At 45.0% G+C, this 143,448-nt stretch overlaps 7 protein-coding genes, 1 non-coding gene and 1 pseudogene across 11 annotated transcripts in view; 4 read left to right on the plus strand and 5 right to left on the minus strand.

The window, feature by feature from the left end:
- DYRK1B (dual specificity tyrosine phosphorylation regulated kinase 1B) overlaps positions 1 to 1,894 on the minus strand; it is an 8,422-nt gene extending 6,528 nt beyond the window's left edge. For all 3 annotated transcript variants that reach the window (XM_069456832.1, XM_069456831.1, XM_069456829.1), the window contains exon 1: positions 1,755 to 1,894. The gene's annotated coding sequence lies outside the window, so the exon portion shown is untranslated. The remainder of the gene's footprint in view (positions 1 to 1,754) is intronic.
- Positions 1,895 to 2,208: 314 nt separating this feature from the next.
- On the minus strand, positions 2,209 to 10,660 carry FBL (fibrillarin). The gene is made up of 9 exons (XM_069457266.1): positions 10,561 to 10,660; positions 7,562 to 7,714; positions 7,354 to 7,455; positions 7,174 to 7,268; positions 5,945 to 6,115; positions 4,906 to 5,038; positions 3,743 to 3,855; positions 2,409 to 2,554; positions 2,209 to 2,304 (listed from the first exon to the last, which is right to left on the minus strand). Exons 1-9 carry the CDS (start codon positions 10,568 to 10,570, stop codon positions 2,280 to 2,282), a joined length of 948 nt encoding a protein of 315 aa, XP_069313367.1. The 5' UTR covers positions 10,571 to 10,660; the 3' UTR covers positions 2,209 to 2,279.
- A 7,022-nt stretch (positions 10,661 to 17,682) lies between these two features.
- FCGBP (Fc gamma binding protein) lies at positions 17,683 to 53,196 on the minus strand. Its single transcript, XM_069456893.1, has 21 exons — positions 53,142 to 53,196; positions 50,340 to 51,581; positions 48,271 to 48,614; positions 43,363 to 43,933; positions 40,710 to 41,314; positions 38,077 to 38,644; positions 35,795 to 36,421; positions 35,419 to 35,501; positions 33,329 to 33,923; positions 32,993 to 33,192; positions 31,617 to 31,771; positions 29,273 to 29,684; positions 28,075 to 28,648; positions 27,150 to 27,766; positions 26,244 to 26,787; positions 24,608 to 25,179; positions 23,783 to 24,356; positions 22,663 to 22,862; positions 21,475 to 21,858; positions 17,864 to 18,135; positions 17,683 to 17,739 (listed from the first exon to the last, which is right to left on the minus strand). The coding sequence occupies exons 1-21, from the start codon at positions 53,194 to 53,196 to the stop codon at positions 17,730 to 17,732; spliced, it is 9,204 nt and encodes a 3,067-aa protein (XP_069312994.1). The 3' UTR covers positions 17,683 to 17,729.
- Positions 18,414 to 19,248, plus strand: OOSP1 (oocyte secreted protein 1). Its single transcript, XM_069458091.1, is given in 4 exon segments — positions 18,414 to 18,436; positions 18,522 to 18,589; positions 18,592 to 18,812; positions 19,174 to 19,248. Coding segments are annotated over 4 exon segments (387 nt in total).
- A 9,418-nt stretch (positions 53,197 to 62,614) lies between the features above and the next one.
- LOC138375234 (U6 spliceosomal RNA) lies at positions 62,615 to 62,721 on the plus strand. The gene has a single exon (XR_011231477.1). It is a non-coding gene; the product is annotated as a U6 spliceosomal RNA (small nuclear RNA).
- Positions 62,722 to 73,838: 11,117 nt separating this feature from the next.
- Positions 73,839 to 75,255, minus strand: LOC138374178 (uncharacterized; annotated as a pseudogene).
- Positions 75,256 to 79,833: 4,578 nt separating this feature from the next.
- PSMC4 (proteasome 26S subunit, ATPase 4) lies at positions 79,834 to 86,863 on the plus strand. Of its 2 annotated transcripts, none has more exons than XM_069458559.1 (11): positions 79,834 to 79,905; positions 80,821 to 80,919; positions 81,045 to 81,231; positions 82,646 to 82,792; positions 82,875 to 82,984; positions 83,084 to 83,177; positions 85,509 to 85,676; positions 85,760 to 85,836; positions 85,981 to 86,149; positions 86,360 to 86,415; positions 86,602 to 86,863. In XM_069458559.1, the coding sequence occupies exons 1-11, from the start codon at positions 79,870 to 79,872 to the stop codon at positions 86,713 to 86,715; spliced, it is 1,257 nt and encodes a 418-aa protein (XP_069314660.1). In that variant the 5' UTR covers positions 79,834 to 79,869; the 3' UTR covers positions 86,716 to 86,863. The 2 variants fall into 2 exon arrangements, with proteins under 2 accessions (XP_069314660.1, XP_069314661.1); XM_069458560.1 differs by having other exon boundaries at positions 81,138 to 81,231.
- Positions 86,864 to 89,905: 3,042 nt separating this feature from the next.
- Positions 89,906 to 98,458, plus strand: ZNF546 (zinc finger protein 546). The gene is given in 7 exon segments (XM_069457394.1): positions 89,906 to 89,954; positions 89,957 to 89,988; positions 91,916 to 91,945; positions 91,947 to 92,003; positions 93,187 to 93,313; positions 94,405 to 94,500; positions 96,041 to 98,458. Coding segments are annotated over 7 exon segments (2,508 nt in total). The 3' UTR covers positions 98,158 to 98,458.
- Positions 98,459 to 110,577: 12,119 nt separating this feature from the next.
- LOC138374632 (zinc finger protein 780B-like) lies at positions 110,578 to 125,048 on the minus strand. The gene is given in 6 exon segments (XM_069457657.1): positions 110,578 to 110,670; positions 110,672 to 112,842; positions 115,208 to 115,303; positions 116,396 to 116,522; positions 117,642 to 117,696; positions 124,947 to 125,048. Coding segments are annotated over 5 exon segments (2,496 nt in total). The 5' UTR covers positions 117,651 to 117,696; positions 124,947 to 125,048.
- Positions 125,049 to 143,448: the final 18,400 nt, after the last annotated feature.

Below are 143,448 nucleotides of genomic sequence, written 5' to 3' on the forward strand. Positions count from 1 at the left end.
GGGAAGAAAAGAGAAAAAGATAGAAACCACAGATGGTATAGAGAGAAGGATTCATTCTTTTCCTCTCATTTCTATTGTGGCCCTCCCCAGGACCCCTCACTCAAGATCCCACCCTTCTGTAGCCTTCCTTGAACATTGAGATCTCAGCCCATACCACAGCACGGTCCCTCCACTTCAAGATCTACCCTTCTCAGTAGATTCCCCCAATCCAGAGACCTCTAGGATCCCTCAAACCACATGAGTCCTCTGGGACTCCCCCCAAACCACAGCAGAGTCCTCTGCAGGCCCCTAAAACCACATCATAGTCCTCAGGAACCTCTTGACCATACCATGATTATCTGAGAAACCTTATACAACAGAGTCCTATCTCTATGGCATTCTCACCCACCAGGTCACACCCTTCCCAGAGGACTCTCTCCATATCATGCCAAGACCTCTTCCCTGTATCAGGTTCCCCCACATCGAGGTAGTCTCTCTATACCATCTTCCAGCTTTCCCCCGACCCCAGTCACATCAGGGCTCTTCTTGCTATAACTTCAAGACCTCCTCCCAATCAAGGCCCACTCCTCCGGAGGGGAGCAAGGGAGAGGTGCCTCTTCCCACAGTTTAAAGAGATCGTCCTTTTCTCCCCTACAACACATCCTTGCCCCACTACACACACACCCCAATATTCCTAGCAGAGCCCCTTCTCCAGTCACACCTCTACACTAGGATCATTCCACAACTGTGCCCGTTCCTAGAAGGCCCCCATAGCCAAATCCCCAAATATCACAGAGTTGTCTCTTCCCAGAGTGTCCGGCACAACAAAACCCTCTCCCCACAGGCTTTCCCCGATGTCAGATCTCTTTCTCCTATCCCATGCCTTGCCACTCCAGGACCTCTCTACTCTTGGAGCTTCCCCCCAAATCAACCTCTTTCCCGGGGCCCTCCCACACCAGGACGTCTTTCCCAGCCCCCACCCCATACCCGGGTCAGGGCTGGCGCGGAGCCCACGGGGGGCTGGGGCGCGGTGGGGCCCCCAGTGGGGTGGGCGAGCAGCCAGCATGGCGGCGGTGGCAGCGCTGGGGAAGCGGCCGCCAGTCCCTGGCCCGGCCGGCCCAGCAAGCCCCGCGGCGGGGCAAGGCAAGCGGGACAGGCCGCCCGGTGGGTGACAACAGCAGCCGCCGAAGGCGGGGAGAGGAGGGACGGGGAGGGGGGGGGACGAGGGTCAGCCCAGGGCACGCGGGGGGAAGGGGAGAGCAGGTGGACGGGGGAGGGGCAGGTTAACCCTCGCCCCACCGGCCCCGCCTAGCGCGGCCACCCGCCCCTGGGGACCCCGGCGTCCCGCCCCCCACCCAGGAGGCCCGCCCGGGCAGGCGGACTCCGGGCAGGCGGGGCCCGACTGAGTTTGGCAATCCGCACCTGCCATGGCAACAACCGTGCCATTGGTTGCTGCTGCCAAGAGCTCAACCAATCACAGCCTAGGGCAGCTGTTGCTAAGCGACGACGATGCGGCCGGCGGAGCCGAGCCCAAACAAAGGGCGGGAGTGGGGCCCGGCTACCCCCTCCCAACCTCCCTCCAAAGACGGCTCCCTCGGGCTCGGCCCCTTCCAGGAATCCGACTATGAATAGCCAGGCACGGCCGCACCTGCCCACCGCCCCCCTCCTCTCTTCCTTCGGCTGTGCTAAGTCTCGTGGCGACGCGGGCAGGGCGGATCCCGTCCTGCCCCCAGCCCAGCGAGCGCGTGCCGCCCCGCCCGTCCCCGCGTTGTTACCTGAGGGCGCGGGCAAGGGCACTCAAATTGCTCGGGGAGCCCGAGCTCAGACCTGCCCACTGGCTGAGAGTATCCGGCGGACACGGCAAGCCAGGGCCCCGATTACCCAGTAATGCAACCAGCAAAATGGCGACCACAACAAACCAGCCCCCCCCCCCGGCTCCGCCCCCCACTCCTCCCACCCCCTCCTCTCACGTGGCCCATGGTAACACTCCGAGCCTGCGCGCTGAGGCCGCTTACCGGCACACATGCGCAGTAGGCTACCAATCGCTCCCAAGCGCCGGAATACCAGTTGCGGCTGCGCATGAGGCAGCTAAGCATGGAGCATGCGCTGTATGACCGGATAAGACCCCCGCCCCGCCCCCACCACTTCTAAATGTAGACCAAGGGCGCATGCGCTCTGTTGTCAACAGCGGTCAAATAGCAATGAGCAGCACACAGGTGAGACGGATGAGTCTTTTAATAGAAAAACACACGTGCAACAGTATCAACACACATCTCTCGAAATCCAGACAGCACTGGGCTTCAGTTCTTCACCTTGGGGGGTGGCCTGTGAGAGGAAGATAGGAGTGAGGGGGGTCCCCAGGACTGTGGCACTCTGGGTGCAAGAGACAGAGATCTTCATCTTGATGGATTACTGGCCCCCCTGCTCACCTGTACACACCCACGACCACGGCATGGTCTCTTTCGTATGGCTCTAGGGTCAGCTGCTCCTGGGGCTTCATGTTCTCCTGTTGCATCTTTTTCACTTCTGAAGCAAATACCGCCTCGGCTGAGGCTGTGGAGTCAATGCAGTTGGCCTACGGAGGAGAGAAAGGATTTGAAGTCTGCAGTAGGGCTTTGGGCTGTTTTCCCTTTTTTATGCTCTTTAAACCAGAAGTACGTTTTCATTGGAAATGCATGTGAAATTCAGTGCTATGGTTTGAATGTGTCCCTCAAAGTGCATGTATTATAAACTCAATCCCCAATGCAACAATGTTGACACATGGGATCTTTAAGAGGTGGTTACATCATGGATTAATGCCATTATCGTGGGAGTGAGTACCCACTAAAAAGGATTAATTATGCCCTCTTTCTTGCTCTTGCCCTCTCTTAGGCATGCTCTCTTGCCCTTCCCCCTTCTCCCATAGGACCATGTAAGAAGGCGGCTCTCATGAGATGTGGACTCTTGATCTTGGACTTCCCAGCCTTCAGAACTGTGAGCCAAATAAATTTATTATAAAGTATCCAGTTGGCAGTGTCCTGTCATAGCAGCATAAAACTGACTAAGACACTCGGGTTTTGGAAATGTGGTGAAAGTACTTAATTTGGTTTGGATTTGGAGCAGGAAGCCACAAACAGAGTCCTCTTCATCTAAAAGCTAGTGTTTACATTTTACACCCAGGAATTATTTGCTTTTTTCTCCTTCTTCTTTAATAATAGTAATAATGCAGCTGAGAATAATAAAACAAATGTAGGAAAAGGCTAACAAATGGTGGACCTTTTGGTGAAAGGTACACAGGAAGATTTCTTTGTATGTCAAAAGAAAACATTTTGAAAGATGCATCTAGCATTTATCTAGTATTTATTCTATGCCAGGATCTGTCCTAAACCCTTCACATATACTGATTAATTTAATCCTTACATCAACCCTAAAGAGATTGGACTAAGATTTCCATTTTATAAGTGAAGAAAATAAAGTACATAGGATAACTAATTTGCCCAAAGTCATAGAGCAAGCTGGAATTCAAACTGAAGATGGTCAGACTTGGCAATCATGCACTTGACCACTACACTCTCTTGCCTCTTTAAATCCAAAGCTTTTAGTTTTGCAGAAATGTTTTGTCATGTGCTATTTGATTGAGGGACGGGGGGCAGCTTGTAGGGAGCTGGGTGGGAATAATGGCTGGGAGTGGACTAGATTACACTGGCTGCTTAACAGACACAGATAAAGAAGATACCTCCCCGGGACACTGCCGCCCCATCTCAGACTCCTCCAAGTCCCGTACCTTAATGGAAATCACAAAGTGTCCTCCATTACGCAGGAAGGTGTGGGCATTCAGGGCTACAATCCGGGTCTGGTCTGGCTGGGCCACGTCTGCAAAGATCACATCCACCATTGCTAGAAGAAAGGGGCGGCAGTTAAAAGTCAATCCACCAGAGATCTTCCCAGATCCTCCCATGGGGCCTGTACCCCATCACCAGCAGGTTCCTCCTGGGACAGTCTCCCTGCCTCCAGTCTCACTCCCTCCCACTGAACCCCCTCCCTCCATAGTGCCCCCAAGATGGGTCCAAAACCCACAGTCACATCATTCATTCACTCCTCTTATAAACCATGGTTGCCACCTACTCTGTGGCCAGCCCTGGGCCGGGCGTAGGGGACACAGAGACGAGTCAGACCCGGACCCTGCCCTCGAGACGCTCCCGGGTCTGGTGGGGAGACAGACACGTCATCAAAAAGACAAGTAAAAGTGAGCACTTATAGGCAAGAGCGTTGGCAGGATTGTCAAATGAAAGCTGCAGGACAAGGCTGATGGTATGAATGAATGGGAAAAAAAAAAATCTCACAGAAAGAAGAATGAGAATGAGAGATAGGATTTTTAAGGCGATGTAATTAAAAAAAAAAGTGGTGTAATGAAAACTGATTCTTTAGTAATCGGGAAAAGCAGGCATCAAATTGTTCTTAGCAATTACCTCTGGGGGTGATTTATAAGGCTTTCCATTTTTCGTATTAACATTTTTGAATTTTAAAAAATAAAGTCATTTCACAATGGGCCCCCCTGGGCCAAGCCATGCTCAGTTAGTGTTCTGGACTATGATCTCACCACAGGATGATAAGGACCCTTGAAGGAGGCTTTTATACACAAGCCAGGGGCAGTGTCATAAGTACCATGTTTTGGAGGAAGGCAGAAGTACAAGGGACCTAAGGAGAGGGGGAGGAGAATGGAGGGAAGGAGGTTGGCCCTGCAAGGGAGCCGGACATCTGAGACCCTGAAGCTGAGTCGCCACCTCTACAACCTCACCTGGCTGCCCTTGCCCCCTTTCCATCTCTGCAGACTCAAGAGGCCTGCTCATCCACTCCAATTCCATCCGAATCAGGGCTCTGCTGGCCCTCCCAGGAAACCTGGAGTGGTCTGTCCTACCCGACCTGGACCACCCCCAGACCCCTCACCGATAAGCATGCGGTATTTGTGCGGGTGCCGAGCATCCTCAATCACAGGAATGATGTTGGTCCTCTTCTTGGCCAAGTTAATGAGGTCACGGCCAGAGCGGTGGGAGAACTCAACTGCATAAACTAGACCATCCTAAAATAAATCACATAATACTAACAATGATTCAAGTTCTCATGTATGGGGCCTACTCTGGGGCACAAACACTACACACAGCATCTCTTTAATCCCCAAATCAAAGTCCTACCATGTAACGACTATTGTTATCACATCCACTTTACACATGAATAAACTGAGGTCCAGAGACGTGAAGTTGCCGACCATGGGTTATTCAGCAGGTAGCAAAGCTACCCAATCCCAATTTGCCTGAACTGAGAGCCCAGGCTCCCAACAGAAGCTTAAAACCAGGAAGCCAAGCACAGAGGTGAAATAATAAGAGCTAAAAGTATGTGACGGGCCAGGCACTGCTCCGAGCACCTTGAAGAATTAACTCATTTAATCTTCTCAACTACCCGATTTTCCAGAGGAGTACACTGAGATTCAGAGAGGTTGGTTAACTTGCCAAAAGCCACAGCACTAAATGCCTGATGGAAGCCTGGGGTTTTTAAGCACTAAACTAACAGCCTAGAATCACATAAATGAAGTGAGACACTCGGGTGCCCCCTAAATGGGAAATCTATATAATTATACAAATGCAGGCCCAGAAACCATGAGATTTCCTGGTTCTTTCAAGAGAATCCAGAAAACCAGATTTTTGGGGGCATGAATTTTTAAAGAAGGCCATCAAATCAAACAGCCTGGTACCTATACTCCCTCTGGGTCCCTCTGATGCTGGTCACCCCAACCCACACCTCTTCTCTCGAGGCCAAGAACCCCAGGGCGAGGCTGAGTGAGACTAGTGGTTTAAACCGCTCCTTGTACTTACAGGCACTGTGGGATCAAAGGGCCTGGCCCTAAGTCACATGGCACAGTGGCAGAGGGGAAGTGATCTTTCCTGCCTCCCCACCTCCCCACGCTCACCCTCCTCACCCATCCACTCACCGGGCCCACGATGTCAGAGACGTGGGAGACGGTGGTGCCTGAGGCAGCCCCGAGGTAGAGCACCTTGGCCCCTGGTTTGATGTGGATCTGGTCTATACCGCCCAGGATTGCTGCCGCCAGCTTGGAGCGGAAGGGGTTCCAGGCTCGGTACTCGATTTTGTCATCTCCCTCCTGCAGCAGGGGACATGCGGATGGAAGTCAGTGCGAGGCTCTTCTGCAGGACCTCATCACCCTTGACCCTAGGGCCCTCGAAAAGCACCGGGCAGTCCCACCAAGAACTGAATGTGGGTACACAGCAGCGACCATGACGGATGCAGTCCCTGCCCTCTCACGGAGGTTACTGACTCAGGAGAAGGGGCAGCCACAGAGAATGAACACAAAGAGTAACAGTAAGACCTAGGTGCTTGTTCAACAAACATCCACTATGCTAGCACCTGCCGCGTGCCCGCCCTTGCTCCAGGCACTGGTGATACAAGACAAAGATCCCTGCCCTTACGGCGCAAGTATTCACTGAACTAACTAAATATAACATGGCATATCAGGTGGTGACAGGTGCTAAGGAGAGAAGATCAAGCCAGGAAAGAAGATATGGAGCACGAGGAGTTGGGCAGGGAATAGGTCAAGCGAGAAAGAGCACCGGCGAAGAGCTGAACTGTACGTAGGCTTCTGATCAGACCTGAAGGCGGCAAGGGCCACCCAGGGTACCTGGGGAGAGCATCTGGGGCAGAGCGAAAGCAAGCAGGAAAGCCACGAGGCAAGCATGTGCCTGGCCATAAGGTGACATGGGATGACAGGACAAAGGATGGGCAGGGAGGGCTGCTTTTGACAGTCAGGGTGGTGGTGTGAGGTGGCTTTGTCAGAAAGACAAGGTGACACCTGACAAGAGACACAGATGATGAGAAGGAACCAGCCTCACACGGACCTGGTAGAGGAAACAGCAAGGAGGCCAGTGTGGCTGCAGGGTCAAGGGGACAGTGGGAAGAGATGGGGCCAAGGAGTGGGGAAGGGAAGCTAGAACGTGCAGAACCTTTTGAGTGCACAGTGAAGACTCAGGACTTTAACCTGAAGGCATCAGGGAGCCACAGAGGTGTTTGAGGAGGAGAGTGGACGGCCTGTCTTATGTATTAAGATGATTCCCTGGCTGTCATGTGTAGGACACAGGGAGACCAGACTGCTGGTTACACCATCGACTGGGACTCTGGTGGCTTGGTCAGGGGCCCAGGTCTCACCGCAATTGAGACTCTCTTCTCTCCATAAACTGATTCTCCAGGGACCAGATTCTTGGTGACTAGTGCATCTTCCTTTCCTCGACAAATGAAGACACCTGGGTGAGGGGATCGAAGCAGGGGTGAGGACTCCCGCCCCACTCCACCCCTAAGCTCTGCCAGTTCCCCGCCTTCCTCACTCACCCTCATGCCGATGAGGTTCCACCATCACATTCTTCCCCGACTGGTTTCCTCTCTTTCCTCCCCGACCACGACCCCGGTTGCCACCAGACTGGAAGCCTCCACCTATAAGGGAGAGATGCAGTAAGAGAGGGAGACCCCAAATCTCTTCCCTCCTTGCTCCCCGCCCCAGGAAAGGCCTCCTCCATCACCCCTCGTCAGCTTCAGTTACCTCTTCCTCCTCCACCACCGCCTCCTCGTCCACGGCCCCTAAAGCCTCCACCTCGACCTCGGCCCCCACCAAAGCCTCCTCGGCCTCCACCGCGACCTCCACGGTCACCAAAGCCCCCTCGGCCGCCGAAGCCACCCCCACGGGGACTGAAACCTGTGGTGGAAACAAAAACAAGTATTGGGAAAATGAAACTTAAAAGGTTAAACAATCGTGTACCTAGCAATTCCATTCAGGCGAGCAACTGGAGAAACATGTGCCTGTGTGAACCAAGACACATGTCCAGGAATGTCCGCTGCCCAGCTCCTGCAGACATTTGCACGGCCCACTCACCCCTTCGCTGCATTCCGGAATCTGATGAAATGTTACTTCCTCAGAAGGGCCTTCCCTGGCCACTCTACACGTTAATTATCACACATGACATTTTTAATATTATTACTGCCTGTCTCCCCCACTAGAATCAAGCTCCAAATGGACAGAGATTTTTAACTGTTTTGGTCATCACTAGCACCCTACACCACATGTGGCACAAAGTATGGGCTCGATAAATATTAGATGAGCAACTGTCTGCTGATGACTCTTGAACTCCTGGGTGCTGCTAAGGAGAAAGTACCCTCTCTGTGCTTGGAGAAATCACCTTCTGTGTTCATTCGGAAAGCAGGTGATCCAGTGGTGACCAGGGGAACCCTGGTCTCTCCCCTCAAGCAACTCTTGTACCCCCTACAGGGAGACCAGCCATGCCACTGCCATTCACCATCCCAGAGAGTGGGGAAGGTTTGTGGGAGTCTAGACAATTTCATCTGCAAGACGGAGACATGGAGATGACACAGTGCCCACCTCACAGAATTGTAAAGATCAAATGACTTAATACGCACAAAGCACTTTACATAATACACTGCCTGGCACATAGTTTGAATATCATTACTCAAACTCAGGGGAATGAGTGCCTTCTTCCCCCTAATCAGGAGAGAAGCTGCTAGTTAGGCCCATGACACTTTCAATTCAAGCCCGACAGAAAAGACATCTGGGAAATGCGGGCAAGTTCACGGGCACAGTGGGCATGAGCACAAACTTTCAATCCCAGATACCCAAAACATATCTTAATGCATTTCAGGTCCTGCAGCTTTCATAAAAATGTACCAAAAGTTCCCAAGCCTCAGAAAAAACACACATTCACACAAACTTTTCTGGGTAGGTGGGGGGGGGGGGGTTCCACAAACCTCCTGGTTTAAAATCTGCTCTCCTCCCACAGCCTTCCCCATCTCAAAACTGGCAAGTCCATCCTTCCAGCCACATAACCCCAAACCCTTAGTTATCCTCGACTCCTCTGTCACTCACATACAATCTGTAGGCTCTATCTTCAAAATATATTCCCAAATTATGACAATGTGTCAGCACATCCACTGCCACCACCCTGGTCCAAGCCACATCATCTAGACTGTAGCAACAAACTTCCCACGGATGTACCTGCTTTCACGTTTGCTACCCTGAAGCCTTTTACATAAAGAAAGATCCCTTTTAAAAATGTCAATCAGACTGCACCATACCCCTGCTCAAAATCTCCCAAAGGCTTCTTCTCTCACTCAGACTAAAATCCTCACTGAACAGTTGACTCCTGACAACTTCTGCAACTTCACATTCTACCACGCAATGAAGGGAGGTGGGAGGAAGAAGGGGTATCCCCCATTCCTGAGGGAATCACAGACCACAGGATGCCTGCAGGCATGGCAGGGTCTCAGAAGGAAAGCCACAGCCCAGCACGGCCCACCCCACTTCATCAGGGAGCTTGGGAAGGAGGAGAGGATCTACAGATCTCCCAGGTGACCCTTCTTACTCCACACATGTGCACCCACACAAAAGACTCAGAAGGAAAAAAAGAAAGCCTGTACTAAGGAAACAAACCCTTTTGGCCACAGTGAAAAATTCTCCAAACTCAATGGAGCAAGTTCTCACACGGACGAATTGGGGCTGGGCAGGCCATAGGAAGGAAGCCCTTAAACACTATGAAGAAGGACCCTAATTTTGTTCTCTTTGAGAAGATAAAAGATACCAATTAGAGCCAAATACTGTGCTATTTTTTAACATGACCTCGCTTAATCCTACATGGGTGCCATTTTATTGATGTAAAACCTGAGGCCCAGAGAGGTAAAGCCACATTCCCAAGGTCACGCAGCGGGCTGAGAAGCTGAGCCAGAATTGGAAGGTTGAGCTGAGGCCCTTCTGCTGTCAAAGCCAGGACTCCCATCATTCCACTATGAGAGGAGTGATTGGGTTCATCAGAATCTTGTGGAAAATCAAATGAATAAAACCACTCCCCTCTCCCCTCAGGTAATGCCAAGCTTGTGAAATCTCACCGTGGAGCTGGGAATGCCAGGCCCCAAGTCTCCACTCCATCACTGGGGACCCGCCCCCCTGGAAGTGTAGGGGATGGGAGTTAAGTGGGCCGGAGAGGGCCGCACACTACCAAGAGGGGAGTCCTCATCCACTTCAACCAACTCTAAGAAGCTGGGTTGGGGGCCAAGGGGATGGTAGTGGCAGCGGCAACAGGAGAGGCAAATGGGGGGCTTCCCAGACCCAGCTCCCGGACCCAAGATCAGGGACCCTCCATCTTCCACCCAAGCCAGAGTCCCCAAAACCCACGCTCAGAGATCCAAGACCCCTGAGGCCTGGATCCTCTGGGTTAGAACCCTTGAGTGCTGCCTCTGGCCCAATACCCCAAAATCCCTAATGACGGGCTCAATGAGACGAACTCCAGGTCAAAACCCTCAATCCCAGGCCCAAGGCCCTCCGCTCACGACCATGACCTCCGAAGCCAGTAGCAACCCCCAGACCTCTTGGGCTCAGGATCGATCCCAGGGCGGAACCAGTAACCGCTTCCCACATGAGACCGGATCCCGGGCTCAGAACCCCTGCCACAGGCCCCACCCCTCGGACTCTGGCCTGGCACCTGAATTCCCACCTAGCCTCAGTCCGTGACCCTGGACCCCAACCCCGGCCAGTACCTGGCTTCATGACGAGCGCTGACAGGCACAACTCGGGAGTCTGCCGCGTTCCTAACTCCACGAGTCCCGGGCTTTCGCACGTGGAAAAGAGCGCAGGCGCGCGGCGCTGTGCGGCGGGTGACGCAACCGCGTAGCCCCGCCCCTGGTCCTCCAACTCCGCCCGGAGCTCGGCGCGTGCGCAGTGGGCGGGATTCGCGAGCCTCTCGAAACGCCGATTACTTCGCTCCGTCTCCGCACTCGCAGCCTTTACCTGCACAGCGGTCTCTACTGTAACCTCGCTTCCCATTCCCCCGTCACCGGTGCGAGCACCCAAATAATCAGAGCTCATACCCAGGCCTCTCACGGCTGTGCCCTCTGTCCGTGTTCCCTATTCCCAGCTAACTCCCTAAACCCCTCTACACCCCAAAAGCCTCCCTGACCCATTTCCACCCCGCAAGAACAAGGACCTATTCTGGGCTCCCATTCATACATTAAAAAAACAAAACAAAACACAACAAAAAAACTATTTACTGTGCACCTAGTATGTACCAGGCACTGTTCTAGGCTCTGGGAATACAGCAGTGAACAAGACATAAAAATCCTCACTCTCCTGGAGCTCATCTTTTCATAGGGGAAACAGACACCAAACTAGTTAGTAAAACATATCGAATGTTAGAAGGCAGTAAGTGCTTTGGAGAAAACAGCAGGGTAGGGCTGTATGGTGGTCAAGGAATGCATCTTTTGAGCAAAGATCTAAAGGAGATACGGAGGAAGACATGCATCTTTCTAGGGGAAGAGAGTTCCAGGCAAGAGAGGACTGCAGGTAGGAAGGCCCTGAGGCAGGAGAGATACAGAGGGTTGGAGAGACGGTGAGGAGTATGGTGGGGGTAGAGAGAGCAAGGGTGAGAGGTATGGGGAGATGAGGGCAGGGAGGTAACAAGTTCAGATTGTGTGGGGCCTTGTGGGCCTCAGTGAGGACTTTGGCTTTTACCCTCAGTGAGTTGGAGCTAAGGAAGGATTCTAAGCCTAGAAGGATCTGACATGGGGTCACTCGCTGCATGTGGGAAACAAACTGCAGGCTTGCGGGTGGGAGCAGAATACCAAGGAGGGGCCGGCTGCAATGAACCAGGTAGGAGACAAGGGTGGGCAAGATCACAGTGGGGCAGAGGGAGGGGAGCGGAGGGGACAGATTCTGCCTCAGTATTGAGAACTTTGTGCTTTTATTTTATAATACTTTTACAATATTAATATTCACCACTCTATTCATTCTGCAAAGCAAAACAGAGTGCTACTATGAGAAGTTATCGAAAACCTCTGGAAGAACCCAATAGTCTGTAACCCAGATATTGAGTCTGCTCCATTCACTGCTCTATCACTGTGGGTGCTCAGTAAATGTTTGTTGAATGAAAGAATGAACTCATACTGTTTTGAGTTCTCTGTGCAGGGTGTTCCAGCTGTGCAAGGCCACCAGTTTGCACAGAAACATTCCTGAAAATGTGTTTAGATATTAAGGTGGAAAATCTGCTTAAACTTTTCAAAACTATGAGATGAAATAGCTGAGTTGATTCTGAATTTCTAGGAGCTGTTAAATAATTCCAATGGGTCCAATTCAGGATAATATTACCAGTTTCTTATGCATTTTACTGTTTGCCTTCTAATTAAATTTTTTCCCTAAAGGATAAAAATACTCAAGAGCACAAGTGCAGATGTAGGGTTGACAGCCCTGTTTCTTGGAATCCTGGCCCCATTTCCTGGTTCTGAGGTACTACTTCACCTGCCAACTTGCTCTGCAGACCCGAAATTGGCACTGTCACTGAGTACTTAATGGGTGACTGCTGGTGTTGTGCTGGGAACACAATGGTGGCTGAAGCAGTCCCAGGCTTTTCCCTGCCCTCCTGGAGCTGCCAGTCCCATAGGGGAGACAGACTGGTTCTGGGACAGTGTAAGGCCAGAGGGGTCGGGTCGAGGTCAGGGATGCTCAGGTGGACAGGGCAGGGCTGGGGTGGAGGAAGCCTTTAAGGGCTTTTTCCCAATATTTCCCATTTCTTCAACTTCTTCTGAACCTTCATTTTGCCTTCCTGCTCTAACCACAACCTGGCTGTCCCCTGAAGACACACCTTTCCATTCAGCCCCTCTAAGCAGGGGCTGCTTTCTCCTTCTTGGCCTCATGTCCACTAGACCAGTAGATGGGATACGAGCCTCATCGCTCCTCACTGCCTCTTCTAAACCATTCTGTCTGCCTCCTCCCTAAACCCGTGGCTCTGAAGCTTGCACAGTCACACCTGCTCCCCTTCTTGCTGCCATTGCTATCGACTCCCAAGTCACTCCTGCTCACTGTCATTTTAGCTCCAGGCTAACTGCCACCCACCCCGTCATCACTCTTGGTAATTTCCAAATTGACCACTCTGGCCTCTTGGTGCCTTGACCTCTTCTCCTCCAGTAAGCTTGTCCTCCACCCAACCTTTCCCTCCCATGGTCATGCTTAGCCTTGTCCTGGGGACACAATGGGAACTGTGATAGCCCCAGAGGACACAGCTCAGTGGGGGAGAAAGACCCACCCCGACACAGCGAGAGCCCCCAAACCACAGCCCCTGCAGAATCTCAGTTGCATGCATCTCTCTTTCTGCCCATCACCTAGTACCTCTCCGGCTCACTCCCTCTCAAGCTATTGCTCTGACGATCCTTCAGCCCCAACAATCCATTAAGTCGATCACCTTTTCACTGTTCCTCACCCCCTCATGGCGACACCACCCTCACCACCTGATTTCTTCCCGTTAGAGCACCCCAGGGATCACACTTCCATCAGCTTCTCTTCTCTCTCCATCTTACGCCCTTGATGATGTGTCCATTTTCATTGAATTAAAATCTGGTAACTCCGACATGTATCCCTCCAGTTTGGATTTCTTCCTTGGACTCCACACTCCCATGTCCAACTGCATCTAATTGACATTTCTACTCTGATGTACACGCGCATTAAAAAATATATGTTACACATTGTCACAAATTTGGTGGCTTAGCCAAGAGGAATTTTATTCTCTCAAAGTTGTGGGAGCAAGAAGTCCAAAATAAAGGTGTCTGCAGGACCTCCCTCCATCCCCAGGCTCTAGGGGAGAATCCGTTCCGTGCTCCTTCCAGCTTCTGGTGGCTGCTGGCGTTCCTTGGTTTGTGGATACATCACGCCAGTCTCTGCCTCCATCTTCACAGCACCTTCTCTGGGTCAGTTCTCTCTCTGCCTCCCTCTTCTAAGGATATGTGTGACTACATTTAGGGCTCACCCAGGTAAGCCAGGATACTTTCCCCATCTAAAGATCCTTAATTATACCTGCAAAGATCACTTATCCAAATAAGGTAATATTTGCAGGTTTCAGGGATTAAAACTTATTGTCTTTGGAGGAGGGGGCGTGCATTTTTCAGCCTACCACGAGACGTTTCACACGTAGCACATAGGAGGTGCTCAAAGACATTTATTGAATGAATGAAGGAATGTCCACAGTGGCCATGAGGGGGTGAGGAAGGTGGAAAGGTGGTCAACTTGATGGATTGTTGGAGCTGAAAGATTATCAGAGCAATAGGGCTGGTGTTGGATATACCTTTCAGGGAAAAACAAAATTGGACCAAGTGTCCTACTAAGACACTTTCAGAGGCTCTTCAGAAGCTATTAAGGCTGGGATCTTGATAACTTGATGAATTTCTTTTTAACTTTTATAACAAAAGTTTAAACCCTTCACAAGAGTAGAGACCATAAGAAACCCCCATTTATTCATCAGCCAGCCTCAAAAACCAACACCATATAAAACAGCCTTGTTTTATCTATTGCGCCATTATCTTGTTTTTTTTTTCTGGAGTATTTTAAAACAAATTTCAATGTTATGCCATTTAACCTCCACACACTTAAGTATGCATCTCTTAAAAAAAAAAAAGAGAACATTTTCTTACATCATCATACCTAACAAAATCAACAAGAATTGCCTTATATAACCTAGTAACCAGTCCATATCCATATTCCCTCTTTGGTCTAAAAAATGTGATTTTAAAAGTTGCTGCTTGGCCGGGCGCAGTGGCTCACACCTGTAATCCTAGCACTCTGGGAGGCCGAGGTGGGCGGATCGTTTGAGCTCAGGAGTTAGAGACCAGCCTGAGCAAGAGCGAGACCCCATCTCTACTAAAAATAGAAAGAAATTATATGGACAGCTAAAAATATATAGAGAAAAAATTAGCTGGGCATGGTGGTGCATGCCTGTAGTCCCAGCTACTCGGGAGGCTGAGACAGGAGGATCCCTTGAGCTCAGGAGTTTGAGGTTGCTGTGAGCTAGGCTGACGCCACGGCACTCACTCTAGCCTGGGCAACAGAGTGAGACTCTGTCTCAAAAAAAAATAAAAAAATAAAAATAAATAAATAAATAAATAAAAATAAATAAAAAATAAAAAAACAAACAAACAAAAAAGTCGCTGCTTGTTCAAATCAGGATCCAAATAAGTTCCCATAATTTTGTTCTCTCTCTCTCTCTCTCTCACACACACACGCGCACATACACATTTTTTATTTTCTGGCCAAGAATCTTCAGAGATTATAATTTATTTATTCAAAATCATTTTTTTGGAAGTACAACATGAGAACAGAAAAGGGCACATAACTGTACAGTTTTATGACTTACCACAAAAGGAACAAGCCACAACCACCCCGAGGTCTATAAATAGAATATTACTGGTACCCCCAAAGCTCCCTTGTGCGCCTCTCTTGGGTGTGTTTTCTGTGTACACTCTTCTAACCTTGCTTTCTTCACTTCATAATATATCCTGGAGATCACTCCAAACAGTTTATAGAGATCTTTCTTATTTTTCATTTATCTACACAGTAGCCCATGGTGTGGGTAACATGTCATTTATTCAACCAGTCCCCGACTAATGGACAACTGAGTTGTTTCTAGTCTTTTTTCATCACAAAGAGTGCACAGTGAACAGCCTTGGGCTTATAGCCTTCATTGCCAATGGGTATTTAGGTTAGACTCCTGGTAGTGAGACTGCTGGGTAAAAAGATGAATGCATTTGTAATTTTGCCAGACACTGCCAAATTTCTCTGCATTGCACTTACATATTCTGCATTCCCACTGGTAATATACGAGAGTATTCTTTTGTTCATAGCCTTGTCAACAAATTATAATGTTAAGTTTTTGTAACCAGGCAAAGTTACAAAATAGGCACATTTGATAGGTGATGGGTAATATCTCAGGGTAGTTTCATTTGCATTTCTCTTCATATGGGCAGAATGGAGCATTCCTTATGTTTTGGGGCCATTTGTATTTCCTTTTCTATGAACTATTATGATCTTTGGCCTATTTTTCTATTAAATTGTTGCTTTTTCTTCTTTTTAAGACCTCTTAATTCTTTTTCTGGGTGGGAAATTGATCCTAGGTGTGACTCAACAGCAATATTCAATAGAAAACACTGGCCTTGGTGAAAGACACACCCGGATTCAAATCTAGGCTCCATCATATACAAACTGACTGCCCTTGAGCAAATTATGTAACCTCACTGAGCCTATTTCTTTATTTTTATACCTATTTCACAGAGCTATTGTGAAGCTCAGAAATACTGCACGTGAAGAAACTGACATATTGTATACATTCAACATGTTTAGATTTCTTTTTCTATCAATTGCCTGTTTATATCCTCAACCCATTTTTTTTTTTCCTAATTGGGTGGTTGTCTTTTTCTTATTGATTTTAAGGAGCACTTTGCATATTGTAGATATTAATCTTTTGTTAGGTTAGTTGCAATTATTTCCTCCAAGTTTGTTTCTGACCATTTATTTATTCAGCAGATATGTGCTGAGCACCTACTATGTGCTGAGCACCTACTATGTGCCATATACTGTGCCAGGTGCTGGGAATAAAGTGGCAGGTGAAGCAGATACAGTCTCTGCCATTGAGTTACTTCTAATTGGACAGAAAGTCAAACAAAAATAATTATAATATGGGATAGATGCTAGGAAGGAAGTTAACAGGAAAAGGGGATCCACTTTAGGTGGGGGGGGGGTCGTAAAAGGCCTAAGGTAGTTGACATTTAAGTTGACATTGAAGGATGAGAAAAAGCCAGTCATGTGATGAGTAGCGGGGCCAGAAAAATTTGGCATGTTCAATAAATTGAAAGATCAGCTTCTCAAATCATAATTGGCAGGGAGGACAGTGACAGGAAATGAGTCAGAGGAGGTTGGCAGGGGCCTTACAGGACAAGGTGAAGGAGCTTGATTTTATTATAAGAAAAATGTATAGCTAATGACCCTGTTTATAATCTTAAGGAAGATTCCTCTGGAGCCTGTGAGAATGGATTACAGGAGGGGAAGAGCGGATTGCAAGATACTGTGTTGTCAACCTGGGTGAGGCAGACGGCTTGTACCAGGTGGTGACAGTGGGTGTGATAAGGAAGAAAGGCAAATTTCGGGTATGTTTTGAAACAATTCAACATGATTTGTTGAAGAACTGAGTAGAGGACAAGGGGGAGGGAGGAATCAAGAATAATCCCCCATTTTCTGGCTGCTAACCTTGCCAAGCGCTGGTAGTGCTATTTAGGGAGGTGCGAGGACCAGCATGGGATGGGCTGGGAACAAGTTTAGAAGGCAACCAAGACTTCAGTTTTGACTTGATTGGATTAATGCATTAACTCCTCACTCCATTTTATAACTACTGTCATTATTTCTACTTAAAGAGGAGGAAACCGAGCCAGAGAGACATTAACTTGCTAGGGTTATAAATGATAAAGCCAGAACTATTGATCTCTCCGTTTCCACTCCTTCCCTCCATCCAACCATTTATCTTCTTATCCGTCTCCTCTTCTAATCACCCATTTTGTCATCTTCTTATTTCCCCACCCACCCTTTTCCCAATCCACCCATCCGTCTCTTCATCCGTTCATGCAATCATCCATCCATCCTCTCTCCCCCCAGTAAACATTCGTCATGTGCCACGTTCCCCAGGCATCTGACACTTGCTGTGCAGAGAGGAAAGTCAGGGCTGAGAAGGCGTGAGACAGACACATCGGCATGCAGCTTAGCTGAAGAGATTTATTCAATGCTCTCACATTTGGCCTCAGTAGCTCAGGTAGGGTGTGCTCCCACCCTGCTATACCCCTCTCAAATATCGCAACCTCCGGGGGATCAGGTCCTGAAGTCTTCATTCCCGGTGGATGACTGATCAGTTGTAACTGCAAGAGACAGAAACTTGGCACCTCCTCTTGAAGACTAAGCGCCCACCCTGACTGCTCCCGTCTCATGAGGACCCAGGGACCCCTTCCCCAAGAAGCTTGGTTTCCATACTCCATCTCTCACCATGGGGAGAAGTCCGGTGCTCGCCATCTCTCCGTCTCTGTCTTCCCTTGGGAGTCATCCCCATCATTGGTCTGGTCCCCGTCGAAGTTTCCACAGGCACCACAGAGCATCCCAGCATGGTCATCACTGACCGTCACATCCAGCTTCCCATTGGCTCTAAGCCACACCTGGACGCCCTCCTTCTGTTGGACTAGCATGGAGCCATCAGGTGTCTGACTCACAGACACAGACGTTAACACCTCAGCTGGGAGATCCACTTGGAGACCGTTCACCTGGGGGAGGTGGGCAAACACAGAGGTGAGGCCAGAGCCACCTCTGGGCTGTTGCCAGGATGGGGACCCCAAGCGAGATAATAAGTTCAAGGAGCTAAATCAAGGAGGCAGGTGCTGAAAGAGATGAAGACCTGGGTGGATGCACTATATGGAGAGATGGATACATGAGAAGACAGCTAAGATAGGTGGATCATCTTGGAGCATTCTGTAAAAAGTAAAAATAAAAATAAAAAAGATAGCTGGAGATTTGGGTGGATAGATTGAAGGATGGAGAGTGGATGGATCTGCACAACACCCCAAAGTCTGGGGGGAAAGCACTTTGTGTCAGATCAACAAACAATCCTGTTTCCTGAGTGAGATTTGGCTTCCAATCTGGGTAAATGAAGAACTTTCCTGGGGTTAAGGGGGCTCTTTCTCCTTCATTGCTTCATAGGGACCTGTGCTGAAGACTGGTCAGTGTTCAAGTACAACGCACCCAACACTGGCTCTGTGCCGGGATTAAACCCATGCTATTTCACAGTTTATACATGAACGCTGATGAAGTGTATTTAGCAGATGACTGCCCTGCAACTGAAGTTGAGCGGGATGTTTACTATGAGTTTTTCTACCATCCTAGTGACCACGGTATTGTAACAACAACTTTGAAGGAATTTGTTCTGTTTAAAACTAAAATCAAGGCCGGGCTCGGTGGCTCACGCCTGTAAACCAAGCACTCTGGGAGGCTGAGGCGGGAGGATTGTTCGAGGTCAGGAGTTCGAGACCAGCCTGAGCAAGAGGGAGACCCCATCTCTACTAAAAAATAGAGAGAAATGATTTGGACAGCTAAAAATATATATAGAAAAAAAAATTAGCCGGGCATGGTGGCACATGCCTATAGTCCCAGCTACTTGGGAGGCTGAGGCAGAAGGATTGCTTAAGCCCAGGAGTTTGAGGTTGCTGTGAGCTAGGCTGACGCCACGGCACTCTAGCCAGGGCAAAAGAGTGAGACTCTGTCTCAAAAAAATAAAAAAATAAAAAATAAATAAAACTAAAATCAAGTATATCTCAAGAAACTCTGCTGTCTGATCTGAAATGCCTCTGTCATGTGTCCTCCACAAATGTCGAGGCTCATAATGTTACCCAAGGCTGGTCCCAAACTCATGGGATCAAGGAATGTTCCCTCCTCAACCTTGCGTGTCCCAGGAGCTGTGGGTGCCCAACTGCGGTAGACACCATTATGCCAATTTCAGGCAGCATCCTCTTTTAAATGAAGTTGACAGGAGCGATGGTGAAACTGGCAGTGTCACCCGATGGGAAACAAGGGTGGGAATACACATTGAGAATGAAGACACGAAGCTGCTTCTGCAACTCCATCATGTAAGAATCTGAATGCCACCTTCCCTTGTATGTCAAATGAGGTACTTTATTGCAAGAGAAGACACTGAGCTGTTCATTTCAATATTGAGAGTCAATTTGAAATCTCCACTGTGACTACATAGGACTGAGCATATAATATGCTACTTTGCAGAAATCTGAGAAGCAGGAATGGAATTTAATATCTCAACTCAACTACTTAAAAAAACTTATTTGTAATTTTAAATAAAATGGCATGATGCCTTTTTACATTCACTTTTTACAAAAGGATCTGCCCCTGCTTTTAACTTTATGGAGTCTTATATGTGAATAAAGTTTGTACTATTAAAAAACAAACAGTCAAACCCCAGGGTCATCCTGTTTGGTTCTAGTTTTCAAAATAAAAGAACCCTTGAGCATGTCCTGTAAGTTACTGGTTCCCTAATGAAAGCAACTTTATCCCTTAGTTTTACAATGCAGATGTCTGAAGATAAGTAATGACTTTAGCAAATATACTAATCATGTGAGAAAATTACCTTTTCCACATTATAGGCTGCAGACCCAGTAAGCTTCTATGTTTTTTCCTTTAAATAACTTTTATCTATATTAGTTGATGAGTTAATCCTTTTAAAGTTAGACTCCCTAGTGAAACTTCTTGGAAAGAGTTCTTCTTTAAAGAAAATGCTCTTGCATCTGAGTTTTCCTCTGCCAGATGATTGGAAAGATATGTCAATAGATAGGAAAGACAGGTAGATAGATTTGAAATGGATGGATGGGTGAGAGGAAGGAGGGAAGGAAGGAAAGAAGGAAGGAACAAAAGAGAGGTGGGAGAATAGATGCTGGGAGGAAGGATGGACACAGTGAAGGACAGATGGAGACTGAGTGGGTGGACAGCCTCCCCAGGCTGCAAGCTTTGCGTGTACAAGAACTGGGTCTGAGTCATCTCTGTTACCTAGCACGTGGCCTGGCACAGAGGCCAAGTTTATTCACAAAACTAAACTTTCCCTGGGTACCTTCTAGGGGCCAGGCCCTCATCTGGGTAGTGGGAACAAAGTGGCGGCCAAGATGGCAGGATCTCCCTGATAGACAACATTTCACATGTTTTGTTACAACTTATTGCTGGAGGGAGTAGGCATGTCCTTTGTGACTCCACTGGGAAAGGACTCTTGGAAGCTTGCACCTGGTTTCTCTGGACTTTGCATGATGCACCTTTTCCCTTTGTTGATTTTGCTTCACATCCTTTCACTGTAATAAATCTTAGCTATAAGTACAACGATATGCTGAGTCCTGTGACTCCTCCTACTGAAGAGCTGAATCTGGGGATGGTATTGGGGACTATCACGTGACCCCAACCTGACCAATCACAACATTCCATCCTTAAGGCCAAAGTGACTGGTTCCAGGGGGGGATATGTGACCCAAACTGGCCCAGTGAGATATAATCCTGGGTCTTTTATTAGATCACCTTCTGCTAAGGTAGCTAAGCTGGTGGGGAGCCAGCGTGGAGCAGCTGGGAGGTCATCTTTACTCCTGTGAGGGGAAAGCCTGTTTAAGAATGAAGTCAATTTGGCGAACAGCAAATCTAAAAGATAGAGATACAAATTTCTGATAATACTGTCAGGGCACCTGGATCCAGCCACTCCTGAAGCTCTATCCCTGGATTTTCTAGGTATGTGGGCCAATAAATTCAATTTTGCTTAAAGCAAGTTGAATTGGGTTTTTTGTCACTTGCAACCAGTGGAGTCTTGATTAGTACTAATGTCAAAACTATTATTTGTTTTATTATTATTATGTTACTTGAGTGTGTTTTTGCTCCTCAAGAGCTCAGCCAGAACAGAGGTACTAAGTTTGAAATATTGAAACAAATAGAAATCCAGAAACCAAACTCCAGACCCGGATAAAGAAAACAGATAGCAAGACAGAAAGGCAGCCAGGAATGTAAGGACCCTGCAACAGGAAGAACAAAAGCCCAGGGAAGATATCCACCGTCCCCCCTGCCCAAGCTTACCCACACACTGTTGTTTGGGGCCACTGTCACTATCCCATCCTTGAAGAAGATGTGGACCTGGCCCACAGCCTCGAATTTACCATGGCAGGGCTGGACATGAGCAACCACTCGGTACCAGGGGATGGTCTTCTGTAGTCCTGGGCAGTAGGAAGAAAGCTCATAGATGCCAGGAGGGTAGGTGCCCCTGTGGGCTCCATCAAAGGTGGTCAGGTTGGCACCCGCAGAGAGGGAACAGAGAGCACGGGAGGTCCAGCAGTCCCGGGCTCCAGCCTGGATCTCACAGACACGGCCTTCTGGGCAGCCAGCTGCCTGGCATGTCAGACCGGAGCTTGAGGAACAGGAACAGCGCTCACTGCAGTCTGAGGTCAGCAAGGAGGAGTTTACCTGTGCACAGAAAGGGGCCAGGTTAGGGTGGTGTGATGAAGTGCAAAAATGTTCACAAGTCCTTCAACCCTCTGTACCCAGGCAGAGTGACTTTGCAGCAGACTCCCATTAAGAAATGGAGTTTATTTCCTCTCCCCCATGAATCTGGCTCAGCCGTACCCGATCCTCGGACACCTATGGCACAAGGATGATGATAAACCATTTTATAGGTGAAGAGGCCGCGGAGGGAAATGTGGCAGGCCAAACGGCGGTCCTCGTCCCCGAAACCAGTAAATAGTACCTTATATGGGAAAGGGGCATTTGCAGATGTGATTAAACTAAGGATCTTGAGATGGAAAATTTATCGTGAATTAGCTGGGTGGGCTCCAAATGCAATTGCGTGTATTCTTATAAGAGGGGGCAGAGGGAGATTTTTATGACACACCCCAAGGAAGAGGAGGCACAGCTTGGAGTGATGTGGCCACAACCAAGGAATGTCTGCGGCAACCAGAAGCTGGAATAGGTAAGGACCAGGGTCCCCCCTCCAGCCTCTGGAGGAGGCGCCACCCTGTCAACACCTTGATTTCAGCCCAGTGATCCTGATTTCTGACTTCTGGCCTCCAGGACTGTGGGAGGATAAATTTCCCTTATTTTAAGCTACCAGTTCTGTGGTGATTTGTTAGAGCAGCCACAGGAAACTGCTATAGGGAGGTTGCCTGCATCAAGTCACACAGCCGGGACATGGGGGCAGCTCCTCCGTCCCCACCCTCAAGGAGGTCAGCGCAGAAGCTCCTCCCTCCCTGCCCACCTCAAATCCCTACTCACCGGCAAGTATCGGCCACCGTGGGTGCAGCCACAGTCTTGGACGGGGATGCAGACGCCCTGGGAGAACAGGAAGCGGTCGTCGCACTCACAGCCCTCAAAGCAGCGGGTGGTGCAGCCCGTGAGGCCGGAGAGAGCCGCGCAGGAGCCCTGGCAGGTGCGTGTGCAGACGGAGTAGTGGCTGTGGGCGGGGCACTGGAGCGCTGCAGACGGAGGAGGCAGGGCAGGGTCACATCTCCACAGGGCACGGAGTAACTAACGGGCCCTACTGCGCACCAAGCCCTAGGCTGGGAGGTGCTGAGGACACGGTGATAAGACAGCCTCAGAGCTCACGTCCAGGGAGGCAACCAGTAACAGTGAACACGCTGCATTGAGGAGGTACAGACAGAGGGGTCGGATGGGATGGGCGCATGGGCAGAGGGGTTGAGTGGGATAGGGGGGCATGGGCAGGGGAGTCGGGGCGGGGACAGGGGCTGTGAGGAGCCAGGGGAAACAGAGCCCTGGGCTCTGGCTAAGCAACTGATGGGCACCCGGGTAGAGGAAAGGAGGACCAGGTTTGGGTGAAATGCCGATTTCAGCTGGGAACACAGCAGGTGTGGATGGTGGCCCTGGGTGTAGATCCTGCCCTGAGGAGACTGAAGGAGACATAGGTCTGCCCTGGGGCATGAGGGGCCATTGCCTTGTCCTGGAGAATCTGAGGGGAGGTGTCCCTGCCCTGGGGATTTGAAGGAGAGGTACAGTCCTGGTTTGGGGGCCCTAATGGGCTGTGGTCTTGTCCTGGAGGGATCTGAGGGGATGTGGTCTCGTCCTGGGGAGGGGAGGTCCGGGTGAGCCTCGGACTCAGGCTTGATTGTGTGCATATCCTGAACCACCCAACTGTCCCTTTAAGGTCACTGCAGAAAAAGTCCAGGGCAGAGCCCCAGGGAAGAAGCGAATTTGAGGCTTGAGGAGACTTGGCCCTGGTAAGGAGTCTGAGAAGGGGCAGTCAGAGGGCAAGAGGGAAAGGGGGACAGGGGGACAAGGTGGGCAGGGAGGGCCTGCTCTGAGGTGGAGACAGAAGGAACAGGTCAGGAGATGCACCCGGTCTGGTCTGGAGTCCGCTGAGGGACCCACGGACACTCACGGCAGAAGCTGTCTGTCCTCCAGGGCTTCACGGCCACTCCGGCAGCCTGACAGGCTGCTGTGTAGGCTGCCAGGCTGCGGCAGAGGAAGGCTTCGTCACCCTTTTGGGCACACAGGTCGTACACGCATTGGCGGAAGTACTCAGAGGGACTCAGCAATGCATGGCAGGTGGCGAAGGGGCCCTGGGAGTCAAGGAGCTGCCCGCAGGAGTCCTTGCTCTCATATGGTGCCGTCTCCTCTGCCAAGCACACGGGGCAGCCTTGGGGCCCGCAGCCCTCAGCACAGCCCTGGGCGGAGCCGGGCGCCCGCCACGCAGCTCCAAAGGCTTCCACGCTGGGGGCTGCTGTGCCACTGGGCAGGACAAAGTCATCGCTCCAGTTGCCATTGAAGTTCCCACAGAGGCCACAAAGTCGCCCACGGAAAGGGCTAGGGATGGACATGAGGATGTGGGCATCGCCATCAAAGAGAAGCCGCAGGTTCTTGGTGGTCTGCAGAACCATGTTTCTGCCCTCAGCAGTCACCCGCACATGGCCCACAGCCACAGGCAGGGCCACAGCCTCGCCGTCCACAGTGACCTGGGTGGAAGGGTCAGGTAGGTCAGGGGCTCACAGAACCACAGGTGAGGCTGTCCCCTCACACCCCCAGGGCAGAGCTGTGTCTCCCCTTCCCTCCCAAACTCCCAGGGTGGGACCATTCCTCACCAAACCCTCCAAGGGTAGGGCTGTGTCCCCTCAGAACCTCCGGGTTGGGACAATGTCCCTCTCAGACCCTACTGGGTGGGGTCATGTGTCCTCAGAACCCTGGGGAAGGGGCCGTGTCCACTCACCTGTGGCCCCCGAGCCAGGGCCACAACCTGACCAGCCACAGTGACCAGCAGGCGTTGGGGCTCTCCAGTTGCGTTCTTCTCAAGCACGATGGTGAAGTCCTCATCCCCAGGCTTTGGGTGGCAGACTTGGGCCAAGACATAGGAGCAGGAGCCATGCAGGTCATAGACACGTCCATCAAGGGTGATGTAGTGGATGCCCCCGCTGGCCAGGCAGCGGCCACAGCCCGTGGGGTGACAGGCCTGGACACCGTTCTCCAGCCGGCATTCCTCATAGGGCCCACAGGCCGCGCCCTCCTGGCAGCTGACTTGGCCACCTGCCTTGCACTCACAGCGCCGCTCGCACTCGGGGCCCGGGTAGAAGGCCTCGCCCAGCTGGTAGTAGCGGCCATTGTGGAGGCAGCCGCACTGGCCCACGGGCACACAGGTGTCGCCACTGAGCACATAGCCAGCATCGCAAACACAGCCCTCACGGCAGGCAGGCTCGCAGCCCTCGGGGGCCGAGAGGCTTGGGCAGCTCACGGGGCAGGAGTTACCGCAGAGCTCGTAGTGGCTGTGGGCAGGGCACTGGAGGGCTGTGGGGACAAGGTGGGGATGAGATGAGCCAGGCAGCCGTGGGGGGGTGGGGAGGGAGGGACAAGGTAGGGAAGAACAGGCAGGCTTGGCGGGCAGGGGAAGGTCCTGAGAGAGAACTGCCCGGTCAGCTTGGGCGTCACTGGGTGTGGGCATCTGATCCAGCACATCGGACTGGGGGTTCGGCATGGGAGCAGGGGGAGGGGGATATGACAGGTCCCTCTGCCACGCTGTGTGTCAACCTCACGGAATATTTCTAAACATCAAGTGACTCTGCCTGGGTGAATGTGATCCTGTATCCCTGACTGCGACATACAGGATTAGAACCCACTGTGGGCATCTCAGGGTGTGGATGTGACTGCGGTATGGGGCCAGCTGTGTATCGGGGTATGAATCTGCCTGAGCACACCTCCCTGCCTAGCTGTGGGTGTCTACCTGGAGCATCGGTGTCCCTCTGACATGATCTGTCTCCGGGTGTGACAGGATAAATCTGACCGAGGAGACCTGCCTGAAGGGACTGCCCAGGACCATCTAACTGTGAGTCTGCGGGTCTGCCTGGGCCTGTGTCAGACTCCTGATTCTATCTGGGTGCATCTGACCAGTTTGTTTCAGTGTCTGATCTAGCCAGATACCGCTGAAGGTATGCCACCAATTCTATGTCGCTAGGTGCACTTCAGTGTGTGAAACAGTCGAGGGGCATCTGACCAGGTATAACTCACTAGGTCTCCCCGACCAGGGGTACTTTGCTGTGTGACTTGGACAGGGCCAGCCACCCAGATCTATATCACTAGAAGATGTGAGCCCATGGCTCACAAATCCCTGAGAGCGTACTGGGCCCTGGGTATCTGAGCAGGTGTCTGTAACTGAGTCTCCCCCGTGCCCTCGCTGACATGGTGTATTTGAGTGTGAATGCCAAGGTGTTTCTCTGACGGGAAGTACCTGGCTCAGGGGAAGGAGGGTGGTCCCTGAGCCCCATGGAGAAAGAGAAGGCGCTTTCTTGTCTTAGAGTCCTGGGAAGGGCGGAGAAAGACCCCACTGGGTGGACCATACAGGGATCAGTACTCACGACAGAAGTCTGGTTGCCTCCATTCGTCGAGCTGGGCCCCAGCAGCCTGACAGGCTGCTACATAGGCGGCCACAGCAGGGCAGAGGCCTCCCGGATGACCCTGAGCTTGGCAGGCGTCCAGCAAGCAGGCCTTGAAGTACTTCTCGGGCGGCACGAGGCAGTGGCAGGGCGCCAGCGGGCCGTCGAGGGCTGAGATCACGCCGCAGGCATCTGGGCCGCCAAAGGGCTCCTGCTCCTCGGGCGTGCACGGCTGCGGGCACGGTCCAGGCACGCACTCCCCGCAGCCCGGGGCGCCGCCCACCTGCCAGCCGTCCGGGTTCCCGCCCACCGCCGCCAGGTCGTCCGCGGGGTCCTTGTTGTAGTTCCCGCACAGGCCACAGAGGGCGCCCGCGTACGCCGCCGGCACGCGCAGGCGCACGGAGCTGCTCCCGTCGAAAGCCAGCGAGAGCCCGAAGGTCGTGGTGACCACCACGTCGGCGCCGCTCAGGTACGCGCGCAGGCCCGAGTCCAGCTGGAAGGGCAGCGCCACGAGCTCGCCGTCCACCTGCAGGCGGGGGATGGGGGGCGGTGAGAGGCGCAAATGCGGGTTTGAATCCTGGCCTCGCTGCCTGTGGCACTCTGAGCACAGAACCTCCTCTCTTATAATCAATAGACACGAAGCCACTGGCTCCTCAGGCTTCTCTGAAGCAGGTACTTTTCTTAGACCCATTTTACAGAGGAATAAACTAAGGCTCAGAGAGGGGGATGCCACTGCTCCAAGCCAGCTAGCTTAGGCCTCTACTCTGAACCTCTCCATCACGCATCAGCTAAGCTGCGGAAGGTGCTCAGAGGAATGGGGGACTCCTTCCCATCTCGGGCAGCCCCGAGGCTGGCACGTGCTCCTGTCTGGCCCACAGCCCTCCTCACCTGTAGCTGCCGGGGCCAGCGGGCACTCAGGGTCAGGTAGTGGTTGTAGATATGCAGGGTGACACTGCGGGTGTAGCTGACAGCCTGGCTGCCCCGATGCTCATTGACTACAGTGACGTTGAAGTTCTCAGCTTTCGTGGATGATTCATTGCAGGGCGCGCTCAGCAGGTACTCGCAGGTGCCTTGAAAGTCGAATCGGTGCCCATCCAGGGTGGTATAATGGGGGTCACCCCAGGCCTGGCACTCAGCCGTGCTGATGGGGTGGCAGCCGTGCTGGCCAGAGGGCAGGAGGGCACACTCCTCACCCTGTCCACAGCTGGAAGGCTTGCAAACCAGTGAGCCACCCCCAGGCCCACAGCTACACCACTGGGAGCAGGTGTCATCAGCCCAAAACTCGCTGTTCGCCTCATAGTAGGTGCCGTTGGCCCAGCAGCCACAGCCACCTTGAAGGGACACGCAGCGGTCAGCACTCAACACGAAGCCTGAGTTGCACTGGCAGCCCTCGGTGCAGGGGCCCCCACATGGGGCTGAGGTCGCGGGGGGTGCAGGGGACGGGCAGCTGGCTGGGCACGGTGGGCCACAGAGCTCGTAGTGGCTGTTCTCTGGGCAGGACATCTCTGTGGGAGGATGAGGGAGCAGGAGGGAGAAAAGCAGAAAGAATAGTGTCAGGGGTGTCCGAGGACAGGGTGGGAGGAGACAGAGACAGAGAGGGACCCAAACAGAAACAGAGGGAGATGCAGGGAGAAAGAATGAGAAACAGAGACAGAGACAATCAAATGAGATGCAGAGACAAGCGCCAAGTGACAGAAAGACAGACACAGAGAGAAACAAACAAAAAGACCCAGAAGGATTGGAATAAAACCAAACCAGCCCCACAGAGACAGGACCCTGCCCCCAGCTCCTGCCCTGCTGCCCTAACACTCACCACAGCCGGCCTGTGTCCGCCAGTCCTCGATGACAATCCCAGCAGCCTGGCAGGCGGCAGCATAGGAAGCCAGTGCCTGGCAAAGTATGTCGTGGGCCCCACCGCCCAGGCAGACATCCAGAACACAGCCCTTGAAGAAGGTGTCAGGTGGCACTTGGGCATGGCAGGCGGAGAAGGGGCCCCCTGCGCCAGGGGTCAGGGGTCCACAGAAGCCAGGGCCCTTGAACTCCTCCTGCTGGTCCTCGGCGCAGGTTGGGCAGGACCCCTGACATTCGTCCCAGCACAGTGGATCCCAGCCTGGGACTCGCCAGCTGCCACCCCAGATGGGTATCGAAGGAGCCCGTGTGCCATTGGGGAAGACCTGGTCATTACTGGGGTCGCGGTCCATGTTCCCACAGAGCCCACACACTGCACTGTGATAGCTGCTGGGCAGGATCACCTCCACCCGCCAGTTCCAGTCGTAGCTGACTTGCAGCCCAAAATCACCTGCCAGCACCGCCTTTGACGCGCCCTGGGTCACTGAAAGCCGCCCACCGGCCACGGAGACAGGCAGCGCTGTCAGCACCCCGTTCACCTGGGGGAAGGACGGAGGGAGGCAAACGCGACTTACTGGAGGTGGGTGGGCCCAGCTCCGGCCCCCCACCTCCCTCTCTTCCTACCAAGGCCTTCCTCACGACTGCCAGTTGCATTGTTATTTGACAAACATTGTGGACATCTGTCCTAGTCCAGGCCCTGGGGAATAAAACCTCACTCTGCTCTTTCTAGATCTCTCTCTTGACCTCTGTCTCCCTCCTTTCTGTCTCTGTCTTTGTGTCTCTCCCTGTCTCTTCACCTTGGTCTGTCTCTCTATCTCTGCTTCTTCCCTTCTTTCTTTCTCTCTCGAGTTTCTCTCTGTTTCTGTCTCTTTTCTCTTCCTCCCTCCCTCCTTGTTCTCTGTGCATCTCTGTGTCTGGACATCTCTTCCACGCACTCGCCACCAGGTATTCGGCGCCTGCGCTGTGTTGAAGTGTTGAAGCAGAGGGCTAGGCTCGTTTAATTCCCAGTAAAAAGGTGCTATTTTTGCTGTAATTACTGTGGGTTTTGTTGTCATTTTGTTTTAGGCCCAGGTGAAGACAGAGAACCTTGAGCTCCCAGCTGTGCCCTCCAGGACCCCTCCAGCCCTGCCAGGGAGCTCAGGGGACCATCCTGCCAAACGTACCCGAACTTTGCCAATCTCGTCCTTGTGGATGGAGATGTTGGTGTCAAGGGTAGATACGGTGACGAGCCTCACGTAGGACACGGCAGGGTTGCCCCGGTTCTCGTTCTTGGTGGTGATAGTGAAGGGTGTCAGGCCCTGGTTGCTGACCCCCAGGCAGACAGTTGTTGCCAGCACATAGTTACAGGTGCCCTGAAAGTCAAAGCTCTGGCCATCGAAGGAGTGGTAGTGGGGGTCGCCCCACAGCCAGCACGTGACCTCATAGTTGGGCACACACACGCCCTGGCCACCCTGCTCTTTGCATGTCTCCTGTGGCCGGCATGTCACACCGTCGCATGGGTCTGGAGACAGAGAAGAGAAGAACTTGAGGGGCTGACCACCATAAGGATGGCTGCTCTCCTGCATCTGCCCCAGTCTGTGCCAGGGATACTAGCTCAGAGGGTTAGACCCAGGCCCCACAGCCAAGATCTAGGCTCTAGGGTCCCTATGTCTGAGACCCAGGCCCTGCAGTTTTGTTTGAGATCAAGTGTCCAGGGTTCCCTTGCTTGAGATCTCCCAGGTTGAGACCTGAGCCCCAGGGGCCCCTGTGTCTGAGATGCCAGCTCTGAAGCCATTCATGTCTGAGACTCCAGCCCCAGGGTTCTCTGTGCTCAAGACCCGGGCCCCAGGGTCCCCAGTGCCTGAGATCCCAGCCACCTGGGGTTCTCCACATCTGAGAACCAAGTCCTGGAGGTCTCTGTGCCCAAGACTAGGGTCCTGGGGGGCCTTCTGATCAGAACCCTGTGCCAGGGGTCCCAACATTTGATATTTAGCCCTGGGGTCCCATATCTAAGTCACATGGCCTGGGGATCCCTCTGTGCACGACTCTATCCCTAAGGGTTGCTACATTTGAGACGCTAGCCTCATTCCTGAGGTCCTGCCCTGGAGGGTTTCTGTGTACAAGACCCTCTCCCTAGGATCACTACATCTGTGACCCCAGGTTTTGGAACCCCCGTGTGCAAGATGCCAGCCTCCAAACTTCCTCCTCTCCTCCTCTGCCAGTTATCCACTTAATGCCTCTCAGCTTCAAATCCACCCACGGTGTTAGGCTTTGTCAGTAGAGGGCGCTAGAGAGTCACTGCAGGAGGGAGGAGCTCCTGGTCCCGCTTCCCGCCTGCTCTGCCCTTCCAGCTCCTGCCTGGGTGTGGGGCCACACTCAGCGAGGTGCACCCGCCCCATCTGGCTTCCCAGGGACGAGTTTCCTTCTCGCCAGCTACGGCCTGCACAAACCTCTCTCCCACCCAGTGGGCTACAGCTGCACCCTCTCCAATGAGATCTGAATTGGCCTTAGGGTGGGGGGGGCCCTTCCCAATTCCTCCATCCTTGCATGCTCTGATTTAGCCCGAGAGGGAGGGGCTCGTCCCTATATCTGCTACGCTTGTACTCTTTAGTGCTCTCTTTACCCTTTAGGAGTCAATTCCCTATTGCAAGTAAATAAGTCCTTATGTTAAACTTCCCTTATTCAAACGACTGTGTGCTTTCTGTCTCTTGATGGGACCCTAACCAAGATGTACCCCCATCCCTGGGAGTCCCTGTTATCCTGAGGGTCTCAGCCCCTGCCCTGCAGAGCTGGAGGTCCCATTCTCTTATCCTCGGGGGAGAGGGGGTTCTCTGCCCTTCACCCTAAGAAACCAGCCCTGGGGGTGGCTCTGTGTCCCAGATTAAGTCTGGGGGGCCCACGTCTGAGACTGTACCCCTGGAAATCTTGATCCTCCACTTGAGGAGGGTCCCCACATCCAAGGTCTCGCCTCATCGGGGTCTCTGTGCCTGAGACCTCAGAACTCCCTGGGGAGTCCGGTCTCTCCCATGCCCTTCGGTGCTGCTGTCTGAAGCCCTGAGCCTGCTCCCACATACCTGTGGCAGCAAACGGTGGCACCTCGGGCTGCCGGTTTTTGTGTTATAAAATTTTATTGAGCCGCACCTCTTCACCTAAATAGTCTGTGGCCGCTTTCATGCCACAATCGCGGAGTTAAGTAGTTGTGACTGAGACCATATAGCTGCAAGTTTAAGTATTTGCCACCTAGCCCTTTAAAGAAAAAGGGTGCCTGTCCCTGCGTACACTGAGGGTCTCTGACATCTGCCCTGGGAAGCCTAGCCATGAGGGTCCCTACAGTTTGGATGCCCCCAGAGTGGTCCCTGCCTCCCAGAGTGGATGGTCTCTGCCCCTGGCCCTGAGAAACCCAGCCGAGGGGTCCCCAGGTCTGAGGCCTCAATCCTTAGTCCTGTGCACCTCCCACCGTGAACATCCAGTCATGCCGCCCTCAGCTCCAGAGTCCCTGTCCTCTGTCACTAGTCCCATCAGCCACACCCTTGCCCAGCACCTTTGGTGACACAGCTCAGGACGCCTCCGGAGGGCTGGCACACCTGCCCCGGCTGGCAGCTGTGTTCCTGGCACACCACGCCTTGACCTGCATGGCACGTGCACTGCTGCTGACAGTCATCGGTGAGGACCGTCTGGTCTGGCTGTGGGGACAGAGGGCACAGCCATCAGGGACCTCACCATGGGAGCCAACTCCCCAGTGTTCCGGGTGCAGAGGGGTCTGGTGGACACGAAAGGGCCATCTCTCAGCAGGGTAACCCTTGTCTGTGAAACTGAGGCATGGCATGGCTCTGGAGCCCAATTCATTCATTCATTCACTTCCATTCATTTACTCACTCATTCATTCCAAAGTACTCACTAAATGTCTGCTGTAGGAGAAACTGTGATACAGTGATTAAGGGCAGATTGTCTCAGTCCGAAGCCTCTTTCTGCTATTTCCAAACTGTTTAATTCTGGGCAAATCACTTAACCTCTTTATGCCTCAGTTTCCTCATCTGTAAGTTGTAGATGTTGATAATAGTAGCACCTACCTATGAAAGTATAACTGATTTAACAGTACGTGTAAAGTGCAGATGACATGAGAAGGGATTTCCTTTAAGCAATCCAGATTAGAGAGGAAAGGAGGGTAGAGGTGAAACAAGATTGGGAAAATGTGGATTATTTTTGAAGCTAAGTGATGGGTACATACCTGGAGATTCAGTCCACTGTTCTCTCAACTTCTGCATGTTTGAAATTTTCATAATAAAAAGTTTACACACATATGTATAAAATACATACATATAGCACTTACAACAGTAGCAGGCACATAGTAAGCACCATCTACATATTAGCTGTTATCCCTCTTATTGTTTGTGTGAAGAGAACAACAGAGGGGTCCCTGCCCTCGGAGAGCTTGCAGCGTTACGAGGGAGGTGGACTTTAGACAAACACACACTCGAGTCAAAGTAAAAGCCCTGACTGTGTGAGAGTGGGAGAGGGAAGCAGAGGGAGTTGGCAGCTGGTGGAACAGAGACAAAATCTCGTCTTTGTGATCAGGAAGGCCACCTTTGCCCAGACCTGGGATACAAAGCCAAAACTTGACCTGGGGAGCCAAGGGAGGGTTTAAAGCTTCAGGGCCCGTGGTCATATTTAGAAAGGTCATTACCAATGCCATGTGAAGGGTGGACCAGAGGGAGCAAAACTAGGGGCTGGGAGGCACCTAAGTGGGAGAGGGCCCGCTGGACCAAGATGAGGCCAGGGTGAGGGGGAAGGGGGGCAGGAGAGACACTCGAGAGGCTGACACTGGACAGGCTGTGGGGCTGATGGGCAATGGGAGGGGTCCAGGATGAGGCCTCGGGTTCTGCCTGGGATTCCTGGGCTCCTACCTCATAGTAGACACCATTGTGGTAGCAGCCGCAGCTCTGGATGGGCACACAGGCCTTGCCGTCGTAGAGGAAGCCGGAATCACACTGGCAGCCCTCGGCACACTCCTCCGGGCACTTCGAGGGGGCACTGAGAGCAGAGCAGCCCAGGGAGCAGGTGTCTGCACAGAGCTCGTAGTGGCTGTTCGGGGGACACTCCATCGCTGCAAGGAGTGGTGCCCGTCAGAGCCCCAGGAAGGGGCTGAGGGCCCAGGGTCTACCTCTCTTGTGCCCCAATCTCCCCACACGCTGCCCCTCAGCAGCCCCCTCGCTCTGCCCATTGGTGTCCCCCTCACTCACGACAGAAAGACTCGGTCCTCCAGGGCTCCACTTGGCCGCCAGCTGCCTGGCAAGCGCTCACATAGGCGTGGATGTTGTTACAGAGGATGCTCAGGTTCCCGCCACCCACGCAGAGGTCGAAGACACAATCTTCGAAGGGACCGCTGGGGCTGACCAGCTTGTGGCAGGAGGCCAGCGGCCCTGTGGCGTTGGTGAGAAGCCCACAGAACTCTTCCTTCTGGTACTTGTTCTCCAGCTCGGGAGAACACGTGAGGTCTGAGTTACAGTCCTCGCTCCCTGGCTTGCAGGTGGGCGGTGGCAGGCAGGGAGAGCCAGGCACTGCCTCCTCCCAGGAGTTGCCAAACTCGGTGGGGCTTCCTGCCTGTGAGCCATCGGGCTTCTGGAAGTCATCCTTGGGGTCACCGTTGTAGTCCCCACACAGGCCACACATCTGCTTGTAGTAGTTGCCTGGGATGGTGACCCGCACATAGTACGTGAGGTCATAGGCCACACGCAGGCCAAAGTGGGTCTCGATCACAACGTCTGAGCCATGCTTTGAGGCACGGATCTGGCCCTCGGCTAGCTCCACAGGCAGCTTCCTGTCCACACCGTTCACCTGGGAGGCGGGAGATGCCAGGCTTCAGAAGGCGCACTTTGAGGGGTTAGTCCCTAGTTCAAGCCCCTGCCTCACATTGAAGATCTGTGTGACCTTACCTCTCTGGGCCTCAGTTTCCATATGTGTAAAATGGGTATAACGATAGGCTCTTCTAGTGGATTGAACAGTGATCCCCAAAAGATATATCCACCTGGACTCTCACTACGTGACCTTATTTGGAATAAGTGCCTTTGCAAATGTAATTAGGATAATGATCTCGAGAACAGATCACCCCAGATTAGAGTGGGCCCTAAATCCAATGACAAGTGCCCTTGTGAGAGCGGGAAGAGAAGAAGACACAGAGACACACAGAGCAGAAGGCCATGTGAGGACGAAGGCAGGGGCTGGACTGCTGCTGCCACAAGCCAGGGAACATCTGCAGCCACCAGAGCTGGAAGGGGCATGGCGGGATCCTCCCCTAGTGCCTTTGGAGGGGGTGTGGCCCCGAGGCACCTTGGTTTTGGACTTCTGGCATCCAGAACTGCGAGAAAGTAAATTTCTGTTGTTTTCAGCCACATGCTTGGGGTAATTCGTTATGGCAGCCACAGGAAGCCAACACAGGTCTCGACGGAGTGACAGCTCGTGAGATGAGGACCCGTGGTTTTAGTTAAAGGCTACAAGGCACCAACAAAGCCTTGTAAATCCACCCCTGACAACTTGATTCGTCCTTCCTTAGCGCAAACACTGGGGGCACTGGATTCTTTTGGATGTGTGAGAAATCAGAGGAGAAGGCGGGAGAAAGACACGCTTCTGGCTGAGTCTCCTAAAAACACAGCCAGCCACCACACTGCCCAAGCAGGGCCGGGTGGTGGTTAAGGGCAAGTGACTTCATCCCTGTGCCTCAGTTTCCTATCTGTAAAGCAGGGGATACTAATAATTTCCACCTCGTAAGGAAGGTGGGGAATTCAGAGACATGTAAATAACAAGAACACCAACAACTCCTGTAAATTTAGAGCCAGCTATGTCAGGAGCTATAGCGGGAACGTGGATACGTTGGGTTACATGTATTAAATAGGTATAGTAAATCATGTCACGCATGCGCAGTGCACAGTGAGCGCCTGGTAAAGTCAGCTGTTCATCGGTAGCCCCGTCAATACTGCTGCCGGAGCAATGGCTGCGTGCCTGCATTTCAGTGGGACCTCAGGGGAATCCCTCTAATTAATGTAACTGAAATGCCAGCCTCCACGTGAGACCGAATCTTCTCTGTTAGAAAAGCACCGCAGAGCAGCACAAGGGTTCAAGTCCTGCCTTCGCTGGGGGACTTTGGCCCAGTGATGGGACCTCCCCCTCTAAAAAATGAAGCAAATCATAGTGCCTCCAGCTACTGTTGTGAGCATAAAACGGCACCAGGGACATGAAGCGCTTAGCACCTTACAAGGTCTGGGGTCAGCCATATCAAAACTATAGCTGCTGTCATTGCTGTTATTGTTGTTAGTGGGATGACAGTGTCACCCACGGATTGTCCTTGGTCCTTGAACTCTGCCCCCCTCTGACTGCACTGCATCCTGCTGATGTAGAGGTGGGAGACCAGGGAGGTGGCTATGGCAGGGACCAGGGGTGAAGCGGGCAGAGGGTGGGGACAAAGGCAGGAGGGCGTGGGAGAGACGTTCAGAGGGGATAGTCAATACACCCAGGGGCAGAGAGGGGCGAGACGAAGGGACAGAGAAAGGGGAAACTAAGCCACATGGGAGCAGGTCCCAGGTTCCTGAGGACGTCTCCCTCCTTGGCTTCCCACTCTGGCTCTGACCAGCGCCTCCTCTCCCCGGGGACCCCATGCCTCCCATAACCACTCCAGGCTCTGTGGCCCCTGCTCCTGGGCTGAGCCCACCCACCGATCACCTCCATCCCAGGGCCCTCTGTGCTCACCGTGACCTTCTGCTGACCCTGCTCCAGCCGCAGGGTGAAGTTAGCCACCTGGACCGTGATAACCTTGGTCACGCTGACTTTCCCATTGCCCCAGGCCACGTTTTCCTGCAGGACAGCAAACTGGGGCAGGCCAGGCCGGTTCCCGCAGGTCCGAGCCAGCGTGTACACGCAGGTGCCCATGAAGTCAAAGCGGCGGCCGTCAAAGGTGGTGTAGTGAGGGTCTCCCGATGCCTGGCAGGTGACAGAGCCCACAGCCACGCAGCCCAGGATGCCACCGGATGGCTGGCAGGCCTCCTGTGGGCCGCAGGTGGAAGGCTCACAGGACACCACGCCACCTTCCTGGCAGTGGCAAAGGGAATCGCACCCAGGACCGGGGTAGAAGGTCTGGCCTGGCGGGTGGTAGGTGCCCTGGTATGCGCAGCCGCAGGAGGCCAGGGGCACGCAGGACTCACCACTGAGCGCAAAGCCCTCGTCACACACGCAGCCCTCATAGTCTTTGGAGCCACAGCCCCCGGACACTGGAAGGTCTCCGCAGGACAGCGGGCAGCCATGGATAGATGGCTCGTAGTGGCTGTGGAGAGGGCAGCTCATCGCTGCAGGGAGAGGAGCCATCGAGATCAAGAATTCCTGCTCCCAGCATGACACAGTTGACCTCCCAACATATACATGGGCACACACACGTGCTCATACACACTCACACAAAAGTGGTCCAGTTGCAAGGAGTCCCTGTGTTCAGCTGGGCCTGGGGAACACTCTATATCACAGTTAATCAGATCCTGATAATTAAGATTATTTTCCATTTTAACTGTGGTTTGGAGTTATCTATCATGTCTTTACTGACTTTATTCCAGTTGGTTAGAGGATGTTGGTATGTGGCACATACTTCAAACACACATATGCGTGTGCGTCTGTGTGTGTGTGATCTCTGCAATGTATTTGTGAATGTGGTACTTTTAGCTTCTTCCCTCTAGAGTAGTAATTAAAATATTTAGCCAGTGCTATAAAGTGGAAAAAACGAAACAAAATAAAACCTTCCCACTCCACTCCCCAAACTCTAGTCACTCCAGTCTGTAAAAACAGAAAACAAAAAGACTAAAACTGAACCAAATCAAGCCTCTCTCTGTACTGTCCAATACGGCAGCCACTAGCTGCTTGAGGTCATTTAAATGTAAGTTAATTACAATGAAATCAAATTGAAGCTTTAGTTCCTCGATCACACTAGATTCAAACAAACTGGAAAAACACTATTTTTTAGACAACTGGGGAAATTTGAACCCAGGCTGGGTTTTAGATGATGTTAAGGAATTAGTGTTATTTTTGTTACTGGTAATAACAGCATGTGGTCACGTTTCTTAAAAGCTGTTTTCTGTTACTGAATAACAGATGCTTACTAAAGTAGTTATGGGAAGACTCATGTGTCTAGAATTTGCTTTAAAATATTCCACAAAAAAAGGGAGAAGTGGAGTGGAAGGTGGGGGAACTCAGAATGGTAAAATATCCATAATTGTCAAAGTCTGTGCTGGGTACAGGCCTCCATCTGCGTATCTGAGCCCTCATGAGCCAGTCTTCTAGAACTTCCAAGGGGTGCAAGGACAACAGTAGTTTTAAGGAAATAAGAGATTCTCAATTTCGACAGAGGCCACAGAGCATGATAATAAACATGCCAAACTCAGGAGCCAGCCTGCTCTAATCACTCCACTTGCTGTGTGACCTCAGGCTAGTTACTTAACATTTCTGTGGATCAGTTTCCCCATCTTGTAAAATGGGAATAGGAATGTTCCTGCCTCACAGGGTGGTTTTGAGGGTTCAATGAGAAACCCTCAGAACAGGACCTGCCCAGTGGGAAGCGTGACACACAAGCACTAGCTGTCATTTTGTGTGTCCTTTCTGAGTGAGGTAGGCCAGATGGGGACCAAGAAGAACTGGAGAGGGGACAGACTGCTTCTAAATGCAGCACTGCTGCTCATCTCTGAATGACAGCTGCCACGTGGAAATCAGACCTGGGGCCACGAGATGTGCTCAGTCATTTAACAAATATTGACTGCATCTGTGACTTTCTAATTGTCATGATCCCAGGCATGTAACTGAGCCTTTCTGAACCTCAGTTTCCTTATCTGTTGAATGGGTATAACCACAGTCCCTACCCTACCTCATAGGGCTGTTATAAGGATTAAATAAATTAATGATGTTCATACATTAACGAATATACATAAGGCCGAGCCCCCCAGTTGCCACTCTCGGTACTCACGGCAAAGTTCCTCACTCCTCCAGGGGTGAACGATGGCCCCGGCAGCCTGGCAAGCAGCAGCATATGTGGCCAACGCATCACACAGTGGCTGAGACTGGCCTGGCACCAGGCAGCGGTCATAGACGCAATCGCGCACAGCACCCTGGGGGTCCAGTGTCTTGTGGCACTCCCGGAAGGGCCCCTTGGTGTCAGCAAGGATCCCACACTCAGTCTTGTTCTGCAGCTGCTGGGCCACCAGGGAGTCCAGTTGGGGACAGTCACCTGGTTCAGCTGCTCCACAGCCGGGCCTCGTCTCCTCCTGCCAGCTGTTGCCAAAGGCCAGTGCACTGGCAGCTTGGTCCCCATCCCGAAGAGCCAAGTCGTCACTTGGGTCCCCATTGAAGTTCCCGCAGAGTCCACACAGGGCCTTAGCATAGCTGCTGGGCACGGTGGCAGTCACTCGGGCATTCCAGTTGTAAGTGACAGTCAGGCCAAAGTCCGTGCGCACGACAGCATCATTGCCCTGGCGGAACACCTGCACCTGCCCGTCTGCTGCGCTGAAGGGCAGGTGCTTAAGGACGCCGTCCACCTGGGTAGAGACGCAGGAGGGCCAAGTGGCAGGGTGTTCATGGCTCTGCGCCCAGCCCTCCCTCCAGCTACTCTGACCCCCTTGCTACTCTCTTGAACACATCATGCTCAGCCCCACCTCAGGGCCTTTGCACTTGCCATGCCCTCCTTCTGGAATACCGCCCATCACTCTTCACCTGGCCACTCCCACCTCATGTTTTAGGTGTCAGCTTTGATCCAAACCCCTTACGATGGCCTAAAAGGCCCTAAATGGTCCAAGCCCCACTACTCTCCCAGTAACATCCCACTCCCCGTCCCTGCAACTCCAGCCATGTGGGTGCCCTGAACTCACCATACTCAGCCCAGCCCCAGGGCCATTGCACCTGCTATACCCACTGCTTGCAACACTCCCACCCTCTTCCACCTCCCTATTGCCTGGCTGCCTGCCCTGCATCCTTCACATCTCAGCCAAAATCGAACCTCTCTATTCACCAGGGCCTACTTGTCCCTACTTTTCTGACCTCACGGCCTACCCACCACTCTATTGTGTCTCCCCAACTTCAGTCTCTCAGGTGCATCCTCGCTGGCCTCCATGCTGTTCTCCTGTGCTCCCCAAGCTCAGTCCAGCCTCACTCTTTGCACCTGCTGTTCCCCCTGCCTAGGAAACACCACTCTTCACCTGGTGGTCTCCTCCTCATCCTGCAGGTCTCAGCTAAAACCAAAAGGTAGCTGAACCCTGCCTCATCTCCCACCTCACTCTGCCCTTGGTCCCTCCACTCCAGCCCCCGTGGCCTCCTTGCTGTTCCCAACACCTTGGCTTATTCTTGCCCCAGGACCTTTGCACATGCTGTCCCTGCTTCCTGGAACACTCTGCCAGTCACTTCTCTCCCTATCTGCTCCATCTCTTCCTTCAGGAGAGGCACTCGAGTATAACGGTCAAGAGTATGGACTTTGGAGCCAGATGGCCTGGCTTCAAGCCTGCTCTGCTAGTCACTAGCTTTGTGACTTTGAGTAGGTGACTGCTGAGCCTCTCTGTGCTTTGGTTTCCTCACCTAATATGAGCTACTTCACAGGGGTGTCGCGAAGATTAAATGAGTTAATATATCAAGCATTTAGACACTGAAGTAACTTAATATATATTGGTTACTATTATTCAAGCCTCAGCTTAAAAGTCATCTCAGAGAAGTGGGAACATAAGATTAATAATCATGTTCTCTGTTTATCTAGAGGCTTCTCTGTGCCAAATGCTGGGCTTTATGGGCAGAATTTCATTCATTGTAAGGTGGTGTGAGGGTTACAAGTTAGGATGTGTGACGGGTTTAGTGCAGTGCCCGGCACACGGAAAGTTCTCTCGGTCTCCCATTTCCAATCCCTCCCTCCCTCCCCAGGGCCTGGGCCACTGCCCGAAACTGCTCAATAACACTCATTGGCCGTTGCTGTGAATCGCCCAAAACCCCCTTTTCTCCATTTTTATTTTATTGTATTTAAGGAAAATCAGTGGTTCTTGACTCTGTGGTGGACCCTCTGAGAACCCTCTGCCCAGAAATCGGTGGCCACGTAGGCTCACCAGTGAGCCCACCACCTCCCCCACCCTGGTCTGAGAAGCTGGTGAGGATCTCTGTTATTCTGTACACGCCCCCGCAGTACCTAACATTTCACATACCACCTGACATGTCGCCTTGCTCTCTGAAAGTTCACTGTCCCCCAGAAAATGCACAAATCTGCAATTTCAAGGGCTCATAACAATAAAAATAATAGCAGCCCACACGGACTGAACATTTGTTCAGCACCAAGGCCGCTTTCAAATGCCCTACGGTGTTAGCTCAGCAAATCCCGCAACCACTCTGGGAAGTGCTTCCCACCCAGGGGGCAGCCTCTGATTACTCCCTTTGACAAAAGGCAAAATGGAGGCTGTGAGAGACAATGTCACAGAGCAAAGACAGCAGCGCCACCCAGCTTGAGGGCCCGTGTCTTAACCTCTGGCCACAAGATCTAACAGACGCTCAGCTCAGCCCCAGCCAGGATCCAGAGCTGCTGCGAGGGGATTTCTTGCCCTTCCACCCAGCCCTGGGCGCCGCGACACTCACCAGGACTTGCCCCTGGTACTCGCGGCGCACGGCCACCTTCACCCCGCGGGCCTCCACCCGCACGGCGCGCGTGTAGCTCACGGTCTGGGAGCCGCGATGCTCGTTCTCCACCAGCACTCGGAACGTGGGCAGCTCCGCGTCCTGGCCGCAGGAGCCGACCAGCAGGTACGTGCAGGTGCCCATGAAGTCGAAGCGCCGGCCGTCGAAGCTCAAGTAATGCGGGTCCCCGGACGCCTGGCAGCTCGCGAAATTGTCGGGGTAGCAACCTAGGAGGCCGTTCTGGACGCTGCAGCGTTCGCCCGCCGGGCAGCCCTGCGTGTCGCGGCAGCTCACCTGCTGGGTGGTGCCGTTGCAGGTGCAGCGCCGCTGGCACAGCTGGTTCTCCCACACCTCCTGGCCCGGCGCGAGCGGGAGGCCCTGGAAGACGCAGCCGCAAGACGAGGCCAGCACGCACTGGTCGCCGCTGGCCAGGAAGCCCGGGAGACACACACAGCCCTCGACGCACGGGCGCCCCGAGCAGTTGGACGGCGCTGCCTCCGCGTTGCAGGAGGCCGGGCAGGCGGGGCCGCAGAGCTCGTAGCGGCTGTTGGCCGGGCAGGACAGGGCTGCGGGCGGGAGACAGCAGGTCAGGCCAGAGCAGCAGGGGCCCTGTAGGGGCGCCCTGACGGGAAGGGCGCCCAGGACTTCCCTACCCAAATCCTGCTCCTCCCGCAGAGCTCGCCAGCTCAGTTAATGGCACTTCCATGCTTCTGGGACTCAGGCCCTGAACATCAGAGATGCAGTTAACCCCCACCCCCATTCACTAAACAAGCAATCTGTCAGTAAACCCTGTGAGCTCCATATCCAAAATCTACCCAGAATCCACCTCCTGATCCTACACACCGCAGAGGCCTCCTGCCTGGTCCTCCACCCTGCTCCCGTCCTGCCCCAGTCTGTTGCTCACACCAGCCAGAGGGATCTGTGATCACCTGGGTCACATCAGGTCCTTCCCCCTCCCAGAGCCCTCCCGTGGCTCCATCTCACTTGGGTAAAAACCAGACTCTTGCCCGTGGCCTGTGAGGCCCTGCGCCATCCTGCCCCATCAGCTCTCTGCCCTCATCTCCTCTCACTCCCCCTGCGGCTCACTCTGCCCCAGCCCCAGCCACCTCCTCCTCCCCCATCCTCACACTCTCACCTCGGGGCCTTTGCACTGGCTGTTCCCTCTGCCTGTATTGCCTTTTCCTCAGAAAGGCAGTGTAGCACAGGATAAAGAGAAAGGCTTCTGGAGCCCACACCGCCTGGGTTCAAATCCCAGTTCTCCCCTTCTTAACTCTATGATCACGAGCAAATGACTCCAGTCTCCCTGTGACTCAATTTCCCCATCAGTAAAATGGGATAATATAGCACAGATCTCGCAGGGCTGTTGTGAGGATTAGATGAGTGAATCTACACAGAAATGCTCTGTGAACATCATTGTTAGTATTTAGCTGACTCCGTTGTCTGACCCTGGTCTTGGCTCCAATGTTACCTGCTTGGAAAGGCCTTACCTGACCGCTCTCTTCACGAGCTTCTGAGTCACTTTTATTACATGAACTTTATTTCTTTAGCTCTCTGAGAAAACATTTCATAGTTTCTCTCCCCCCTAGGATATAAATTCTGTGGCCGGGGTGGGGTGGGGTGGAGGGACACCTGGTTTGTCTCAATCGCTGTTGAATCTTCAGCACCAAGGACAGGGCCTGGCACCGGGCAGATGCTCAGGAAATACTGCAGAAATGAATGAGTGCATGGATGCTGCCTGGTCCCCTTTTTGTGCCAGGCATTGGGGAAATCAGGGTAGGGGGCTTCCTGGGCACTGGGGACACAGCAGTGACCAAGACAAACTCCAAATGACCTTTGTGCTCCTGCATATTTACTTCCCCTCCGGAGTCCCTGTCTCCAGCCCTGGGCCTGAGCTTGGTTGCCTCCTCCTCCTTCCCCCCCCCCCATCATTTTTGCTTCGTGAACTTTCTCCAGGAGCCTACAAGGGCAGGAACAAGTCTGTGTTAGTCCTCACTGTGTCCTCAACATCACCAGCATGGCATGGGGCCAAGTGGGGGTTCAAGGAATGCTCACTGAGTGAATGGTTAAGTGGATGGATGTCTGGCTAAAGAGCTTAAACTTTGTCCAGCAGGTGATAATACAGCACAAGGAGTCACGGGAGAGTTACAAGCAAAGGGAGTGATGTTGGCATTTCTTGGCTACTTCCAACCCCTTCTACAGGTTTCAGATCAGACACCCCTTTCTCTAGAAAATGCTCCCTGACCCTCTCCTCCCCAGGCTGGGTCAGGAACCTTCTCTGGTCTGCTATAGCCCCCTTGAACTTTCCCCATCCTTCCCTGACCCCTTTGCCCTGTCCCCCAGCCTGTCCCCATTCCTCTGCCTGTACCCCATCCTGCCCCAAGCCCTCTGCCTGTGCCCCCATCCCAGCCCTGACCCATCAGACTGTCACTGTTTATTGATATGTCTGCCCCAACCTTAGGCTCACTGTGGGCACAGCCTGGCTGTCTTGGCCATCGCTGGGTCCTTGGCACTGCCCAGCACCAAGCTGAGCCACAGGTGCTCAGACATTGAGAGATGCAAGGGGCCCTCTGCCCCTCACCATGTGCTCCCAGCCCCCACCCAGGGCATCACTCACGGCAGTTTGCTGGTGACCTCCAGTCCCCGACAGAGATGCCAAGCTCCACACAGGCCTGGGCGTAGGCACTGAGGCTACGGCACAGGCTGAGCCGCTCTCCGCCCGTCACACACAGGTCGTATACACACTCCTTCACGAAGGTCTTGGGGTCCAAGGTATCATGGCAGACAGCAAAGGGGCCATCAAGCCGGGTCAGCATGCCGCAGAGTTTGTCACCCTCATAGTGCTGGGCCTGGCCTGGGGTGCAGGAGGGACAGTTGTTCTGGCAGCCATCTTCACATAAGTAGTCCCCGTCATCCAGCTTCCAGCTACTGGCAAAGTCAATGACGTTAGGAGCCTGCTCCCAGTCGGGTGTGAAGAAGTCGTCATCGGGGTTGCCATTATAGTTGCCACACAGCCCGCACACCTGGTCTTGGAAGTTCTCGGGCAAGGTCAGTACCAGCTGGCAGTCCCAGTTGTAAGTGACCACCAGTCCAAAGTCCAGCTCCACCACAGCCCGTGTCCCGCTCTTGTACACACGCAGGCGACCCTTGCTCAGGGAGACTGGCAAGCGTGAGCGCTGGTTGTCAATCTGCAGAGTGGGTGGGAAGGGGCGGTCAGGCCCCTGTGTGGTCTGCCCTCCAGCCCTCACCTCCCCCCCTTGCTCCCCTGCTCTGGCTGCACTGGAACTCCTTCCTTCTGCTACTGCCACCGTCCGAGCTCCTGCCGTTCCCATGGCCTGAACCGGCTTTCCCCCAGATGGGAACATGGCTCACTCCCATACCTCCTATAAAATACTTGCTCAAATGACACTGATGCAGCGAGGCCGTCCCTAACTGCCATGTTTTAAATGGCAACCCCTCCTTACTCCCTACTCTCCTTCCCTGCTTTACTTTTTCCCCGTGGCCTCTAGCCTTCTACAATATAATTGGCAAATGAATCATGTTTATCTTCTGTTTTTTTTGTTTTTTGTTGAGACAGAGTCTCACTTTGTTGCCCAGGCTAGAGTGAGTGCCGTGGCGTCAGCTTAGCTCACAGCAACCTCAAACTCCTGAGCTCAAGCGATCCTACTGCCTCAGCCTCCCGAGTAGCTGGGACTACAGGCATGCGCCACTATGCCCGGCTAATTTTTTCTATATAGATTTTTAGTTGTCCATATAATGTCTTCCTATTTTTAGTAGAGACGGGGTCTCACTCTTGCTCAGGCTGGTCTCGAACCCCTGACCTCGAGCGATCCACCCGCCTCGGCCTCCCAGAGTGCTAGGATTACAGGCGTGAGCCACCGCGCCCGGCCCATGTTTATCTTCTGTCTGACTCCACCAGAATGTCTGCTCCACCAAGAAAAGGGTTTTTGTTTGCTTTGATCACTGCTTTATCTCCAGTGCCTGGAACAGTGCTTGGTAGACTCACAGGCCCTCAATAAATAAATGAAGTCATTGCTGCCTTAAATAAACATCCACTGGGCACTCAGTCTGCTCCTGGCCCTGGGCTGGAAGATCCTGGGGATACAGTGGTGACCAAGAGAGCCCCAGGCCCCAACCTCATGGGGCTCCAGGCTGGGAGAGACACACCCGTCAGCAGACAGTGGCCGCTCAGAGTGCTCAGGGCTGAGATGGGAGAAGCACACGCAGAAGGGTCAGGCCTAGGATTGGGAAGGGGTGGCACAGGTTGAGGGGTCAGGGCTGGGCTAATGGGCTAAGGGGAGACAGGTGGCTGTGAGAGCCTAGAAAAGGAGCCAGACCCAACCTTACTGGTCAGGGAAGGCTTCCCAGAGGAAGGCACAGCTGAGGTGATCCTTGAAGGACCAGTAAGAGACAGCCAGGAAACCCAGGAGGGGGAGCGTATACCTGAGCAAATGTCCTGAGTGCAGAGAGATCCTGGCCCATCCGTCTGGCTTGGTATTATGGACTGAATCTTTGTGCCCCCCACAAACATATGTTGAAATCCCAGCCCCCAATGTGATGGTGTTAGGAGGTGGTGCCTTTGGGAGGTGATTAGGTCATGAGTGTGGCGCCCTTATGAATGGGACTATGGCCCTTATAACAGCAGCCCCAGAGAGCTCTCTTGCCCTCTTTCCACTGTGTGAGGGTACAATGAGAACTTGGTGGTCTGCAACGTGGAAGAGCGCCCTCACTCGAGCCTGCCCATGTTGGCACTCTGATCTTGGACTTCTAGTCTCCAGAACTGTAAGAGAGAAAGTTCTGCCATTTATAAGCCACCCAGGACTTGGTACTTTGTTATAGGAGCCTGAACTAAGACATAAGGAGTGTGTCTCTCTGTGCCCCGGGCAACTCTTTCTCTTACTCTTTCCTTGCATATTCTCTGAGCCGTGCCAGAGCTGAGACCTGAAGGTGGAGTCTTAGCCAAGAGAATGGGATGTGAAAAAAGGAGCAACAGCCAGAGAGGACAGCACGGAGGGAAGACAGAGCATCCACTCACCCGGGTGCTCAGCAAAGGCGCCCTGAGTCCTGCTGTATGTCCTGCTCTGTGCCAGGCAGTGCAGGGGGCACTGCAGTGACAGAGACAGCCTGCAGCCCCCATGCTCAAGGCTCCGAGTCCAGGATGGCTGTTCACACCTGCCTCTCTCTTAAGACCAGTGATCTCTGAACTTGTGCTCATTCCCTCTAGAGCTCAAGAACACCTACTTTCATCCAGCTAGTTAGTCGTCTCTCAGATTTACCTGCACACCCACCAACTGAGGGAGGTGCAAGAATATTCACTTCAATATTGTTTGTAATAGTGCACAATATGTCTGTCCCCAGGGGGCCAGTTAAATGAACTAGGGACATCCATCCAATGGAGAACTGTGCAGCTGTATGAAAGAATCTTCCTTACAGAAGCCCTAAATGAATATTCAATAAATCAATCAAATAGTTCTGGGTGGGGCATGTGGGGGAGGGGAGCAGATGAAGACGGGAGTGGAAACCAGACCTTTCATAATATGCCCTTTTTATTCTGAGCTACGTGAATGCTTTTCCTATTTAAAAAAGTTGGCCGGGCGCGGTGGCTCACGCCTGTAATCCTAGCACTCTGGGAGGCCGAGGCGGGTGGATCGCTCGAGGTCAGGAGTTCGAGACCAGCCTGAGCAAGAGCGAGACCCCGTCTCTACTAAAAATAGAAAGAAATTATATGGACAACTAAAAATCTATATAGAAAAAATTAGCCGGGCATAGTGGCGCATGCCTGTAGTCCCAGCTACTCGGGAGGCTGAGGCAGTAGGATCACTTAAGCCCAGGAGTTTGAGGTTGCTGTGAGCTAGGCTGACGCCACGGCACTCACTCTAGCCTGGGCAACAAAGTGAGACTCTGTCTCAACAAAAAAAAAAAATAAAAAAAAATAAAAATAAAAGTAATTGCACAACACGGAAGAATCTCAAAAACACTATGCTGAGCAAAAAGAAACCTTACACATGGGCTTCTTACTCTATATGATTCCATTAATATGATGTTCTTGAATAGGCAAAAATAATCTATGGTGGAAAAAAAAAATCAGAACCGTGATTGCCTCCGGGGGTGGGCTGGTTGGGGATTGTTGCAAAGGGGCATGAAGGAATCTTCCAAGGCGATGAAAATACTCTATGTCTTCATGAAGGATTTGGCTACACAGTTGTCAAAAATCAGGGAACTGTGCTGATTTGTGAATTTTACTATGTGTAAATTTTATCTCAACTATAAGCAAAAAAAGTGTAAAAATATTGTATTCTAGTTAATGACGCACATGTTGGAGTCTTTTGAGGGAAGTGTACTGCTGTCTGGAACTTACTTTGTTTTTTTTTTTTGTTTTTTTTTTTTTTTTTTGAGACAGAGTCTCGCTCTGTTGCCCGGGCTAGAGTGAGTGCCGTGGCGTCAGCCTAGCTCACAGCAACCTCAAACTCCTGGGCTTAAGCGATCCTACGGCCTCAGCCTCCCAAGTAGCTGGGACTACAGGCATGTGCCACCATGCCCGGCTAATTTTTTTCTATATATATTTTTAGTTGTCCATATAATTTCTTTCTATTTTTAGTAGAGACGGGGTCTCGCTCTTGGTCAGGCTGGTCTCGAACTCCTGACCTCCAGCGATCCACCCGCCTCGGCCTCCCAGAGTGCTAGGATTACAGGCGTGAGCCACCGCGCCCGGCCTGGAACTTACTTTGAAGCACGTAAAATATGCTTCAGCGGACAGATGGATGAACGGATGGATGGATGTGTGATAAGTCCAGAACAGTAAGATGTTTAGAATTTAGGTGACTGGCGTATGAGCGTTCACTGTGCAATGATTTCAACGGTTCTGGATGCTTTAACATTTTCATAATAAAATGGTGGGAAAAGGGGAAGTAATTGCTCTAGGCTGTTATTCGGGTGAGTAGTAACTATTTCTAGAGGCAGAATGGCCTTTGGATTAAGAAGAGGGACACAGCCTGCCTGTGTCCCCAGCCCCACCTCTTACTTGCTGTGAGTCCTGGGAAAGTCACTGGCCTCTGTCAACTTCAGTTTCCTCATCTGAATGTGTGCATAGTAATGCCCACCCTGCAGAGCTGCTGTGCGCCCTAAATGCAAAGCAAAGTGCCAAGAAACACCTGGCAAAGGGGGAAGTGCTCACTGAGTTTCGTGGTTTCATCACTTAAATACCTCATTGTTGTACATTTTAGTTTCTTTTCCTGTCTTCCTTTTTTTTTTTTTTCCTACTGTAAACCATGTTGGCACACACTTCCCCCCACCCCAACCATCTCTCTGAGCAAATTTAAAGTTTCTAGAAGCGGAATTGCTGGAGGACAGGGTTTTAAGGTCCTGCCACTGATTTTCAAATGCCCCTTCCGCAGCCTCCTGCCGCCGCCGCCCACTTCTCTAAACCTTCCGCCCTGTTGCAAAGGGCTCGGGTTTGGGGTTTGACACCCGGGCCTTTGACTGGAGGCTCGTCGGGATGTAAAACCCAAAGCCTCAAGACACTCACCCGGGCGAAGCCAACTTCCCCGCGGGCCAGCGACACGGAGTGGCTGTAGGCGCGCACGGTCACCAAGCCCACGTAGGAGACGCGGCGGCTGCTCCGGTGCTCGTTCTTGGCTTCCACGCTGAAGGCGGGCAGGGTGTCGTCCTCGCTGCACAGCTCGGCCATCGTGTACGTGCAGGTGCCCATCATGTCGTAGCGACGGCCGTCGAAGGTGGTGTAATGGGGGTCACCCTGGGCGCGGCAGACGCCCGTGGACTGCGCCACGCACTTGGGCTGCCCGCCCACCACCTGGCAGCGCTGCCCGGCTGCACACTGCACGCAGGTGGGCTCCGTGGGGGACAGCTGAGCTGGAGAGGCAAGGGGGGCGGCGAAAAGAGAGGGTCAGCAGTGTCCGCGGGGGCAGGAATCCTGGAGCTCTCCTGCCCTGGGAGTTTGGGACAGTTCGCTCACGATCGCCCATTTTAGAGGTGGGGAAACTGAGGTCTGGAACCTCGCAGGGAGAGAGCTGCTCCCGCCTCTCTGGAAACCCCAAGTTTTCTGATTCCTCAGTTTAACACAGCTCAGCTCAAAAGAATGGAATGTAGTGCAGGAGGATGGGCAGGAACTGCTGCGGAGACGTTAATCTGTGCTTTTCTCCCCCACCTTCCCCTCCCTACCTTCCCACCCCGGTGAAAAGGCTGAGAGATTTCTGTAAGGACAGAGAATAGAAGACAGAGGCTGTTGGGCAGAATGGAAATGACTGTGGACTCAGGCTGCCTGGGTAGGAATCCCGGCTCAACCAATTAGCTCTAGGACACTGGGCAAGCTATTTTAAACTCTCTGTGCCTCACTATTCTCATCTGTAACAATACCTTTTTCATGGAGATTTGGGGGATGTTGTCAGGTTTAAATAAGCTAAAACATAAGTGAGATTTGGAACTGAACCCAGGTGTTAAATTGAGTGCTAATCGTTGTAATTAACCACTCGCCCCCTCTCCCTTTCTACTATTCAAGCTCAAAGTGGCCCCCTGCGGTTGGATGGTTCCACGCCCTGGAGGGTGAGGAGGAGGGGCATTTTTGCCAGGATTGGGAGCCCCAGTGTCTAGGCTACTAGCCGGGGGAGACCACAGAGGAAGAAGCAGCTTTTCCTCCGTGTTTCCCAATCTTCAACAATTCTTGCCCTCTGATCCCTCATGATAATAGCTCACCCTGTCATGGCTCTCATCGCTTCAGAGACCACTAAGGGCTTTACAACTGGTAACTCATTCCACCCTCACTACAAGCCTGGGAGGGATGTGCAGTTCCTATCCCCATTTTACAGATGTGGAAACCGAAGCCCACAGGATTATAGTCACATGCTCAAGGTCACACAAGCAGGGCTGGGATTTGATGCCCAGGCACTCTGGCTCTAGCCTCTGTGTCCTCAGATACCACACTCCACTGCCTGGTGGCAGCTCCTCAGTGGGCTCAGCCTGAGGTCGCACGTACCACCAAGTCCTGTATATTAACTATGTTAAAACGTGAAGCACCTAGAAAGATCCCTGGTACACTGAGAGATACTCCCCCTCCAACATGGTAGTCACCATTATCATTATAGTTTTAGACCCCCTTAGTTTGGGCATTAACATTCCTACATGAGGTGTGGGGAGTGGCAGCTAGCAACTGGTATGGCTGTGTCAGTTGCTAAAATATCAAAATGTTTCCAAACTGACTGGTAAGAAGCTGCTGACCTGACACTACTGCCCCCACCAAAGATACCTCCCTCTTGGCACCCTGGCTCTGCCCTGGGACCCTTCCCCCAACGAACTAACAGACAAGGGCTGATGCCAGCACAGTGGGGCTCCCACGACCCTGCTGCAGTGCTCTGGCTGATGTCTCTTCTGACTGGTTGTGCCCTGGGTCACACTGGTTGCTAAATATTTAGAGTATTGTTCCTGGGGGGAGGGGAGGGGCTGGGGAGCTTAAGGAAGGAAGGCAGGAAGGAAGGCGTTGAGGGGTGGACAGCCCAGCTGAGCCAGGAAGCTGCAGAGGAGCAGGTGGGTGGAAAAGGGTCACCAGGTGGACAGGGCCAGTGGTCATTTCCCATCACTCACTCTGGCTACAATCAGCTGCTGTCCCATGGCCCACAGACTGGGCCAGCCCGAAGGTGAGGAGCCCAAAGTTGGTAGTGGCCTCGGCCGTGTGGATCCTGTCGGCAGTGCCAAGGTCAACTTCAGTGTACGAGAACTCACTGCCTGGCACAGCCACCCAGGTGGCCCCTAGCGCATGCCCGTCCACGGTCAATCTGTCGGCAGCCTTCGTCTGTGCCACCACCAGGGCTACACCCTCAGAGCCTGGCATAGTCTTGACCACATAGGCAGGGCAGTAGGCTGCCACATCTGGGATCATGACCAGGTAGGGGCCGTAGGTCACTCTATTCCTTATGGCCCCTGTGCCAAACAGCAGGACCTGGATGCCCACATCTGCAGACAGGTAGAGTGGCCGGGATGGCCGGACCTCGAACACTACTATGTCACCCATCCGGAGCCCACGGGAGCCGGTGGTACCCCCGTGGTTGTAGGTGAGCTTTGTGGCCTGGCTGGCCACGACATAGACCAGATCATAGCGGGTCTGGGAGGCCAGAGGGGGCACCACATAGTGGGTGCCCCAGGAGGACGTGGGCAGCAGTTGCTCCACCACATAGTTGCAGTCCGTGTGTTTCTGGACGCAGCTGTGGCCGGAGAGGACAGCCACAGGGCTACTGGCTGTGACCTTTGACCCCGAGAGATCAGCTATGCTTTGTAGCTGGGCCACGTTGTAGGGCTGAAGAGTCACACTCAGAACATGGCCTGCTGGGTAGAACTTGCCCTGGAATGTCACTCCTCCCTTCAGCTTGATATTGACAGAAGCACCTGCTGCACCAGCCACCACAGCAAACTCCTTGACATATTTGATTGAGGTGCCAGTGGGTGTGAGCACAAAGTACTCGGTGCCCAGGGTGCGGACAGGCCGCAGCAGGGTCAGCTCCGACGTTCTGAGCTTAGCATTTAACGCCTGCACAGAGATGTTGCGGTCAGAGTGGACCACCACCGCACGCTGGAAGATATTGCTGCCATGCATTTCAGCCTTGGCACTGATGTTAACCGCGACTGACTCCCCAGGCCTCACTGTGACCTCCTGCGAGGTGTTGTCTGCCCAGCTGAAGATGGACACTGAGGCTGAGCTTTCTGACAGACTGGAGATGAGGAGCCGGAGGGAGGCTGAGCCGTAGCCGGGCTGGTGGTTCTGCAGGAAGGCCGTGAGGAATTCCTCCTGGCCAGTGTTCCCGGGGTCCACTGAGGCCTCCTGCGTCAACCCTGGGTTGAGAAAACCCACTCATGTGTCTGTTTATCCAGTCCTCCCCACCAGAGGGGCAACCTCCTGCCCGACACCCAGAAACATATTGAAATATTAACTCGAGCTTTTTTTTTTTCCCTCTCCTCTTTCCTTCCTTCTGATTCATACAGCATTCACATACAAGCCTTTGTGGCTTTTGTTTTCCAAAAGCCTGAACACTTTGGACAGGGCTCTCAAACTCAGACACCGATGGGGCCAGGCGAGTGACATAAACGTGTGAAAGGGTCCGGGTGCTGACTGTGCAAATTGGAGCCCTATATGCCAACTAAAGCGGGTGGTTGCCACAGCTTTCACCTGTCATTATGAAAGATTACTGGCTTTTTTTTTTTTTTTTAATGCCAGATCTTCCTGTTTTTCAAGGGAAACTGACAATCAGTGTTGTCATGTGAAATCTCCAACCCCAAATTGTTAAGCACTGTGGAGCCCAAACTGGCTGGACTCAGCCGCCAGAGTGTGGTTTCCGTCCTAACAGGACTTGGGGTAAATAGGGAAAGGGGGTGAAGGAAAGCAGGGGATTGTGGGAGTGTGGGCAAAATGTCTCCCAGAAATAGAGGGGCACAGGGGCTTCTCAACATTCCAACTAGGAAGAGATTTCCCAGGGCTGAGAAGAGAGGGAGGAGGTGCTGACCCAGGCAGAGACCTGAAGAGAAGGTGGGGTTATGTGAGTGAGGGGAGCCCTGAAGGCAGCCCAGTGTCCCAGGGGACCAGGGGATGTGGGACAACGGACATTTAGAAAGTAACCTAGATGAACGCTGACTGGTGACCAGGGGGTCCCGATACCCCAACTTCCCCCAGTACCTTGGCTTTATCTAAGACTAAGAAATGAATCTGTCCAGTGAGCCAGCAAACAAGTGACATTTCCCATCACCTCAACAGAATAAGGCTCAGCATTAAAACCCTAGTTGAGGCCGGGCGCGGTGGCTCACGCCTGTAATCCTAGCACTCTGGGAGGCCGAGGTGGGCGGATCGTTTGAGCTCAGGAGTTCGAGACCAGCCTGAGCAAGAGCGAGACCCCATCTCTACTAAAAAATAGAAATAAATTATATGGACAGCTAAAAATATATATAGAAAAAATTAGCCGGGCATGGTGGTGCATGCCTATAGTCCCAGCTACTCCGGAGGCTGAGGCAGGAGGATCCCTTGAGCTCGGGAGTTTGAGGTTGCTGTGAGCTAGGCTGACGCCACGGCACTCACTCTAGCCTGGGCAACAGAGTGAGACTCTGTCTCAAAAAAAAAAAAAAACCCTAGTTGAGTTGCAGAAAACCAAGAAAGTGGTAGTTCTTGCACACTGGAGTTTGGGGACTAAGGTTTTTTCCAGCTTCCCTCCAGAAAAGAGCGAGAATGGGTGAATTCCACCACATTTCTCTGCAGAACTGAACAGCCTCTTCAGCTAGCCTGGAGTGACATTGGAAGTGGGATTGTGGAGGGGGCACAAACGGAAGGGGCTGGGGAAGGTGCCGACCCAGGCAGAGTTCCCTAGATTGGAACAAGGCCAAGGAGGGGGTCTCGGTCTGACTTACCCCACAGGAGGGCTGCTCCGGCCCACAGCGTCCACCAGCTCCACAGGGAACCCATGCCTGCAGGGGTGAAAGAGAGGAGATCATCGGAGGCTGGTCTGCACCTGCTGCTGGAGACCTTCCGGGAGAGGACAGAAGGGCCCAGCCTCAGGACAAGGACAACCCGGGCACCAGGAAGGCTGCGGTGGGGAGGGAAGTCAGGCAGATAGGACGATGTAGGCTGGATCCAGGGGCCAGTGTGTGTATAGGAGAGACTGGCTGTCCAGTGGGTCTGGGAGTAGGGGAGGGAAGGCAGGAGCAGGGGACAGGGGTAAGGAGTTGGATGTCCAGTGGGTTTGCGGGTAGGATGAGGAGTCCCGGAGCCAAGGGCAAGAGTCAGAGACCTACTGTCCCACATCAAATGGGGATCCCAGCCCTTCCCACCTGCAGGTTCCCAGAGCTGCAGGGTCAGCTTGTGGGCTGGGCTATATAGTGGAGTTTCTTGGCCCCTCAGACCACACCCTGGGCCATATGCCAAGCAGATGGTGCCAACTTCCCGGAGGAGCTGCTGATCTCAGGGCCAGGTGGAGTGGGGAGCCCTGAAGGCCTGGGAAGGGGGGAGGGCGAGTCTCGACACCAGAGTCCTGACAAGGGTGTGAGGACAGCTGGTGGCTGCACCCGGGGAGCCTACTGGAAAACTTGGTCCTGGAAGGGTGGTGTCCCTAAGGGAGACAGCTGGGGAGCAGGGTGCTGAGAGCCTGGGTTCCTGGGCAGGGCCGGAGTAGCGGGGAGTGGGGAGCGAGGGCGAGGTGTCACTTGTTTGCTGGGTCACTGGACAGATTCATTTCTTTGGTTCCTGCCAGGAACAATAGTGAGGGACCCATATCCGGGTCCTGGCTCCTCCCCAGTCCCCACAGACCGACCTCTGGTCCTCCACTACCCATGTCCTGTTTCCAGGCAACACTGAGGCACAGGTATCTGGGGTGGGCCGGAGTCTGAGACCCATGGAGTGGGACGCAAGACCTCCACCACCGGTCCAACAGGTTCCCCATCTATGAGGTGGGAACATCGAAACTAGCCTCACTGGGCTTTTTTATTTCCTGGAAGGCACTCTGTAAATTCTCAAGAACTGCAGGTGGGAGAGAGGCCCTCTGGTGTGGTCCCAGGCGGGGGAGCAGGGTGGTCACCTGGGCAGAGGCTGTGTGTGAAGGGCGAGGCTTCCATTTCCTGGTTCTGTGCAGATTCCACTTCCTGGAAAATTATTTGGTTTGGGGTTTTCTTTTTTGTTTTTGTTTTTGCCCTCAGAAGGGACTGGCTGAACAGGTTTTGGGTGCCTCTGTGCCTCTCTGTCGCCCCAGAATTTGCCTGAGATGGGAGATGGGGGTCTAGGCTGCACAAGGGGAGCAGAAGAAAGAGCTGGAAGGTGACACGGTCTCTCTGAGATGGAGTCGGCACCTCCCGAGGGGATAGCCTGACCCATGCCCTACTCCCATCCTCCCTACCTTGGGGACTCATTGTTTACTGGGGAGTCTCCCCTGAAAACAGCAGCTGCAAAGCCTGGGTGTCCTCTCAGACAACACCCCAGCAGCTGCCGCCCCCAGGATGCCTCCTGTCTTATCATGAGGCCATGGCGCCCAGGCTGGGTGGCGGCTCCTCTCTCCCTGGCGCTCAAACCCATCCCCACGCCCACCCCACGCAGCTTCCCAGAGGGAAAAGATAAAGGCTGAGTTGACTGGGACATAAAGTCAACCAGGAAAACCAAGTGTGTAAATAGGAGACTGGATAAAAGCCAGAGATAACAAGAAACAAGCAGGGGTGGGAGACTCATGGTGGGTGGGAGCTTTGGGAGAGGGATACCTGGGTCCCTGAGGGGTCAGAGTGTTGGTGGAGGGGGCTCTCGGGCCCCTGAGAGAAATAAGGACTGGGAGGATGGGAAGCTACGATTCCTGAGGAGGACACAGCAATTGCAAACCAAGATGTCAGAATGCTGTGTGTCTGAGACTCTCAAAGAAAGGAGAGGTGATGGGTAAAGAATCGGGGTGCCCTTCAGGGGTGATTCTGGCCCTCAGCCCCTCTAAGTCTTTCCCAGAGAAAAGCTTCTCTCCTTTGAAACCCATGGTTGCTCTCTGTAGCTGGAGTCTCCAGAAATGCAGTGGTGGTGGGAACTCTCACAAATTAATACTCTATATTTCACAACCCCCTGGGACTTTCTTTCTCACTTCTTCCAGGGCCCAAGGTGTGTATGTGGGTGTATATGTGTGTTGTGGCACACCCTGTGTCCTGCCCCATACCATATTAACTCTTAGGAACCCCACTGGTGGCCCCGGGAATAACCTCTGGGGCCACTTCCTCCCGGTCAGAGAAACCACATCTATCCCACGCTGGCAGCCTCGCTCTGAGCTCAAACAAGTGTCTGCATGTCTGAGCCTTTCTGCTTCTCCCTGCAGGATCCGCACTGGTCACGCCATTCCAGACCCCTGGGATCCTCTGGCCTGGCTGGGCTTTGTAGACCAGGGCATGGCTGGAGAGAATTTATTAATGCTCTCTCCAGCTAAATTCAGATTTGTTGGCAATTTCTAACTTCATTCCTTAATAGTGTGGATCCCACAATCTGACTTCCATATGCACCGAAACTGTTTTGCTAAACTCTCCCAGGACCTATTATTTAGTTCTAGCTCCTTTGTTCCTTTTCAGTAACATCTGACATTAACACTTCCTCTTTGAAATTATCTGGGGCCTTGGCTTCCATAATATCACCTTCTTCTGAATCCTGTGTGACTGTAGTCTGTTTCCTAAAATAACTCCTTTAATACCGGGCTTTTCAGACTCTCCCTCTCTGCTTTCTCGGATCATGGTTTTTTCTCCAGGAGATCTCATCCATGCCCAGCTATGCTGTCTAATATAACTTTTGTGTGATGATGAAACTTTTCTACATTTGCACTGTCCAATGTGCTAGGTGGCAGCTATATGTGGCTGTTGAACACTTGAAATGGGATTAATGTGATGGATGAACTGAATTTTTAAATAAATTGAATTTAAATTTAAATGTCTGTCTGTACATAGTGTCCATGTTAGCAAAAAATTCTAGAGCTGTTGCTAGCACAGACCCCATTGTTTCATCTATTAATGCTTATCTAGCTGCCTGTATACCCACCCACCCACCTGCCTACCTATTTATTTATTTATTTATTTTGAGACAGAGTCTCACTCTGTTGCCCAGGCTAGAGCGCCATGGCATCAGCCTAGCTCACAGCAACCTCAAACTCCTGGGCTCAAGCAATCCTCCTGCCTCAGCCTCCTGAGTAGCTGGGACTACAGGAATGCACCACCACGCCCAGCTAATTTTTCTATATATATTTTTAGCTGTCCATATAATTTCTTCTATTTTTAGTAGAGACGAAGTCTCGCTCTTGCTCAGGCTGGTCTTGAACTCCTGAGCTCAAACAATCCACCCACCTCGGCCTCCCAGAGTGCTAGGATTACAGGCATGAGCCACCGTGCCCAGCCTATTTATTTTCTTTTATACTCATTTTCCATGCCTATTGCCTCCTTATGGGAAAACATTCTGATGTGATTCATAGGAATATTTTTAAAACATTTCATGAAATAAAATACACATGTGAATAAGTATGCAAATAGTAAAATAAATCAAGTACATAAACCATAATGTATACAGCTCATTATATTAACATTATCTCAAAATCAACACATCCTTATAACCTTCACCTAGGTCAAATCTATTAAGAGGACATTCCAGCATCCCAAGCCCTTTTCACACTCCCTCCTGATCACACAAAATGATATTGTGTTTTAAATTTCAGATTCTACACTTTCATTGTTAGTGTATAGAAATGCATTTGATTTTTGTGTGTTGGTCTTGTATTTTGCAACCTTACCCTGAACTCACTGATTTGTTCTAGCATTTTTTTTTTTTTTGGTAGATTCCTTGGGATTTTCTATGTAGATATTCATGTCATCTGAATAGGGACAGTTTTATTCCTTTCCAATCAGTATACTTTTTATATCTTGGTGTTGCCTTACTGAGCTGGCTAGAACTTCCAGTACAATGTTGAATAAGAGTGGTGACAGTGAACATCATTTCCTTGTTCCTGATTAGAAAAACACTCAGTCTTTCACCATTAAGTATGATATTAGCTGTGGTTTTTTGGTAGATGTTGTTTTATCAGGCTGAGGCAGTTCCCATCTATTTCTAGTTTGCTGAGAGTTTTTATCATAAATGGATGTTGGATACTGCCACATGCTTCTCCTTGTCAAATGAAAATGATCATATAATTTTTCTTCTGTATCTTGTTGACATGATAGAGTATACTTTTTATTTTTAAATATTGAACCAGCCTTGCATACCTGGAATAAATTCCACTTGGTTACAGTATGAAATTATTTTTACACATTGCTGGATTCTATTTGCTAATGTTTTTGAGGATTTTTGAATTTGTGTTCATGAGAGACACTGTCTAATTTTCTTTCTCCTTGTCCTACTTTTCTTCCTCTTTCTTCCTTTCTTAATGTCTTTGGTTTCAGTGTCAAGGTAACATTGGCCTCATAAAATGAGTTGGAGGGTGTTTCCTCTTCTGTTTTCTGAAAGAGTTACATGAAATTAGTGCTAATTCTTCTTTATGTGTTTGGTAGAATTCTCCGGTGAGACTATCTGGTCCTGGAGATTTTTTTTCTAGAGCTTTTTAATTACAAGTTTAATTTCTATAAAGACTATTCAGATTACCTATTTTATATTGGTTGAGTTTCTATAGTTTGTGGTTTTTGAGAAGTTGATCTACTCCATCTAAGCTATTGAATTTGTGAGTATAGAGTTGTCCATTGTATTCCCTTATTACCACTTTAATGGCGGAGTCTTCTATATACCATCTTTCATTCTTGATGTTGGTGATTTGTGATTTGTGTTGGTGTTTGTGCTTTCTCTCTTTTAATCTTCGTCAGTCTTTCTAGATGTTCATTAATTTTGTTGATCGTTCAAAGAACCAGGGTTTTTTTGTTTTATTGATTTTTCTCTATTATGTTTCTCCTTTCAATTTTATTAATCTCTGTTTTTATCTTTATTGTTTCTTTCCTTCTAATTGCTTTGTGTTTATTTTGGTCTTCTTTTACTACTTTCTTGAGTAGGAGCTTAGATTATTGGTTTGATAACTTTCCTCTCTCCTACTGTAAGCATTTAGTGCTATGAATTTCCCTTCTAGCACTGCCTTAGGTGCATCCCATGTAATTTAGTATGTCTTTCATCATCATTTAATTGTATGTATTTTTTTCTTTGAGACTTCCTCTTTGACCCATGGATTATTTAGAAATGAGTTGTTTAATATCCGTGTAATTGGAGAATTTCCTATTTTTATGTTTTGGTTTCTAGCTTATTCCATTATGGTCAGAGAATATACCCTATATAATTTTGATTATTTTATTTTTGTTGTGGTTTGTTTTATTACAAATGTTTTATTTTGGCAAATGTGCCATGGGTTCTTGCAAATAATTTGTGTACTGTGATTGTTGGATGTTCTATAAATATCAATTAGATTCTATCGATTGATGGTCTTATTCAGTTCTTCTGTATCCTTGCATATTTTCTCTCCAGTAGTTTTGTCACTTGGTGAGGATGAGGTTTTGAATTTCCCAGCTATAATTGTAGGTTTGCCAGTTTCACCTTTCAGCTCTATTAGTTTTTGCTTCATGTACTTTGAATCTCTGTTGTTTTGTATGTACACATTTAGGATTGCCGTGTCTTCTTGGAAGAATGATCCTTTTTTTTTTTAGCAATTTTCTCTGTTCTGAAGCAAAGAATTTTAGTATTAATAGAGTACCTCCTGCCTTTTTAAAATTAATATTTACATGGCATATTTTTTTCCATCATTTTACTTTCAAACTATCTATGTTGTTATATTTGGAGTAAAGTTTTTTGGAGACAGCATCTAGTGGGGTCATATTATTTTATTCACTGTGCCAATCTGTGTCTTTTAGTTCATGTACTTAGATAGACTATTTACATTTACAATAATTATTGATATGTTTGGGTTTAAGTTTGATATTTTATTATTCATTTCCCATTTCTTCCTTCTTTCATTTCTACTTTTTCTTGCATTCCTGTGGGTTACATGAATATTTTTTAGAATTCCATTTTGATTTATATTCGAGTATACTACTTTTAATGATTTTCTTAGCACTTACTCTAGTACTACAATATACATATGTAACTTATCACAGTCCAGCTTACCAGTATTTTACCACTTTGACTGACATGTTGAAACTTTGCTCCCATATAGATCCCTTTACCTTCCCACTTTAAAAAATATAACTGTTTTAAGAATTGTCTCTACCTACATTGAGCACCACATCATATGATGTTATAATTTTTTCTTCAACCAAATATGGTTCTTAAAAATTCATGAGAAGGGTAGTCTATTATATTTATACCTATTTTTGCCTACTTTACTATTTTTCCTTCCTTTTTAACATTCTGAGCTGCCTTTTGTTACCATTTGGAGTTTGAAGAACTTCCTTTAACCATTCTTTAAGGATAACTCTGCTGAAGACAAGGTCTCTTAGTTTTCCTTCATTTATTTTTTTTCTTTTTTTCCATGTAACAAAACATTTGTATTCCTTCATTTATTAATAAAAACTTTTTATTTTTCCTTCTTTACTGAAAGATAGTTTTGCTGGATATAGGATTCTCAATTGACCGTTTTCTTTCAGCACTTGAAAAATATTGTGCCAGGGTTTCTTCTCCATGTTTTTTACCAAGAGATCCACTGGCATTTGATCAGTGTTCCCTCACAGGTAACTTATCATTTCTCTCTAGACACTTCCAAGATGGTTTTGTTGTGTGTTTAGGTTCTTACCTTCATTTTCCATAAGTTAATTATGTTGTGTTCTGGCATGGATTTCTTTGGGTTTATTCTGTTGAGCTTCTTGGATTTATAGTTTTATGTCTTTTGTGAAATTTGGGAAGGTTTGGTCATTATTTCTTCAAATACTTTTTCAGGCCTATGCTCTTCTTTCTTTCTGTGACTCTGATAGTACAAATGTTAGATATTTTGTAATTGTCTTGCAGGTTCTCTGAGGCCTTGTTAGCTTTGTTTGTTTGTTTGTTTTTAATTTTTTTCTAGTTGATTTTCTCTCTTTTTTGGATGGGTAATTTCTATTGTTCTACCTTCAAGTTCACTTATTCTTTTCTCCATCATATTCATTCTATTCTTGAGCCCCATCCAGTGAGTTTTAGTTTCAGTTATTGTATTTTTCATTTGTATCATTTCCCTTTGGTTCTTTAAAAACATTTTCTATTTCTTTGGTGAGATTTGTCTACTTTTCCATTTGTTTCAAGGGTTTTTGTAATTGCTTGATGAAGCATTTTTATGATGGCTTCTTTGGATCTTTGTCAGATTAATTCCAAAATCTAATTCATCTCAGTGGTGCCACCTGTTGATTGTCTTTTCCCATTCAAGTTGTGGTTTTCCTGGCTTTGGTATTATGAGTGTTTTCTAAGTTATATCCCGGATATTTTTTATATTATGATAGGAGACTCTGAATCCTATTTAACTCTTCTATTTTAGCAGGAGTTCACCCTATTTAGCTTTAGTATGCAGGTCCTGTCCTATTTTTGTTTGCTGTGGTTTCAATGACAGTTCAGTTTTCAGAGCCTTTGCAGTGTTATTCTGGTCTGCTTTGTTTGTCCAGTGCTGGTTGAGCTCATACCCAATTCTTGTTGGTACTGCCAATGGAGGCTGAAAGCATCTCGGGGGGGCCTACTTGGTGCTGCTAGGTTAGGGGTAGGAGACATTGGCACAAAAGGGTGGAGAGCACTTTCCTCGACTGAGTGGTGCCAGCAAGGCTCCTGCTTGATCTCTGCTCCCCACGAGGTAGAAAAGTGCCTACTTGGGTGCCTTCAGCTGCTGGATGGGGGGCTAGGGAGACACTGGGCCTGGATCACTTCCTGTCATTGGGAGAGGAATTGAGAGATGCTGGGCCACTGTGATGTTTTTCAAGTCCTAAGGTCCCTAACCAGTTTGCCTTCTTCTTTCTACCTTTCAGAGTCCTCTTATAAATGTCTGTTATATTATTTCCAAGGTTTTTAGTTGTACTTACCAGAGAGGAGCCAGGAAAAAAATGAGTCTATGCCATCTTGATGAAAGTAGAAGTCACCATTTATTATTTTAATAACTCATTTGTAGGTTCTCTTGGGCTCTCTACATGTATAGTCATATTGCTTATGAAATAATGAGTTTAATTCCTTCCTTTGTTGTCTTTATAACTTTTCTTTAGGCTCTCCAACACATCATTGAATAAAAGGCATGATGGGGGCATCCCAGTCTTGCTGCTATTAAAAGGAAATGACCTCAACATTTTGCTAGGGTGATGGTTATAGTAGTATTTTTGTAAGTACATGTTATTGTATTAAAGAAGTTTCCTTCTATTTTTAGTTTTTAAATTATAAATGATGTTTAATTTTATTAAATGATTCTTTTGCATCTGTCTCAGTGCTGTTAATATCTATTGTTGATCATTACCTAGATCTAGGATTGCCAAATAAAATACAAGACATTTTGTTAAATTTGAATTTCAGACAATAATTAATTTTTAGTATACGTGTGTCCCATGCCATTTATTGCTAAATCTGGCAACCTACCCAGATTCATTATTTCATTAGGGCTTTGCAAAATGGTGATTTCTAATTTATCATTTGGTCAGGTTCCACTGTAGCTTCAGCAGACACCTATAGGGGACATTGATGCTACCACAGATCTGCCCATCGGGCTTTTCTGGGTCCACTCTCCATTTTCCACCTCTGAACTTACTTAATTGGAAAAATAACATGCCTACAAATTGGGATGACCCAAGGAAAACAGAAAGCTTGTTTTCCTCCATATTTGCAACCTATAACCCCACTTCGGCAGATGTCCAGAATCTGCTTAATACATTACTGGCCTCAGGAACAGAGGATGGTTCTAGATAAGGCCAGGGAAGAAGTAAATCACATGCACGCTGATTCTCCTGATAACCCAGTAAGGACAACTGCTCAGCTCGCAGCGCCCACTTCAGACCTGGGATGGAATATTAACAACGGAGACAGACATAAGCCTCAGTATTATAGAGACTGCATCTTGGCTGGCCTCCACAAGGGGGTGCCAAAATATCACAGTCTTAATAAAGTACAGGAAATTAGGCAGAGGCCTAATGAGGGCCCCTAGGAATTATTAGAGTGGATTTTTAAGACATAAAGAGAGTACATGGACATTGATCCAGAAGTGCCATCAAATTCTAAAATGGTAAATATGACTTTCATCAGCCAAAGCACTCCTGACATCTGGAGAAAATTACAAAAAATAGATGGGCCTTTGGGCATACTTGCTTCTCATTTAGTAGAAATTGCTTTTAAGGCATTCACTGATCAAGATGAAATGATAGAAAAGTGAGAACAATGGAGAATGAAGCAGCAGGCTGGCCTTCTGGTAACTGCTTTCACTCAAGGAATTCCAGTGCTTGCTTCCGCAGCACATATGCTAAAATTGGAACGATACAGAGAAGATGAGCATGGCCCCTGAGCAAGGATGACACAGAAATTCATGAAGTATTCCATATTTTTTAGGAAATGGACAAATTCATAGAAACACACAGCCTCCCTAGGTTCAATCAGGAAGAATAGAATTCCTGAACAGACCAATATCAAGTACCAAAATTGAAGCAGCAATAAAAAACCTTCCTTAAAAAAAAGTCCTGGATCAGATGGTTTCACACCCGAATTTTACCAGACTTACAAAGAAGAACTGGTACGTATCTTGCAGAAATTATTTCACAACATCGAGAAGGAAGGAATCCTCCCCAACACGTTTTATGAAGCCAACATCACTGTGATACCAAAATAAGGAAAGAACACAACAAAGAAGCAAATCAAGGGCATCCAGATGGCAGCAGAAGAGGACGAACTATCTCTCTTTGCTGATGATATGATCTTATATCTAGAAAACCCCAAGGATTCTGCTATGAGACTATTGGAATTGATAAACAAATTCAGCAAAGTCTCAGGTTACAAAATCAATGTACACAAATCAGTAGCATTCCTATATGTCAACAACAGTCAAACTGAGAACCAAATCAAAGACTCAGTATCCTTCACAATAGCAACAAAGAAAATAAAATACCTAGGAATATATTTAACTAAGGAGGTAAAAGACCTCTACAGGGAGAACTATGAAACACTAAGGAAGGAAATAGCAGAGGATGTAAATAGGTAGAAAACCATACCATGCTCATAGGTCAGCAGAATCAACATTGTTAAAATGTCTAGATTACCCAAAGTGATCTACAGATTCAATGCAATCCCTATTAAAATACCAACATCATTTTTCACAGATCTAGAAAAAATAATTCTACACTTCATATGGAACCGGAGAAGAAGCCGTATAGCAAAAGCAATCTGAAGCAAAAAGAACAGATTGGGAGGCATCAATTTACCAGACTTCAAGCTATACTGCAAGTCTATAGTAACTAAAACAGCATGGTACTGGCACAAGAACAGAGACATATACCAATGGAACAGAACTGAGAATCCAGATATAAAAGTATTTTTATGTAGCCATCAAATCCTTGACAAAGCAGACAAAAACATACACTGGGAAAAGAATCCCTATTCAATAAATGATGCTGGGAAAATTGGATAGCCACATGTAGACGACTGAAACAGGATTCACACCTCTCACGTCTCACAAAAATCAACTCATGGCGGATAACAGACTTAAACCTAAGGCATGAAACTATAAGAATTCTAGAAGAAAATGTTGGAAAAATTCTTTTAGATGTTGGCCTAGGCAAAGAATTTATGAAGAAGACCCCAAAGGCAATCACAGCAACAACAAAAACAAATAAATGGGACCTGATCAAATTAAAAAGCTTCTGCACAACCTAGAAAACTATCACAAGAGCAAACAGACAACCTACATAATGAGAGAAAATATTCACATGCTACACATCTGATAAAGGGCTGATAACTAGAATCTATATAGAACTCAAAAAAATTAGCAAGAAAAAAATCAAACAAACCCATTAAAAAGTGGGCAAAGGACATGAACAGAAAATTTTCAAAAGAAGACAGACTAATGGCCAACTAACATATAAAAAAATGCTCAACATCTCTAATCATCACGGAAATGCAAATCAAAACCACAATGAGATATCACTTAACTCCAGTGAGAATGGCTTTTATCAAAAAGTCCCAAAACAATAAATGTTGGCATGAATGCAGAGAGATAGGAACATTCATACACTGCTGGTGGGACTGCAAACTAGTCCAATCTCTACAGAAAGTAATACGGAGATACCTCAAAGAGCTACAAGTAGAACTACCATTTGATCCAGCAATCCCATTGCTGGGCATCTACCCAAAGGAAAAAAAGACATTCTATAAAAAAAGACATCTTCACTTGAATGTTTATGGCAGCACAATTCAAAATTGCAAAGATGTGGAAACAACCCAAGTGCCCATCAATACGTGAGTGGATTAATAAAATGTATATGTATACCATGGATTACTACTCAGTGACAACAATGGTGATCTTGGACCTCTTATATTTTCCTGGATAGAACTGGAGCCCATTCTACTAAGTGAAGTATCACAAGAATGGAAAAACAAGCACCACATGTACTCACCATCTAATTGGTACTAACTGATCAACATTTATGTGCTCATATAGTAGTAACATTTATCGGGTGTCGGACAGGTGGGAGGGGGGGGAGGAGGGTATATTCACACCTAATGGGTGCAGTGTGCATCCTCTGGGGGATGGACACGCTTGAAGCTCTGACTCAGGCGGGGCAAAGGTGATATATGTAACCTAAACATTTGTACCATCATAGTATGCTAAAAGAAAAAGAAAAAGAATTCCTAAGGTAAAATAATTAAATAAATAAAGGAATTCTAGGACCACAGTGTGGACTTCCCACAGGTGCTCTGTCCAAGGTAGGACCCTCCAGGCCCCAGAGTCTCACCAAAAAGGTACAACTCACTGCAGGTCCCAAACAACGTGCCTGTTGCAAACAGGAATGGCACTGGAAGAGAGGTTGCCCATGTCATAGAAATGCTAATGCTGGAAGGATTCCCTGCCCACTTGGCAGATGCCCAATCTAGCCGGGAGCTTGAAGCTGAAGTTGTCCAGGATGGGGACCAGGAATGACAGGGGCCAGGGGTTCCTCCGGACTCAAACAGCACCCTCCATATTTCCCACATGGAGCCCTGGATCAGGATGACAGTGGGACATCAAGTTTTGGGCTTTCTGATAGATACTGGTGCCACCTACTCAGTAATAAACACTTGGCTGTCTAAACTATCTTCAGAGGCTATAACAGTGACTGGGGGCTCAGGAGAAACCTCCATGAGGCAACTCCTCCAACCTGTGGAGTGTCAATTAGGCCAAACCCAGTTAAAACTTAGTTTCCTATATATGGCTGAGTGTCCCATTTCTTTACTGGGATGTGATCTTTTAACCAAACTGAATGGCAAAGTTACCTCCAGCCCAGGGTGACTGAGTATCAATCAGGTGCCTCCAGAACAGGCCTGTGCCTTGCAGACTGCCCTGCTGCAACCAGAAGGCTCTGAACCTGCTCCCATTCCTGAAGAGGTCCTTTAAGAGGTGAGTCTGGAGGTGTGGGCAGATGGGAGACCAGGAGGGGTTAAGACTGCTGTTCCAATGCAAGTTCATGTTACAGGCAGGAATGGCACCACCACGTTTAAAACATTACCCATTAAGGGAACAGGCACAACAGGGAATCCAGCCTCTGATATCTGCTTTCCTTCAGTTTGGACTCATTAGACCTTGCCAGTCCCCATATAACACATCTATCCTGCCAGTCCAGAAGCCAGGGACTGGGGAATATAGATTTGTTCAGGACCTGAGAGATATTAACCAAATTGTCAAAAACATTTACCCCGTGGTCCCTAATCCTTATACACTGCTCACAACCCTGGCTGGCAAGCTCTGCTGGTTCAGTCTTAGATTTAAAAGATGCTTTCTTCTTCATCCCTCTGAGCCTAGAGTCACGGGAACTTTTTGTTTTTGAATGGGAAAACCCAGATACAAGAGGAAAGCAACAATACTGTTGGACAGTTCTTCCCCAAAGTTTTAAAAACTCCCCTACCATCTTCAGGGAAATCCTTGCTAAAGACCCTTAGACCTTCAATTAAAGGATGGGACTTTATTGCAATATGCCAATGACATATTAGTTGCAAGCATCACAAAAGAGGCATCTGATCAGAACACTGTATTAAATCTAACCTTCCTGGCTGAGAGGGGGTATAAGGTATCTAAGAAAAAGGCTCAGGTTCCACAGACGTCCATTAAATATCCTTTGAGCTTTCCCAAGGACAGAGGAACTTGCTCCGTGACCGGAGAGAGGCCCTCACCAGACTAGCCAGACCCACCACTCGGTGGTGACAGATGCAGGGCTTCTTGGGCATGGCTGGATTCTCTCATATATGGGCTTATTGCTAAGCCCCTATATGACGCCTTAAGGAGAAGAGACAACAAACCCTTAATATGGACTGGGGACTGCCAAAAGACCTTTTTAAATATCAAGTAAAAGCTGTTGATGGTCCCAGTATTGGGACTCCTGTAAGAAAAGCTTTTGATCTTTTCATGTACGAGAAGCAAGGAATGAGTCTGGGAGTGTTAACTCAGGACCTATGAAATATTAGAGATCTGTTGCTTAATTTTTCAAAACATTTGGAAATTGTTACAAAAAATGGCATTCTTGCCTTCAGGCTGTTGCCAACACTTCCGACCTGCTTCAAAAAGCAGAAAAGTTTATCATAGGCCAGCCCACCACCGTGTACACCCCCACTGTGTGTGCTCCCCTTGCTGGAACAAACAAGAGGATCTTGGCTGACCTTTGGGAGGCTTGGCAGATATCAGGCCATCCTTCTAGGCAATCCAAATATACCAACGAGAGCCGTCTCTACTTTAAATCCTGCCACCTTACTTCCTCAAATGTCATCTGAACCTGTGCATGACTGTTTACTAATAATTCAACGAGTTTATTCTAGCCACCCGGATCTGACAGACATACCCCTAGAAAGCCCAGACTTAGAGATGTTTACCGATGGAAGCAGTTTTACGGATCAAGGGTAATGGAGAGCAGGGTACACAGTGCTAACCCATCAGCAAACAGTAGAGGCTGAAACACTCCCCGCCGGAACCTCAGCACAGAAGGCAGAAGTCGTACCCTTCCCAGGGCACTCCAGCCGGGTCAAAGAGCATGAGGGACCATTTACCTGGACTCCAGGTATTCTTTTCTGTTGTTCATGCTCATGGGGCCATCTGAAAAGAAAGGCGAACTCGGACCTCCAGTAATAAAGAAATAAAACATGCTAAAGAAATCCTAGCCTTGCTAGACACAGTTTACCCCCAAGGAAGTATTATATTATAATCTATTGCCTTAGACATCAGTGGACATATAGTCTAGTGGCAAGGGGCACTCATTGGGCTGGTCAGGCCATGAAGGAAGCAGCAAGGTAAAAGGCCCCCGAGACTTTACTGATGTCCTTGCTGCCTAAAGTAAATCTTGGCCCTGAACCTCCCATATACTCAGAGGAGGACTTTGAAAGAATTCTCAATTGGGGGTTTGACCCTGACCACAGGACCCAGGATCAGTGGATATACAATGAGAACAGGAATGGTTCTGTTACCCAATTAGCTTATGCATGACATTGTCAAGCATATTCATGACTCCACCCACTATGGCAGGAATGCTGCCCTACAATGGATGCAGAAATATATCATTAGTCCACTTTTCAAGTTCAATTAATCACACTCCCTTATATACCTATCCCTTGTTTTAACCCATCCAGTGTCCTTAAAATTGGATGGTCACATCTGGCCTAGAGATTGGGTACTGCTTAAGACCTGGAGACATCAGCATCCTCATGACCAACTAGGGCCCCAGTGGAAGGTGCCCTATGGAGTCTTGCTGGTGACCAACTCCTCTGTCAAACTCGTAGGAGCCAAGCCCTGGATTCATCATAGTTGAGTGAAGCCAGCCCCACCTGACTCCTGGCCCAGCAGAAAAAAACAAGAAGATACTTTGGGCTCTCAGGAGGGGACCAGAGAGCCCCTGTCAGATCTTAAATATCTCCTAAAGAGAAATCCTAGGTAAGTAATTTATTTATCTTTTAATAGAATTTAAATGATATGCCCTATTTTGAGCATCGTAGAATCTTTGCCGTCATTGCTGCTGTGTGCAAAAAGGTGGGATACCTGCCCCCACCTTTCATTCCCTACCAGATGCACAATCCATAAACTCGTTTAACTGTTGCTTTGATTATTGTTATTGCTGGAATCTTTGTGTTCTAGACATCTTGTGCCATGCAGGAATGGTTCCTTGCCTCTCCTTATTTGGACACCCCCAGCACTTAGGCATATTGAGAATGCCACCTTTTAGTGCTGTGACCCTAGTCACCTTTTTGCTCTTCCTTTTCTTGTCACGTGGCCTAGAATGGTGTGACAGTGCTATAGTCAAACTATGTCAGAGTATTGCTGCGGGGGACATCTGTCAGACTGTTGGATTTGCCAACACCTCCCCCGGTCTGTCTAAGATCAACATTTACCACTGGTGATACCTGTCACAAAGTTTTCAGACATTCACAATGCCACCATGTATCCAAATCAATCCTCTTCTCAGTTTACTTTTCAAGTTCAATTAGTCATACTCCAAAATATATCTACCCCGTGTTTCAATCTACCCCATGTCCTTACAATTGGATGGTCACACTGGACCACAGGACCCACACAGTTCCTGAACTATTGGATTAACAGACATGGATCCAGTTCAGGATCAGGCTAGGAATAGGTCCCTGTCATGCCAACAGATCATGCATTTGGGATATCATGGAAACAGATTTTGAAAAGCCTGCATTAAACATGATTCCTGGTTTGACTCTATATTGTGAATGAGTCTATTAATGAGCATACCCTAGAGGGTGTTACTTGTGTGCCCCTTGGGTACACTTTTGTCTGTGGCTTGGGACCAGATCCTCCTTTGCAAAGACAGGCTCGCTGCTGCCTTACCTGCCTACACATAGAAGCCTCCTGTTTATTGGTACACTCTGTGACCCTATTCTCTATCCATCCTAATAACAAAAGATTCCAGGCACTGCCTTATAGGTTAAAAAGAGGGCTACGAGGAGGATACCAGGACACTTGGTGGCAGAGCTTTGTAAGAATAATGGTTCCTGGCTATGGATTTTACTTACACCAACAGAGACATGATCAGAAACTTGTCTGCCACCTGGGGTAGATTACTGAGGACAAAAGCCTTAGAGCCCAACAGAAGTCCCTTAACTTGCTGGCACAGGTAGTCCTTGACAACTGAGAAGCCCCAGACTTCCAGTTGGCTAAACAAGGGAGAGTTTGTGCAGTGCTAAATCCCGCCTGCTGCACCCATAAAAATACCTCAGGAGAAGTTGAAACCTGAATAGAAAGGATTTCCCCACAAGCTGCATGGCTGACAGGTTCCTACCAGTAACCCCATGATTGACTAGTTCTCAGGGCTATTCGCCCGGATTCCCCAAGGTTTCAGATCAGTTCTACAAGGCCTTCTAAAGCTGGGACTCTTGCTCCTTCCCAAGGGCATCCACTGCTTCCTTAAATGCTGTACAAAAGCAGTGGATAAGAGCACCAATGTCTTTGTCATGCAAACCTTCGGTCCGAAACCAGGCATCCATGAACAGCTACAGACAACTGCAAAACAGTTGCATTCCTCTTACCCCAGGTCCAACCCCAGCTATGCCCTTTGTCAACAGGAAGAAGTCAGAGCAGTTGTCAGCCCTTTTCCACCCTAGTGGCCCACATCACAGGGATGAAGTGTAATCAAGTCCAAGGAGGGCTGAAACCACCTATATTAAAATAATGTGAGGCCATAAGGAAGAAATAGTAATAAAAGTCTAATTTTTATGAAAGTATAGATATGGCCAAAAGTTAACCAGCCACTGTCGCCTAACTTGCCTAATGCTGTAACTGCTTACTGCTTCAGTGGCATGTATCCTCTTCGACAGAGGCAAGATTTGTGACTTCTCCCACTAGTTCTACAGGTGGCATTGCTATTGTAAAACCTGACTGGTCTTTGCAATAACTTCCAGATTCTGCCTTCAGGGGGACCCACTGATGTCAACTGGACCTGCAGACATGCATGAGAACTGATCCGAGAACCCTTGAGGACCCCCACCCTGGAAACGTCCCAGCTGAGAAGACAATTTCTGCTTCCCAACCCTAGGAGTTCATCCCCAGTCAATCAGCAGACCCAATTCCCTAGCCCTTTGGCCACCAAACCACCGTTAAAAACCTTAGTCCCAAATTTCTTGGGGAGATGGATTTGAGATGTTACTCCCATTTCCTCACCTGGTGCCTTGTGAAATTAAACTCTTCCTCCACTGCAAAGCCTATTGTTTCAGTATACGGACCTTTAATGGGCAGTGGGCAAGGGACCCGTGGGACAGTAACATATATGAAAGCAAAGCAACGATCCTGTCGGACAGTTCTTTCCCAAGGTTTTAAAAACTCCCCTACCGTCTTTGGAGAAATCCTTGCTAAAGATCTCGAAGTCCTCCAATTAAAGAATGGGACTTTACTACAATATGTTCATGACACATTAGTTGCTAGCATCACAAAAGAGGTGGTTGATCAGAACACTATATTAACTCTAAACTTTTTGGCTGACCAAGGGTACAAAGTATCCAGGAAAAAGACTCAGGTTTCATAGCCTTCAGTAAAATAGCTCAGGTTTGAGCTTTCCCAAGGACAGAGAAACCTGTTCCCTGAATGGGGGGAGGCCCTCCCCAGAGTAGACAGACCCATCACTCAGCCACGGCTGTGGGGCTTCCTAGCGTGGCTGGATTCTGCCGTATGTAGATTCCTAACTGTGGACTTATCACTAAGCCTCTATATGATGCCTTAAGAAGAAGAGATAATGAATAATTAAAATGAACAGAGGACTGTCAAAAGGTCTTTTTAAATATCATGTAAAAGCTATTGACTGCCTCAGTGTTGGAGCTCCCAGATATAAGAAAGCTTTTGATCTTTTCATGCACAAGAGGCAAGGAATGAGTCTGGGAGTGTTAACTCAGGACCTACGAAATATTAAGAGACCTGTTGCTTAATTTTTCAAAACATTTGGAAATTGTTACAAAAAATGGCATTCTTGCCTTCAGGCTGTTGCCAACACTTCCGACCTGCTTCAAGAAGCAGAAAAGTTTACTTTAGGCCAGCCCACCACCGTGTACACCCCCACTGTGTGTGCTCCCCTTGCTGGAACAAACAAGAGGATCTTGGCTGACCTCTGGGATACTTGGCAGATATTGGGCCATCCTTTTAGGCAAAGCAAATGCAACATGGAGAGTGATCTCTACTTTAAATCCTGCTACCTTACTTCCTCAAATGCCATCTGAACCTGTGCATGACTGTTTACGAATAATTCAACGAGTTTATTCTAGCCACCCGGATCTGACAGACATACCCCTAGAAAGCACAGACTTAGAGATGTTTACCGATGGAAGCAGTTTTACGGATCAGGGGTAATGGAGAGCAGGGTACACAGTGCTAACCCATCAACAAACAGTAGAGGCTGAGACACTCCCCGCCGGAACCTCAGCACAGAAGGCAGGAGTCGTACCCTTCCTGGGGCACTCCAGCTAGGTCTAAGAGCATGAGGGACCATTTACCTGGACTCCAGGTATGCTTTTTCTGTTGTTCATGCTCATGGGGCCATCTGAAGAGAAAGGGGACTTTTGACCTCCAGTAATAAAGAAATAAAACATGCTAAAGAAATCCTAGCCTTTTTCTGTTGTCCTGGAGGTAGGCTCTGGTCCCCCAGGTGGGGTGTATGAACGCCCCGAACTTTGGAAGGGGCCTTGTCACTCCCAGGGGTTGCTCGGACCCTGCTTCCCCCTGAGGTGGGGGGCTAGGAGCAAGACAGATCGCAGCTAGAGTGTGAAAGCCGGGGTGTGTGAGCTTCTGTGTGGAGAGATAGGAACACTCTTACACTGCTGGTGGGACTGCAAATTAGTACAACTTCTGTGGAAAGTAATTTGGTGATATCTCAAAGAACTAAAAATATTATATTATAAAATGACTTTTTTTCTTTTGAATAGATGCCCAGTAGTGGGATTGCTGGATCAAATGTTCAAAATGTTCAACATCACTAATCATCAGGGAAATGCAAATTAAAACCACAATGAGATACCACCTTACCCCTGTGAGAATGGGCATTATTAAAAAGTCAAAAAACAGCAGGCGTTGGTATGGATGCACAGAGGAAGGTATGCTTACCCATTGTTGGGTGGACTGCAAACTAGTACAACCTCTACGGAAAACAGTATGGAGATTCCTCAGAGAGCTAAAAGTAGACCTCAAAGTAGTTCAATCCTGCAATCCCATTACTGGGTATCTACCCAAAGGGAAAGAAATCATTTTATCAAAAAAACGCCTGCACTTGAACATTTATCACAATTCACCCTTGCAAAGATATGGAATCAACCTACGTGCCCATCAGTTCCTAAGTGGGTAAAGAAAATGTGGTGTATACATACACCACGGAGTACTACTCAGTCCATAAAAAGGAACGAAATAATGTCATTCACAGCAAGTTGGATGCAACTGGAGACCATTATCCTAAGTGAAATATCTGAAGAATGAAAAACAAACACCACATATTCTCATTAATAAGTGGGAGATAAACGATGGGTACACACAGGCACAAAAAGACATAAAGGACATTGGAAACTAGGAAGGAGGGATGAGGGATAAAACTTACCTATTGGGAACAATGAACACCATCCTGGTGGCAGGAACACTGAAAGCCCGGACCTCCACATTATACAGTGTATCCATGTAACAAAAACATTTGTACCCCCTTAAGATTTTGAAATTAAAAAAATTTTCAAATAAATTTAAAATAAAATTTTAAAAAAGGAAAGTGTGGCCCTAAACTTAGTCAGAGGATCTCTTCCCAAAAGGGGAATGGGGCACTCAGGGACACAGAGGAAGGAATGAGTCAGACTTTTTGATCCTACTTCATAGACCAGAGGCTTCAGGGATCTTTTGGTATTTCTTTTGCCAGACACACCTTCTATATTACATTCCTTCCTGGATAGAGGTTCCTTCTTAGCGGTCAACACAGAGAATGTGGCTCCAATATCCATTAGGAATTCAAGTGGCTGTCCCCCTATTCCTAAAGTAACTGGGGCTCCTCAGGCGAGATGCGGATCTGGCTTTGAGGAGCCGGGTGAGGAGCCCCAGGCCCATCAGTTATGCTCTTCTCTGGTTGTGGGGAACTGGTACTGAGGTTTGTCCTCCTCCTTCCCTCTCTGGGGATGATTCACATTCTCTTTTCCATTGTCCCTCCTGCTTACAGTAAGTGCATTGTTTGACCCCAGCTTAGGAGGCCTCTGAGTCATATGCTGGGGGCCCTGGTTATTCACTCCTGTAGTCTTCTTTCTTCCTTTGGGTCACCTGAAGCAGTCTGTGGGGCCACAGCCAGAAGGTGGGCCTGTCTCTTTAACTTCTTGACTTCTTTTTTGTCGGATGCCATAGCCCTATTACTGTAGATCTTAAAGGAGATATCTACCAGTTGGGAAGGGGGAGTGCCTGGACTTATCACCAATTTCTGGAGTTTCCTCTGAATACCCAGGGACACTCTCAGAGATGAAGTGGAAGCCAAGCACTAATTGGCTTCCTGGGTCCCTGGGTCTTCTAGGTCCCAGGGAGTATAATCCCGAAGACATTTTCTTATCCTCTCCAGAAATGCAGATAGATTCTCATTAGGGCCTTGTTCTATTTCCTGGAGTTTTCCCCAGTTGACAGGGAGCCAGCTAACTTCCCTCATTCTTTGAGCAGCACGTTCCTATAATGATCTAGACACTCTTGATCCCTGTTATCATCCGGGTCCCAGTTTGGATTGCCTACTGGGACTGACATGTCACTGGCCCGGGAGCTTGGGTGGCCCAGGTTAGCAGCACACATCAGCTTCCTCCCCAGCTTTGGCCATGGCAGCAGATTTCTCCTCTGCTGTGAGCAGGGTTGCCATTATGGTCTATACATCTGGCCATGTGCAGTTATGCATAGATAATATTCCCCTCATGAGAATTATAAACTCTTCTGGGCTCACCCATAAGCCCTCAGGATGGCATTTTCAGTTATACAAGTCTGTAGTTGTAAAAGGCATATGGACCCGAGTAAACCTCCCTCCCCATCAGGCAGCTGCATGAGTGGGAACAGTCCACCTCCCGGCTTGTATGTGTCCCATTATGAGTTGCACTTCCCAGCAAGGAGGAATATAATGGGGGCCTGCTCTAGCAGTAACAGGAGCCATGGCTGCCTCCGCAGAGTCTGGAAGGTTCTGTAAATATGGAGGAGGGCCTTTGCTTTTCCCTGGAGGGACTGAGGGTTCAACCCCCAAGGACGAAAAGGGACTATTGCCCTGTATCGGTAAAGGTCCCCGTTCTCTCACAGGGCCAGAGGCCCTCACTTCCCTTCTCAGACAGGAAACAGAGGGACTACTCCTTCTCGCCCTTTCCCTACCAGTCCCCACATGCCTGGCTCTTCCTCTCCAGGACCTTCTAAAATAGGCAGTGTTGTTTCTTTTGGCCCTCTGGACAGCTTATATATCCTGCATTTTTTTTTTTTTTTTTTTTTGCAGGGATGGGTGTTTTTTTTTTAATAGATAAAATTTTTTTTAATGAAAAGGGTTTCAAGATATCAAATCAAGGGCCAGGAACAATGGCCCATGCCTGCAATCCCAGCACTTTGGGAGGCCAAGGCAGGAGCACCATTGAGGCCTGGGGTTTGAGACCAATCTGGCAACAAAGCAAGATCCCTGTCTCCACAAAAAAAAAAAAAAAAAAAAAGAAAAAAGAAAAATCAGGCGGGCATGCTGGTGCTCACCTACAGTCCCAGCTACCGGGGAGGCTGAGGCAGGAGGATCACCAAGCCAAGTAATAATCAGATCCAATCTGATCCCAGACCCAGCACAGTTTCTATCACAGCTTTCAAACCAGTTAGATTAAAAAATTTGCTCAAACAAACTCGGAGACCTCAAACACAAATCTGTACAGCTTCAGAATCTGACAGAACTTACCCATGAGCCCAGTAATGGGCACAACCTGGCGGGTACCTCGCCTGTTCACTTGGTGCTCCTGGGGTCTCTGGCAGCTCTCTTTCAGAACCAACTTTTGACAAATTAAATTTAACAGAGTTTAACTGAGCAAAGAACAATCCACAAATCGGGCAGCTGAATGGGAACAAGTTCAGAGAGACTCCAGGACTGCCATGTGGTTAAAGAAGATTCATGGACTTAAGCAGTTTGAACAGTTGGCTGCCTTTGTTTGGCCAAAACTTGGCGATCAGCAGAGGAAGGAGTAGAGAGGAATAAAAGTAAATGGAGCCCACAGACAGGACAAACCCCAGGGATGGTTTTGATAGACAACCATAAAACACTGTACATAGAGTATTTCATCCTATTTGCCCTGTTCCTCGTAAAATTCTCCAGTTGGAGAACTGTATTATAACTAATTGACCTCAGTCTCCAGCCATTTTTCCCAACTTCCCAGGGAACACTGGATGGAGCCAGGCTGTACTGTAGTAAAATATCATTTGATTTTTGGTCATGGGTGGGTATCTAACAGTTTCCAATCTAGAGGAAGCACCCTAACAACGGCCTCTCCCCCTAAAGACGAGCTCCCCGTCTTTATGTCGGAGGTTCATCTTGTTAAGATGGTTGGAGATTTCTCTCAGTCTTCCAGACCCCAAGGGGAGTCCTTCCTTTTTCTGACAACCCTGGATACCTTAACCCAGGTTCTAATCCAGGTAGCCCAGAGTCCTAATGACCAAGACCAAATTACTTTTAGTCAGTTCATGGGACCCACTGCCACTTACCGCCTCAAAGGAGTACTGAAGGAAAAGGCTCAAGTGGCTGTTTCTGCTCCCTCAAGGACCTGCGGTGCCAGTTGGTGGACTAGACACCAGGCCGGTGATGTCTTGGGGTCCCTCTTTGATCCCTCCTCTGGCAACTTAGGAGAGTTAGCCTGAGCGTGCTTCTGAAGCCCACTGCTTCTCCTGTCAGGAGGCTAAGACGGAGGCCACATCAGGGCCCAGTCCACGGTCCCATCTGGGCTCCTAAATTTGTTACCCAAAAAATCTGGTAACAGATGACTCTCCAGGAGACTATGGGTCTTGATCAGTCAGAGTTTAATCACTTGCAGCAAGTGAGGAGAGCACTGGGAATGTTCTCCAAAGCAGTGTCCCCCGCCAGCACCAAGAGAAAGCAGCATGGGGTTTTTAAAAGGTGTAGTAGAGAAGGAAAAAGATGTGTCATCACCTGTAGGGGTGTAGTTTCCCTCTAGAAGCGTGGTTAGTTGTCATGCTCGCACACAGGTCCCATGTTATGGTAATGAAGCTATAGCTCCTGCCAGGGTCAAGACTTTAGCACAGTAATGAGGAAAGTCACTTCAGTTTATCTGTAGGCTGCTGGGGTCTGTCAGGGGAGAGTTTTAGCCAGCTGAGTGGCCCTTGTTTACAAAGGCAAAGGCTGCAGAACAGGTTGATTGCTCACGTTGGTTGAATTCCTATATTCTCTGGAGACCCTCCCTTCCTACTTAGAAAGGCATGTCATTGAAAGAAATAAAGCCCCGGGTTTGAACCAGAAGAGATCAATTTTAATCATTTGGACTGTTCCTAGCTCTAGTTTTCCCATCTCTTAAATGGCCTAAATGGGTAGTTCTTAACCAGGGGATAGGAAGAAAGATCATAATAATAGGGTGCACGTTAAGGTGAGTCTAGCTTGAAAAAACTCCCTAAATGACCTGACATCCTCATTCCTGAGAATGACTGACTTACTTGTCTAACGTGGCCTGCAGATCCAAATAATAACTATTAAGAGAGGTTAAGAGCTCAGACTCTGGATTTGTATGCCAGCTCTACCATTTACTTGCTGTGTAATCTGGGCAAGTAATTTTACCTCTCTGAACCTGGTTTCTCATGTAGGATCTGAGAATGTAGGAAGTTAGACAACAATTCACACTTCAAATTTCACATTAATTTGGAGATTAAATCGGATGACATGTATAAAGCATTTGAACTTCCCTGGCACAAGGTGAAAGGTAAGGACTCTGTATAACCGTTGGTTAATGTCACCATCCACTCCCTAATGTTGTAAGGATTAAATGAGATAATGAGATAAAATACTCAGCAAAGAACCAGGAACATAGACAGTGTTCAGGAAATGGTTATTTATGAATAATATCCACAAAAATTCCAAAGGGAGACATTTATTTCTCATTGCCAGAGAGGCCAGAGAGAACTTGGTGATGATTTGACTCGGCTCTCAGTCAAAGGCAAAGCTCTCAGTTGGGTTTGAGTCTGAAGCCTGGAAACTGGGAGGTTAGGTGGCAAGGGGGAAGATGATGGATTCCATTTTAAGTGATAGGTTCTAAGCCTCAAGTAAAAATCTGGGATGCCCTTGGGGTGTAAAGTGGGGACCTGGAATACAGAATTAAGAGTTGCCTATGCAGAGGAAAAAGGATAGATTTCTTGCCATCAGGGTTTTCCTTTTTTTGTGGAAATAAAAACTCTGGGACCTTAAAGAATCTGATTTATCTCTGGGTCCTCCCCCCTCCCCCCGCCCCCCCCCCCCCCGCCTGCCCCAGCATACAGCTGTCATTGAGCAGAAGCCACCAATTCTCTTTGTGACTTAGTGGAAGTGACTTTCTCTTGTTTGAGCCTCAGTTTCCCCATTTGCAAAATGAGGGAAAGCAAATCTACCGCTGAGGGTTGTGATGAAGAGTCAGAGATCATGGTTTGGAACTTGTCTGGCCAAAAGTAAATGCACAAATGGTGTCCGATGTGATAACCCACAACACACCCACCAGAGAGAAGAAAATCTTCAAAGATTGACAATACAGGCCAGGCGCGGTGGCTCACGCCTGTAATCCTAGCTCTCTGGGAGGCCGAGGTGGGCGGATCGTTTGAGCTCAGGAGTTCGAGACCAGCCTGAGTAAGAGCGAGACCCCATCTCTACTAAAAAAATAGAAAGAAATTATATGGACAGCTAAAAATATATACAGAAAAAATTAGCCGGGCATGGTGGTGCATGCCTGTAGTCCCAGCTACTCGAGAGGCTGAGACAGGAGGATCGCTTGAGCCCAGGAGTTTGAGGTTGCTGTGAGCTAGGCTGACGCCACGGCACTCACTCTAGCCTGGGCAACAGAGTGAGACTCTGTCTCAAAAAAAAAAAAAAAAAAAAAAAAGATTGACAATACCAAGTGTATATATACACAACTGGTGGGAGTACAAGTTAATACAGTTTGACAGTGTCTACTAAAGCTAAACAGGTATCTGTCCTATGACTAACAATTCCACTCTTGAGTATGTTTCCAGAAGTGAATACATATATTTGCCCAAAGAATATTCATAGCACCATGACAGCCCCAAACTGGAAAATATGCAGGCTGAAGTATATTCACACAATGCAAACCATTCAGAATGAAAATGAAAGAACTATTTTTACAAACAACATGCATGAATCTTAGAAACATAATGTTACCTTAAAAAAGCCAAACACACAGTGCACATTGTACAGGCCAAGTGAGAAAGAGTTCAAAACAAACAAAAGTAATTCATGTTGATAGAAGCCAGGTGAGTGATACACTCTTTAGAGGGGATGAAGGAAAGGAAGCACATGAGGCTTCTGGGGGTTGCTAATGTTTGGTTTCTTGAGCAGGGTACTGGTTGTATGGGCGTGTTCAATTTGTGTAAATTTGTTGAGCTGTAATATTTGTGCCCTTCTATGTATTTATACTTCACGAATAAAACATTTCCTGAGCAAAAATTGTAGCTGGTGTGGAAGGTGGCAGTGTTTCCCTGAGGCCAGGAGCACAGGCTTTGGGGACAGACAGATTTGGGTCCCAATCCGCACTTTGTTCCTCTGGCACATTGTGACTGTGGCAAGTGAATTCATGGCTCTGAGCCCGCTTCCTTCTCCGCAAAAGAGGAAACATAATACCTGTTACGATTCGATGACATGATGCTTGTGAAGCTTAAGCACAGGATCTGGAACAGGTCTGCTGGTCTCCTGTGTGAACCAGCTCAACGCGCACCCGCTGCCTCATTTTCTCCAGCTCTGAAGCATGTGTTCTACTCGATTCGCTGCCTTGGGTCTCCTCACTCCTAGGATGGAGTCCGGCACGAAGTGTCACCCTCAGGGGCGGCGTGGGCCTTCCCATCTTCGCACGGGGCACAATTCTAGGGTCAGCCCCACTTGAAGAACCCCTAAAAGATAGCTTCTACGGAGCCTGGCCCAAGGCCCCTCCAGCCCAGCCACTTAATGAGAGAGAACCTTTGCCCACCAGACTCTCCCTGACGTATCTTTGAGAAGTTCCTCAGTTGAAAGAGCAATCCGGTGGCGCCACCTCCTGGAAAGAAAGCCGCGTCTCCCGATCGCGCGCGAGATGGCGCCACGGCGCGTAGCGCGCGCGCACTGCTCCGAGCCCGCCCGCGCCCCCGCGGGTACGAATGGCGCATGTGCGTAACTTGGGGGCGGAGCCCAGAACGAGCCCTTCATCCTATCCGGCACATCCAGCCCTGTCTCGGCGATATCTTGAACTACGTTTCCCAGAGTTCCCATAGGACATTGATTTCCGGTGGCGTTAGCGGAAGCGGTGACTGATCAGGCCGGGCACACACAGGCAGGCTTGGTCACTATGGAGGAAATAGGCATCTTGGTGGAGAAGGCTCAGGTGCAGTGGGGACTTGGGCTTTTCAGTCCGGGCCGGGATAGTGGGGAGAGGGTGAAGCCAGACTTGAGTTGGAGCAGAAAGGCTTCGAGAATCCCAGCCCCGGCGATTTCAGAGGTCTCACTGGAGACCTTGGTGCTGTCCAGGGGCCTGTCTGAGTGGTCGAGTGATGTTAGGAAGGCGGTAGGACTCAGAAAGGGGCCTGGGGGTGTGAGTGACATTAGAGTGTCTTTGAGACTGATTAATTCCGAGGCCTGGCTGGGAGTGGTTAGTGACATAAGTGGCGCGGTAGGGTTGGGATTGGGTCGGGTGGCGAGTGATGTATGGGACCCAGCCATGAGGCCGAGTGATGCTGAGGTCTAGGCAGGGGGACTGACACATGTTGGGGGCTTGGCTTGGGGATTTGAGGCGGCGGCTAAGTATTATCTGTGGCTTGGCTGAGTGATGTTTGGGCCTAATGTAAGTTGGGAGTCTGTGACATGAGGGATATTTGGGGAGAAACTAGGGAATGGCAGGTTCTTTGAAGGTGCAGTGACTTTAACAGCCTATCTAGGAGAGCCATCTGACATTAGGAACCTGCCGAGGGGGGCTGGGGACCATTGGGGTCTGATAAAGAATTGATGTGACATTTAGACCCTTGTTGGGAGTTGGGTGACACTGGGGACATGCTATGATTGATGAATGATTGGAAAAGATCTGTTTGGGGGCAAGTTGACAGAGGGGCCTGTTTAGGGGGTTGGGTGACAACTGAAGCCTATTTAGGGGGCTGGGAGGTTTTCAGGATCTATTTTGAGGGTCTGAATTATGCCAGGAGACTGTTAGGGGCTCAGTGACTTCACGGTAAAGTGGGGAGAGGACTCGGGATGCTTTCATGAGGAGACCCTCTAGATCTAACCTGAGTTTTCCCCTTTGGTCTAGGATGAGATACCAGCATTGTCTGTGTCCCGGCCCCAGACTGGCCTGTCCTTCCTGGGTCCTGAGCCTGAGGACTTGGAGGACCTGTACAGCCGCTACAAGGTACATTCAACTCCCAACCCGTATCCTGCACAGGGCCCAGCATCTCATATTTCCCCCACTTTCCACCACTCTCTGGCTCAGCAAGGCCTGGAACCATCCCCTTCCTGTGCACTCTCTGCTCACAGAAACTGCAGCAAGAGCTGGAGTTCCTAGAGGTGCAGGAGGAGTACATCAAGGATGAACAAAAGAACTTGAAGAAGGAATTCCTTCATGCCCAGGAGGAGGTGAAGCGAATCCAGAGCATCCCACTGGTCATCGGGCAATTTCTGGAGGCTGTGGATCAGAATACAGCCATCGTGGGCTCTACCACAGGTGTGGGGGTTCGGGGAGACACCTCATTCATTCATCTCTCTACGTAACAACTGCTTCCTGCCATGTGCTAGGGTCTTAAAGAGCAGCAAACAAGGCAGGACAGTATAATGGTGCTCTTCAGAGAATTTTAACAGATCCAAAAGTAGAAATATATTTTACATTGTGAATGTCTGTCTATCTCTGCCTCTTACTATTTAAATATTCATATAAAAAAAAAGTTTCACCAAGGATATTTAGGCTTACTGTATGTGCTATATTCTGACGTTTTCTATTCTGTTCTAGTCTGTTTTGTTTTAAACACAGTTCTAGTTATGACCCTCTAAATTGATCTTGCAATTACTATTGGGTTAGGGCCTGTAGTTTGAAACCATGGATGGAGTGTTAAGAGATTGGGCTCTGGTAAGGTATATGGTAGCTGCTGTTATTAACATAGGTTCAGGCCCTGTCTTCACGGTCATTGTCTCTGGCGTCTTATCTGTATTTTCCTGCTTCTGGCCTCTGCTCCTCTGGACCAAGCCATGTTCTTGTAAAAGTTCTGGGGAAAGGCATGTGATTGTGCCTGGAATTGGACTGATGGGCTGTGAGGAAGTGAGGGGAGGAAGGTATCCAGGATGAAGCCTGTATCTTTGACCTGTGGAACTCAGGGGGACTGTGGGGCTCTGTCTGAGATGGCAACAGGGGTGGAGGAGTAGGTTTGGAGGGAGGCGGTGAGGGCAGTCTAGGGTGTCATGGGGTGGTGTCCAGGAGGCTGCGGGACAGCCAGCTTTGACCGTCAGGAGAGAGACTGAGCCTGGAAAAACGTGCATCATTAGTATACCTGTAGGAGGCGGGCTGGAGAGAGGAGCCTGGAGGCCGGTCACCAGGGCAGTGTTGTGCAGGAACTTAGATGGGAGAGGACAGGGCTGAATCAGGGCAGGGGCCGTGGGGAGGAGAGGAGGGACCGGTTGGAGAGATGCTCGGGAGGCTGGGTGGAAGGTTGTGGTGACTGATGGGCTGTGGAGGGACGTGGAGAAAGGTCCGAGATGAGGCTCAGGCCTCTGGCTGGGGACTGGGAGACAGTGGGTCTCCTTGGGACTGAGATCCAGGAGCACTACTGGGGGAAATATACCAAGATCACATTGGGGCACAGTGAGTGAGAGATACCCAAGGGACATCAGGGGAGGCATGCTGTTCACCCAGGGCTGGAGCTAAAGAGAGAGTCAGGGCTATAGACAGACAAGGAAGTCGCTAGTGTGAATATGGGGACAGACTGGAGGAGGCAAGACTGGAGGCTGAGAGCAGGCCCCTCAGGGTCTGAGCGAGAGATATTGGTGGCCTGGAGGGTGCAACTGAGGTTGGGGAAAGGAGGAAAGGACAGTTTTGAGGCTCTGTTGCTTCTCATTTTGCCCCCTCCCTTGCTGCCTCCTACCCAAAGGCTCCAACTATTATGTGCGCATCCTGAGCACCATTGATCGGGAGCTGCTCAAGCCGAACGCCTCGGTGGCCCTCCACAAGCACAGCAATGCCCTGGTGGACGTGCTGCCTCCCGAGGCCGACAGCAGCATCATGATGCTAACCTCAGGTGAGGGGGCAGCCCGGGGCCAGGAAGGCCCAAGGGGACGCTGTGGGCCAGGCTGGGAGCCCCAGCTCTGCTCTCCCACCAGACCAGAAGCCAGACGTGATGTACGCGGACATCGGGGGCATGGACATCCAGAAGCAGGAGGTGCGGGAGGCCGTGGAGCTCCCACTTACGCACTTCGAGCTCTACAAGCAGGTGAGGCAGTGGAGGTGGCAGGGAAGGGAGAGGCCCTGCTGGGTCTGGGGTTGGCGATGGGACCCCTGGCTCATCTTCCTTTCCCCCTCTGGGTTTCAGATCGGCATCGATCCTCCCCGAGGCGTCCTCATGTACGGCCCACCCGGCTGCGGGAAGACCATGTTGGCAAAGGCTGTGGCACATCACACGACAGGTGAGCCTCTTACCCCCTCTCCTGAGCTCTGACCACTTGAGGGTCCTCTCATCTCTTTGGGGTCACATAGGTGAGGTCATCTGAAAGTGAAGAGGGGACGAGGTGAGGTGCTGAAGGACAACAGAAAAGTCTTCCAAGAGAGATGTCAGATCCTTCCCAGGCAGTGTTGAGGACCCAGGCGAGGTTGGAGGTAGGAATTTGTGGCGGTGCCCATCTGCCCTGTTCTCATTTTTCTCCATGGTATCTAGCAGTCCTCGTGCAGTTATTTGTGTGGTGGGAGTAATAGATACCATTTATGATATATAACAGGAGCAGCTCTCAGCATTTAGGCATGTATTAATTGTTTAATTAATACATAATCAATTAATAATTACTTAATTGCCAGAACCCCCCAGTAAAATAGGTACCTTTGTTGTCTCTATTTTACACAAAAGGAAACATGGTTAAGTAACTTGCTCAAGGTCACCAGCTTGCAAGCGGTTGTGCTGGGATTTAATCCCAAACTGTTTGACCCACACCTCAAGCTCTTAGCCACTCTATTGATTCTTTGGCCTCAGTGACTAAGGGGCAGGGTTTTGCTGTATGTGTGCACCAAAAAAAAAAGTTGCAAAGGATAATTTGAGAGTCTTGGCAAGAGGATGACGGACCATTGAAGAAAGAAAGAAACAAGCCATAAAGCTTTGTGTTGTGTTTAGGATCTAGGAAACCTGCCAGTCACTTTTTTCTTATTTAGTTTTTAAAAACTGTATTTAAATGTTTTCTGAAAGTAATTTAAGGGAAAATTATTTCAAAAGAGTCCCTGTGTACCCTTCATCCAGATTCCCTAATGTCATTATCTTACATAACCACAGTAATGAAAACCAGGAAATTTACACTGGTACGCTACTATGAGCTAAAGTGGAGCCTCCTTCCAATTTCACCAGTTTTTCTACTAGTGTCCTTGTTCTGCCCAGAGTTCCAGTCCAGTGAGGACAGACAAGCTTGGCTGAGTAGGAGTAGAAATTGAGGGACCCTTGCTTCATGGTGTCTTTTTCTGAGTGAATCGATCTGAGTGAATCAGGGTGGTTTGTCGCTGGCAGAGAGAGGGAGAAGAGAGACTGCAGTAGGGGTGGAGCAGCAGGAAAAGCTGCTCACTGGGGTTGAGTTATCTGACCGTGGAGGAAGATTAAGGCCCAAGCTGAGAGGGGGGTTCATCTCTCTGTTATGGTGGCAATTCATGCAGTTTAGTAAGAATAACTGAAGCAGGAGCCCATTCTGGGGCAGGTGGAAGAAGTATCAGAGCCCAGAGGGGGATGAGAGCTTGGGAGGACAGGGAAGGAGGGGGCACCACAGGGACTGCAGCGATTGAGTAGGAAAGGCCAACAGACAAGCTGGACTCAGATGAGGCAATTCCATTTGGGATTGGCTAGTCAAAATCATTTTCTTTAAAAAAAAAAAAAAGAAAGATAAGGCAATTCCAGAGATGGGGGTTCCACATGGAACTGGTTGGATGCCTGCAGAGCAGCTAGGTAAATATGTGGCCAAAGCAAGGTGGTCAGGATGTGTTTAGGGCAGAAAAGGTCAGAAACCTGGATGTTCGGATGCTGAGTGGGCCCCCGGGTGATGCAGGGACTGGGAAAGAGGGACACCTTGAGCCAGGTGTAAAGTCTGGATCTTAGGGGGTGGAGAGGGCAGAGCTGCAGCCCTGCACAACTCCTAGTTTATGACATGAAGCCCCTGGCCTGTGTGTATGGACTGTGTGTCTCCGTTCTCCATGGTGGCTGAGGAGAATCCTTGGGGTGTGCTCCGCACAGCACAAAGCTGCATTCAGTCATTAAGAAACAAATTGAAGTTTAAGAAACAAGTCCAAAGCCTGGGCCCAGAACACACCTATCTTTGACCACATTGCTAGTTGTCAGTTATATCAGAAGATGTGCCGTGGTCCCTGACCATTTCAGGTAATTAAAAAGCAGGTCCATATAACAAATAGGAATTCAGAGCTCTTGGCAACACAGCATGATGTCTTAGTATCTGGGCAATGTATCTGTTACTAACATTGGAAGCACTCTGGAAATCCAGTTTTTTGGGGTTTTTTTTAGTATTTAGTATCCTGATTTTTAAATGTTGGGCCAAAAAATGGCACATCTGTGAGCAGGGTTCATGGTTTGTGGTGCTGAGTCACTGTGGGGCACAAGCAGATGGCTGGTCCTCAGGGCTGGATCTGGGACCCAGCCACTAGGATTGGGTATCCAAGAAAAAGGATGTCTTCAGGGAATTCCCAGTTTCAGTTAAAAGCAGAATGGGCCCCACAGGAGGCTCTTCTCCATCTAACCCTTGTCATCCTGCCATCAGCTGCATTTATCCGGGTCGTGGGCTCGGAGTTTGTACAGAAATACCTGGGCGAGGGTCCCCGCATGGTCCGGGATGTGTTCCGCCTGGCCAAGGAGAATGCCCCTGCCATCATCTTCATAGATGAGATTGATGCCATCGCCACCAAGAGATTTGATGCCCAGACGGGAGGTGAGTGATGCCCAAACAGGGCCTGGGGTCTTGGGCAGGCTTGTCACACGGGATGCCCTGGACTGACTGGTCGCATTCTCCAGCTGACAGGGAGGTTCAGAGAATCCTCCTGGAGCTGCTGAATCAAATGGATGGATTCGACCAGAACGTCAATGTCAAGGTTCAGGGTTCTGGATGGGCAAGGGGAGGTGGGGTCTAAGAATCAGGGAAAGGTGGGGGCTGGGATGTGAGGGGTAGATATCATGGCACGAGGAGGAGGAGGTAGGGGGGACAGAGGTCTGAGTTGGCCTGCCCCCGCTGCCAGGTGATCATGGCCACAAACAGAGCAGACACCCTGGATCCAGCCCTGCTGCGGCCAGGACGCCTCGACCGTAAAATTGAATTTCCCCTCCCTGATCGTCGCCAGAAAAGATTGATTTTTTCCACTATCACCAGCAAGATGAACCTCTCTGAGGAGGTTGACTTGGAAGATTGTATCCTGTTCCCAAGTGATGGAGGGACCACAGTTGGGAATGGGGATTGGATCTTCACCTCCACCTCTGCCACCACCACAGCCCAAATTGTGCAGATGGGGACCAGGGTCCAGGGAGGAGAGTGGTGACAGAGATGGCCAAGGATGTCTTCTGGCTCCAGGCATTCACCCCATCAGGCAGGGAATGGTTTCCTTAACTCACTTGCTGCAGATGTGGCCCGGCCAGATAAGATTTCAGGAGCTGATATCAACTCCATCTGTCAGGAGGTGAGGGATGGTTTCTCTTTGCATCTGGGCAGGGGGGTTGTGAAGACCCTTCTTCCTCTTCTCTGAGACCACTCTGCTGCAATCCTTTTGTCCCCTCTTGGGTCTTGGGCCCCATCTTTCTCTTCCTCCACCATCACTAGGGGTGGGGAGTACAGGAAATAGATTTTAACTCTCATCCTTCAACAGAGTGGGATGTTGGCCGTCCGTGAGAACCGATACATTGTCCTGGCCAAGGACTTCGAGAAAGCATACAAGACTGTCATCAAGAAGGACGAGCAAGAGCATGAGTTTTACAAATGACCCCTCCCTTTCCTCCCCCCACACCACTCAGGGACTGGGGCTTCTCCCGCCTCCCCAGTCCCCCTAACCCAAAACTTAGTGTTCTTTTCTCTTTACCCAGGATTGGTTTATTCAATAAATAGATTAAACTAAATCCATTTAATTTCTTTTTTTTTTTCTTTTTGACCTCCCATTCCATGGCGAAGATTTAATTTCTTTTTAGAAATTTAACTCCTTTGGAGAATCTGGGCCTTGAATCAGATCTTCTGGGTCCCTTCTGATCTCCTGACAGATGAGTGGGTGAAGGAGAAGCAAAAAATTTGAACCAAGTGGCTTCAGAAATTCGGGGGAAGGGATGGAATGAACGTGAGACAGCAGCCCTCAGCCACGGAATAAAGCCCCTGTGTGTCTCCCCACCCCCATTTCCTACGAGTAAAAGATCATTTGTTGAGCCTAAGAATACTGAGTTATAGAAATGCCCCCTGTATTTCTGGAGACAAGATTTGATTTCAGAAGTCAAATAAAGCTTTGCCTTAAGGAAAAAATAAATGTGTTAGTTCAAAAGCTGCCTCGTCTCAGGAGGGCGTCTTGCTGGTCAGTAGAAGCTGCACTTCAAAGAGACAGCTGTAACCTGGGCCTTTGGTTCTCACCTGTTTTGAAAGACAAGGCAGGCCTCCCTTAGAACCAAAGGTTGCAGGTGCTGACAGGTGGACCCCCGGAGATGAGAGCTAATCAGATAGATATGCTAATGCCCAAGCCGGGCCCAGATGGAACCATGCGGTTAAAGTAATTCACACAAAGCACAGCCCATGTTGACTTCTGGGATCATCTCTGTCTCCAAGAACACAATCACCAGAGCCAAGATGTCTCTGTTTGTTGCTAAAGTAATAGCCTTATCATAAAACTTAGAAGTTTGCCCCAAGATGATTTTATAACTCATTGTTCCCCTAGTTAGAGTTAGTTAAAGGATCTGTAGTAGCCTTTTAGGAGACTTTGACCCTAAAGCAAACTGCCTGTATGTACCCTATATAATACCTGTGTGGAGTTTCAGTTGGGGAGATATTTTATGCGGGTAAAATATTTCCATCTGGATACCCTCCTTTATCTATTTTCATAAACTTTTACTTTATAAACTATATCTTTGGCTCTGTGTATTATTACTGCCATTACTTTATCTTTTATTTCTGTTTCCTACTATATTTTTCATCCTTTGCGATGACGCCTGCCTGAGAGACCTGATCGGAAGAAAAAAACCTCTTTGCAGGGAGCCTAGCTAACTCCCCGCAACCATTTGGTTTTTCAGGGAGGCTGTCGGTCCCACAACCCTCAGTGACACATACACTCGAACAGCCGGGTACACCTATTTAAAATACACATATTGAGCCCCTGCTGTATACCAAGCGTTGAGACTCCAACAAATTCCACCTTGCGCAGCTGGCGCCCGACCGCTCACGCACTCGGCTCAGGGTCGCGTCCGCGGATATACTTGAAGGTTGGGCACTTCAGGCTGTGTGGCGACGCTTGCGTAGCCCAGACAGTTCGCGGGGTGTAAGTTCTCAGTTTCTACGCCGGCTCCTGGGCTGTGGGCTGGAGCCGCGAGATCCGCTCGCGCCTGCGCCGGAGCTAATCAGCGTCCGGCAGTGGACTACATTTCCCAGAAACCCCACGGGCAGAGTCAGCCTGGACCCCACGGGCCTCTTCCGGTGCGTTCTTGCTGGTTCAGCCACCGGGGGCGGGGCGTGTTAGTTGCAGCCAGGCGAGAAGTCGGATCTAGGTGAGAGGGAGCGGGACTCGCGGGGTAGCGTTGACAATGAGGCTGCCGCCCAAAATGAGGAGCACCGGGGGGCGGACTTGGCGTGTGGTACCCGGAGGGAGCCTCAGGCCTGTGAGTGCGTGAGGAGCAGAGGAGGGGGATTGGGTGACCAAGTGTGACAGACTGTGTATGTATGTGTATGCGCGCGGCTGTGCGCCTATCAGGGCCAGGTTGGGCCTTTGTGACGGTGGGTGCGGGTGTGAGGCTGAGACTTGTGCCTGACCCTTTGGTATGTGTCACTGACCCTCTCCCCTCACGGCCCCTGATACCTGCACAAAGCAGTGTCCCCAAGGGGAAGGTAAAATATTGAGCTCTAGGATGAAGGTGTTAGATCCGGTTCCCCTTGGCCCCAGGAACAGAGAGGAAGATCACTGAGGCTGCAAAAAGGCAAAGGAGTTTATTGGCTAGCCCGAGCTAGGGTCCAAATTCCAGAGCACCGACGCAGTGGCCTCTCCAGGAACTAGGACCCCGCCCTGGGGTAAAGGTTAAGCTTTTATACTTTTCTGTATGCTAGTTTTCACACGACACGTTAGTCTGCACACGACATGTTAGTCTGCACACAAGACGTTAGTCTGCACACGACATATTAGTCTGTACACGACACACTAGTCTGCACTTTATCCCCACTTTAGTTTATTTGTCCTTTTTTTTAGAAGTGGCTGATCGCGTTGGCTCCTGGTTTGTTGACTTTAAGCTTCGGGCTTTTCGCGCTGGTGCCAGTTGTAGTTAACCTCATCCAGGGGAAGAGGAGGGTCTCCGACGGGGGAGGGGGGCTGTTGTTGCATACCTTCTAGTTTTTGGTTACAAGCGATACTGGGAACACACGCCCTGCACAAGCCGTTCATGCGCTGATCATGTCTTGCTCTTCTTATCTACTTAGTTGTTTGGAGGGCCCTGGACTATCTAGCCCTTTCTCAGGAAGTAACTTGCCCTTACCTCCCTGGGGCTTTGTTTTCCTTTACTTTAGTGAAGCCTGCCATGGCTCCACTTATGCTAAGCACCAAGCCAGCAAGCCATATATACAGAAGCAGAACTAGGCTTCTCACATCTAGGAAGCCTAGCCTATCATGGAGTTACCTTTGCTCTTATCCCTGTTTTTTATTCTGATTAACTATATTTATCAAATAACTAAAAGCAAGCATAGTCACAGAAGCGAATAGCATCAGTTAGAATTAAAGAGAGCACACATTTTCCTACTATCAATTCCTGTTCTTCAAAAGATCCTGAAGAGGAAGGAAAAATTGTGTAGCAAGTCTGAAAGTCCACATCCAGGTGAATTTGTTTCCTCTTTGTTCGTAAAATGCAATTTTGTTCTTACTACATGGAAACATCTGCTTTTGTTTTCCTGAAATGTCCAGGGACCTGTCCTAGGCCTTCGTTTCCAGTGAATGAGGGACCATGCAGATGGATCCTCCTCTTCACTGGCTTCCAAATGCCCTTCGTTTGTTCAAATCATTCCTCTGGAGTCATATTTTGTAATGGTAGAGAAATGCTATCCTGGAGTCTAAAGTTAAAACTTTGTTTTATTGAGATTAATGTTTAGATAGAATCACATCATCGGTCTTCTCCAAAGACCTCAGTTTAAAAGTATGACAGGATCAGAGATGGTTCGGCGGGTGTCAGTAAGTGATAATGATCATCTGCTTTGTAAGGATTTTAGGACTGGGAATGTGATTAGAAGTCTGAGGGTAGAAATCTGTGTGAATATGAGCAGGGTTTTTTCCAGGGAATCAATGAGTTGAAATTTATGTTTATAAAGAGTTAGTCACAAGGAAAAAAAAAAGTACATATGAGGGAAGTCAAATATTGAGCTGTAGGATGAAGGTTCCCAGCAAGAAGTTATGAGGTAAAGTAATAGAGTGATGAACAATAATATTCAAATTTTACATTTTATATGAATCTCATTTACTAACATCAAAATTTAAAGACACTTAACAGGGATTATATCCAAAATGATGCTTCAGGGAAATAGAGGAGAACCAAACACTGTTGTGTCTGCTTTGCACAAATTTTCTTATTCAGACTGCAGATGCTGCTCACCTGACTTGTGTTCAGAGAAGAATCTTAATAGTGAAAAGGCCTTGTTGAATTGAAGAAGAATTCATGCTCAAGAACTGGTAGGCATTATTTAGAATGGTCACACTGATTTCCTTACTGTTTCCACACATGTCAAACCAATTTGCTTCCAACATGTTAAAAAAATTTTATTTTATAATTGGGTTTAGATTTATTGTATACTTCTGATTATGGAATTAATGCTCACCTTTTACAAACAATTCAGTTATTTGGTTATGTTACATGAGGGACTTATAAGGAAGAAAGGTAAAGTAGCCCTAGCATCACTGTTAATATTCTGGGGAGGTACATTTTAGCAAAATTTCTCCTGTGTGTGTGTGTGTGTGTCCGTGCACGCATGTGCGTGTGCTTTTACTGCAGAATAGAAATTGCACTAGTTGATCATTGAAAGGACACAGAGACTCTCTCTTGCTATTTTTAGTGAATGACCCATACTCAGGTTTCACTCAAAGAAATCCTGGGCTTCAGAGGCAAAAGCCAGAGCTGAAAGAGAATTGGCTTTATATTTACAGAAATATGGATTCAAAACACAGCTCTGACTCTTACTAACTGTGAATTGGGGCAAGGAACTGTACTTGGAGCCTCCATTACCTCATCCGTTGAATGGAGATAACTACATTGCGTGATTAAATGTTAATGTGATAAAGGGATCTTCATGTGGAAGTGCCTAAAAATATTTATCTTTGTTGTTGTCGTGGGCAACCATGACATAAACTAGCAACCATGGGCATAAATTCGCACCTCCCAGCCCTGATATTCAGATACTGGGGTGGTCAGGGACTTCATGCAGGACAGAGTTTAGATGATCCTGATTAGGAAATAGAGGATGGTTGGATACAGAGGATTCTGGGGGCTGTTGTTCTGGCAAGTTTTGCGGTTTTGCAGTGGGAAAGGCTGCCTGCTGTTTTCTGCCTTCATGTCTGCAGAGTGTGGGCATATTCCCAAGCCATGAATGATGTTGGGGTTTGGATGGGGCAGCCCCTTCTCAGCCCTAGAGTGGGGATGGATGGAAGAGGATCTGCTCAGGGCAAGACTTAACAATTTAGTCTCAGCCACAGATCAGCATCATCAGAAACCGGGGTGGTCCAGAAACCTTTCTGCTGGAGGGCCTGGTCTGGCTCCATGCAGGAGGCCTCTGCTCTGTATCTACGCTTGCACCGGTGGTTCCCCATGGCATAGGAAGGGCTTGGCTTTATCCAGACTTCCTGTTCTCTTCCCCAGTTTGTATGGGCTTGTAAGTAGAAATAAAATAAAGGCAGGATCATATTAACTTAAGTCATTTTGGGAATTCTGAGACACACCTGGTCTCAAAGTCACTTGTTCCTCCCCCAGCCCTGGCTTTTCTGGACTCTATGCTTCTCCGATTGAGGAAGCCCAAGGAGAACTGACCAGTTCATGCAGTTCTAAAACTATGGCCCATGTAAGTTTGTAATTCTGTTATTTGAAATACGGTGTTTTTAAATTCATGTGATCCTTTTTATTATCCTGATCTTTCCTTCCTAAGACAACCCTGTTGGTGAACCTGCTTTCCAGTTACTCTGATCACAGTGAAGGATGCTGCCAAACAGCCTAGTGTCCTCCACATTTGCCCCTCTTTTGTCTTACCTGTGTTCACCTATTCATTTTTCATCTATCTGCCCTGTTTTCTCTCAGGAGCATTGACTGAGCAGTGAAAGATAAAGTACCTCAAGGGAAATATTTGAGCTTCCATCATCAGAGTCATGATTCTATGGCATAGATATGGTAGCCCCATTAGACTCCACAGACCTGAGCTTTGAGGGTGATAGCATGGAATTTAGAGTTGAGTGTTTTGCCATCCCAGATGACTCAAACACTCCTTTCCATGTCAGCCCCAGAAGAAGAGGTGAGATCTCGTGCATTGAGAGGCTTAGAGGACTAGGTTGGAGTGTGATTGGGGCCTCCATGTGGAGTTTTCAGGGATCTAGCCAGGGGATCCCTGAAAGATGAACAATAGGACAGAATTCAGTTTTGTGATTGAGGAGGTTGTGCTTGTCTCCAGTGACATCAGTGTCATTGTGGATCATTCTACATCAATGTCCTCTAGCTTAGGACTAAGACAAGTGTTCCTGAGGGACAGTTGGGGTAGTAGGTAGGAAGATCCTCCAGATCCCTAACGATGGGTAAAAATAGGTCCCCAGGATTGGGGAAGACCTTAAACATTTTGTCCCACCTAAATGCCTAAGCATAAAAGGATTAGTTTGATATATCCATAAGATGGATGTTATCTTGCATGATATGAACCTGAGTTTCAAAGAAATCACAGAAATTTTAGAGTACTTTTGGAGGAAAAATTCTTTTTGAAAAAATATTCCTTGAAGAGAGGATGATGAAACTCACATTTATTCAGAACTTAAAATGCAGGCACATGATAGGCAGTGTGCTTATTTATGCCATCTCATTTAATTTGCATCAAATTAGCTCCCTACTTCTTAAATACTAGTGTCTTTATTCTTCCATACGTGTCGCAGGCTTGAACCCCAGTTTACTTGTTTGCTATATTGCTGCTTTCCTGCAAAGCAGTTTTCCATCTTGAAAATACATTTTAAAAACATTTTTTATAATACATAGATTTGTCATTTCAGGTGTCCTTGGCTTTCAGGGATGTGGCCATAGACCTTTCCCAAGAGGAGTGGGAGTGCCTGGACCCTGTGCAGAGGGACTTGTATAAGGATGTTATGTTGGAGAACTACAGCAACCTGGTCTCACTGGGTAAGGTGTCTGCCCAGATACTTTACAGGCTGTTTTCTAGAATGTCAGCTTTGTCCACTGTTCAATTTCAGAACTCTGTTTTAAGAAGCCAACTGAATTTCTATCCCCTATTTCTAAAGAAATAGTTTAAACATTGTTAGGGTGGAAATGGGCACCTGGGTTAAGGTGCACCTTCACTTTCCCCATCCTTTCACTCTTCCCTCTGGCCTGTGACTGCCTGTTCTTCTAAATGATTCTCAGATTTGAGTAGTGCAACATTTTCAGAGAAACTAGATTTCCTGTAATGTGTATACTCAGAATTCCTACAGCTGCTCTATGTTAATGTCTGGCTTACCTGCAAGAGAACAGCTAGTCTCAGGGTTCTGGTTTTCTTTGACTATCAAAAGAGCCTTTGCAGATTATATAGTGGTAGATTAGGTTAACAAATATTCATTTAAAATTCAAGGAAACACACCTCATTCTAGAAGAGACATATTCTCTTGAACTTGCTTTGTGGTTGAAAGTTACAGTCTGTGAATTTTGCATTTTCTGTCGAAGGAATATCTAAGGAAAAACCTGGAAGTATTTTAGGAAACTTAGATTTCTCCTAGCAAAATATTAACATCTACAACAAAATAATACTATATACTAGGCATCCTTTTAAGCCTTTACATATATTAATTCATTTAATTCTCACAATAACTCTATGAAGTACATAACATTAGTCCCATTTTGCATTTGATAGAAGTGTAAGACATGGAGAGTAAGTAACTTTTCAAAGTCACACAGCTGGTAGGTGGCAGAAGATTTGAACCCAGGCCATAGGGCTTCAGAGTATGCGCTTGCACCCCTCTCTACACTACCTTTAAAAGCAGAGCAAACCTTTTCCCTCTCTTACCTCATCTCTTTAGTCCTGTAATCGTTGAGTCCATCTTAGTGTGAATATTCTTCAATGGCCTTCTTCTTTATTCTGAAGGCTTTATTACGTACTGTTTCACCTACAGTTTATTATAAATGTAACCGAGTCTGAATTAAGTCATTTCCAGGTTATGTTTGTTTTGAGTGCGTTTTGGTTTTTTTCTATAACGTGTCATATTTTTTCTCATGAACAGGATGTGCCATTCCTAAGCCAGATGTGATCACTTTATTGGAGCAAGAGAAAGAGCCCTGGGTGGTAATGAGGGAAGGGACAAGGAATTGGTACCCAGGTGAGTGATAGCAAATCAGGCAGGGGAACGCCATCACAAGTGATGGTCCACTAGGTCAGGGAAGAAGCACATCCTGAGATGTTGTTTGGAAAGCTCCTTTCAAAGGCCCAAGGCCTTTGGAGAAAGGGACTGAAACCAGGGAAACATTAAGATTCTCTCAACATGAGCTACCAAGGGAACTTTACCCCCATTTGCCTGTTTCTCTGCTCTCATATTTCCCTCCCATTTCAAAGAAGAGTTGCTTTCTTTCTTCCCCTTTGACAACCATCTTACCTATATTTCCAGGTCCTCTTTTACATTTAGATTTATAGTCATTTCTCCATTGCCCAAAATTATTTAATCCAACAGATATTTCCTATTTCCCTGACCTAAGCCAGGCACTGTGCTAGAGTCTAGGCACTATTTATATACATTCCTATTGTTACAGAGATGTTGATATCATAATAAGGGAAGCATGTAGTAAATAAGTAAACAGATAATATCAGGTGTTGATATGTGTTGTGAAGAAAACTAGATAGGGTAAGGAGACAGAATGCTAGGGAGTTAGTAGGGCTAATTTAGATAAGACCAGGAAAGGCCACTCAGAGATGATGAGGTGTGGCATATCATAGGATCTGAAAGGGTGCCTTGTGGTAGAAGATTGAGAACAAAGAGGACAGTACCTTGCACAGATCTTAGAGACAAACAAGTGCTTTTTGGATTTGATAATGTTTGGATTTTATTCTAAGGAGAAAGAGAAACTTTTGAGAAGAGAATTAGGTACAGATTCTCAATGATCTGCATCAAAACTATCTGATGAAAATGGTTAAAAATACACATATCTAAGACTTGTTCCTATAGATTTTGATTCAGTTTGTGTGATTTGGTGCCTATATTTGATTTGGAGCAGTATATGTAAGAAACTTCCCTAAATCCATCCTAAATAGGAGGACCACTGATTTAACCTATTGCCCTACTCACCTATTGTACCCTTTTTAAAAGTCATATCATTTTCTGATGTCTTTTCACCTTCTTTCAAATTTCATTACAATAATTTAGAGTTCTCTAAGCCAACAGCCAGCAAACTGCAGCCCATGGGCCAAATAGTTCACTGCCCGTTTTTGCATGGCTCACGAGTTTTTACATTTTTAAATGGTTGGAAAATTGTTTTTACATTTTTTAATGGTTGGAAAAAATCAAAAGTAAAAGAATATTTTGTGTTATGTAAAATTTTTTTGAAATTCAAATTTGAATATACATAAATAAAATGTTATAACAGCCATGCTCATTCAATTGCATATTGTCTGTGGCTGCCTTTGTGCCATAACAGCAGAGCTAAGTAATTGTGACAGAGATATATGCCTCATGAGGCCTAAAATATTTACTATCCGGTCCTTTACAGAAAAGGTTTGTTGACTCCTTCCCTAAACCTTTTACTTCTAATGTGTGTTATTTCAGTGTATCTTTTATTTCTACTATAAGGTGCAACCTCCACATCCACAGAAAAATAGCATTACAGCATCTGTTTGCTTTTTACTTTTTGTTTTTTTTTATTTTGCAGATTTGGAGTGCAAGTATGTCACCAAGAATTTATTTCCAGAAAATGATGTTTATGAAATATATTTATCTCAATTGCAGACGGTGGAAAAAAGTAAAACTTACATCCATGAGGACACCATTTTCAGAAATGATTTGCAGGACAAACATGAATTTGAGAGACCAGAGGGACATCAGATGGGATGCATTAGTGAAATGATAATCCAAAAACCAATATCTCTTCCTCTACATCAGAAAATTCATACTGGGGAGAAATCATATGATTGTAAGGAATGTAGGAAGGCCTTCAGACAACAGTCATATCTTATTCAACATCTGAGAATTCACACTGGTGAGAGACCCTATAAATGTGTGGAATGTGGAAAGGCCTTTTGTCGAGTGGGAGATCTGAGAGTACATCAGACTATCCATGCTGGGAAGAGACCCTATGAATGTAAAGAATGTGGGAAGGCCTTTAGACTTCATTATCACCTTACTGAACATCAAAGAATACATTCTGGTATAAAACCCTATGAGTGTAAGGAATGTGGGAAAGCCTTTAGTCGAGTCAGAGACCTCAGAGTACATCAGACAATTCATGCTGGGGAGAGACCTTATGAATGTAAAGAATGTGGGAAGGCCTTTAGACTACATTATCAGCTTACTGAACATCAAAGAATTCATACTGGTGAGAGGCCTTATGAATGCAAGATTTGTGGAAAAACCTTTAGGGTACAGCGACATATTAGTCAACATCAGAAAATTCATACTGGTATAAAACCCTATAAATGTAATGAATGTGGAAAGGCTTTTAGTTATGGCTCGTACCTTGTTCAACATCAGAAAATTCATACCGGTGAGAAACCCTATGAATGTAAAGAATGTGGTAAGTCCTTTACTTTTCATGCAGAACTTACTCGACATCATAGAATTCATACTGGTGAGAAACCCTATGAATGTAAAGAATGTGGAAAAGCCTTTCGTCTTCAAACAGAACTTACTCGGCATCATAGAACTCATACTGGTGAGAAACCCTATGAATGTAAGGAATGTGGGAAGGCCTTTATTTGTGGCTATCATCTTACTTTACACCTGAGAACTCATACCGGTGAGATTCCCTATGAATGTAAGGAATGTGGGAAAACCTTCAGTAGTCGCTATCATCTTACTCAACACTACAGAATTCATACTGGTGAGAAACCCTACATATGTCATGAATGTGGGAAAGCCTTTCGTCTTCAAGCAGAACTTACCCGACATCACAGAATTCATACTTGTGAGAAACCCTATGAATGTAAGGAATGTGGGAAGGCTTTTATTCGTAGCAATCAACTTATTACACACCAGCGAATTCATACCAATGAGAATATCTATGAATGTAAAGAATGTGGGAAGATTTTTAGTCGTCGCTATAATCTTACTCAACATTATAAAATTCATACTGGTGAAAAGCCCTATACATGTAAAGAGTGTGGAAAGGCCTTTCGTTTTCAGACAGAACTTACTCAGCATCAGAGAATTCATACTGGTGAAAAACCCTATAAATGTAAGGAATGTGGGAAAGCCTTTATTCGTAGCAATCATCTTACTCAACATCACAGAATTCATACTGGTGAGAAACCCTATGAATGTAAGGAATGTGGGAAGACCTTTAGTCGTCACTATCATCTTACTCAACATCACAGAATCCACACTGGTGAGAAACCGTACATATGTAATGAATGTGGGAATGCTTTTATTTGTAGTTATCAATTGACCTTACATCAAAGACTTCACACTGGTGAGATTCCATATGAATGTAAGGAATGTGGAAAAACCTTCAGTCGTCGGTATCATCTTACTCAACATTTTAGACTTCATACTGGTGAGAAACCTTACGGGTGTAAAGAGTGTGGGAATGCCTTTCGCCTTCAAGCAGAACTTACTCGACATCATACAATCCATACTGGTGAGAAACCCTATAAATGTAAAGAATGTGGGAAGGCCTTTAGTGTTAACTCAGAACTTACTCGACATCACAGAATTCATACTGGTGAAAAACCCTATAAATGTAAAGAATGTGGGAAAGCCTTTATTCGTAGTGATCAACTTACTTTACATCAGAGAAATCATATTCATGAGGAAACCCTATGCATAATGTAAAGATAATACGATGGCCTTTACAAAATGCCTTTTACAACAGCAGAGAATTCATAATTTAAGAATTTTTTTACTTCTTAGGGAACATGGGAATCCCTTTTGCCTCATGCTCATAATTGAACAAAAATGGCTTTACACGTTAATTTAAAGAATTGAAAACCTGTAGCATCACTCAATCCTGGTTAAACTAGCAGATTGGTATTGGTGCAGTGCGTGTCAAACCATCAAGGACCTTTTCTTCTGCAAACTGTTGTTGAATATTGCTTCTATAAAATGCAGTGGTACTGGATTACCAGAAAAATGAAATGGAAAGAAAAACAGACACACAAAAGCCCCAATTTTTTATTATTGAATTTAACTGACATAAATTAGCTCTCAATTGCTGTAAAGTTTCTAAATACTTGCTCTTGGCATTTGTATCTTAACTCATTGCAGACCAAAAGCAAACAATTTGTGGACCAGTGTCAGCACGTGGACCACACTTTATATAGCACTGTAACAGAAAAATGATTCTGTTAATATAATGAATGTGGGAGAAACTAGAGCCATGGCACAACTTTGCTGTAATTCTCATAATTCCACCTCTGCCTGTGTGGTTTTTAGCAAAGCCCTTCTCTGTGCCTTGGTTTTAAAATGGTAATAATAGTAGCTTCCTAATGGTATTTTTGTGATGAAATGCTAATAAAAAATAAAACCTTTAGAAGAGTATTTAGCACACAGCATATGCTCAATATATATTATAATTTTTATCACCAATGATAACTGTGAGTAAATTCGTGTGAAAGGAAGACCTTGTGGATGTAAGGAGTTTGTAAAAAACATTATCCTTCAGTGCTTACTTAAATTTGGATAATTAAGTATAGATAAAGTCTAAGGAAATGCAGTAAACTTCCACTTCTAAAATCAGAATTCATCTCTGAAAATTAACGTGAGAAAGAATTCTCTATATTTGATGAGAGTAAAGACTACGAGAGCTTTTGAAGAATTACAGGGAGCTATAATGCTTTTTCCTTTCATAATCCAAAAAGCAGATCTGTCACAGTCTGCTTTTTCTGCCCACAATTCATTGTAAGTTAGAAACTAACAACCAAAAGACCACTGTTCATTTAGAAGAGTTAAATGGACAAAGAGTACAATGAACATTGGTATGTTCTCTCTGATTCAACAATTGTTAATACATATTGTCATATTTGGTTTGCTTCTATATAAGATTTACATATTTTTACTGTTGTATTTGAGTACAAATTGTAGACACCATGACATGTTACCTCTCCTAATAATAAAGGCTGCCCTCTACTTAATTACCATATAGCTTCATACTTAAGGAGATTAACAATAATTCCATAATCTGTAATGTTCAGTCCATATTTTCTCAATTATGTGAAGAATGATTGTCATGGGTCATTTTTAAAATTCAGGAACTAAAATAAATTCATGAATTGCATTTGGTTATGCATTGTTAGTTTCCTTTAAAAAAAAAAAAAAAAGAACAGCTCTACCCACACCTAACCCCTACCCCCTGGCAACTTTCTTCCAACATTGATTTTTAAGAGTTTAGGATAGTTGTAGAATGTCACATTCTGAATTTTTGTCATCGTTTTTCCAAAGTGTTTTTAAATGTGCACCTTTATCCCCAGTATTTCCCATGAACTGGAAGTTAGGAGTAGAGAGCCAATTAAGTGTACATTAAATATTTTGGCAAGATTACTTAATAGGGGATATTTTGTATTTCAATTTGTTACCCATTAGGTGGCATACAATGTCATATTATACCACTATGTTATCCAACATTCATTGACTTGGTGTAGCAGAATATGCTTTCCAGAGATGGCCATACCAATATATCCCATTCTACACGTTCACCTTGCAATGTAATATTGACCCTCCCTCATCAAGATGTAAGGATCATGGTCCTTCCTTTTGAATCTGGACAGATAGGCCTGTGTTTATGCCAGGAGTGACACTGTGATTTTCAAGACTGAGTCACAAAAGGCAACACAGCTTCTGCCTGATCCACTTGGGATGCTTACCCTTGAAGCCCAGCCACCGTGCTATGAAGATGTCAAGTAACCACACAGAAAAGCTAAGTAAAGGTGTCCTGACTACAGCCCTAGTTTAGTTCCTAGGTAACAGCCAGCTTCAAGCACTGGGGGTGTGAGTGTGTGAGCATTCAGATGATTCTAACCCTTAGCCTCAGAGCATCCCAGCTGGTGCCAAGTGGAGCAGAGACAAGCCTTCCCTCATGAGCCTGCCCAAATTGCAGATTCACGAGTAAAACAGTCTTTAAGCCACTAAATTTGGGAGAAGTTTGTTACACAGCAATAGACAACTGAAATACTTGATTCATATGGTAATCACCAGGTTTCTCTGTTGAAAAGTCAAATATTTGTTTCAAGAAAGCCATAATATATCATTGTAGGCCGGGCGCGGTGGCTCACGCCTGTAATCCTAGCACTCTGGGAGGCCGAGGTGGGCGGATCGTTTGAACTCAGGAGTTCGAGACCAGCCTGAGCAAGAGCGAGACCCCATCTCTACTAAAAATAGAAAGAAATTATATGGACAGCTAAAAATATATATAGAAAAAAATTAGCCGGGCATGGTGGTGCATGCCTGTAGTCCCAGCTACTCGGGAGGCTGAGACAGGAGGATTGCTTGAGCCCAGGAGTTTGAGGTTGCTGTGAGCTAGGCTGATGCCACGGCACTCACTCTAGCCCGGGCAACAGAGTGAGACTCTGTCTCAAAAAAAAAAAAAAAAAAAAAAAAAAAAAAAAATATATATATATATATATATATCATTGTACAAGTCATTTACTAATAGATTGTATCATTACCCAACATTTGCAAATTAATTTTCTATATGACAATAATTAAGTATAACAAAAAGCAGAGTATTTTGGGACATAAAATAAAGTAAAATACTGTTGATGTCTCAGTGGATTATTCCCCCAAGGTGCCAGTTCCTTAACCCAACATAGCTGCAAGAATGTCTCTGGGGCCGGGCACGGTGACTCACGCCTGTAATCCTAGCACTTGGGAGGCCGAGGTGGGCGGATCGTTTGAGCTCAGGAGTTCAAGACCAGCCTGAGCAAGAGCGAGACCCCGTCTCTACTAAAAAAATAGAAAGAAATTATCTGGACAACTAAAAATATATAGAAAAAATTAGCCAGGCATGGTGGCGCATGCCTATAGTCCCAGCTACTCGGGAGGCTGAGGCTGGATTGCTTGAGCCCAGGAGTTTGAGGTTGCTGTGAGCTAGGCTGACGCCACGGCACTCTAGCCCAGGCAACAGAGTGAGACTCTATCTCAGGAAAAAAAAAAAAAAAAAGAATGTTTCTGGGAACAGTAGTACTTATTGGTACTTGAAACATATTATGTGGTCACACGGGCTTATGAATGTTTGAATACTAACTCCCTTTTTAAAAAATAAATGCTTATTATCAGGTTATCAAAAGACTTAAAAGTCTTAAAATAGAGAAAATTTGCTTAACTTTATCCCAGTGTATGATAAACTTTACTAAGGAAGTCTCATTCAGAATATTTAATATCTTTGGGATATGAATCCCCACTGGAAATACTGCTATAACCAAAAAGGAGTGACCATAATAATGGAATATTCAGATACAATGGCAGATACTTAGCTATGTTGGGGAATTAAATGCATGATGTATCGATGTATCTCTCTGCTGGTCATATCTTCCCCTGCAATTGCTGGCCCAGTCTTTTTTTTTTTTTTTTTTTTGGAGACAGAGTATCACTCTGTTGCCCAGGCTGGAGTGCCATGGCGTCAGCCTAGCTCACAGCAACCTCAAACTCCTGGGCTCAAGCAATCCTCCTGCCTCAGCCTCCCAAGTAGCTGGGACTACAGGCATGTGCCACCATGCCCGGCTAATTTTTCTATATATATTTTTAGTTGTCCATATGATTTCTTTCTATTTTTAGTAGAGACAGGGTCTCGATCTTGCTCAGGCAGGTCTCAAACTCCTGAGCTCAAACGATCCACCCACCTCGGCCTCCCAGAGTGCTAGGATTACAGGCATGAGCCACTGTGCTCGGCCTGGCCCAGCTTTTAAAAGATGAACATACTACAATGTATTTAAACCTCATTTATGAGTATTTATTTTAATAAATTTTCACTATTTCAAATATACTTCAATGAATTTCCTTGTCTGTGATCACTGCTTTGCATAAACTGGAATGTCTGTAATTGTATATACATGTAAGTGCATTTGCTCATACATTATATACTCTTTCAGCTATGTTTGATATTGCTAAATTAATCATAGGTTATATATACTTTCACTCTACTAGATATTGCCAAATTGTTCTCTTAGACTCCTGTTAAATGATAAATTGAATGTCCCTATAGCCTCACTTTAGGTATGTCTTCATATATATGTATATTTCTAAATTTTCAGTTGAGCATTTTCCGAACATTTCTTGGCCAATAATCATTCCTTTACTTTGACTCCTATTCTTGGCTTTTCCCAATATTTTTGTTCTGTTTTTTTTTTAATTGACTTGAATGTCATTCTGGATACATTGTTTACTATATTGATATGACTTTTACCCCTTAAATTGAATATAGTCTGAATGTTCATTCTATTTTATGAGACACTTTTAAGATTTATACATTATCATTCATGTAACCTGCAAATAGAATTTTATTTTCCAATATTTATATTAATTACTTTGTTTACTTTTCTTACTGCAATAGCTAGAATCTTCAAAACATAGTTGGATATTATGGTGATAGCAGGTATCTTTTTCTTCAAATTTAATGGAAAATTTCCCAAAATTTAGTCACTTATTATGTTCACTCTTCATTTGGCAATAAATTCTCTTTGCTGACTTTAAATGTCCTTCAATATATGTGGGGAAGAGGGAGGATGTCTACTTTGGTAGTGACTGTTAACCTATTGGTAGTGACTACTAAATTTTGTCCAAAGCCATGTTGTTACCTGTTGTTTTGTTTTTCTCCTTAAATTTACTGATGTATTGGTTTGTACTTATTTCTTTGATTTTAAACATTTCTTATACTGTAATTTTGATTTTTGTCATATTCCTATAGTCCACTTGGTGATATTTTAATTAGAATTTTTCTACCTATAATCATATGAGGCAGTATTATGGTCTCTTCTTACTTTTATTGATTAGATTTTAGAATTGTAGCATTCTTTAAAAACTAGAAACAACTTGTCTTTAAAATATTTGAATTTTTACATGTTGACATATTTTATGACCTTGCTAAATTCACTTAGTTCTAGAAAGGTTTATTTTTTATAGATTACTTAGAATTTTCTATAAATACAATCAGGACATTTGAGAAGACAGTTCCTTTTAAATTTTTCTTTCCTTTATTTTCCTTACTGCACAGGCTAGGACATCCTGTAGTGTTAAATAAAAGCTTGAGAGCAAACAGCCTTATCTTTAGTTTAACTTTAGTGAAAAGGCAGCCAATATTTTATCATAAACTTTTGTTTATTTTCCATAGATATTCTTGATCGGATTGGGAAATTTTTGTTTTACTAACTTACTGAGTTTTATCATGAGTGGTATTGAATTTTGTCCATTGTAATAACTATCGGCATGATCTTTTGGTTTCTCTCCTTCTTTAATACGGTGAATTACTTTGATTAATTTTAGAATGCCACACCAGTCTCACATTACTGGGGTATGCCCCCACTTGGTCATGATGTATTATCCTTTATACATATTGCAAAATTCCATTTGCTCCTTATTTGGGGGGAGATTTTTTGATACTGGTACATAATTTTTCCTTATATTTTTCTCAGGTTTTAGTATGTGTTGATGACATGAAATGAGATGGGAAATGTTTCTTCTTTCTCTGTTTTCTGAAAGAGATATTGTAAGATTTATATTTGCTTCTTAAATCTTGGTCAAATTGCCATTGAAGCCATCTAAGCATGGGGATTTCTTTGTGGGAACGATTTTTAATGGTAGTTTCAAGGAAAATGTACCAAAAAAATGAATTTTTATATCACAGCAAACAACTAAAAATGAAATAAAAAGAGAAAAGTTCCACTTATAAAGAACATAAAATACTTAAGAATATATTTAACAAAACACATGCAAGACTATTACCCATAAACTACACAGTTTTGTTGAAAGAAGCTAGAGAAGGCCTAAATAAATGGGAACATATACCATAATCATGGATGGATGATAAAACTCAAAGTTTAGATGTCAGTTCTCAAATTGATGTAAGGATTCAGTGGAATCCAATCAAAATCCCAACAGGCATTTTTGTAGAAATTTATAAGTTGATTGTAAAATATATGTGGAAACGTAAAGGACTTAGAATAGCTAAGACAATATTTTAAAAGAAGGAAGCTGAGAATTGACACTGCCTGAACTCAAGATTCACTATGAAGCTGGAACAATCAAGACAATGCAGTATTGGTATAACGAACAAGTAGATAAATGCAACAAAATAAATTATCAAGAAGTAGACCTACACTTATACAGACATAGGATGTTCCTTAAAAAACTCCAAAGTAGTTCAATGGGGGAAAGGAAAGTTCTTTCAACATGTGGTGCTGGAACTGGATAAACCTGGCAGAGAAATTTATCTTCAATCTATACCTTACACCATACACAAAAAAATTTGAGGTGGATCATAGATATAAGTAAAAACTACAAGTATAAAGCTTATAGAATAAAATATGATAATATGTGTGACCATGGAGGAGACAGAAAGCTCTAACCTATAGAAAATTTTAAAAATTAACTTTGATAAAACTAAAAACTTCTCATCAAAAGATACCATTAGGAAAATGAAAATCAAGTCAGACAGGAATAAAATATTCACAATACCTATATCCAAAAAAAGGATATCTAGCATACACAAAGAATTCAAACAATAGGATATAAGTAAAAGCAAAAAAAAAAAAAATGGGAAAAAGATCGAAAGAGACACTCTACAAAAGAAGATACACCAATATCCAATAAGCATACAAAAAGTCCACCTGATTGTTTTGGCCATATTACCTTGGGTGAGGTATGATGAGGCAGGTGCAGGCTTTTTTTAACAACCAGCTCTGAGAACAGAGCGAAAACTCACCCCACCACCACCTAGGGAAGGCATTAATCTATTCATGAAGGATCTGCCCCCATAACACAAAACCTCCCATTGGGCTCCACCTCCAACACTGGGGTCAAATTTCAACATGAGATTTGGAGGGGACAAATACCCAAACTATAGTAGAATATCACTTTTGCACCATGATAAAATTGAAAACTCCTAAGTCAAACAATTGTTAAGTCAGGGACCATCTGTATAGTACTTCATTGGAAAAAGTAAAGTATGTTCAAAATCATGTTCATATTGATACTCAAAAGATATAATTATACTTCTAGTATATCATACTCAAAAGATAAATGCCTATAAATTTTACAAAGAGATTGTAATTAAGAATAAATGTTTAATTTACTGTTGATAATAGTTAGGAGCTTTTTATATGTATTTTTCCCACCAACTTTATGTTTGATTAAAGCGTACCATTATCTATTTGTATTCATCCATAAAAGCAGGATGGAATAAATATAGGGAAATTTGAGTAAGCCAGATACTCCTGGAACAGATAATATAACAGGAATGAGAAAAATATATCCATACTAGTAGTGGCTAATCATAACTCATATTAGCCAGGTAAAATGGGTTCCAAATAAAAATCCATGCTTAGGAATGGAGATGATACTCAAAAACCAAATAAATGGAGTATTCAATACCACTTCAAAATAATAAAATACCCAAATGTCCTAAAGACTAAGAACACATACTTAATCTTCTTGTCCTTAGGAGATGAAATTTATAAAATTGTTTTTTGTTTTTTTTTTTTTTTTGTTGTTGAGACAGAGTCTCACTTTGTTGCCCAGGCTAGAGTGAGTGCCGTGGCGTCAGCTTAGCTCACAGCAACCTCAAACTCCTGGGCTTAAGCGATCCTACTGCCTCAGCCTCCCGAGTAGCTGGGACTACAGGCATGCGCCACTATGCCCGGCTAATTTTTTCTATATAGATTTTTAGGTGTCCATATAATGTCTTTCTATTTTTTTAGTAGAGACGGGGTCTCGCTCAGGCTGGTCTCGAACTCCTGACCTTGAGCAATCCACCCGCCTCGGCCTCCCAGAGTGCTAGGATTACAGGCGTGAGCCACCGCGCCCGGCCATAAAATTGTTTTTAAAACTTATTACTCTAATAAAATATTAAGCAATAGATAAATACATAATAAATGTAACAGATCAGTTAAATATATAACAGACAAGTTAAATACTGCTGACCAAGCACAACTTAAGGGGATTATATACTTAAATGTATACAAAAAGAAACGTGATTTAACTGACCCATACCATTCTAGTAAATCTTTGTTACTAAAAATTTAAAGAGCTTAACAACCATTACTCACGGTCACCTTGACATCATAATCTGATTCAAGGTCCTCTAACTTTCTGTTCTTTGATTGTATGTCTTTCTTTTGGGACAGGTAAAACTATTAACAGCATAATAAAGACCAAACTGTCCAATTACTAAAACCCTGAAAAGGCAATAATGTGAAGGGATAAGAATAATATGAATAAGCATATGAACAAAGAAAAACAGGAACTAAAATTGAGAAAATTATTTTTGTAAATGGATTTAATGTTTACTGATCTTGTAAGCAAGAAAATACTCTATGGATGCCTTTTCTACTTTTAAAACTATTAGGTGATTTAAAGAATTTTAATCTTGTAATTCAAATCTTGTAATTTTTAGCAAATATTTTAAACTGCTTAAGTTTGCAAAGGATCTCTGACTTCCCAACATAGCATTGCCAAGATTGTATTTTGGAAGGCCATCAGGCTTGCTCTTTTATGACAATCCTTGACGAGACTATCAGGTGTGCAATGACCCTTAAAGGAATTATGCTGAGTGGATACCCAGGGAATTGGTTGACTCCAAAGATGAAGGTCAAAGAGAACAAATTGACACAGAACAGATTAAACTAGAAATAAAAAATGGAACATGAGGCCGGGCGCGGTGGCTCACGCCTGTAATCCTAGCACTCTGGGAGGCCGAGGCGGGTGGATTGCTCGAGGTCAGGAGTTCGAGACCAGCCTGAGCAAGAGCGAGACCCCGTCTCTACTAAAAATAGAAAGACATTATATGGACAACTAAAAAATCTATACAGAAAAAATTAGCCAGGCATAATGGCGCATGCCTGTAGTCCCAGCTACTCGGGAGGCTGAGGCAGTAGGATCGCTTAAGCCCAGGAGTTTGAGGTTGCTGTGAGCTAGGCTGACGCCACGGCACTCACTCTAGCCCGGGCAACAGAGTGAGACTCTGTCTCAACAACAACAACAAAAAAAAAATGGAACATGAGATTCAAAAGCCAAGTTTTATGTAATCTTGTTTTATAAGATCACTGCAACATCAAAACCTGAAAAATTCTTAGAAAATTGTAACTTTCCTTATGATTACAGATGCAATGAAATGTTAATAAATAGAGTTAAGCATTGATTCAAAAGAATAATGCTCTGACCCGGGTATATTCAGGAATGGAGGAACTCTATCAATATAAACTATCACTCTATGGATTTTTAAATACACTGAAATAAAATCACACATAATTATTCTTAATCTTAAAAAAATCTAATCTCTTGTACTCTCTAGCTCGTGATGCCACAGTGGTGTCATATTTATTTTTCCTTAATCAGAAATACCAAAATCTAATTTTTAAGAAAATTGATGAAATCTATTTGTTTTCTATTACTATTCATTTTTGCTAATTCCTTACATTGGCTTAGAGTTTATTCTGTTTGTTGTATAGCTTGATTTGAAGGGTTAAATTTTTTTTCAAAATTTACCAACAGTTAATGTGCCAGAGATATATAAAATGCTGAACAAAAACAAAACAAGGTTCCAGTCAAAAAAATTTTGGCTTCCTACATATACTGAAAGGTACTAATTTTGCAATGTGTACAGCTTCAGCTACATCACACAAATTGAATTATGTTGACACCTTAATGTCATTCATTTCTGGATAGTCTATTTAATTTTTATTTTCTATTTGATCCAGGGCTTAAATACACATGATTATGAATTTCCAGAGAGGTAACAAAGTCTCTCCACACAGATTATTTACCCACTATAAACTAGATCTTTACAATGGAGATATGGCAGCCATCATCTTACCCAAATGATTGATCTTAGTTTCACTAATGTGGTGACCTGTACTTAAATCTTTGCTGCCAATGCAATATGACATACAAACAACCTACAAAGTTTCTTTCCCCAAAATGTTTAATCTGGACTAACGGAGTCTCTAGACTTAACTTCCGTTGTGCACAAAATACAACAGATAGAGCAAGGCTAAGTGGCACTATAAACAAAGAAATCTAAACACATGGAAGACAACTTTCCTGGGCTATTGAAAAGTCAATGTCATTAAAAAAAAAGATGAAGAGAAACGTTTTAGACCAGTGGTTCTCTAAATATAGATGCTATCAGAATCACCTGGAGAACTAATAAAAAAACACAGAGGCTGAGGCTCATAGGCTAGGGCCTGGACTTCTGTATTTTTACCAAGTTCTACAAGTCATTCTGATACCCACAAAAATTTGTTCCAGACTACAAGAGACTAAAGACATACCCAAATGTAATGTAGAGTCTGAAATGGGTTCTCCTTAGAAAGTAAATAGCTGTTAAGGACTTTTTAGGGGCCAATCAAGAAATCTGAATATGTAATATATATTATAGAATTATGAGTAATTTCCTTAGGGGTAATTATGGTACTGTAGCCATATATGATATGGTCTTTATTTCTTTATGAGAAATATACTGCTGTAATAAGGGGTAAAGTGGCAATGTCTAAAACTTATTCTCAATGGTACAACAAAAATAAAACAAACATAGCAAATTGTTAACTATTTTGAATCTAGGCAGGGTCCATGGGTTTATATTTTACTATTCTTTCAACATACACAATGTTTATTAAGTTCAGTGTCTTTTATGGGCATGGTTTGTGGTGCCCCAAACGATTACAACAGTACCATCAAAGATCACAGATCACCATAATAGATGTAATAATGAAAAAGTTGAAATATTTTGAAAATTACCAAAATGTGACATAGTGATATGAAGAGGCCACATGCTGTTGGAAAAACAATGCTGATAAACTTGTTTGCTGCAGGATTGCTACACACCTTCAATTTGTATAAAATGCAGTCTCTGCAATGTGCAATTAATCAAGGTATACCAGCATCTAGTAAAATATTTCATGGGGAATAAATTGCGAAGATGACAGCTACCCTATATTCCTCATATTCAAAGACTTTCTCACCAGAATGTCTTCTCTGAACTCTAAGGTGTTTAGTGTGACTGTGACTATAAAACGTTCCACATTTCTTGTACTCAAAGGGTTTCTCACCAGTATGAATACTCTGTTGAGCAAATCCTAGGCCATGATGAAAGTTCTTCCCACATTGTTTTATATTCATAGGATTTATCACCAATATGAATTTTCTGGTGTTGAACAAATTTTTCATACACAGTGAAGGCTTGTCCACACTCCTTACACTCATAAAACTTCTGACAATTATCAATTTTCTGATGTAGAGTAAGCTGACCATTCACAGTATAGGCTTTCCCACATTCTGTAAGTTCATAGGGTTTCGGAGCTGTATGAATTCTCTGATGGGCAATAAAGAGTGAACTAAGTCCAAAAGCTTTCCCACATTCCTTACATTCATAGGGTTTCACACCAGTATGAATTCTCTGATGTGCATAAAGGGCTGAACTAAGTCTAAAGGCCTTTCCACATTCCTTACATTCATAGGGTTTCTCATTGGTATGAATTCTCTCATGTTGAACAAGGTTTGAGCTACAACTAAAGATCTTTCCACATTCTTTACATTTACAGGGTTTCATACCAGTGTGAATTCTCTGATGTGCAGTAAAAACTGAACTAAGTCTAAAATTTTTCCTACATTCTTTACATTCACAGGGTTTCTCACCAGTATGTAGTCTCTGATATACAGCAAGTTCGTAATTATTGCTAAAGGCCTTTTCACATTCCTTATATTCATGGGGTTTTTCACCAGTATGAATTTTAACATGTTGAACAAGGTTTGAGCTACAACTAAATGCCTTCCTGCATTCTTTACATTGATATGGTTTCTCACCAGTATGAATTCTCTGATGTACTCTAAGGTCTCTACCACGAATAAAGCATCTCCCACATTCTTTACATTCATAGGGGTTCTCACTGGTATGAATTCTGTGATGTCCAAGAAATTCGTAATGATGTCGAAAGGCCTTCTCACATTCCTTACATTCAAAGCGTTTCTCACCAGTGTGGATTCTCTGATGTACTCTAAGCTCAGTACCACAACTAAAGCCCTTTCCACAATCCTTACATTCATACAGTTTCACCCCAATATGAATATGCTGATTTTCAGTAAGTTGGTACTGATGTCTCATGGATACCCCACATTCAAAGGTTTTCTCGCCTGGATGAGTTTTTTGATGTTGAGAAAGTTGCAGGTGAAGTCTAAAAGCCTTCTCACATTCCTTACATTCACAGGGTTTCTCACCAGTATGAATATTCTGATGTTGAACAAAGTTTGAGCCACAGTTGAAGGCCTTTCCATGTTCCTTACATTCAAAGGGTTTCTCACCAGTATGCACCTTCTGATGTCGAGTAAGCTGTGTCAGAAGACTAAAGGCCTCTCCACATTCTTTACATTCAAAGGGTTTCTCACCAGTGTGAATCTGGCAATGTTCAGTAAGTTGGTAATGATATCTAAAGGCTTTCTTACATTCCTTACACACAAAGGGTTTCTCATTGGAATGAATTTTCTCATGCTGAATAAGGTTTGAACCACGATTAAAGCCTTTCCCACACTCCTTACATTCATATGGCTTCACACCAGCATGAATACTCTGATGCTGAATAAGGTTTGAGCTACGATTAAACGACTTCCCACATTCCTTACATTCAAACGGTTTCTCACCAGTATGAATGTTCTTATGGCGATTAAGCTGGTTGAGAAGACTAAAGGCCTTTCCACATTCCATACATTCAAAAGGTTTCTTACTAACATGAAATTTCTGATGTCGAATAAGTTGCACATGAAGTCGAAAGGCCTTCCCACAGTCCTTACATTCAAAGGGTTTCTTTCCAGTATGAATACTTCGATGCTGATTAAGATTTGAACAACGACGAAAGAATTTCCCACATTCCTTACATTCAAAAGGTTTCTCACCAGTATGGGTTTTTTGATGTTGAGAAAGCTGTAGATGAAGTCTAAAAGACTTCCCACATTCCTTACATCCATAGGGTTTCTCACCAGTATGAATACTCTGATGTTGAATAAGGTTTGAGCCACGATTGAAGGCCTTCCCACATTCCTTACATTCAAATAGTTTCTCACCTGTATGAATGTTTTGATGTCGAACAAGCTGTGTCAGAAGACTAAAGTTCTTTCCACATTCTTTACATTCAAAGGGTTTCTCACCAGTATGAATTCGGCAATGTTCAATAAGTTGGTAATGATATCTAAAGGCCATCCCACATTCCTTACATACAAACGGTTTCTCATTGGAATGAATTTTCTGATGCTGAATAAGGTTTGCACCACGATTAAAGCCTTTCCCACATTCCTTACATTCATATGGCTTCACACCAGCATGAATACTCTGATGCTGAATAAGGTTTGAGCTACGATTAAAGGACTTCCCACACTCCTTACATTCAAATGGTTTCTCACCAGTATGAATGTTCTTATGGCGATTAAGCTGGTTGAGAAGACTAAAGGCCTTTCCACATTCCTCACATTCAAAGGGTTTCTCACCAGTATGAATCTTCTCATGCCGAACAAGCTTTGTAAGAAGAGTAAAGGCCTTTCCACACTCTTTACATTCAAAGGGTTTCTCACCAGTATGAGTTTGGCAATGTTCAATAAGTTGGTAATGATATCTAAAGGTCATCCCACATTCCTTACATACAAAGGGTTTCTCATTGGAATGAATTTTCTGATGCTGAATAAGGTTTGAACCACGATTAAAGCCTTTCCCACATTCCTTACATTCATATGGCTTCACACCAGCATGAATACTCTGATGCTGAATAAGGTTTGAGCTACGATTAAAGGACTTCCCACACTCCTTACACTTAAATGGTTTCTCACCAGTGTGAATGTTCTTATGACGATTGAGCTGGGTAGGAAGACTAAAGGCCTTTCCACATTCCTTACATTCAAAATGTTTCTCACCAATGTGAAATTTCTGATGTCTAGTAAGTTGTATGTGAAGTCTGAAGGCCTTCCCACATTTCTTACATTCATAGGGTTTCTCTCCAGTATGAATACTCTGATGCTGAATAAGATTTGAACCACGACTAAAGTACTTCCCACATTCCTTACATTCATATGGTTTATCTGTATCGTGAGTAACAGAAATATGAGTAGTATAAGTAAGCATTTTTTCATAGCTGATTATCCTTGGATTGGTATATCCTTCTTGATGTCCCTGTAGTCCCTCCAATCTACTGCTATATTTTGAGTCAATTATAAAATGGGAGGCCTCAAGGCCAAGAGTTTTACTTATTTGTTTTATACCCTGTTTGGATAAATTTATTTCTGAAATATCATTTTCTGGAGATATTTTCTCAGTTCCATAATTTGACTCCCAATCTGAAAGAAACAGAAAAAGCAAACATATTTTATTCTCCTATAACACACATGCATAGAAAAGCCATTAAACATATGGCCTAACTCTAAAATACTTTCAGAGATTTGAAAAAGAAAAAGAAGAGTATCAATAAATGAAGAAAGTTTATGTAAGACAGTGATGTCTACAACAGGGGAATAAATTAACTTTGTAAAATTTAGGTGTCAATCAAAATCATTTGTTAAGCTTGTTACAAATATTGATATTCAAGCAACTCAGATGTACAGAATCAGAATTTTTAAGGATAAATCCTAAGAAGCTAAATTTTAACATCTCTATCAGATGACTCTGATTCAGACCAAAGTTTAAGGATCATACTTCAAACTGTTTTTGAATGGTTTGTCTTTATCCTTAAAATCCAAAACCTTACCACAGATAACATTTCAAGGCACTGCCTCCTTTGTGCCTGATCTCTACCCATTGCCTCCCTTTAGCAACTAGAACATAATATAACCTTTCCTTTATCTTCTTGCTTTGCTTAGACTGTTTCGTCTCCTAAGATTCCTCTAGCCTGGCTCTCAGTAGGAAACACAGAGATTGCCACAAAAGCACGGAAAGGCCAGCTTCCATTTCCAACATCCTATCTTTGTCAAGTAGGGTTTTCTGCAGTGACGGCAACCAAAATGAGATTACAGAGTAGACCGGACATAAGCAACACACTTCAGGTGTCACTATCTCCCATCACCCCTGATGGGACCATCTGGTTGCAGGAAAACAAGCTCAGGGCTCCCACTGAGTCTGCATCATGGTGAGTCGTATAATTATTTCATTATATATTACAATGTAATAATAATAGAAATAAAGTGCACAATAAATGTAATGTGTTCGATTCATCCCGAAACCATCCCCCACCCCCATCTACCCACCCTGTCCCTGGAACAGTTGTCTTCCATGAAACCGGTTCCTGGTGCCAAAAAGGTTGGGGACCACTGCACTAATGGATGAATGGATAAAGAGAATGTTGCATATATACACAATGGAGTGCTACTGGGCCATAAAAAGGGAATGAAATCATATCATTGGCAGTAACATGGATGGAACTGGAGGACATTATGTTAAGTGAAATAAGCCAGGCACAGAAAGACAGATATTGCATGTTCTAACTCACATATGGGAGCTAAAAAAGTTGATCTCATGGCAGTAGAGAGTAGAATAATAGATACCAGAGGCTGAGAAGGTTGTGTGGGTGGGAGGTGGGAGATGAAGAGAGGTTAGCTATTGGGCACAAACATACAGTTAAACAGAAGGAATAACTTCCAATATTTGATAGCAGAGTAGGGTGACTATAGTTAACAACAATGTACTGTATATTTCAAAATAGCTAGAAGAGAGGACTGGAAATGTTCCCATCAAATAGAAATGATAAATACTTGAGGTGATGGATACCCCTAAATACCATTCTACGCATGTAACAAAATATCACATGTGCCCCATAAATATGTACAAATATTAGGTATCCATTAAAAATAAATAAATAACTCTTGAAAAACATTCCGTATTCTTCACAATGACAAAACCTTGTGGGATCTCACCCTGGCCTAATGCTCAGACCTCCCTTCCCACCGTCCCATCACTTACTCTGCTCTAACTCACCGCTTTCCCCTCAGGGCCTCTGCGTTTCCTGCTCAGTCTGACTGGAATGGTCTCACCCTGACACATGGCTTACACCCTTACTTCACGTCTTTGTGCAAGCATGCCCACTTCATGACATGTTCCCTGACCACCCAAATGTTGTCACTCTCACCCCATCACTCCTATTTACTTGTCTCTATAGTGCAGTTCTCTGACATTACTCACCTATTCGTTTGCTTACTTGTTTAATCCATGTCTTGCCAACTGCCAGTAAGTCCGCAAGAGCAATGACTGTATCAGTCTTGTTCATTATCTATACGTTACTGTATTGACAGTGTCAAGCACAGTGCCTTGCAGAGTGGGCACTTGATACATATTTACTGAACATGTGAGTGTACTTTTTAGACAATGGAAACACATCACAGAAATCTAAATGCAAAAGCAGAGCTGCAAAGCAGCAGGATCTAAAATACGTGTTAAAAGTTTACACTGGGAAAGAAAGAGGGCACTCACTCCACTAAAAGGGGACGGAAATAAGAGAACAGAAATTAGGTGATTAGTAAGTGATGTAGTTTCTTTGATAGCTATTGCCATGATCTTTATTTCCTTCCCAGGTCTGAGGAATTTTTATCCAACAGGCATTGAGTCTTTGAAGGAAGTTTTCGAAACCACATCTCAGGGATGTGACTCCTCTCTGACCACGAGGGCTGTCCCCGACAATGATGGCTGCCCCTGCCCTGCTTTACCCTCACTCACCTGAGCACCGTCTGTTTGTTTCTTTCCTCACAACCATCCAGGGCTCTTGCTCTTGCTCTAGTAAGGTAATCACATCTGGCTTAGAAATGAAATTTTCTGCTTAAAAGAAATGACACATAGGTAGAATTTTTTTAAATATAAAAATTTTTATAAAACTTGAGACCTGGTTAAATTTGTAAGTTACAAGTCAAAATGATATTGAGGAAAGACTTCAGCAAAAAAATGAAAGGATTGAGTAAGAGACCAGTTGTACTAGAAAAAGGACTTAGAATCATTTAAACTCAAATAGGGTACTGATGCTTGAGAGGAGATGTATGTTAGTAGTTGAGAGCATGAACCTTTAAGGCAGACTGCCTGGTTCAAACCCCATCTCTGCCACCCACTGGCAGTATGACATTAGGCAAGTCACTTAAACTATCTGTCCTTCAGTTTTCCCAACTCTAAAATGGAGATGATAATAATACCTATTTTATAGGACTGATACTAAAATTAAATAAGTTAACACATGTAAAATACTTCTAATATTGTCTGATCTATAGTAGCACAAAGCTAACTATTATTATTTTATTGTTATAATTTAATTTGCCTCTCTAGACATTTATAGCTCATTTGTATATATTCATTCACTGAAAAATACCAATGTCATGGCCTGAAACTTTCAACCGCAAAGCAAGTAGAGGAATGTCTGTTGAAGGAAATGGAATGCATCTACTTTGTATTAAATGAATTCTGTTCACCCAATCAGTGTAATGTACATCATAGAAGCTCTTTTGATAGAAAAAGTCAAGATACTGTTCTCTTTACAGGTGGGCCAGAAAAAAATGAACACAAACAAAAAACCAAAACATCTGCAGTAATTCTGAGATCAAACACAATATGCAACCCAGTTTCTTAAGACAATGATCATTCAGTCAATGTCCAAGATTTCAAATTCAGTCCCATGGTCATGAAGAGAGAGAGGCAACTACAGAGAGGAACAGCGTAAGGGCAGAGGGTCACTGTGGGCTAGGCAAGATGCAGGCGCTTCATGGAGGTGCCCATTTTCAACTCAACAAATCTCAAACCATTCTTTGGGGAGCAAGAAGAAGGAATTCAGCTACCCCTTAAAAGACAGCTCTGAAATTCAAGGTGAAGAAAGCTAATATTCCAGAGAACAGATGCTAAATTAATTGGGGCAGATGGGCTTACCCAGTGAGACCAAGTTACTGTAGTTCTCCAACATCACATCCCTGTATAAGTTCCTCTGAGCGGGGTCCAGGCACTCCCACTCCTCCTGAGAGAAGTCGATGGCCACGTCCCTGAACGTCACTGATCCCTGAAACCACAGACACATGTATTATGATGAAATTGAAGAAAACTGTTTCAAGATAGAAGGACAGGAGGTAAAGAACTGAACTGCAAGAAAAGAACAATATGGAGATTTCACAGGGTGTCTGCAAGTTCTTGAAGAATCCTGCTGCTGTGGGATAATTTACTTATCTCAGCATGTCTGGGAACGGATAAAAGAACCTGAGTTTTCCTACTAAATAACCACAGTGCCTGCTACATGCCTGCCTCACAAATGCTCAGTAAACGTGCATTTCTATACCAACTCTATACCTTACAGTATAATAACAACAAAAAAATTTTTCTGAAATTCCCTACCAAGTTTTATATATCTATCTTAAAAAATAGGGTTTGCAAATAATTGAGAAATGTTCTTAATCCTCAAGTTCATTATGGTATAAGATGACAACAATAGCACTTTTTCTTGTCATGGCAAATGGTTTTTATAAGCTGCATAAAAGCCAATGTAAGAGACACATTAGATTTAATCATTTTTTTCTATTTTTATACATTTAGGGTGGTCAAAGTCTCTAAGGTCTTCCCCAATTCTGGGAATCTATTAATACCGTCACCTACCACTCATACCCTGAATGATCTTCTCCCTGTTACTATCCACTGTTCTCACTGGTCATTTTCCTAAAAGCCTCATAAAGCAAATCACCTCGTCACATATGGAGACTTGAGGCCACTCACTATCAAATTCTACCTTACCTACCTGGAAAGTTCAAGTAGGTGGAGAAGGTTCAAGGTTTTCCCAAGTGTGGCCAAATGAAACAATTATCTCTGACTTCTCAAGCCCACAAGTCACTGTTTCCCCATGGGGACAGACTCCTCCACTGATCCATCATTTCCCCTGACCAAAGACTGAGCACAGAGCATGTGTTGAATAACGTGTTCAAAGAAAAATCTCAACATCAGTTGGAAAAGAGAGGCACAGATAGGAAGAGCACTGAACTTGTTTTTTTGGTCACCAACTTTCACTGTAATGGGACAAACTGGGGTGTAGGATCTTGGATCCCTAGGTAGGAAGCTTCAGGTTAAATAATAACAGAGTTATCTAACCTAAAAGCCACCACATTTCAAGGAGAAGAGAGAAATACCAACTTACGTGGACCATGTTTTTAGAAATTACAAAATTGGTCAATCTTCCTCAGGCTTCTCCCCTGTAGGACAAAAAAAGAGGGAGAACCTTAAGTCAAGCTGTGCCTCAGTGCTTCCAAAGTGACTTAAAACAATATAACTATTTTATCCCCATTTCTATTTCTCAACTACCCCTGCTAACACACACACTTCCATCCTTCTCCCACCACTCCCCCTACACACACACACACACACACACACACACACACAAATTGGTAGTGAACAGGAGCCTGGACAAAACCAAACTCTCTCCTAAACCCCAGGGAACCTGCTGCACAAGCATGAATGCAGAGCACAGGCCCTTCTGCCTTGAAGTTGCTCCAAAAATACTCCAGCAGGAGAGATTCCAGCCAGTCCTTCATTCTTGGGATGCATATCTTGGCCCCGATCCTGCTCTAAGCAGATCCTCCTCCCCCAGTCCCACCTTTCAAGGCTGAGAAGGGGTCACATCATCCAAATCAGAACCTCTCTGTGAACTCAGGACTGGGTGAAGTGGGCAAGGCATGAAAGCTGGAGAGGACATATTAATAGATGGAATTGCTCGGGCAGCGTTCAGCACTCTGAGTCTAACAAAACCACTGGTTAAACATAGTTCGGAACATCCACGTGATAGAATACAAAGTAATCATTAAATGTTCAAGATACACAATCAACAGAAAGATCAGGTTGCAAAACAGGATGGGCAATATAATTAAATTTATAAAATGTATGTATATATAAAGACTAAAAAGCATTAATAGAAAAAAAAGCTGTATGTATATTGACAGTTCTTATCTTTGTATTATGGTCCCAATTGTCTTCTTTTTACTCAAGAGTACTTCATAATTGTAACTATGGCCAGGCATTAACTTGGGATACATATAGTTATATTCACATACATTTACATACATGTGTGTATGTGTCTATAGATGTGTATATACATATACCTTTTTTTCCTATGAGGACACTGTTCTCCAAATTGGATTAAAGACACGTTTTATTTAGACATTTCCCTTTGAACTTGGGGGGAAAAGGATACTCTAATAAGCTCTTGTTTTTATTTAATGGGTTTGTTTCCTTTATTTCCCAATTCTTTTTTTTTTTTTTTTACTGAGACAGAATCTTGCTCTGTTGCCTGGGCTAGAGTGCCGTGGCATCAGCCTAGCTCACAGCAACCTCAAACTCCTGGGCTCAAGAGATCCTCCTGCCTCAGCCTACTGAGTAGCTGGGACTATAGGCATGCGCCACCATGCCTGGCTAATTTTTTCTATTTTTAGTTGTCCAGCTAATTTCTTTTTCTTTCTTTCTTTTTTTTTTTTTAGTAGAGATGGAGGTCTCGCTCTTGCTGAGGCTGGTCTCGAACTACTGATCCTCCCGCCTCAGACTCCCAGAGTGCTAGGATTACAGGCATGAGCCACCATGCCTGGCCTATTTCCCAATTCTTGAACCAACACTTAGACGTCTATGTCTTTCTGTGTATGTTAGAATAATTTCTAGAAAACAATGTATACAAGTCCCTCAAATGTCTTGTATTTATTAATAATAGTGACATTGCTACTTCTTTCACAGAAGGTTTACTATGTTTCTGAACCTATCAATTTAGCCATGACGTTCTCTAAACATCTGCTGAATCATCTTCTATTATTATTAGTCTCTTTACATTTAACATATTTAGAATTTCAAAAATAAGGCACAAATCTTACAGCATTACTTTTTTTTTTTCTTTTTTAACTCTACAGAAATCCCGTGGGCTCCTGATAATTTGGTCAAAGCCTGGGAACTATAGACTGAAAAATGTCTCTTTTCTATAAACTCTTAGGGTATGCGACCTGAATTTTTCTAATGGACTTTATCACACACTCTGCCATACCCTTATTCTTATTCAGCCTTTATTTTATTTGATGGATAATAAGGAACTTCAAAGTGGAAGCTATATCTTTTAGTCTTTATAGTATGTACCATACTATAGATACCTAAGCATCTTATGATTGACCCAAATTCTAATTCTAGGAATTTTCCATAGAAAACAGCTACAGGAGCAAACACGATGTGCACACAAGGATGACCATCAGAGAATATTCTATGATGACCAAAAATTAGAAACTTAAAATTTATTTAACAATTGGCAAATGGTTAAATAAAGTATCATTTACTATGTGATGGCATAAGTATAAAGTATCATTTACTATGTGATGGCATAATGCCTTTAGGCATTAAGATAATCCACGTGAATTGGTGAAGAAAAAATTCCTGAGGAATTACTAAGTTAGGCAAGCAGGTTTTATAAAGCATACCTAATCTCAAATATGGTATCCTATCAATGATAAAAAGATAAGTTTTGTTTTCATATTCAGAATGTGACTCTGAACTATGACAATTAATCACTGTTCAGTGCCTGTTTCCTCATTAGCAAAACAGAGTAATCACCACACAGCCTGTCAAGACTAGTAAGAAAATTCAATTGAAACACATAAGGGCAAATAATTTCTTGATATGTGTTATTATTATTGAGAATAAAGATTACATTTGTTCAAGGAACTTAATTCTACTTTTTTCTTATAGTAAAATATAGTGTCAAGCCTATTCTTTTCTTAGAATGTTAATAAAAAAATCAGAGCCTATCCTGGAAAATGGAATTCCTCCTAAGTTATCTTCTTAAATTATCTCTATAAGGAGGAAAGATGCCTTCCAGCAGGGAAGCTTCAGAAGAACACTAATGACCACTTTACACTTCTTGCCACAGGCCCAGAAATGAATGAAAACCATGACTGGATTAGATTTATTTTTCAAACTGATTCTATTCTGCAGAAATAAAACTCACATATGCACACAGAAAAAAAAACAATTAGAAAAATATAAACCAAAAAATCAATAATGACTATCTCTAGAAGATAGAACTATAATCTTAACTTTCTTCTTTTTAACTTCCTTAGGTAACTGTTTTGTTTTTGTTTTTTTCTGCAAACCATGCTATTCCATCATCAAAAATACATAAGCCGGTCACAGTGGCGCCAACCTGAAGGCCCAGCTACTCAGGAGGCTGAGGCAGGAGGATCGCTTGAGCCCAGGAATTCAAGGCCAGCATGGGCAACATAGCAAGATCCCGTCTCTTAACCCAAAAAACAACATAATAAAGCTTCTTCCAAATTAAAAAACAAAAATAAAAACAGAGTCATCAGGGAGTGAGTACTTTCAATCATAAAAAAACTGACCCTGCCATAAGGGTCAACAAAGAAATCAAAGTGACTATACCAAATAACATCAACTAGTTCTAACATCCTTTAGCTGTTTCTCCCCGATATAAACAGACATTTTCATTACCAAGATTCTTCTCTGAATGAACACAATGCAGTAAGTGGCATTTGCAAACTGAGTGAAGAAATGCATAGAATATACATCACCACGCCTGTTTCCCTTTTTCACTGAATAACCAATTAAAGTATCTTAAAGAATTATTTTGGATGTAATCCTTAAAGAATGCCTTATAAAAACCCAATCTTAGCACAAGGGATTCATATATAATGTAACATTTTCTTGAGTATTATTATTCATAGCATGAATACTGCTTAACAGCATATCAAAGATTTTTCTTTTCGTGATTCTTTATAAACATCATTTTATTAGCTGCATAATATTCTATCACTTGAGTCTAGTATGATTTGCTTACCTAATTCCATATTATGGAATACTTAGTTTATACAAAATCATTTTACATGTTATTCCACGTATCACAGACTTTTGATTCTAGACCAGGGTTTCTCAACCTTGGCACTACTGACATATTGGGCTGGATAATTCTTTGTTGGGGGGCATGAGAGAGCTATTCTGTGCACTGTACAACGTTTGGCAGCATCCCTGACCTCTATCTACTAGATCCAAGTTGCACTCTGCCTCTAGTGTGACAGCCAAAAATTTCTTTCTTTCCCCTCAAAACCCAAATTTATAAATTTCTAAAACTCTTCAGTATTCTATTTCAAGAGGTTTGTGGTCTCTAAGACCATAAATGGTGTCACGGGAACTCAGGTTAAGAATTTCTGTCCTACATTTTTCACAAAAATTCTTTTTAAAAATCCTAAAATTTATATGGAACTACAAAAGACCCCAAATAGTAAAAGCAATCTTGAGCAAAATGAACAAAGCTGGAGGCATCACACAACCTGACTTCAAAATGTATTAAAAAGTTATAGTAACCACAACAGCATGGTACCAGTAAAAAAACAGACACATAGACCAATGGAACAGAATAGAGAGCGAAATAAATCCACCCACTTGTAGCCAACTGATTTCTGACAGATGGCAAGAATACACAATGCGGAAAGGACAGTCTCTTCAATAAATACTGTTGGGAAAACTAGATATCCACACGCAGAAGAATGCAAGTAGACTCTTATCGCAAACTATTAATATATACAAAATCAACTCAAAATGTACTAAAGATTTAAATGTAAGACCCAAACTATGAAACTAATAGAAGAAAACATAGAGAAAAGCTTCATGACATTGGTCTGGGCAATGATTTTTTGGATATAAGCCCAAAAGCATAGGCAACAAAAGTAAAAATGGACAAATAGGATTACATCAAGCTAAAAAGCTTCTACACAGCAAACGAAACAATCAACAAAGTGAAAAAGACCACCTAAAGAATGGGGAAATATCTTTGCAAACCATACATCTGATAAGGAGTTAATATCCATAATATATAAGGAACTCAAACAACTCAACAGAAAGAAAACAAATAACCTGACTAAAAAATGGACAGAGAACCGAAATGGACATTTCTCAAAAGAAGACATATAAATGGCCAACAGGTATATGAAAAAGTGCTCAACATCACTAATCATCAGGGAAATGCAAATTTAAACTACAATGATATATCATCTCACACCTGTTAGAATGGCTGTTATCAGAAAGATAAAAGCTAACAAATGTTGGTGAGGATGTGGAGAAAAGAAAACTGTTGGTGGAATGTAAATTAATACAGTCATTATGGAAAACAGTATGGAGGGTCTTTTAAAAATTAAAAATAGAACTATCACATGATCTAGCAATCCTACTACTGGGTATATGTATATCCAAAAGAAATGAAATCAGTATGTCATGCACTCCCATGTTTACTGCAGCATTATTCACAATAGCCAAGATGTGGATTCAACCTAAGCGTCCATCAATGAATGAATGGATAAAGAAAATGTGGCATATATATACAACGGAATACCATTCAGCCACAAAAAGGGGGGAAATCCTGTCATTCGCAACAACATGGATGAACCTGCAAGAAATTATGTTAAGTGAAATAATCCAGCCACAGAAAGACAAATACTGCATGATCTTACTTATATATGGAATCTAAAAAAGTTGACCTCATAGAAGCAGAGAGTAGAACGGTGTATACCAGCGTCTGGGGAGGTGGTGGTGGGGGGAGATGATCGAAAGATACAAAATTTCAGTTAGATAGGAGAAATAAGTTCAATATATCTATTATACAACATGTGATTATAGTTAATAATACTATAATATGTTGTCATCTTGAAAAATGCTAAGAAAATGGATGTGTTTTCACCACAAAAATGACAACTATGTAAGGTCATACATGTTAATTAGTTAAGTTTAATCATTCCACAACATATATATACTTCAAAACATCATGCTGTACATGATAAATACATACAATTTTATCTATCAATTTTTTAAAAAAAGAAAGAATTTCTATCCTAGATCATTTGAGCACCTCACTCATTTTCTTTAATATACAAGCAGCAACCACAATGAACTACATATTCCTAATGAACCTGTTCTGTAGAAAGTTGAGGGGATTGACCTAAAATGGCCACATAAAAACAACAGTTAAAATATATTAAACACTTATTATATGCCTGGCACTGTTCTAAGGATCTTTACAATATTAATTCATTCTAATGTTCATGACAAGCCTGAGACAGCCAGAAACTGACAGAACCAAGATTCCAACCCAGATACTCTGGATCCACATTCCCCATTCTTTTTTTTTTTTTTTTTTTTAATTCTCCTCTCCTCACCAGGGATTGAAAGCTGGACACATCCCGTATTCTTAACCAGAACATTGTACTGCCTCTCACAGTTCACACAAAAAGAAGCCCAAAACACAACTGAGGTGCCAAACTTCAAACCGACCTAGCCAGTATTACAAATTTCAACTTATGGACTCCCTGGAAAAATCCTGGCTCTTGTTGATATCAATTTCTCTGAAATTCTCACTCCTGAAAACCTCGCAGACGAATTGAAATCATCTGACCATCTCCATTCCCCCCTTGCTTTGAAAAGGAGGGCTGTAAAGACCAACCGATAGATATCTGGTGTGTGATTCCACCTAACCTCCTTACCAAATTAGAGTCTAAAATTAATCCCTGGAGGTTGATTGCCATATCACGTTAGAAAAAAAGAGTGCAAAGGAAAATGTGACAGATTTGCCAAATGCTTACGTGAACATTAAGAGGAAAGGTGAGGGGCAATTGAGGGAGAACGATAGTTGGCTATCAATTTGCATATCCGCCTTCATTTACTAAAAATTTGCTGGAACCTCTATATCCTGAAATAAAAAAATGCATTTCTTAAACAGAAACAAAGCACAAGCTCACCCTTGACTTTTATGTGTGCAGTAATAATGCTCTCAACCGCCTCCTTCTTTTGGATAATGGTACGACTGAGGAAGGATACAGTAACCATGAGACTCCACGCTTTTCTTGGAGCGCAGACTAAGTTTGAAAGGCCACACCCTCCCTCACGCCACAAAAAATGGCAAGGAAATAAACGGAGGAGGAATCGGTCTGAGTTAGCAGCTGGTTCCTGGGGACACAGCTCTCAAGACGCTGTGGTTCTCGACATGTAGCTGCCCTCCTGGGAGACCCTCAAGGGCACTTCCAGCTCTTAAATTCCCATCCCACGTCGAGGTCTGTGCCTTCTTGCGGAAAGCTTCATTCTAGACTTAATATCTGACCTCCCTACTGGGGCCATTCCTCTGCTGCAGCCCCCGTGACAGTGAGGGGAGAAGACCCAGGAAGCGGCAGGAGCCGAGGGCCATCGGCACAGTGACACCCAAACAGCCACAGCAAAGCGCGCTCAGTGTCCACACGTCCTCCTAGCCCTGAGGACAGGGCCCTCACGCACACACTCATACACCCCCTGTCCGTCACTCGTGATCTCACAATCCCCCTCTTCTGTTGCCCTTGCGCGCACGCACACACGCACGCCTGGGGATCCCGCACGTGCCCCGTCCGCGCCCCGGGGTTCCTCCCTTGAGCAATTCCCCCTTGCCCACCCGCACTGCCGGCTCGGTCCGGCTCGAGTCCCAGTCCGCAGAGACCCCTGACAGCCACCGATTTCTTCCCGGAATCTGACGGCCTCACCCCGCTATGTCCTCAACCCCTGGAGACCGGAAGTGGACTGTTAATTCAGACGCGGTGGCCACTGGGAAATGCAGTCCGGAGCCGAAAGAGCCTCGGAAGTCTAGTGCTCTGTTCTAGCCAGGTTGATCCCAGCATGCAACGTGAGCCCGAGACGAGCCCAGTGATTTGTGGGAGTTCCGGCCCGTGGAGGTGCGCAGGCGCATTTTACTGTATCCGTGAGGATCTGGAGTCCGCCAGGTGTTTTGTTGTTTTTGGAGCGTCAAAATAACTTACTTTTCTCTCTATGGAAAAGAATGCAGATGAGCCTAACTTTTATTTATTTATTTATTTTTTTTTTTTTTGAGACAGAGTCTCACTCTGTTGCCCAGGCTAGAGTGAGTGCCGTGGCATCAGCCTAGCTCACAGCAACCTCAAACTCCTGAGCTCAAGCGATCCTCCTGTCTCAGCCTCCCGAGTAGCTGGGACTACAGGCATGCACCACCATGCCCGGCTAATTTTTTCTATATATATTTTTAGCTGTCCATATAATTTCTTTCTATGTTTAGTAGAGATGGGGTCTCGCTCTTGCTCAGGCTGGTCTCGAACTCCTGAGCTCAAACGATCCGCCCACCTCGGCCTCCCAGAGTGCTAGGATTACAGGCGTGAGCCACCGCGCCCGGCCGAGCCTAACTTTTAAAGAAGAAACGAGAATTCAAAGTAAAATCGTGTCCACTTGTACCTGCTTTGACCTCTTTGTCTCAGTCCCCAGTGATAGGCTTCCGCTTCTCTGTGGTATGAAGGGGACTTAGGATAAATTTTGAAAAGCTTGAACTAAAATATTGGTTGATTTTATACTTGGAGAGGAAGTGTAGTTACATAAGAGATTTCAGAGTCAAATGTTCTGGATTCTTCCAGGCATTTTTCCTGTTACCTGGATCGAAAAACGTTATTCAAGATGGCATAGGAAAAATGGAATAAAAAGAGGAAAACGTCTTTTCTTTACAGAATGTGATAGAAAACAAACAACAAGATAATAGACTTAAACCTAACCATACCAATAATCACATTAACTGTAAATCATCTAAACACCTTAGTTAAAAGACAGATTGTCAGCTTCAATTTTTTAAAAAGACCCAAGTATGTGCTACCTACAGGTAATACTTTAAATATAAAAATATTAGTAGGATAAAGCTAAAAGGATGGAAAAAAGATACACCATCCTAACACTAGTCAAAAGAAGGCTGGAGTGGCTATATTAAAAACACAGTAGATTTCAGGGCAAAGAATATTACCAGAGATAAAGAAGTTTCATATAATAATGATAAAGGAGACACTCATCAAGTGGAAACAAGAAACCCAAATTACGTTCCTAATAAAACAGCTTCAAAGTACGTGACGAAAAAACTGTTAAAACGATAAGGAGACATACAAATCCACAAGTATTAAGTTATTAAGTATGAAATGTCCAATTTCCTTAAGTATTAAGTTTGAAGGTTGATATTTCTGACATTTCACATTCACACTTCTTGTTTTATTTTTATTGTGAAGGTACAACCTCAGTCTTTCAAACGCATGTTTTGTCTTGTGATTATCTTACAAATGTTTTTAAGAACAATTTTTGTGAAACCATGGATAAGTTAAAAATTCGTGTCATTTTTGAATGAGTTCTGTCGTGGAACTAATGCAGCACAGACAGCTTCAAGTATCAATGAAATACTCGGGAAGGATGTGGCAAATGAATGCACACTACATCAATGGTTTGAGAAGTTCCATTCTGGTGATTTTAATCTTGAAAATGAGCCACATGAGTGACCTGAGACCAAGGTGGGTAATGATGAGCTGAAAGATGTAGTGGAAGCAAATCCAGCTCAACCTACGCATGAATTAGCAGCAAGGTGTGACGTTACTATTCCAACAATATTGGACCATTTCAAACAAATTGGCAAGGTAAAGAAGCTGGATAGATGGGTTCTGCATGAATTAAACAAGCATTAGAAGAGAAATCATCTCGAAGCTTGCCTTTCTTTGCTGTCATGACATAAAGGTGAACCATTTCTACACCATATTGTTATGTGTGATGAAAAATGGATTCTTCTTAACAATTCCAAGCTTTCGCACAATGGATGGATGAAGATGAAGTGCCGAAATACAGTCCAAAGCTGAATGTTCATCAGAAAAAGCTAATGGTGTCTGAATGGTGGTCCAGCGCCGGTATTATCCACTACAGCTTCATGAAACCTGGTCAATCGATTACAGCAGTTGTCTACTGAAACCAATTGGACAAAATGGTGAGGGTGCTTGCAATTAAGCAGCTGAGATTGGTCAATAGAGACAGGCCAATCCTCTTACAAGACAACCAACACCCAACCACGTGTCACACAAACAACACTGCTCAAACTGCAGAAGCTGGACTTGGAAAATCTCTGTCATCCACTGTATTCACCAGACCTTGCGCCAACTGACTACCACTTCTTCCAGGCTTGAGACCACTTCTTGCAAGAAAAAATACTCAACTCTCAACAAACTGTGGAAAATGCCTTTTGTGATTTCGTTACCATTCCCTCTCCAAATTTCTTTGCTGCTGGCATAAACAAGCCTACCGTTAAGATGGCAAAACTGTGTCGACAGTTTAGGTTCATACTTTGATTAATTGTACTGCTTCATGTTTCAGATATAATAAACTACACTTTGATTCAAAATTGGACATTTTATATTTAATGACCTAATATGATCGGATATTTCAATATGTTCTGTCTCAATAATTGACAAAACAAACACAGAAAAGCAGCAGGGTATAGTAGATTTGAAAACATATCAGCCAACTTGATCTCATTTATAGTTATGGAACATTCTTCCCAATGGCAGCAAAATTTATCTTATGTACACAGGGAACATTTGCCAGCATAGGCCATATTCTGTACAGGCCATAAAACAAGCCTCAGTGAACTCAGAAGGATTCAAGTCACACAAAGCATGTTCTTTGACAAAAATAGAATTAAATTAGAAATCAATAGATGACTAATATATTGTCCAAAGTAGTAAATATTTGAAAATGTATAAGTACTAAAATAATTGAAATTATATGATATTTGGAACATTGTGAAACAAAATTTTCTGTTATATTCTAAAGGGTCAGAATAATATATTTACATTAAAGCAAAATAACAGTTTTATATTAAGGCAAATTTTTTAAGCTGTTTATATTGACTGAACATTAAAATAAGGAAAAGCAGAATAATTATTATTGGCATATATTCCTCTAATCAATTTCTTAACCAGTATCACCATATTTTAATATATATATATTTTTCTATTTCAGAACATTACAGGGGTACAAATGTTTAGGTTACATGTATTGCCTTTGCCCTATCCAAGTCAGAGCTACAAGCATGTCTATCCCCCAGATGGTGCACATTACACCCATTGGATGTGAATGTACACATCCTCTCCTCCCCCCCAAGCTGCCTGACATCCAATGAATGTTACTACCATTGTGCACATAAGTGTTGATCGATTAATACCAATTTGATGGTGAGTATATGTGGTGCTTGTTTTTCCATTCTTGCGATACTTCACTTAGTAGAATGGGTTCCAGCTCCATCCATGATAATACAAGAGGTGCTAGATCATCGTTGTTTTTTTGTGACTGAGTAGTGCTCTGTGGTATATGTATACCACATTTTATTAATCCACTCATGTATTGATGGGCACTTGGGTTGTTTCCACATCTTTGCAATTGTGAATTGTGCTGCCATAAACATTCTAGTGCAGATGTCTTTTTTATAGAATGTCTTTTTTTTTCCTTTGGGTACATGCCCAGCAATAAGATTGCTGGATCAAATGGTATTTCTACTTTTAGCTCTTTGAGGAATCTCCATATTGCTTTTCACAGAGGTTGTACTAGTTTGCAGTCCTACCAGCAGTATATGAGTGTTCCTATCTCTCCACAACCACACCGACATTTGTTGTTTTGGGACTTTTTGATAGAAGCCATTCTCACTGGAGTTAGGTGATATCCCATTGTGGTTTTGATTTGCATTTCCCTGATGATTAGAGATATTGAGCATTTTTTCATACATTTCTTGGCCATTAGTCTGTTTTGGTTTTTTTTTTTAAGTTTCTGTTTATGTCCTTTGCCCACTTTTTAATGGGGTTGTTTGAGTTTTTCTTGCTGATTTTCCTGAGTTCTGTATAGATTCTAGTTATTGGCCCTTTATCAGATGTGTAGCATGTGAATGTTTTTTTCCCCATTCTGTAGGTTGTCTGTTTGCTCTCATGATAGTTTCCTTGGCCATGCAGAAGCTTTTAAATTTGATCAGGTCTCATTTATTTATTTTTGTTGTTGCTGTGATTGCCTTTGGGGGTCTTGTTCATAAATTGTTTCCCTAGGCTGATGTCTATAAGAGTATTTCCAACATTTTCTTCTAGAATTCTTATAGCAGGTTTTATTCTTTTATTGAGAAAGGGTCTTGCTATGTTGTCCAGGCTGACCTCAATGTCCTGGGCTCAAGCAATCCTCCTGCCTCAGCCTCACAAGTAGCTGGGATTATAGGTGCATGCAACTTTGCCCAGCTGGTTATTTCTATTACATGTGAAATTTTAAGATAACAACCAGAATCATGACAGCATCACATCAGGACCATCAGACTTTTACAAATTTTATATAATCTTTAGAATAGTCACATTAATAAAATATCCATAAAATATAATTTTAGAAAAGATTTAACAATCAAAATTATTATTGATCACATTAAATTTTTATAAATTTATATAATTTTTAGAACGTTAATACCAATAACATACTCATAAATGCAACTGAAAAAAATCTGGTATCACTTATCATTTGACAATGTCTCCCATACAATTTACCAAATAAGCCTAATCATTTAATATCTCTACAAGATGAGAAATACATTCTTTGATGCTCTCCAGGGGCCTAACTGGAAATTCCCAAAGTTAACTTTAGGTCAAAAAGATTTGATTTGGGATTTTGATCCCAGGGAAACCTGCCAAAGATATCAAAAGATTCAAAATACTTGATCAAAACGGTATCACAGGTCACTGTAAAATTAATAGTTATTCATTTAACCAGAGTAATAATCAAACGACTTCAAAAACAATACAGAAAGTTACATAGTTGTAAAATTCTTAACCCTTTTAAAGCTCGGTTTTTCTAAGTATTCAAAAACCTAATGAAGACAACGCAGGAATTATCCTGATAAAATGTAAAATCTTTGGTGTTTTTTAGGCCAGTTACTAAAAAGGTAGAAAAATCTTTTTAGTGTAATTGCTTTGCCTTATGGGAAGCCCGTTTAGATAACCTAGAAGTCAAACCTAACAAAAAGGGTACTTAAATTTAATCAGACACAAGAAGAGTGTGTCCAGGGTTATGAATGTACACGGTATCATAGAGGGATGTAAATAGGAAAATTGGTACCTTGAGCAGGGGAATGCATGGCTTTTAGCAACAGCATGGGAAGTTTCCTGGTTACATGGAACAATTCAGACATATCAAGAAAAGAAAGAGTATATAATCAAGTCATCCTGGAGGAAAACATTGCTTTTCTCTAGACTTTCAAGATAAACATTTCAGCATCAGGCCATAACAGCAGAGTTAGAACCAGAGAAAAAAGTTATAGGAGTTGACCAAAAGGTTGAAGGAGAGTGTTATCACCCCAACCAAGCAAAAAGATACACCTTTTCAAGGGGAGAAAAAACAGAGGGCAATGATGTATGACTTGCAAATCACGTGCAATGGGGTACAGCAAACGTTGACCTTCTGAGATATAAATCTGAGAGGTTTCAAAAAGAAAAAATTTTACCTCAAGAAATAAAATTACCACTTTGAATGGAAAAGACAAACACTTTCAACCTGAAACAGGGGAAATTAATTAGATCACAGGAAGAAATTGTAATAGTTTAGAAGATGTCTGTTAAAAGAAACAGATTTCAGAATTAAAAATCAAAATCCCTTGCAATTTTATTCAGGGAAAATCAATACTTTAAGAAAACCTTATTCTAACAGAGAGGACCAATTTGTTTAGCTTTGTATTACTGCATTTTTAACATCAAAGCTAAATCTTTAGAAAGGCTATTATAAATAATTCCCTTTTAACTATAGCCAACTTGATCAAACACAAAATTCCTTTCATAGTATCCCTTTTCGCAAACCTTATCATAGCTTACTCAGACCATTGATGACATGCTTGGACTTTCTGTTTTGTTCTATACTTCCTCTTTCTTAAATAACCATTTTACATTAGGACAAAAATTTATCACACAAGATTCTTTCTCACACATAATTATTCTCTTTCTCTTTGACCTTCCATACCAAAAATATATATTCATATACATGACTTTCTTCACATCTCTCTCTCCTACTTGCTGGTTCCTTCTTATATTGTTCCATATTTTGAAACAACCTTTACATAACCTTGGGAGTAGACACAATTATCCTTTTTTATAAAAACACATTTTTATGCCTTTCTTAATTTTTTCTCATCAAAAACACATTTTATGGCCGGGCGCGGTGGCTCACGCCTGTAATCCTAGCACTCTGGGAGGCCGAGGTGGGCGGATCGTTTGAGCTCAGGAGTTCGAGACCAGCCTGAGCAAGAGCGAGACCCCATCTCTACTAAACATAGAAAGAAATTATATGGACAGCTAAAAATATATATAGAAAAAATTAGCCGGGCATGGTGGTGCATGCCTGTAGTCCCAGCTACTCGGGAGGCTGAGGCAGGAGGATCGCTTGAGCCCAGGAGTTTGAGGTTGCTGTGAGCTAGGCTGACGCCACGGCACTCACTCTAGCCCGGGCAACAGAGTGAGACTCTGTCTCAAAAAAAAACACATTTTACTTTTTTGTCACATTTTGCATATAGAACTATATATGTATTGATTAGAATTTTTAATTTTTAATAACCTTAGATTTTAGTAAAAATCTAAGAAGCAAGAAATCTTGAATTGTCTGTCACATATCAGTATTTTATAGATGGGAACCATTTTATAATTTTCTGAAGCATGTTTTCTTATAATAACAATTTTTAATCTTGTTTGGAAATGACCCAGACATTTAATGAGTATCTATTATTTAATTTAATGCAACTTTAAGTTTCAAATTACATGAAGAGTTCATTTATAGATATTTATCCCATTTACATTTACCTAATTTACTTATTTTTAACAGTTTACCTAGGTTACTTATGAGAACTGAGATATTAGGCAAAGCTAATCATCATTGCAAGTTATTTTCCTGTTAACCATTTTTATATGCTGTGAATATCAGGCATTCACCTAAGTAAAAACTTTAAAGTTAAATATGTGGGTATTTTGCCGATAACTCAGAAGATACAACTGTTTTCATTAAACCAACAATATTAAATTAGTTTTACTTATCAAAAAAATGATAGAAAGATCATTCTATTTTAGGCTGGCTTTATATCTTTATAACCCTTTGTGTCAAACCCTGACACCTTAAAATATCCAGCAGGAACAAATATAAAACTATCTGATTAATAAACCCATGCAAAAAAAAAAAAAAGGCATGCTGACAATTTTAAACACATTTTCATTTTTATTTTATTGATAATTTAAAAAGCCAGTTTATTTGTTAAAGATTTACTTAGTCATCTGAACTAAAAGGCATTTAGGTTATTTACATGAGTGTCCATGTATCTAATAAATAAAATTCTTTAAGGTATTTCTGGTTAACTGTGATAACCTTGTAGACATAACATATAACATGGTACATGTACATATGCATAAGTACCTCTAAACACATGCACACACACAAATGAAGATCTTATAGCTTTCATTTTAGAATTTTAGTCATGAGACAGTAATACAAACTCATCAGTTTATAAAGGAAAGTTGGAACCAAGTTATATTTCTGACAAAATTGGGACACATGCCTAAAGTTTATTTGCTCTGAAGGTAATCTAATGAAGGCTGTGGACCAAAATTTGGGGTAAGGCAGTTTCCACGGCACTTTGATAGTTTTAAAAACCTATTTTACTCCCTTTCTTCCTTTTCTTTAATTTTCAAATGAGTTTAGGGTTAAATTTTCAAATTTACATTTAGCTAGGTCTGGCTGAATTATATAGGAACAGCAAACTCTCCAAGTAGCCTTGAATTAGTAACAAATCTATCTTTTATTTTCTGGTCTATTAGTAGTTTGCTTGATTAGCAAGCAAATGCAGGCACAGAAGAATTTTAGTAGTTTTTTTTTTTCTTTTCTTTCTTTCGTTTTTTTTTTTTTTTTTTTTTTCTTCTTTTTGGATTTTTCCTTTTAGCCTCTGCATGGCAGAAAAAGCAAAATTTTTATACTGGACAGAGAATACCTTATATTATTGGTCTGAGCACAAGATTTGACTTGTTTGATCTGAGAACCTAATCTTTTATAAACATTTACCTAGTTCTTTTCCTTTTAGATTATTAATTTTTCAATTAAATATTTGGTCATCATATGCAATTGTTAGTCAGGCAACCCTAAGTTTATATTTCTAAAATGTGTCAAGGGTGTTGGTTACCATGGAGCGGTTATAATTTTCAAGCCATTAATTTGAAAGCCTTTAAGACTTTTTTAAAAAATCTTGACAGAAATACCATGAGCAGTGAGTAGAAAAGTCACTGCTTAACACCAGTAAAAAAAATCAATGGATTCAAAATAGGCAGGGAAAAAAAACAGAGAGATAGAGAACTTAGAAGACTCTATGTGTTAACTCTATAGTTGCAGGTTTTTCCAATAATGACCATTTGAGCTCTGAATTTTCCTTAATGTAATTTGTCCATCAGTTTAAAACTGTACATAAGAATGGACCATATTATGTAGATGGCTGAAGTCCCAGAAAACCTGACATACCTTAATGTTTGAGAATCTCATTCCATTTCTTATTAATCTCCTAAGAGCAAAGAAAATCCTATAAATCCTGTCAGGGAATGTCAGGACTTCAGGCCAGCATTTTAGACAGTGATGACTGCCCTGAAGTAGCCATCCTTCATCTGCTGTTTAGAATATTTATTTTTACTCCTGGAAGATTTTCAGAAACAAGCAAGGGGAAAGGGTCCAATCAAATAAAAAGAAACCAAGATAAGAGTGTTCACAAAAATTTTAACGAGGTGTGCAGATCAAACAAAATATTAAACTAAGCACACAAACCAGAGGAGACATGCCTCCCAGACAGAAAGCAGATTCCATAGAAACCAAGAATACTCAGACCAGAAAGACATTTGTCTTTATACCAGAAAGGACTCACCAGAAAAGACAAAACTTCTTCTATCATCCCAGAAGGGGTGTATGGTCCTTTATTATTAAGGCAGCCTTGCCCAAACCAGATCTCAAATAAAGTCATAATGTGTCTTCCAAAAGAAGGGAGGCTCAGCCTGAGAGAAGACCCACCAGGGCGGAAAGACGAGCCGTGGAAGTGGAGGCTCAAAGGACCCCTCTGAGTGCTGCTCACCAGTGTCAGGAATTGCCCGTTCCTTCCCATAGTGACCTGCTTCGGGTCTCCCCTCTGACTCCGTGTATAGCAACCTAAATAACAGAGAGAGGCTCTCTAAAAGAAAAGGTGTTTATTTGAGAACAGAGCATTGCAGTGGGAAGACACGTGCCATAGTAAACTATGTGCGTATTCAGGGAGGTAAAGGAAGACAAAGCTTTCAAAAGAAAAAAAATGAGGAGGATTACTTAATTGTTTTGAAATAATTATCCTTGCCTACAAAGATCAATAACAAGGGTGACACCAGCCTGAGGCTGGACAGGCAGTTGCTCGGCAGATGTCCTTGCAGAAGTATTTTTTTGTGTCAGGTTATGATGGCCTGTGTGCAAGTTGTGGTGTTTGTAGCCTTTTGTAGTATTTTTTGTGATCAGGTATACAAGCGTGAGAACCCACTCTTCCCGGCCTTCTCTGGCTCTATTGCCGGAACAGAATTAACAGTTCTTAATGCTAGTGAATCCACTTTTATCCTGACAGTTTTCACAGCTCCTATTACCAGTTTATGTTGTTGACAGCCAAATGGATATTTTCAAAGCAAGCCTTCCATCTGAGCTCTACCCATACATATGTGTGTGTAACATATGACTAGTCACATATATAATGTAGGGGCCTTAGAGACTCTGTGTTAAATAGAGTGTGCATTATCCTTATATCCAAACTATAGCTTCCCCACCTTCTCAGTATCAAGAAACACACACAATCAGGACCAGTCCAGCTGCTGAAGTGAGAGACCTGTGAGTCATTGTCCATACCAGCCTTTCACAAATAATTATTTATGAAACAATTGCCAAGTTTCTCAAGTCCATCTGCTCCTCTTCATGCTAATTTTCATCATCTTTATCAGGTGTCATCATCCCCTCTAACCTAGTTTACTTCAAACATCTCCTAATTCTTTTCAATCCAAAAAACTATGCTCATAATTGTTAGGCAAATTATATCATTTTCTTAATGCTCCCTAACTCCTTGATAAAATCCTTAAATTGCCTGAAATTACTGTTGGGATTTGTGGTACAAATTCCTAATCTAATCTGTAAAACGTGGCAAATTGTCATTGCACCTTAACTCAGTAACGTCGGCTCATGCCTAATTCTCTTGTTATTAGCACACAAGACACATGAGATTTCTTTCAGCTCGGTTTGTCCTATGTTCCTCTCTGCAAACGGGGTTCAGACGTGCTTTTCCATTTGCCAAAAGCACCCACTATGGCCAGTAAACTCCTCTAAAATACTCAGGGAGCAGCCTAACCTGCAGATACAAAGGTGTCAAAAGACAAAATTACAACAGATATAGTTTAAAGCTCTTAACTGGCTTTTATTTGTGATTTTAGAATTGGGCAACACTTTGTGCTACAAAAATAGAATGAGTGTGTAGATGATCTGAGCAGAGGACATTGGTTTCATACGTGACTGAAAAGAGCTAAGGAAAGCAGACACCGAGAACAAAAAGCAGATTGGCTGTTTCAAAGTTACTTTCCTTTTAAAGGTTTAAGGAGAGGGGATTTAGTCATGCTAACTAAAACTAGCCTGTTTGGGGATTTGGCTATTATCTCTCCCCATCCCCCCAACCCCCGATTTCTTGGAAGGTCAGATAAACAACCCAGTTTTGGCTTGGTGGTGTGGAACTTCAGCATGAGCGACCCCATTTTCGTTTGGTCTTTTGGGCCTTGTGCGAGAGCTTGGTCCAAACTAATGGCCTTCTTTCTATAAATTGCATTTAACAAGGGGAAGCTGTCCGTGGTGCTGAAACAAACCACCCTGAGCTCCTCATTGCAGCAACCTGTGTAACTGCAACTGTATCAGTATTGTGTCATTGTTTGTTTGATGTCTGGATCCCCCACAGTCTTTATTGTAGTAGTTTCCTTCCTGTTCACTGCTGTATCTAAAATAGGTGTGATGCAGAGAAGGTACTTCACAGTATGTGATGAATGGATGAATGAGCATTGTGCAGTAGTATCTGCAATTGGGTGAGTTCTCCATCTTCCTCAGCAGGAAGAGCAGAGGCTGGAGATATGGGTGTCACTTTTTAAGAGCAAAAAAGGGCTGAAGGTTGGAAAACAAGATGTTATAAATGCACTGGTTTCCACAAGCCATGACTGTGGATTGTCTAAAGGATTACCATAAGCGTCAACAGCAGAAGCGAAAGAATAAAATAAGACAAAAGTGCTCACAAGCATCAGGATAGATTTTGTGGCTCTGGTCTCTGGGGATATTTGGGAGGATTGTCTAGTGCTATGAATGTATCGGACTTGCTGTTTGTGCCTGTGAAGGAAAAATATCATGAATCCACTGGCCCATATCATGATTCCCAAACAAATAATGTCAATAAAGGAGAAAATAACTGAGCACATTGATTCTGCAATTGTATCGATAAATAGACGAGAACAGTATCTAAGATTTGATTTCATGGTGATATTTCTGCTATTCTTTTGGCCAGTGATTCTCATAGGAACAATGATATTTATCAACAAATGAAACAGCCAGCTTATGATACAGGGAGAATTAATATACTTTGAGGATTTGAATTTGAGTGCTATCCATCTGGAGCTTGTGGGATTGATACTTAAGGCCTGGAAGCCACCTAAAAGACAGGTGGTGCTGAGAGAATTTCCCCAGGCCACTCTGTGACAATAAAAGACAAGTTTACATCCAACATCATCCAGGAAATACTGCAAACCAAAGGCTTCCATTGTCTGAGGGATTCCTCCACAAAGAAGTATCAATGTATTGGCTAAGGCAAGATGGCTGGCGATTTGCTCAGATGGTCTCAATCTATGTCTCCTAAAAAGAGAACAGATATAAAGACAAAGGAGTAAAGAATTCCCCACAATCCCTGTTCCAGTCTGAACGAGGATGATCGGACCCATTGCTGCTTCGATAGAAATCATTCCCCGGTGACAGAGGAATGATTTTGCTCAGATCCAGGAAGCTGGAGAAAAACAGAAGGAACACATGAGTTTCTTTAAGTCAAATGAAATATATTTTTTACTGTGATTTCTTTAAAATTTCCTTTCTGGGAACCCTATTCTATTGTCACACATAAAAATCCCATCTGTGAACGTTTTTTTCTCCTTATCACCTAATATCTCTCTCTTGGTACCTATTATAACAACTGAATTTATCTTATTGGATTATCTTTTTAATTAGTTTTTTGTACAGACAGAGTCTCGCAATGTTGCCCAGGCTGGGCACTCCCAGCCTGAAGCGACCTTCTCATCTCAGCCTCCCAAAAGTGCTGGGATTACAGGCGTGAGCCACCACACCTGGCCTGTATTATTTTATTTCTGTTGAAGGAAGACAATTTCCTCCAATAGAAATTCCTCCCATGAAGGCAAGGTTCTTGTCTACCTTAGTCCCTATCTAGGGTCTTGAAAAATATATTATTCGTAATCAGTCAATAAATATCTATTACATAAATAAATGAACAACTGAACGGAGTTTTTATTTCTATGTCAAAAATTATTTCAGGCCAGGTGTAGTGGCTCACGCCTGTAATCCTAGCACTATGGGAGCCTGAGGCAGGAGGATTGCTCAAGGTCAGGAGTTCAAGACCAGCCTGAGCAAGAGTGAGACCCCGTCTCTGCTAAAAATAGAAAGAAATTAGCTGGACAACTAAAAATAGATAGAAAAAATTAGCCGGGCATGGTGGCACATACCTGTAGTCTCAGCTACTCGGGAGGCTGAGGCAGAAGGATTGCTTAAGCCCAGCAGTTTGAGGTAGGCTGATGCCATGGCACTCTAGCCCAGGCAACAGAGCAAAATTCTGTCTCAAAAAAAAAAAAAGTATTTCAATATGTGCTTTAGATTAATAGATTTCTTAATATGTAATGCAGATTCTCTACTTAATAGTCAAAAATACTTGATGCATTAAGCCTGCTAAATGTGTTATTCAAAACTACATATCCTTACTTGGTCTGGGAGTCTTGTTTTTGTTTGTATAAAAGCTTGGCCTTTTTGAGAAACAGATGTTCAGTGTCTTCTCTTGTATTTGATTCTATCAAATACTCTTTGTTTGTCAGACATTATCTTTCTATAATCTAATACAAATTTTATATCAAGAACCCAAACTGAATTAAGCAGTATGTCTTAATAATACGACATTATCAAAGATATATTTAAGGACTACACATGATTAACGTGAGAATGAACACTAGAAGTAAACTCATTTCATTGGGAAAAAAAAAGACTACAGAACCACAATGATTCACTATTTTTCTGACTTGGTCAATAAAATGGCAGGAAAATTATCCAGCTTTGAAAGTTAGATGATTTTTATGTTACATTCAAAGAATTAACTAAAATATTTTAGCAATAATTAGATAGTAATTTGCCCAAATATAATACAAATTGCAAAATAAAAGAATACATGGTGTATAAACACTTTGAAAATCTTCAGAGTAAACTAGATCAGTAATGAGCTAAACATAAAAAAGTGAAAAACCAAATAGTAGAAGACAAATCTTGAATGAATGGAATGAAATTCCACATTCTTGGATGGCGAGACATAATGTGTTATCAAGACTTGAAATTTCTTCATATTAATCTATAGATTCAGTGCAATATCTATCAAAAACACAAGAGAATTTTGGGGGAACTAGACGATTTGCAACAAATTTTAACTACATTGCACAAGAAAATCCAAATCATTTTCCTACTTTTTTATCCACAATTTCAAACAGAAATTTCAAACAGAAACCAAGCCATTTAAAAATTGGATTAACCTACCTAATTTTCTAAAATTTAATACAGCAATTAAAGTATGTGGTGCAAATGAAGGATAATCAAACATATCAATGGTTCAAAACAGAGTGTCCAGAAAAATTATAGATAGGAAATTCAACAAATGAGAAAACTAAGGGATTAGAAAAACTGGTGAATGATTTGGGAAGTATAAAGTTGGACTGCCAAATAAATCTCACAAATTTCAGGGCAAAAAAAAAAATTCAGAAAGAGCAGGAACCACATACGACATACAAACAGGAATAGCAACAGAGGTGCGGCTGGCCACTGGCTGGCAATGAGTCCTAGATGCACTCTGGGCTTGAGCAAAAAGTGTGGAGATGCCTCCGCAAGGCCTGTGTACTCTGAGGTGTAGTGAGATTTCATTAAATCATTAAAGCCTTGTCAGCATTGACCCTGTGCTAGCCACTGCCCTGATCTATCATGTTTGCTTTCAGGGTTCTTATGGCCCCCTGGAACATAGAGCAGGAGGTAGGGTCTACATCAGGTGTCTGATTGTAGGATCAGTATCACATCTCAAAATCTAACTTTGAGACCCAAGTATGCTTGCAAGTGAGGGCCCAGCTGTGAGAATAATCACTAGTAAATATGCCTGCTTCCATAATTGAGCCTGGCATTTATTCCAGGGGGTACTATTTGATTTGAAGATAGGAATCTATAATAACATGTAACTTCCTGGTGCATCAATTCTAATGAAGTTCCAGACAATGCCTTGAAATTTGTGCATACAAACAAGTTTTCAGCATAAATCAATTGCCCAAGTACAGTCTCACTCAAATAAGGTCCAGTGGAAACAAAAGACACTAACATTTTATTTAAGATATTTTGTGCACCAGACCTATAAGTTTCCCTATTTTACATTGAATTCATCTTGACACCATGCTTAAGGAATCTCAGATTAAGAACAAATGAAAGAACAGAGGTGAAAATTCAGACAGAACTAATACAGGGAAAGAAACGAGAAGGCACTGCAGGTGAATGGGTAAGAAAAAGAGACTCTCTGCCACGATCTGAGAACATCCCTTCACAGCAGAAATGGGCTCTATCATGACTCTACAATATCTCATGAAAAAGCATTATAGTTCATAAATTGCAAGGGACTAGAAAGACGGGTGACTACTTTAGGAAGTATAAAGTTGGACTGCCAAATCCATTTCTGAGTATCTATCACTTCTGTTTCCCAGACAATCTCGATGTGTGAAATGAATCTCCACTCACCCAGGTAATCTCTGTTTCAGTATGTTTACCAGATTAGTCTTGAGAGAGAAAGCTGAACCCTTAGTTATAGGTTTTGTTTCCTTGACCTCATCTCTCTCTAGAGCTGCGATTATTATGTTATCTCTAACTTCAATAACAAGTGACTCCAAGAAATCTCTAAGCATTTTTTCTCAGCATAATTAACTTATCTAAATTAATTATGAGTGTTTATAGCGAATACCCCAAGACACTGTCAGAGGCAGCTGGAAGAAAAAGTTTCCTGCACTCCCTACAGGGATGAGGTCAAATAATTGCAAGGCCTAAAAAGTAAGGGATTAGAGAATAAACACATGACCTTGCCTATATTCCAAAAAACTCTGAAGGATATATTTCCTAGAAAAGAATTCTTGGATTCCTAAATACCTAATGAATTCCACCTAGTAAAGATTTGGTAGAAACAAGGGTCCTTCTAAGGACAGTGTGGGACATAAGAATAAGGTAGCCAGTGTGGACATAGGACCCCATTATAAAAGGTGAAATAGATGAGTCTGTGTGGTGGGACCAAGAGTGTGTGGGGGTGAGACCACTCACTCAATAAATATCATTGTAAAGGGTGACCAGAGCTTCAAAGGGTGAAGGGAGAGTTTAAATGCTTATGTGTAAGAGCTGAATTATGGTAAACATATTTGAAATTCATTAGATCAAGGTTCATTGTTAGCTTTTTAAAAGTATGATCCATGGCATAGGTAAAGTAATTAATGTTAATTTTAAAGAGGAATATAGCACCCATTTAACATAAATTTAGGAAAAAATAACAGGCATAGAGTAAGGATTAATGTGAATTGTGGAAGGAAATGGAGGGGTTTCTTAACAGATGGCTTCAACTTCTCTAAGAAGCAGGAGAGAAGCATAGGGACCTGAGGGTAATTGAGAATACTTTTTTGAGAATATTTGAAAGTACAGTAGTGAATAACGGTAGAAAGAGTTGAAAGATGAAACAGATGAGATCTGTTGGGCAGAATCACAGCAGGAGTTCAGGCTATTGCCCATGAAATATTTATGGCCGACACCAAGCTACCTAGTTGTGTATTCAGTGGCACAAAACTTCCATAGTGTAGCTATAGGGGGAAAATGGACACTAGATTCAATTAGTACTGAGGTTTTTCCAGGTCAGAGTCATGAGACAACAATAAGAAAGGAATCACAGATACTGAAAGAGACTGAAAAGATTGACCCAAAAAAATTACACTAAAGAGAGCAAGAAGGAAAGGTTGGGATGAATTGGCAGGACAGAGAACTAAGACTATATATAAATGGCCCAAAAGCCAATGAATAAGAGAGAATAGGAAGCTGTGCAGAAAGACAGGTAAAAAAATCTACATAGGGACCTCCTAGAGTCTTCACTGGATGCTAAGTAGTGCATGCATAAGGTGAAACTCCACAAAGCTAAGCATTAAAAAAACCAGGAAACCGTGAACTACACAGTTAGCAGATCTCAACGCTGGACAATTGAGCTCCATGACCAACCAACATGACCAACAAAAAATAAGAGCCCTCCTTGGTCACTCAGGGCATTCAGTAGAAGCACCAGAGAAGTTATGTCTTTGTATTAAATAATTGGGCCAAAACATACCTACAGAAAAGACAACTTTTAATCCACCCTAACAAAGCTTAAATGCAAGCCGTGAAAGGATTAAACTGAACCACAAGTAAATTGACTGCATATCAGAACAAAGCCTTCTTTTTCAAATAGAACAAAATCCAGGCACTCAACAAAGTAAAACTTCAATACTGGCTGGGTGCAGTGGCTCACGCTTGTAATCCTAGCACTCTGGGAGGCCGAGGCAGGTGGATTGCTCGAGGTCAGGAGTTCAAGACCAGCCTGAGCAAGAGTGAGACTCCGTCTCTACTAAAAATAGAAAGAAATTATATGGACAACTAAAACATATATATAGAAAAAATTAGCCGGGCATGGTGGCACATGCCTGTAGTCCCAGCTACTCGGGAGGCTGAGGCAGTAGGATCGCTCGAGTCCAGGAGTCTGAGGTTGCTGTGAGCTAGGCTGACGCCACCGGCACTCACTCTAGCCCGGGCAACAGAGCGAGACTCTGTCTCAAAAATAAATAAATAAATAAAAATAAAAAGGATCAGAGCTTCATTTACCTGTGAAATACTGTTAAGTGGGTTTATTGTACCTCTAATTAGAATCCCAGAAGGAAAAGGAGAAAATATATATATATATATATATATCTCAGAAAGAATAATGGCTGGTAATTTTCCAAGTTTGACGAAAAATATAAAGTCACAGATCCAAGAACCACATTGAGCTCATAAAAATTGAATTATTTTTATCTTTTGATTTTAAATATGTAATTTTCAATTTTTTAATACACAAAAACATCACACAATGCAAAGAAATACAAATTGTATCACTTGTCTGACATTACTACTGATTTTATAGGGAAGAAAAAGATTATAAAAGAATATTATGAACATTTGTGCACCAACAAACTGAATAATCTAGATAAAATGGACAAATTCCTAAAAACATACATTCTACCAAAACTGATACAAGAAGAAATAGAAAATCTAAGTAGACCAATAACTAGTAAAGAGATTGAATCATTTAAAAAAAAAAAAAACTTTTTTAAGCCTTCAAAAGAAAACCTTAGGACTACATGGCTTCATTGGGGAATTCTACCTAATATTTAAAGAAGAATGAAAACCAACTCTTCTCAAACCCTCAAAAATTGAAGAAGAGGGTGCACTGCCTAATTCATTCTCTGAAGTCAGCATTAAGCTGATACCACGGCCAGACACAGGCACTAAAAGAAAAGAAAACAATAGTCCAACATCTCTTATGAAGGTAGATGTAAATATCCTCAATGAAATACCAGTAAAGGAAATAGCATATTAAAATGACTATGCACCATGACCCAGGGCAATTTATAGCCAGCAGGCAAGGGTTGTTCAGTATGTAAATATCAGTCAATGTAATACACCACATT

This window comes from Eulemur rufifrons, chromosome 24, assembly GCF_041146395.1.
Source record: "Eulemur rufifrons isolate Redbay chromosome 24, OSU_ERuf_1, whole genome shotgun sequence".
Taxonomy (NCBI): Eukaryota; Metazoa; Chordata; class Mammalia; order Primates; family Lemuridae; genus Eulemur; species Eulemur rufifrons.

Coding starts and splice junctions, on each gene's coding strand:
- FBL (XM_069457266.1), bottom strand. Junction 2,555..3,742: donor ACTTTGTGATTTCCATTAAG/GTACGGGACTTG, acceptor TCTCCTCCGTAG/GCCAACTGCATTGACTCCAC. Junction 2,305..2,408: donor GTGGTCGTGGGTGTGTACAG/GTGAGCAGGGGG, acceptor TTCCTCTCACAG/GCCACCCCCCAAGGTGAAGA.
- FCGBP (XM_069456893.1), bottom strand. CDS start 53,196: ATGGGTTCCCTGTGGAGCTGGTGGACGCTGTGGGCCGGAGCAGCCCTC. Junction 36,422..38,076: donor GAGGAGTGAGGAACTTTGCC/GTGAGTACCGAG, acceptor CTCTCCCTGCAG/CGATGAGCTGCCCTCTCCAC. Junction 28,649..29,272: donor ACGAGATTGGCAAAGTTCGG/GTACGTTTGGCA, acceptor TCCTTCCCCCAG/GTGAACGGGGTGCTGACAGC.
- PSMC4 (XM_069458559.1), top strand. CDS start 79,870: ATGGAGGAAATAGGCATCTTGGTGGAGAAGGCTCAG. Junction 83,178..85,508: donor TGTGGCACATCACACGACAG/GTGAGCCTCTTA, acceptor TCCTGCCATCAG/CTGCATTTATCCGGGTCGTG. Junction 86,150..86,359: donor GGAGGTTGACTTGGAAGATT/GTATCCTGTTCC, acceptor CACTTGCTGCAG/ATGTGGCCCGGCCAGATAAG.